General features: G+C 39.9%; 1 protein-coding gene and 1 long non-coding RNA gene across 6 annotated transcripts; one reads left to right on the top strand and one right to left on the bottom strand.

Moving 5' to 3' along the window:
• Positions 1-15,587: 15,587 nt before the first annotated feature.
• Positions 15,588-18,029, bottom strand: GSPT2 (G1 to S phase transition 2). Of its 2 annotated transcripts, XM_036893823.2 has the most exons (3): positions 17,893-18,029; positions 17,475-17,786; positions 15,588-17,189 (listed from the first exon to the last, which is right to left on the bottom strand). In XM_036893823.2, the coding sequence occupies exons 2-3, from the start codon at positions 17,773-17,775 to the stop codon at positions 15,892-15,894; spliced, it is 1,599 nt and encodes a 532-aa protein (XP_036749718.2). In that variant the 5' UTR covers positions 17,776-17,786; positions 17,893-18,029; the 3' UTR covers positions 15,588-15,891. The 2 variants fall into 2 exon arrangements, with proteins under 2 accessions (XP_036749718.2, XP_036749710.2); XM_036893815.2 differs by having other exon boundaries at positions 15,588-17,786.
• A 32,634-nt stretch (positions 18,030-50,663) lies between these two features.
• On the top strand, positions 50,664-136,848 carry LOC130682037 (uncharacterized). 4 transcript variants are annotated; one of them, XR_008995345.1, is made up of 4 exons: positions 50,664-50,685; positions 89,094-89,181; positions 89,635-89,761; positions 136,298-136,848. It is a non-coding gene; the product is annotated as an uncharacterized LOC130682037 (long non-coding RNA). The 4 variants fall into 4 exon arrangements; XR_008995346.1 differs by lacking the exon at positions 136,298-136,848 and adding an exon at positions 134,083-135,099; XR_008995343.1 differs by lacking the exon at positions 136,298-136,848 and adding an exon at positions 117,383-117,516.
• Positions 136,849-144,179: the final 7,331 nt, after the last annotated feature.

Below are 144,179 nucleotides of genomic sequence, written 5' to 3'. Positions count from 1 at the left end.
AGCCAGGTGGAGAAAGACAAGTACCAAATTATTTCACTCATATGTGGAGTATAAGAAAAAAGGAAAACTGAAGGAACAAACCAGCAGTAGAATCACAGAACCCAAGAATGGACTAATAGTTACCAAAGGGAAAGGGACTGAGGGGGATGGGTGGGAAGGGAGGGACATGGGTGGGGAAAAAGAAAGGGGGCATTACGATTAGCATGTATAGTGTGTCTGGGGGCACCGGGAGGGCTGTGCAACACAGAGAAGACAAGTAGTGATTTTACAGCATCTTACTATGCTGATGGACAGTGACTTTGAAGGGGTATGTTGGGGGGGGACTTGGTGAAGGGGGGAGCCTAGTAAACATAATGTTCTTCATGTAATTGTAGATTAATGATACCAAAAGAAAAAAAAACCCAGAAAAATGTAGAACCAACCTTTGGTGGCCCACTGTAGGCATGTGCATAATTCACTGTATGCCTTCTCAGCCATATCTCTGATGTTTTAGGAGAATGTTGAGACAAAGGTGAAGTAAGATTCCCCTCCCTCCTGCCAAGCCCACCAAGTAAATAGATGTGATGTTTCGATAAAGGAGTGAATGAGGTGCTCTGAATTCTATGAGACAGAAGAGAATTAAAAGAGAATTAAATTTCATCTCAGACCACTTATTTTCTACCCAAGATTAAATTAAGTGAGATAAGAAATTATCTACACTGATTTCTCAGTCTTTTAATGGTGAAGTTTCTTTTCTTAGTGGATGAATTACTTCAAGCGCAGGGCAGAGACATGGCATACTCGCCTCCCCTCCATCACTCATCAGAGAAACTCAGCTATCTCAGGCGGGGGAACACAAAAAAGGAGGTTTTTCCAGGGTCAGTCTCTGTGGACGCAACCTGTTTACCATTTCTCTCTCCCTTTGGGTGACCTCTTTCTGGTATACACCCAAGATGACTGCCAGCGATAGTACCCAGCCACTCTGCTACTTCTCCTTTCTCATTTGGGCATCTGAAAGTTTTGTTTCATCTACTGCAAAACAGATTTTAAAACTAATAGGCAAGCCTGGAGCTAGCCACATGATTTAACAGGATAAAGAACAGACACCTACTGTGGGCTCAGCTCTCTTGCTCTTATTTACCTTCAGTTTCTACTCTGAGAAATCTTTCCACTTTATAGTGCCTTGATTTCCTAGGGAGAGTTTAAGAAGTCTACGGTAGGTTTTTTTGGAGGAAGGAGGCAAAGTCACATGATGAGTGTGACAACTGGTGAGTCTGCAGGATTATGATGTCTCAATCATTGCTCTCGTGACATATGAAAAAAATTGATTCATACTTAATGGTATGTTTTAAAACATCCAAAGAGTAGATGCTGATTTGTTTAAATGGTGGGAATTTCCCCCTCTGCCCACATTCTTCAGAACAGACTCACACAACAAGAACTCATCAGTGTACACATGGTATTGAGCTACCTGCATCTACTTCACTAAGGGATAGAGAGCATTTATTGTCAGGATCCACATCTCAGGATAGCCAAGACTTGAGGAACAGAGATGAAGGACAGAGGAGAATTGAGTGATAAGATTTGGCACTGCGTTTAACTTGGTACAGGACCAAAACTGATATAACTAAAGAACACTTGTCTCCATGAAGCACAACCTATTATTGGCATGAAGATGAGTTGCCGAACATAAGGAACCCTTCTAGAACCTATCCTCGATGGTCTGGCAGGGCCTGAGCTGAATCCTGCGGCAGCTTGTGAGATAAATGCGCATCAGGCTCATTCCTTGTCATTAGGTGATCAGACCTGCTGGCAATGTGGTCAGCATGGCAGCACCTCTGAGCGTCATAAGATTATCAAGCCTCACAACTCCTGCATGAGGTCCTGTACTCCTGCATCAATGCATTACTGGGTTTGTGTGATCTCAGTTATCACGTGTGGTGCTGGGGTACAGAGTGGATATTGTCGGGCAGGATCAGCTCTGAGCCACTAAGTGAGCCCTGTCTCTGCAAGCATCATCTACCATCAGTAAAGTGGCCAGAATCAAAATACATTCCCTTTCTGAACTGTTATATGCCTAGCACAGTCTGAGAAAACTGTGGGTTTCTTTCTCTTCCCCTGTTTAATACTTCCAGCAGTGATTTTGGTAAACCAGAGAGGAGGCTCTTGTAATCCATGGAGGATGGGTGAAGTAGTATGCCGTGAAGGCACTAATCAGAATCTTAACTACCACCTCGTCCCTCCTCTGTCAGTCTCTGGTCCCACATGCATAATGTGGAGATAATTTCAGTTACCTCATTTACAGGATTGCTGTGAGGAATGACCAAGGTAGCAGGTACAAAAGTGCCTGTAAAGAGTATGTGGCTCAATCCTTGTGAGTTTATTCCCTCAGTGCATGTTCAGTCTTTACCCTTGACTGTGTTTTTGACTCTAGGAGCCCTGCTTCTCTTCCTCACTGGATTTGTTGATTTCTGACCCAACAGCCTTTCCTAAGAATGCCCTATGGTAAGAAAAACTGATTTTGTTCCAAGAAGTAATATTTCCAGTCCTAGGGTGGGACTCAGGATTTCTCCAATCCAGTCATGGCTATCCCATTCCTCTTTATCAGATAATGATTTTTCCAGCCTCTTCTATAGCTAAAGGTGTCTGTGTGGCCCAGTTCTGCCCAAGGAAATACATGGGGAATGTGTTGGGGGCTTCTCTGGTATATGCACTTTTTAAAATAAGAAGGACAGGTGTGGGAGAAAAGGGTTGTGGTACTTGGAGTGAGACAGAAATGCCTGGAGCTCTTGCAGCCTGTGCAAAAGCATGAGGTTATAGTCTCAACCTGCTGAAAACACTGGAACAAGAAGATGGAAGCCATGGCATTTTTGTGGCATCTTTGAGCAACCTGAATCAGTGAAGGGGTACTTCCAGAATTCTTAGCGCAAGTAAAAGAAGGAAGACGCTGTTTAGTTTATACCTTTGGCTCTAAGCTTTAACTTAAGCTCATTTGAAGTTTACTTTTATAAATACTAATACTGGCCCTACATCCAAAAATTCTGATTTCATTAATCTATATGGTGGCTTTGGATATTTTCTAAAACTTTATATGATAAGCATTGTCAAGCCAAAAAATGACAAGTTAAACATAATAAAGAACCCACCTGTCCATCCCACCTGACTTCAGCAATCATGAGCTCTTGGCCCATGCTAGTCATCTACACTTACTAACTTCCCACACCCGTCCAGGTTTTCTTCAGACAAAACCCAGATATTTTCTCAGTTAATACATATTATGTATTGCGGGATTTCTCTCAAAGATAAAAAACACCTTAAAAATACTGCATTGGTAATGCAATACATGCCACTATCATGCTTAAACAGTAATGAATAATTACTTGCTATCCTCAATATTCATTGACAGATACAGTTTCCCTTAACTCTCTCATAAGTGCTAATGTTTTCAATTTGTTTTCCTCAACTCTGGATCACAACTAATCTCACACATTGCAATTGCAATTTTTCAATATGCTTGATAATTCTCTGTAAAAATTCACCCTCTCTTACTCTCTTTTTCTTGTGAAAAATGAGTCCTTTGTTCTATAGGGTCACCCACATGCAGTATTTAGCTTATTTTATTTTGTTGGAATCATTTAACATGCTCCCTCTGTGCCCTGCCTTTCCTGAAAATTGGGATTTAGATCTGGGCTAGTCTTCTTACTCAGTTTCCCTGTTAGGCAGGAATGTCTCAGAGGCGGGGCTGCATTAGTCCACCAGGAGGTACATACTGTGTGGTTGTCCCTCTTTTTGTAACGCAACAGGTACTGGTGTTCATTGTGTAAAGTACTTGTGTCATTTGGGGCTTAAAGCGGAGATATTGTAATTCTATCTACCCTTCTTCGTTTGCTAGATGGAATTCTTCTCCAATGAGAAACTTCCCTCAACCACTGTTTGGAAACCAGTATTACAGTTCATATGCCAAACACAGGATAATTATTTTATTATTTGCCTCTGCGTACCCAACTTCAAAATATTTAATTTATTTCCTAGCTTTTGATAGTGGTGACCATGAGGTCTTCATTCCTGTTCAGTCACTATGCATCCAATATTTAATCACAGTTGATGTGTTTAAATTCATTTAGTTATTCTTATTGACGCTCAATTTGTCCCTCCGTGGTGCAGGCTCATGATCTGAATCCATTTACACAGGGGTGAGAGCAAAGCAGGTGTTTATTAAAGGTGCGTTGAGAGAATGTCAAATGACTGAGTGAGGTGTATTGACATCATATTTGGTTGTTTTATCATAACATTATATTACTGGGCCTGTGCCTCCACCCGATCTTTGAAACTGACATTACCCCTTTGCTGTCTTTGGTGTTTTTCAAATATTACTACATTTGGGGACAGAAAATTTAAGACTCACTCTGCTTCCTTGGATCTTTCTACTTTAACTGGGGAGGCAAGTGACCTGAAGTAGGCTCATGGATTTGATCGTCTTTGCGCTTACAGAACTCATTTCCCCCCATGACTATTAATTCTCGCTCACGCTGTTTTCTCTCTTCTCGTCTGTGCCATCATCTGCTATTGCTCTGCTTTCCAGAACATTGCATAGCTCAAATTTCCTCTTTCCCTAACATCTCCTCCTTATCTTTGTGCCAGCACTCCTATGGAAGTAGTTTGTCAGTAAATCTCCAAGTGTCTTTACTCTGCTTCTTTATCTCAATGGTGCTTCCAAATATGGGTGCACATTTTGGGGGCTGTGTGTTTGGGCCTTGGTCACATCAAAGACCCTGTGGTGACCAGCCTCTTTTCCCCCAGACTTCAATTTTCTCATTTCTAACGTGGAGCTAAGAGCTAGCTCTCCCGTGTCATTGTGAAATGAGCTCCACAAAAGTTCATTAGGACATTATGAAGCATGCCAAGTCTGGGATGTGTAAAACATTTGTACCCACAATTACTGGAATGCGGGCTGCAATATAAGAAGTGTCAGACAAAATGTAGGGGAATCGAGTCCCTTTAAACTCAACCTGTTACTTGGAGACATCACAGTAATAGTTACACAGGAACTGCTGGGATGTACATAGGAATTGGATGGTGATCACATTAACCTGTGAGATACCTTTTCCACCTTCTGACCCCCAAATGAGGCTACACTCTGGGTGGGCTACTCTGGCATTTGCCTATCAGGCAATTCAGTTCTGGGTGATGATGCTTCAGCCAATTTTCAGAATGTTGTGAGTACTGGTAGAAAATGTTCAGGTCTGAGTAAAATGATCCCATTTTTTGAAGTTCTTCGTATTCCCTATGGTAATTTCATGCCGACCAGGAGTAGGATTACAGCATTACCTTCGGTTTTGTAGTTCTGTGCTCACCTAGCCTTGGATACATTGGATGTCGGACTTGCCAGAATGTGGTGTCGATGTTACAGGTAATGGGACTTCCTTAGAATGAAGATACTTTTTATCCTGTGTGAAACTCGAAATTTTCTGAGTGGGCTAGTCTCTCACGCAGCTATCAGGATTTCAGCCCTGACTAACGTTGCTCTCCCACACTCTACTGAATAGTCATGGGCAACGATGTCTGAAAAACGATGAAGGTGCTGAAGTGAATCATAATTCTAGCCTCTGTGGTTCTTTATGGCCTCTTTGTATCTTTCAACTAGCACCCCAGTAACTATGGTTGGTTGATTCAATCAAGGTCTGACAGCGAGAGAAAGCTTTTACTCAGAGACTAGGCCCCCTCAATGCTGTTGCTATGGTAGATGATGCATGCTGATTGTGTTGTTGCCATGGTAACTCATGCACTTGACCCAATCTTGTTCAGATTTAACACCGTAAGGGCAGCTTTTCCTCAGCTTCTGGCACTATCTCCTTTGTCAGTTCAAAATAAGAAAATAGAGTCCGCAAAATTATTTCCCCAAAGATATTCACTATCCTATAAGTTATTTGGCTCCATCGTTGGGAAAGGTTTGCTTCTGGAATTATTATTGTTAGCAGGTGTGAGCACATATAGATCATTTGTGTAATAGAGATGTAATGGGTGGAGCACACTAACTCGTCCCCAGACTGTTGGAGTAGCACCCAATCACATATTACTTAAGACTGGAATTAACTGGGAAAAAGATAGCTAGTGTTTATTGAGTACTCTGTATCTACCAGGCTCCACTCCATGTCTTTCAAGGTAGTTTCATTAACACTACCTTATTATTTAACGTATAATAAAGCTAAAAAAATAAATGCATGAGCTAATGGTGCATGAATCATAACAGATAGCAACAGAGAACAGTTAACCTACAGGCAAGAAATAGTTTCTCAAAGTACTTTTAATTTACAATTCTGTTACTATGAGTGATTTGATAATGTTTCTGTATATGTAAGGGTCATTTGTATGTCATTTTCTAAACTATTTGTTCAGGTCTTTTGCCATTTTAAAAAATGGATTTATGGTCTTTTTACTTTACTTTAAAGAGTACTTTATATTTATTTGGAATATTAGCTTTTATATATTTTGAGGAAAATATTTTCTCCAAGTTGATTATTCAATTTTAATTTGTCTTTTTGTTTTTGTTTTGTATTATGCCAAACCAAAATGTTTCTTCTTCTTTATTTGTACATAGGTCCTTTGTCATTTATTAAATTTTCCTTGGATTGTGTTTGAATTTTGATTCATTGATAGAAAACCTTTCCACACTTCCAAGTTATTACAGAATATACTTGTATTCTCTTCTAGTATTTTTCTTCTTTTTTGCATCTAAATCTCTAAACTACCTGGGGATTATTCTTTTCATATAAATAATGCTTCAAGTTTTATCTTTTATCAAATGGCTATCCAGTTGTCTCAACAGCATTAATTAAAATGTTTATTTTTACCCAGTCATATGTGATATAAATTTTCATATATGTTGTTTCAGTACATACATGAGTCTACTTCAAAATTCTTTCTTCTGTTTCACTAGTCTGTTCATTTAAATGCCAGACCATATGGTTTTAATTATCTAAACTTTATAGATATTTTATTCCTGGTTAGGTTAGTCTCCTTTCATTGGTATGTTTTTTTTCATTGCATGTTGTAACTATCCTTGCATATTTGTTTTTTCTCCAGAGGAACTTCACAATCAACTTGTCTTTCTCTAGGAAAAAAACAACTTGCTGGTATATTTTTATTAAGAATGTATTATATTTGTGAATTATTTATATCTTAATGATGTTGAGCCTTCCCATAAGGCCAAAGATATTTTTTCTACTTTTTATAGCTTTCAGGAGTCTAAATTTTTTCCTCATAGAGCTTTTCCACACTTGTCGAGTTTATTCCTAAGAATCTTATCTTACTTGTTACTATCATAAATGTGACTATCTCTTCCATTATGTCTTGTCTCTGGTTATTGTACATATATATATATATATATGTGTGTGTGTGTGTGTGTAATTGATTTTCGTATGTTTATTTATATCTTCCTAAATTTACCAATTTTTTACTGTTTGTTTTATCAGTACATTTCTCCACTAGTCCAAGTAAAATATCATATAATCTACAAATAGAGTTCCAATTCCTTTTGCAATTCTTATGCCTATAATTTCATTAGTGTTTGTTTTTTTATTGTGTTGACTAATATCTCCATTGTAAGTTTAAATAGTCAAAAACAGAGAGAACTTTTTCCTTGTTCTTAACCTTAGCATGAATGCCTCTTGTGTTTCCCTTAGGAATTTTAGTATTTACTTTAGTATTTATGTACATGATGGACACTTCATTTGTGTGTATGTTTGGATATCTATATCTTTAGATACACACAAATATTGTATGCTATATAATGTATTTTTGTGTATGAAGGAAGTGCCCATGATTTCTTATTTTGTTGAGCTTTGTTTTCACCGTGTTTTGTTTTCCTTCTTTGGAATGAGTGTTGGATTTCATTGAATTCTTTTTCAGCATTTGTAGAGATCTTCATATGATTTTTCTCCTTAGAACTATTGTGAGGTGAACTATATTAATAGATTTCCTAATTAATGAATCATCCCGGATTGCCTAGAATAAATCCCACTTTTTCATGGTAGCATTATTTTCTAAATGTGGTGTTAGATTCTGTCTACTGATATAGATTTGGGGTATTCGTATGAATATTCATAATTTAAATTGTTCTATAACTTTCTTTTATTATACTCTCTTTATCTGGTTTTGATATCAATGTTGTACTCATTTCATACAAATTGAATTTCTCTTATTTTGTAAGTTTTGGAATATCTTGAGAGTATTAGGAGTAATTACTTATGAACATTGTGATTAGTTGGTGGTTAAGTTTTAGTAAAATTCTTCTATGAAAATTTTAAGGCCTGGTACTTTTCTGTGAGGAAGTTCTTTAATAAATCTCCTGGTTTCTTCTATGGATATTACTTTCTTTAAGATATCTATCTCAGAGTCACTTTTGACAGTTTTTTTTTCTGCTAGGAAATAATACCTATCATTTAGGTTTTCAATTTATTATGTATGGAAAGACTTCTTTGGTTATTATTTTTAATTTTTTCTCTGTTTTAGTAGTTATTTCCTGCTTTTCATTTCTTATTTTGTGTGTCTGTGCTTTGTACTTATTTCTTGATTACACAAACTAGTGGTTGACTTATTATTAATTTAAGAATTCAATATTTTGATTTATTTAGTTCTACTATTTTTCTATTTCCTCTACCTTTAATATTTTCTTTTAACTTTATTTCTTCCTTTTATTTTCCTCTGGTTTTATTCTTGCTGTATTGTTGCCTAACTTTAGGAGATGGAAATTTAATTTGTTAATTTCATTAAAAAATTTTATTGCTATAAATATTTAAGCCTATTAAATTTCCTACTTAAATATATTTCACATATTAGGATATGTAGGATCTTCATTATTATTTTTTTTAATGCTACAGTTTTGGTTTTTATTTACCCTTTCACTCAAGAGCTTTTAATAGAGAGTATTATGGGCCCAGCACACTTACAGTGCACAATCCTGATGTCTTTAAGAGTTTTTAAATTTTCTGAAGGAAAGACTTTTAAAAAAATTTAACTTCATTGTATTATGATAAAAGAATGCTGGTTATGTTATTTTTACTTTATTGACTTTGTGATACTTTCTTTGTGAAGTGCCATATGGTAAAGTTTTATGAATATTTTTGTGCTTGAGAAGATATTTTTCCATTGTCTAGTTGTAAAGTTTGATATATGTCCAGATGATCTACCTTATTGATTATGTGGGATGAGGTTCAGTTTTTTCCAGGCAGACCTTTTGCAGGCCACCTTAGTGGGATGGAAAGGGAGGAGTTTAGCATACATGAATAGGGAGAATTCAGTTTTCTGCTTCAAAGGCACAGACGGTTTTAACCACAACTATAATCTCTGTCAGTCTCATTGTTACAGTGGTTTAATTTTCTTATTAGCACTTAGTACTCCTATGCTCATATTCAGTTCTTATTTTCTTTAATATCTCCTTCCAGACTAAAATATAAAATCCACTGGGACACAAATTATTCTCTGTTTTGTTTTCTATTTTATCTGCACCACGGAAAATACTGCCTGTCACATGGTACAGTCTATATAAATGTTTGCTACATAATGTATGAAAAATATACATTCCATGCCTTCAGAGAATGAAACCTCTGATGTAGGGGAAAGCACATTAATATATTTTTATAACAAGTCAATCAAATATGATGTCATTACACTTTGCTCTCTTATTCAATGTTCAACACATATTTGATAAACACCCACTTTGTTCTAGCCCTTTGGTAGCCACTGTGGATATAGAAATAAATGCACTACAGTCCCTGGTCTCTACTAGTAATGGAGCTAGCAGGAACACCTCAATTATTAATTGTGCATTATATTGTTATTCATTGAGCTCTAATTACAACAACAATGAACCCCAAACAAATCAAACAACAAAAAACAACTGATAACGTCTTAAACCATGGTTGTGAACCCTTGTAGAACCACAGAATCACCTGTGAAGTTTTTTAAAAAAACAAAATTCTTTGAAAAATGGTAAAATTCTTATGTAGGAGAACTTGGCAATATCTAGCATATACCTGTTGTCACATAAATCCCACTTCTCAAAATCAAAGAAACACTGGGGAAATATGAAAAGTTGGTGATTACAGCAATATGCATTTTAACAAAAACTAGAATAATTAAATGTACATGAATAGAGGACTTGAAAAATAAAATAATTAAATACTGAGGCTATAGAAAGGAATGATGACTCTATATATACTGCTTTGGAACACTCTCCAAGATATTTTGACAAGTAGAAAAAAAGTCAACATGGGGAAAACTGTAGAGTACATTATCATTTATCACATATGTTGAGTATGAATACCTGTGAATTTATCATCAGTGAACTAAGAAATATATATATATATGGGAGAGAGAAGCTACAGAATGTGAGGGACAAGAAGACAAGCTGGATTTTGCTAAAATGTTTTGTAGTTTTAACTTTGGTATTACATAAGTTTTATACATATTTATAAAAACTAATAAGTTAAAAGCAATGAATAGCAAAAGGAATCTAGTAGACTTTATTGGACATCCACTTGGTGGAATTACCACACAGAAACTATTTTGAATGATTTTAAAATAGAGTCATTGTACATTCCTAGTGGGACACAATCTGGGGATCAAAGAATCACATGAAAAATCTAAACTGTTTTCAGAATCAGTATTTTCATTGGTAGTGTTGACATGGTTTTTATGACATTGTTAGTTGTGAATTGTGGGATAACACTAATGAGTAATTTTGTCAGTGTCTTTGAGACTCAGGACTGTGGCTTCAGAGAAAGGATACACTGATGAATGATCAGTGATACAAAATATGTACCCTGGAGCCCTGAATTTGAATGGGAAGTATCAATATAAACTCATGCTGTCTTTTGCCTTAAAAAATACATATTTCTTAGCTCTGCTCCCTACAAAGGATTAGAAACTATGATGAATCCAGTAGCATGCAGCCAAGCACCATTATTTTACTCTCTAAAAAGTAAATGCCACTAAAAAAATTAAGATTACATTATCAATTAGCTAATTTCAGGAAACGTTTAAGGTGAGCCTTGAACTTGATGTACTACTGGGGTCATGTAAAAAGGATTCATGAGCTTATCTGAAAAGACTAAATGCCTAAACATAGGACAGTTTGAACATTTATAAGAACAACTAAATAGATTTAAACACATTGGGTGGAAAAACAGTATCTAAGAGGAATGTGATAGCCATGAATTGCACTGGGGAAATTCTGGGTCCCTATCCCATAGGGCTGGACATACTGCTTCTTTTGAGAAAATCAGCATTTCTCACCATAGGACATTGGTAAGGCTACTGGGTCAGAACTCAACAAATCCAGTGAGGAAGAGAAGCAGGGCTCCTAGGGTCAAAAACAGTCAAGGGTAAGGATTGAATAAATGCTGAGGGAATAAACTCACAAGGATTGAGCCACATACTCTTTACAGGCACTTTTGTACCTGCTACCTTGGTCAGTCCTCACAGCAATCCTGTAAATGAGGTAACTGAAATTATCTCCATGTTATGCATGAGGGACCAGAGACTCACAGAGGAGGGGCAAGATGATAGTTAAGGTTCTGATTAGTGGATCCACAGTGCATTACTTTACCCCTCTGCCATGGGTCATAGTTCCTTCTCTGGCTTACCAAGATCTCTGAAACATAAACAGAGAAAGAAAAAGAGGTCCCCTATTTGCTTATCACAGTGCTAGGCATATTCCACTTCAAGAAGGGGGACATATTTTGATAACTGCCACTTCTCTGATGATGGGATCTTTTGGCAGAAGTGGGGGCACTAGGGTGTTCCAGAGCAGAACTTTCCCTTCATTGTAGCTCTTATCAGTCTGCATACTCAGGTCATATGTGTTATCGTGATCCCACAAACCCAGTCAGGCATTGGTAAATAGTGTGGAACCTATCACTCATACCTGGAGATCTGTGATGCTTGGCAATATCACCATCCTCAGAGTTGGTTGTCAGCTGCCAGTATTGTCAGCAGTTTTGACCTCTTTGCCTCACAGAATGAATGTGATGTATGTTCATCTGCTAGCTACCTACAGGCCCAGCTCAGATTCTGCTAAGAAATTTCTCAGATTTCTCAGGACACTCCCCCAACTTCCCTCCAGGCCTTGAATAGTGTGCCACCTTTACAGGCAAACACTTCTTCTTGAATTATGTTAACTTTTAGTCACTGCAACATTTTACTCACCAGCAAGATCTTGTGAAGTCACCTCTCATCCATCCTCAACACTATCCTTTAAGATTAGGGCCCCCTTAGATTTATCTCCTGCCCTTCAGAACCGCCTGTGTTCCTTCTTAAATGCATGAAATGTGTGCTTGTGGCTCATCTACCCTTTTAGAAAAGTGTTCTTTTTGGTTATCATGCACTGAAGAACATGGATGGGGACTGAGCGTTCTGTCATTAGCACCACTCGGAGCTAAGCTTTTAGATGTTTAAAAAATGTATTAACACACTTTGTTTCACCTATTAGTTTATACCCTACCAAACTGGTGAAAGAAGGTAAAACAGTTTGGAAAGCTAAATAATGTCATGTGAGCATTAAAACAGAGTACAAAAAAAATACAAAGGTAGAAATCAAACACTAACCTTTAATCCAGGGGCTGTCAGCTAAACCTGAAGAAGCCACTTGGGGTCTTAGTCATTTACCATGTTACAAGGCATTCTGCAAACTGGTTGGTGTGGCAAAAGGTCACTGATAGATTGTGGTAGAGCTGGTAAAAGCAGTCTCAGGAGGAGGTAATTCATCCAAGTCTCTACTAGAGACTAGAGGAAGCCTTTTAATCAGTGACCCAAATGTGAAAGAAGAGCTCTAACTGGATACATATTGGATATACATTCTATTAAGTGAGAGACAGTTAGGTGATCGAGTACAGCAGCCTGACACTGAACAAATCTTTTTTTGTCCTCTCATGCTAAAACTGGGGGCAGGTCTCAATATTCTCTGCTTGCACTTTTGAAGTTCAGGGAACATAAGAGAGAAATATCTATCAGAGGGCTGAGAAATGGCTGCAAATGATCTGGGTATGTAAATTCTGGTTGCTTAATATTAATCTGAGTAGAAAATAAAGGGCTTTGCTGAAACCCCTTTTGACTGATACCTGATTCTTAGAGCCTGAGCCTTTCATTCACTGACTTATAAAAGAAACTATACAGTTTTTTAAAGAGTAAATGAAGGAAGAGGGTCCCCTAGAATTTAGATAAATTTCCTCTAAAACAACCCTTTTTGAGTGCAGGAAAAAAACTGTGAGGGAAATCAACACTCAACACTGTAGAGGCCATCATGTAACTGTAACCTGTACCTTCTTGTACACAAGGAAAGCTTGTTTTCACTCATATATGGCATATTTATATCATTAAGTTCTTTCTTTTCCCTTTCCCTTGTTAATTTTGGTGATCTGGTGAATATTAACAAACACACATGGGGTATTTTGAAAAAGCCTCTTCCAAATTCTGAGGCAAGCCCACTTTCCTGACTCCATGGAAACAGTGGTGTCCCTGGTGAGAAACCTTAGATCAAATTTTCTTTACCCTAGTGGCCAACCCTGACTAGATATTGTAACTGGAAACTAGGACAAAAGGAAATATGCCAACAGTCTCAACAGAAGATACAGAAAGAATCACACTGAACATAAAAACCAGCAGTGGAACATGAACATGTTCAAATGCTCAGCTTTTGGCAGAACTTCTGTGGTTGTTACAGTTTTTTTTTAATGGCCACGAAATGGTGACTAATCATCTCCTTGCTGCTGAACAGTCCATTTCAACTAAACTGAGTTGAATATTTGTATTTTTCATGTTAAAAAAGAGCAGGTTCTTGCATTGTAGGAAACCAATCATGATATTGTGAAAGGAGGGTCTATTTTAAGAAAGGATTTGTCTTTTGAAGACAGGAACAGTAACTGTAGTGGATACTAAAAGCACTGGCAATTTGTCCTGGGTACCAGAGGAAGATGCTCAAAGTGAGCATTGTGGAGGTCTGCTAGCTTCTTCCCAGCCCCAACTTCCCCCTTTCCTTCCTTCTTGGGTCTTTGTTGAAGCACACAGTAATTTGACCCCTTTCTCTAAATCTCCTCAGATCTGTCCCATAATAACCAGAGAAATAAAGAAACTGTTAGTGGAAAATATCCACAATTCTACTGGTAAATTAGTAAAATTGCAAAAGAATGAGGTTGATGCAGCAACAGCAATAATTCCTTTTAAGTGGCTGCAAAGGCTAAACTTCTAGCAAACAATGGATTGGCCTGTATTTTATATGAAGTTCAGAGCACAGAGGCAAGAGAATGAACTCTAAAATAAAGATGAAACTCTTGAAACTGGCATTCTATTCATTAAAGGACTGGGTTCAAAACAGTATGAGGTGCATCCCTGTGGCGCAGGTTAGCTGACATATGAGAAAATAAAAATCCTTGCTTCCCTTGTGGGTGCCCTGGAGACCTATGGTGGGTGATTTACAAAACCATGCTGTTGGTGCTGCTGAGACCAGTGACTATTTCTGACAGGTGAGATACCCTGGAGGTACACGGGTACAAAAAGGGAACATGGAGAAGGGGACATGGCTTTGCCCAAGCATGGGCCTGAGGGTGAACTGGCAGCAGTCTGTACCCTTGTTCACAGTGAGTGTGAGGAACTGGCTGTGCCCACCATTGGGCAGGTGTTTACATTGGGCTACTTACTGCTCACTTACTAAGACAGAAGTTCTTGCAGCTGTTGACTGTTATGCAGGTTTAAGGCCACTCCCCTGGAGATAAAGGTAGCCACCTCAGGATCCACAGTTGGTGCTTTCTTCAATACACTGTTTAGAGACAAGTCCAGTATCTCTGACCCCAAGAGTGCATTATAATCTGACTGGAAAAATGACTTTCCACCTTTCTTACTAACCCCAAGCACTGAAGACTAGAAGGGTGGAATGTTCTCATTTCCCAGCTCAGGACCTTTAATAAGCCCTAGTTTTCAGTAAATGACTTACAGCCCTAATTGCAAGCATTTATCTTCTCAACAGTCCTGCCCCTTATTGTGTTGTGCCCCCTTCACATGCCTCCTGGTGGACAAAGCAAGGGGGTGTGCTAAGATGACTGCATACAGATAGGAGTCTTGTCAATATATGGTCTGTACCCCAGGTATATTTGTAATTTAGCCACGTTCATCATTATGGCACCTGATGTACTGAGCTTTTCTTCGTCAAATCCCAAGTGGGTAAGCAGATCTCCTTTATTAGGTGGACTTGGTCACAGAACACAAAATTCACTGGGAAAAGTCCTAAAATGAATGTGCTTATTTTTTCCAAAATTAGAATGTTTCCTTTAATACAAACCTGTGCATTGTTTGGAAATGCCTCCTTTAAAACAGTGAGTGGAGGAGAGTTTTTTAAAGCCTAACTAATAAAATGTATTCAACTGCTTGAGAAAATAAAAAGCTAACTGAAAATTGCATACATTTGTTTTTGAAATATTTAAAAGCATTTGAGATACCAGTAAGAGTTTCAAATGGAGTATTTTATTCTGATGTTAGTTGCCTTTTTAACATGTACACACACACTGATACACTCCGATTGGTCTGCGTGGAACAAGGGTGGCCTAAATATCCTAAGGGAAAATGAAAAATTAAAAAATATATTAATTTTTCATTGTTATAGACAATTACATCCACATCACTTACAAAGCTATTACTGTTCTGTCCAAGGAAGCAGAATGATATAGGAGGAGGAAACTTGTGGGGAAATTCAACAGTGACACAGCAGAGACCTCAACATGAGAAAGCTGACAAAACATAGATTTTTGCTGTGAAATTTCTCTGCAAAATATGTAGTAAAGTCTGTCAATGGGTGGTAAATGAGAGATGGTGGTGAATTTTTGTAGTCAATTCTCACAGTATCAGGGACATCAAGAAAACTGCTTAGTCCTTCTCCGGGACCAGTTTCAGAACTTTTCCAATCGCAATGGTCTTACCCTCATCTCTCAAAGTAAAACGACCCATCTGAGGAAAATCTTTAAATGTCTCCAGGCAGATAGTTCCTGCTGTCCTTAAACGGGCAATGCATACTTGATCTTGTTTCACGAAGCGGGGCCGTGTCTTACTTTTCTCTCCGGATTTTTTGTCTACCAAGGAGATTAAGGCCGTTATCTCCACTTCCTCAATACAAGTGTGAATGTGCAGCACCGCATTATAACCTGGGCAGATGATGGATTTATGCTCAATGATCACTATCTGAACATCAAAGGTACGTCCAGAATGGCAAAGATTATTGGGGTCACAGAGTATGAATCCTGGAAGAATCTCTTCTTCTTCAATTCCCTTCAGCCTGATTTTAAGGTTTTCACCTGGGGCTACATAGTCAGTTTCAGCATCATCAGAAAGGATTCCAAGAACTTCCACATTGTGCTTGTTTGGCATCATCACAAGCTGCTGGCCTTTAAAAATGGACCCTGATTCCAGCTTCCCCAGGACTACAGTGCCCATATCCTTGTACTTGTCCACAATCGGAAGTCTAATTGGTCCATCAACTGATCTGTTGAAGTTTGGCATATTATCCAAATATGGAATAAATGGCAATCCAGTGTACCAAGGGCAGAAATCTGACTGCTCTTTAATATTTGCCCCAGTCAGCCCAGAGCAGGGCATAAAGTGAATGTCCTTTTTGGGACTGAAGCCAACTTTTTTCAAAAAGGGCACCAGTTTTTCTTTACATTCTTCATATCTCTCGCTGCTCCAATTTACTGTGGGATCATCCATCTTATTAATAAGCACTATTAGATACTTTACCCCTGCTGTTTTTGCCAACATTGCATGTTCTCTTGTCTGTCCACCTTTTTCAAATCCAGTTTCAAACTCTCCTTTCCTGGCAGAGATCACCAGTACGGCCAAATCAGCTTGAGAAGCACCTCCAATCATATTTGGGACAAAACTCTTGTGGCCAGGGGCATCTAAAATGGTGAAATGTTTCTTTTCTGTTTCAAAATAGGCACGACCCACTTCTACTGTCTTACCCTTGTCTCGTTCTTCCTGATTCGTATCTAAGGCCCAGGACAAATACCAAGTTTCTCTGTTTTTTTCTTTAGCTTCTCTTTCATATTTCTCAAGTGTCCTTTTGTCAACCATTCCTGTCAAAAACATTATCTGTCCTCCAATGGTTGACTTTCCAGCATCTACATGCCCAATGAATACCACATTTACGTGTTCTTTCTTAGGAGCACCTGAGGGTATGATCACAGATTTAGATTTTCTTATTTCCTCTTTCTCCATCATTTCCTGGCCACTTTCTTCTGGGGGCCCTGAATCTCCCAAGGAACTACCCCCTGGCTCAGCTTCACTCACTTCTTTATTGTGCTCCCATGACTCCTCTAGGACCATCTCCACCTCTCCATTTTCTACAACAGGTTCTGAAAGTTCCATGGTAATGGCTGAACTGAAACCTTCACGCGACACTAACTGCTCCTCTTTGGAATGTTCCACAAGTGCCCCCCGTCCCAGCCTTTTACCTTGAGGATCGCCCGCGCCGCTGCAGAGCTCATCCATGCCGGTGGTGTCGGCCGAGGGTGTCTGCGGCTGGGCCGGGCCCCGCAGGAAGAACGGCACGAACTCCGCGGCGTGTACGTTAGGCACGAAGGGTTTGGCGTTGACGTTGAGCTGACGGCTGAAGGCCGAGCTCAGGGGCTCACGCTGGGTCTCGGCCCCAGCCACGGAGGCTCGGAGCCCAATCGGGGCCAAACCCGGGGCTTCCATGTCCACCTGGTCCCAGCAGTCGGGCGCCGAGTCGCTGCTGCTGCTGCCGGGATCCATGGTCTGGGGACCTGATGGGTGGTGGGGAGGGAGCGGGGTCAACAGGCCAGAAATAGCGGGCTCTGCCGCCAGGGGAAGGGCAGCAAGAGCGACGGGCCCAGGGGTAGCGACACAAACCTTAGCGGCAGTGCGGGGGCAGCTAAGACCCAACACTGCATTCGCAACTGCGGCGGCGGCAGCAGATATGGCGGCGGCTCAACCTCTCCTCCTGTGTATGAGCGGATCTCCTCCCCCAAACCCCAACCACTTCCGACTTCTCAACCACCAACCCAAAGCCGGGCGGGGATTGACCCCTCGCTGCCATTCCGTGTGCTCGGTCTCCTCAGTTCTCCGTCATGGGCTAAGGCCAAAAAGAAAATTTGTAAAACAAACATTTCCATTCATTTTTGTTCAGACGATCTGGGCGAGCGATTTGACAATTCAGCAATTAAACCTAGGCAGGCATACCTTACAATTTACAATTTAAAATTCTACTCAAAGATTCAAAGAAAAAGGAAAATTCCTATTGAACAAATTCTGATAGGATATGGGTTAACTACCCAGAAACTAGCAACCAAAGGAAGAAATGCGTGACTAGGGAGGCACTCTTGAAATACAGGAAGATGTAGCTGAACCTAGGGAATGTCACTTAAGATCACTCATTAATTTGAAACTCAGAAGGGCCTTTTTGATTTTCCCTTTTCCAGAGGGCCTCCGTAAAACCGGAAACGTTTGCTAATGGCTTCTGTGGTGTAAGGATGGGGTTATAACTTCTTTTTACGTTAAGCACTCTAACTGGCTGCACGGAAGGAGAACTTGTCCCAACGAAGCTGCACAATCTATAGCATTTGCGCAGGTGCCTGGACAGTGGCTGTAGTGGATCACATTGACAAGCACTGGCTTCATATCACTTGTATTCTTCCAACAAACTATATTCTGGGTGCACCTGTGCCACTCACCAGCACCTCCTGAGAGTATACCCTGGGTCCCCAGGCCTTCCTGCCTCATTCTGGAAGTCTGGAACCCTGGTCACTGCTGTTACTGGGTTTGCTCTAAGAAAAAATCAGTGTCATGTGGAAATCTTTCTCAGTTAGTGGTAAGGTCATGGGGCTGTGGGTGTCAGCCTTACTTAAACCGATTAAGAATTCTGAGATGGACTAAGTCCGTAAGATCCTAATCAATAGACTCATCCTCAGAAAGACCTTGTAACATTTGAGCCAAAGCCTAGAAGAGCTGGTTAGCAATTTATCTTAACATAGATCAAACTGAAATAGATAAATAGATCCTGGAGAAGTATAATTTGCTAGTACAAGATGGAATCACAGAGTTGGATACTAAATAAATCTAGCAAGTCAAAATATTTTTAAAAACTGCTGATTTGTAATAAGAATTTTGTTTTCCAGACTTTAGGGTAAACAAAAATACCCTATGTCCAACAGACTTGGGCCCTTGATGGTTTCAATCTGGGGCTGCCACTATTTTACCAGCTATGTTCTGCCCCCAAGTCATTAAATATCAAGCCCTTTCATTCATGTGAATGGCTTAATTATTTGCTGTCACATGAAGACAATGTGCATACCTATTCACAATGAATAGGAAGAAGTGAGAGGTTTAATGCGCCAAGACCCCTGGATAATAATACTGTACACGTGTGCTGGAGCATTTCTTGGGCATTCTGTGAACCTCGGATAGGATAGACTTACTAAAATGTCTCTGGTAGAACTTGTCAAGCTTGAGGCACCTGTGTTCCCATAAGGTTAGTAACAACAAGGAAACAGGACAGACATGGGATGTTTTCTTTGCCTTGATCAATTGCAATAATCATGAGAATATTAGCATGACTGCTACTTAGTAGTATCTGTTAGAGAACAGAGGATGCTTCACTTTTAGAACTTTAAACAAGAAATGAGAAGCAGTGAGTGGATGTCCTTACAAGCCATCATCCTTGGGGCTCAGGGGGAGGCAAGTCTGCCCAAGAGAAAGAATCATTGACCAGACTGTATACATGGAGACTACCCTTGGACAAAACTCGTTTGGGTTGTGTGGTGGGGTGAGTGTCTCAAGTTTATCTGCCCAGAACTTTGCAAGAATTCATTAGTGAATGAGAGAATTCTCCTCACCAAAGTCTTTAAAAAATAAAAAACAGTGTAGGCAATATCTAGCCATTGGTTAATGTAATCATTTCCCCTTAAAAATTTTAAAATTATGAAATATAGCACAAATACAGAAAATTGCCTAAAACAAAGTTATTGCTTGTTAATGGAAAGGAAACACTCTTGCAAACTACCATACAAATCAGTAATTAGAAATTTGCCAGCTAACCCAGAAGACTTCTTTGAACCCTCTCCAATGACAGCCCACTCCCTCCATCTCTAAATATAACCACTCTCCTGATATTTATGTTATCATCTCCATGATTTTCTGTGTAGTTTATCATACAAGTGCATACTCAAACACTATAGCTCAGTTTTGCTTAGCTTTTCTGATACTTCTTTTAAGTCTCTCTTAACCTACAGGTTCCCAAACTATCTCCCCTTTTTTCATGTCATTTATTCATTGAAGAATATGGATAATGTGACTTGAAGAGTTTTCTACATTCCTGACTTTGCTTATTGCATACCTATTCTATAGTTTAGAATATTCCTTATTTCTCTGTATTTACTATATACCACTAATTGGATCTGTGAACTTGACCAGATATAGGTGTAACTTTTTGGCAAGAATACTTCAAGGGGAATATTGAGTATTTCCATTAAGAGGCACATAAGTTCAGGTTATGAGTCCTTTTACAGTTAGCAATAGTTAATAATGACAGTAGAAACATAGGGGTTGCAGAATTGTGATATTATACTTCTGTTATTCTTTTTATTTCTTTATTTCATTTCTTATTAACTGGAATATTTCTTTAAAACAATTTCCCTTCATCAACAATTTTGTTACTTTGAAGTATAAACTGGAAAGGCAAGGCAAGGGAGTGCTGATTATTTCTCTTTGAGAGTTTTCAAAAAATGGTGTGTTGCCTATAACCCTTCACAAATGAAAAACAAGAGCATTTCAAAGGAGTAATTATTAATTGTTGGATTATATATATTTGATATATTTTAAACAATTTTCCTTACTATACTTACTGATGTTAAGATGGTCCATTATTGACCAATGGAAGCCTCTTCAGATTGGATTATAAATGGTTTTGACACCATGCCAGTAGTCCTTGGTGGTTTATTATCTTGTAGGACAAAATGTACATGACCAATTTTATACATTTCTGCCAAACCAGGAATAGTGGTTCTCAATGATAACAGACAATGATAGAATTAGAAAATGAAATAATTGGTCATTGGACTTATCCCACCTACACATATAGTTAGTCACAGTACTGCCACCACCAATATGACCAGAAAAAAATTTTTTTTTTCATAAGCTCTCCATATTCTCTACTACCATGTCATAGCTGAACTGCATCTACCTGATAATAACTCACTTTTGTTGAGTGTTTCCAAGGTGCAGGTCATACTTATTTGCACATTTCTTTGCTATGTTCACAATTATTTGCTATGTATTCTCTCATTTCATTTTCCCTACATAAAGTACTCTTATCACTGTATTTTACAGATAAGAAATAGATATTTAGAAAGTCTAAATGAATTATCTAAGGTCACATAGCTAGTAAATAGTGGACTTGCTTTTCAAATAGACAGTATGATTCGAAGGCCATACTGACCTGTAGCATCTATTACATACTAAGAAAGGAATAAGGAGATTTGGTGGGGTTAAATCACAAATGAGAGAAGAGGGTAAAGTCTTAGATTATCTGGAGAGAATAGAAATATGGATGAATGCAAGAGAGAAAGGATAATTCAGTCAAATTCTTTTAGGAGAAATATGTTTCTTCCTGAAGTAGAAGGTAACCCTGTAAAGATTATAAGGGATGATTGCAATAAAAAAGTAAAGAATGCAAGAAGGTTTAGGATAGATCTGAAGTATGGGGGAGGTGGCTGACTTAGGAGCAGTAAAGTTATTTTATTAAGAATTCCAAGAAAGGAAAAGCAGTTTATACTGGACATAACACACCCAGGTTTTGAGATTCCCCTCTTCCCCCAACATACACCTAGCATCACTGAACAGCAAACACAAAGAGAATTTTAAATTTCATCCGTGTTTGAGGAATAGTAGTGCCAGATGGGCTGAATGGAAAACAAGAAACTATCAAAGGGCAAGTAAATACAGGGTTAAGAACACTGTGTTGGCTGCTTTATATTGGTTCTCACAGCATATCCTCAAGATGTTTTCAAAAGTATGCCTCTCTGTACTGAAGAGGCTGGAAAGCTTGGCCAAATTTCCTAGAGTTTTTAATTATTTTTTTATTTTAATTTTTTATTTTGGTATCATTAATCTGCAATTACATGAGCAATATTATGTTTACTAGACGCCCCCCATCATCAAGTCCCCCCACATACCCTATTACAGTCACTGTCCATCAGCGTAGTAAGATGTTATAGAATCACTATTTGTCTTATCGGTGTGGTACCGCTCTCCCCGTGCCCACCCCTACACTTTGTGCGCTAATAGTAATGCCCCCTTTTTTCCCCTTATCCCTCCCTTCCCACCCATCCTCCCCAGTCCCTTTTTCTTTGGTAACTGTTAGTCCATTCTTGGGTTCTGTAAGACTGCTGCTGTTTTGTTCCTTCAGTTTTTTTCTTCATTCTTATACTCCACAGATGAGTGAAATCATTTGATACTTGTCTTTCTCCACCCAGCTTATTTCACTGAGCATAATACCCTCTAGCTCCATCCATGTTGCAAAGGGTAGGGTTTGTTTTCTTCTTATGGCTGAATAATATTCCATTGTGTATATGTACCACATCTTCTTTATCCATTCATCGACTGATGGACACTTAGGTTGCTTCCATTTCTTGGCTATTGTAAATAGTGCTGCGATAAACATAGGGGTACATCTGTCTTTTTCTAACTTGGCTCCTGCGTTCTTTCTTAGGGTAAATTACTAAAAGTAGAATTCCTGGGACAAATGGTATTTCTATTTTGAGTTTTGTGAGGAACCTCCATACAGCTTTCCACAATGGTTGAACTAATTTACATTCCCACAAGCAGTGTAGGAGGGTTCCTCTTTCTCCACAACCTCGCCAACATTTGCTGTTGTTTGTCTTTTGGATGGTGGACATCCTAACTGGTGTGAGGTGATACCTCATTGTGGTTTTAATTTGCATTTCTCTGATGAATAGAGATGTGGAGCATCTTTTCATGTGCCTGTTGGCCATCTGAATTTCTTCTTTGGAGACATGTCTGTTCAGATCCTGTGCCCATTTTTTAATTGGATTATTTGCTTTTTGTTTGTTGAGGTACATGAGCTCTTTATATATTTTGGATGTCAATACTTTATCGGATCTGTCATTTATGAATAAATTCTCCCATACTGTGGAATGCCTTTTTGTTCTATTGATGGTGCACTTTGCTGTACAGAAGGTTTTCAGCTTGATATAGTCCCACTTGTTCAGTTGTGCTTTTGTTTTCCTTGCCCGGGGAGACATGTTCATGAAGAAGTCACTCATGTTTATGTCCAAGAGATTTTTGCTTACATTTTTTCTAAGAGTTTTATGATTTCATAACTTACATTCAGGTCTTTGATCCATTTTGAATTTACTTTTGTGTATGGGGTTAGACAGCGATCCAGTTTCATTCACTTACATGTAGCTGTCCAATTTTGCCAACACCAACTCTTGAAGAGGCTGTCATTTCCCCATTGTATGTCCATGGCTCCTTTATCATATATTAATTGACCATATATGTTTGGCTTAATATCTGGACTCTCTATTCTGTTCCACTGGTCTATGGGTCTGTTCTTGTGCCAGTACTAAATTATCTTTATTACTGTGGCTTTGTAGTAGAGCTTGACATTGCGAAGCGGGATCCCCTTGCTTTATTCTTCCTTCTCAGGATTGTTTTGGCTATTCAGGATCTTTTGTGGTTCCATATGAATTTTTGAATTATTTGTTCCAGTTCATTGAAGAATGCTATTGGTATTTTGATGGGATTGCATCGAATCTGTAGATTGTTTTAGGCAGGATGGCTGTTTTGACAATATTAATTCTTCCTAGCCAAGAGCATGGGATGAGTTTCCATTTGTTAGTATCCTCTTTAATTTCTCTTAAGAGTATCTTGTAGTTTTCAAGGTATAGGTTGTTCACTTCCTTGGTTAGGTTTATTCCTAGGTATTTTATTCTTTTTGATGCTATTGTGAATGGAATTGTTTCCTGATTTCTCTTTCCGATAGTTCATCATTAGTGTATAGGAAAGCAACAGATTTCTGTGTATTAATATTGCATCCTACAACTTTACTGAATTCAGATATTAGTTCTAGTACTTTTGGAGTGGAGACTTCAGGGTTTCTTATGTACAATCTCATGTCATCTTCAAATAGTGACAGCTTGATTCTGTACCAATCTGGATGCCTTTTATTCCTTTGTGTTGTCTGATTGCCATGGCTAGCACCTCCAGAAATATGTTGAATAAGAGTGGGAAGAGGGGCATCCCTGTCCTGTTCACGATCTTAGGTGAAAAGCTTTCAACTTCTCACTGTTAAGTATGATGTTGGCTGTGGGTTTGTCATATATGGCCTCTATTATGTTGAGGTACTTGCCTGCTATACCCCTTTTGTTGAGAGATTTTATCATGAATGGATGTTGAATTTTGTTGAATGTTTTCTTAGCCTTAGGAGTGCTTCCATCTATAGCAGTCCCTTTAACATTTCCTGTAGAGGTGGTTTGTGGGAGGCAAATTTCCTCAACTTTTGCTTGTCTGGGAATTGTTTAATTCCTCCTCCATATTTAAGTGATAATCATGCTGGATACAGTATTCTTGGTTCAAGGCCCTTCTGTTTCATTGCATTAAATATATCATGTCATTCTCTTCTGGCCTGTAAGGTTTCTGTTGAGAAGTCTGATGAAAGCCTGATCGGTTTTCCTTTGCAGGTGACCTTTTTTCTCTCTCTGGCTGCCTTTAATATTCTGTCTTTGCTTTGATCTTTGCCATTTTAATTATTATATGTCTTGTTTTTGTCATCCTTGGGTCCCTTGTTTTGGGAGATCTGTGGGCCTGCATGGTCTGAGAGTATTTCCTTCCCCAGCTTGGGGAAGTTTTTTGCAATTATTTCTTCAAAGAAACTTTGTATCCCTTTTTCTCTCTTCTTCTTCTTCTGGTACCCCTATAATGTGAATATTGTTCTATTTGGATAGGTCATACAGTTCTCTTAATATTCTTTCATTCCTGGAGATCCTTTTAACTCTCTCTGCCTCAGCTTCTCTGTATTCCTGTTCTTTGATTTCTATTCCATTAACAGTCTCTTGCACCTCACCCAGTCTGCTCTTAAGTACTTCCAGAGATTGTTTCACTTCTGTAATCTCGCTCCAGACTTCATCCCTTAGCTCTTGCATATTTCCCTGCAGGTCCATCAGCATGGTTATAACCTTTATTTTGAATTCTTTTTCAGGAAGATTGGTTATATCTATCTCCCAGGGCCCTCACTCTGGGGTTGTCTGAGTGATTCTTGACTGGACCAGATTCTTCTGCCTTTTCATGGTGATAGAGATGGTTGTAGGCAGGTAGTGCATATGTCAGCTGGGTGAACAGAATCCCTGTCTGCTTGCTGGTCACCTTGCCCTTCTCCACTGACTGTGTCGGCTACCCACACACAGGGAGCAGATTCTGGGACAGTCTCACGAAGTGCGGTGGGTGGGGCAGCCCTCGCAATAGCCCAGAGCCCTGCAGGGAGTTCTCCTGTGAGAACGGCACCCCTTTGTGCCTTGCTCCAGCTTCCTCTGTCTGTGCTGGGCAGCTACATGCCAGTGGCAGCCTCTGGGCCTGTCCCAGTTAGCTGCATGCTGGGAGGAGACTCTGTGTGGTTGCTGTGGGAGGGGCCGCTCTCTGGATGCTCTGTCACTGTGGCGGGTCAGCCAGTTTGTTTGCCATGCTGGCTGGGTGGTAAGAATGGTAGGCTGACTATTGCAGTGAGGGGCTTTGGGACTGGGTTACCTGCCAGGGGCTTAGGGCACCTGAAGTTCCTTAGGTTTCCCAGCCTGCTGGGTGGATTGTGCCAGAACGATTCCATACAGCTGTTAATCCCTGTCCCTTTACAACTTTCAAAAAGCACCCACTTTTCTTTTGTCCGGGTGGAGCTGGCTTTGGGGACCCACTCGCAGTCCCTGTCTCGGATTTTACTTTTCTGTTTCTCTAATATCCAGTACACCATGCAATGTGTGTCTGTGCTCCCAGTTCAGATTACTTGAGCTGGTTATTTAGGAGCCCTATGCTTCCACTCACTCCCCACTGATTCTTTTCCTCCCACCAGTGAGCTGGAGTGAGGGGAGTGCTCGGGTCCCACTGGGTCACGGCTTTGTATCTTACCCTTTTTGTGAGATGCTGAGTTCTTCCAGATGTAGATGTCACCTGGCTGTTGTACTGTAACTTCTGGTCTCCCTTTTAGGTGTAGGTGTAGTTGTGTTTTCAAAAATATGTATGGTTTTGGGAGGACATTTCTGCCACCCTACTCATGCCACCATCTTGAGCCTCTCTCCATTTCCTAGAGTTTTTCCTACTAGGGTTCCATATGCATTTTAACTTCTTTCAATCAAATACACACTGATCAGATTTATTTTAGAGCCATTTTAAGTGTAGAGAGATATAGGATAAGGCAGGCATGATTTGGAATTCTGGGTTGAGCTGAGGAAGTATCTTCCTTGAGCTAATGATTCTGGTGACACTTCCTGCTTCCAACTAAGGATATAACTAAAGCCAACAGTTGCACTGGAAGCATTCCAATTTTCTCACTCTTCAAGTGAGGCAGCAATGGAAGCTCCCTGTGGGAGCCAAATCTGCTATATGACTGTGATAATCATCCTGAGGCCATGAATATCTCCAGGCTCTAGAAGGAAAGGATGTATAAACCCTTAACTCCCCAAATTAATCCCTATGCTAATGTACATAGAGTGCTTTCTGTTAATAACAACCAAACACTGACTAGTACAAGTGACCAAAGCCTGGGGTTCAAATTAAAGGCCCACTATTTCTATTTCCTTCGTTTAATGCCCTTAACCACTCTGTACCTCATTTTCCTTAGCTGATAAGTGGAGATGAATCCAAATTCACATGCATACCCTGGCGTGCCAGGTGCAAGCATAGAAGGAGGGTACAAAGAATCACAGAGGCTGGAATGAAAAGACACTTCAGGACTTGCAGCATTTCTCAGATGCCAGTGCTACAGCGATGGGGTGGGGTGCACAGCAATTTCAGTCACAGCTGAAATGCCGGGGAGGCAAGCCTGGGAGGAAGAACAAAGAAAATAGGTTAATTTTGAAGTTAAATGTGGAAAAATGGATCTTTGTTCTAAGGAGTCCCTGTGGCCTGCAATGCCCACATCATACTCTGGAAAGTCACTCATCTGAAGTTCCCCGTACTAGTTGATGAGAACTAAAAAGCCAAAACCCATGCTATAATTCTGTTGCTTTCAGACCAATGCACGCACAGCCAACATGGGGAACATGAAGAACTCTGAAAACTGGGATTATTAGTCACTCAGTCTTGCTCCTTTTTCTACTAGAACCCATGACTGCTACACTGAAAGTTGGTGAATCATGCAAATAAAAATAGTAATTATGTGACATGATAGAGATGTCAGGTAATACTATAATGGTGATTAATTTGCTATATATAAATGTATTAAAACAACAAGTTGTCCACCTTAATGTTAAACAAAGATATTTGACAGTAACATCTCAATTAAAAAATTAAAACATAAGAAGAAATTTGGAAGCACCATCAGTAAGAACTGAATTGCCTGATAGGCAAATGCCAGAGTAGCCCACCCAGAGTGTAGCCTCATTTGGGGGTCAGAAGGTGGAAAAGGTATCTCACAGGTTAATGTGATCACCATCCAATTCCTATGTACATCCCAGCAGTTCCTGTGTAACTATTACTGTGATGTCTCCAAGTAACAGGTTGAGTTTAAAGGGACTCGATTCCCCTACATTTTGTCTGACACTTCTTATATTGCAGCCCGCATTCCAGTAATTGTGGGTACAAATGTTTTACACATCCCAGACTTGGCATGCTTCATAATGTCCTAATGAACTTTTGTGGAGCTCATTTCACAATGACACGGGAGAGCTAGCTCTTAGCTCCACGTTAGAAATGAGAAAATTGAAGTCTGGGGGAAAAGAGGCTGGTCACCACAGGGTCTTTGATGTGACCAAGGCCCAAACACACAGCCCCCAAAATGTGCACCCATATTTGGAAGCACCATTGAGATAAAGAAGCAGAGTAAAGACACTTGGAGATTTACTGACAAACTACTTCCATAGGAGTGCTGGCACAAAGATAAGGAGGAGATGTTAGGGAAAGAGGAAATTTGAGCTATGCAATGTTCTGGAAAGCAGAGCAATAGCAGATGATGGCACAGACGAGAAGAGAGAAAACAGCGTGAGCGAGAATTAATAGTCATGGGGGGAAATGAGTTCTGTAAGCGCAAAGACGATCAAATCCATGAGCCTACTTCAGGTCACTTGCCTCCCCAGTTAAAGTAGAAAGATCCAAGGAAGCAGAGTGAGTCTTAAATTTTCTGTCCCCAAATGTAGTAATATTTGAAAAACACCAAAGACAGCAAAGGGGTAATGTCAGTTTCAAAGATCGGGTGGAGGCACAGGCCCAGTAATATAATGTTATGATAAAACAACCAAATATGATGTCAATACACCTCACTCAGTCATTTGACATTCTCTCAACGCACCTTTAATAAACACCTGCTTTGCTCTCACCCCTGTGTAAATGGATTCAGATCATGAGCCTGCACCACGGAGGGACAAATTGAGCGTCAATAAGAATAACTAAATGAATTTAAACACATCAACTGTGATTAAATATTGGATGCATAGTGACTGAACAGGAATGAAGACCTCATGGTCACCACTATCAAAAGCTAGGAAATAAATTAAATATTTTGAAGTTGGGTACGCAGAGGCAAATAATAAAATAATTATCCTGTGTTTGGCATATGAACTGTAATACTGGTTTCCAAACAGTGGTTGAGGGAAGTTTCTCATTGGAGAAGAATTCCATCTAGCAAACGAAGAAGGGTAGATAGAATTACAATATCTCCGCTTTAAGCCCCAAATGACACAAGTACTTTACACAATGAACACCAGTACCTGTTGCGTTACAAAAAGAGGGACAACCACACAGTATGTACCTCCTGGTGGACTAATGCAGCCCCGCCTCTGAGACATTCCTGCCTAACAGGGAAACTGAGTAAGAAGACTAGCCCAGATCTAAATCCCAATTTTCAGGAAAGGCAGGGCACAGAGGGAGCATGTTAAATGATTCCAACAAAATAAAATAAGCTAAATACTGCATGTGGGTGACCCTATAGAACAAAGGACTCATTTTTCACAAGAAAAAGAGAGTAAGAGAGGGTGAATTTTTACAGAGAATTATCAAGCATATTGAAAAATTGCAATTGCAATGTGTGAGATTAGTTGTGATCCAGAGTTGAGGAAAACAAATTGAAAACATTAGCACTTATGAGAGAGTTAAGGGAAACTGTATCTGTCAATGAATATTGAGGATAGCAAGTAATTATTAATTACTGTTTAAGCATGATAGTGGCATGTATTGCATTACCAATGCAGTATTTTTAAGGTGTTTTTTATCTTTGAGAGAAATCCCGCAATACATAATATGTATTAACTGAGAAAATATCTGGGTTTTGTCTGAAGAAAACCTGGACGGGTGTGGGAAGTTAGTAAGTGTAGATGACTAGCATGGGCCAAGAGCTCATGATTGCTGAAGTCAGGTGGGATGGACAGGTGGGTTCTTTATTATGTTTAACTTGTCATTTTTTGGCTTGACAATGCTTATCATATAAAGTTTTAGAAAATATCCAAAGCCACCATATAGATTAATGAAATCAGAATTTTTGGATGTAGGGCCAGTATTAGTATTTATAAAAGTAAACTTCAAATGAGCTTAAGTTAAAGCTTAGAGCCAAAGGTATAAACTAAACAGCGTCTTCCTTCTTTTACTTGCGCTAAGAATTCTGGAAGTACCCCTTCACTGATTCAGGTTGCTCAAAGATGCCACAAAAATGCCATGGCTTCCATCTTCTTGTTCCAGTGTTTTCAGCAGGTTGAGACTATAACCTCATGCTTTTGCACAGGCTGCAAGAGCTCCAGGCATTTCTGTCTCACTCCAAGTACCACAACCCTTTTCTCCCACACCTGTCCTTCTTATTTTAAAAAGTGCATATACCAGAGAAGCCCCCAACACATTCCCCATGTATTTCCTTGGGCAGAACTGGGCCACACAGACACCTTTAGCTATAGAAGAGGCTGGAAAAATCATTATCTGATAAAGAGGAATGGGATAGCCATGACTGGATTGGAGAAATCCTGAGTCCCACCCTAGGACTGGAAATATTACTTCTTGGAACAAAATCAGTTTTTCTTACCATAGGGCATTCTTAGGAAAGGCTGTTGGGTCAGAAATCAACAAATCCAGTGAGGAAGAGAAGCAGGGCTCCTAGAGTCAAAAACACAGTCAAGGGTAAAGACTGAACATGCACTGAGGGAATAAACTCACAAGGATTGAGCCACATACTCTTTACAGGCACTTTTGTACCTGCTACCTTGGTCATTCCTCACAGCAATCCTGTAAATGAGGTAACTGAAATTATCTCCACATTATGCATGTGGGACCAGAGACTGACAGAGGAGGGACGAGGTGGTAGTTAAGATTCTGATTAGTGCCTTCACGGCATACTACTTCACCCATCCTCCATGGATTACAAGAGCCTCCTCTCTGGTTTACCAAAATCACTGCTGGAAGTATTAAACAGGGGAAGAGAAAGAAACCCACAGTTTTCTCAGACTGTGCTAGGCATATAACAGTTCAGAAAGGGAATGTATTTTGATTCTGGCCACTTTACTGATGGTAGATGATGCTTGCAGAGACAGGGCTCACTTAGTGGCTCAGAGCTGATCCTGCCCGACAATATCCACTCTGTACCCCAGCACCACACGTGATAACTGAGATCACACAAACCCAGTAATGCATTGATGCAGGAGTACAGGACCTCATGCAGGAGTTGTGAGGCTTGATAATCTTATGACGCTCAGAGGTGCTGCCATGCTGACCACATTGCCAGCAGGTCTGATCACCTAATGACAAGGAATGAGCCTGATGCGCATTTATCTCACAAGCTGCCGCAGGATTCAGCTCAGGCCCTGCCAGACCATCGAGGATAGGTTCTAGAAGGGTTCCTTATGTTCGGCAACTCATCTTCATGCCAATAATAGGTTGTGCTTCATGGAGACAAGTGTTCTTTAGTTATATCAGTTTTGGTCCTGTACCAAGTTAAACGCAGTGCCAAATCTTATCACTCAATTCTCCTCTGTCCTTCATCTCTGTTCCTCAAGTCTTGGCTATCCTGAGATGTGGATCCTGACAATAAATGCTCTCTATCCCTTAGTGAAGTAGATGCAGGTAGCTCAATACCATGTGTACACTGATGAGTTCTTGTTGTGTGAGTCTGTTCTGAAGAATGTGGGCAGAGGGGGAAATTCCCACCATTTAAACAAATCAGCATCTACTCTTTGGATGTTTTAAAACATACCATTAAGTATGAATCAATTTTTTTCATATGTCACGAGAGCAATGATTGAGACATCATAATCCTGCAGACTCACCAGTTGTCACACTCATCATGTGACTTTGCCTCCTTCCTCCAAAAAAACCTACCGTAGACTTCTTAAACTCTCCCTAGGAAATCAAGGCACTATAAAGTGGAAAGATTTCTCAGAGTAGAAACTGAAGGTAAATAAGAGCAAGAGAGCTGAGCCCACAGTAGGTGTCTGTTCTTTATCCTGTTAAATCATGTGGCTAGCTCCAGGCTTGCCTATTAGTTTTAAAATCTGTTTTGCAGTAGATGAAACAAAACTTTCAGATGCCCAAATGAGAAAGGAGAAGTAGCAGAGTGGCTGGGTACTATCGCTGGCAGTCATCTTGGGTGTATACCAGAAAGAGGTCACCCAAAGGGAGAGAGAAATGGTAAACAGGTTGCGTCCACAGAGACTGACCCTGGAAAAACCTCCTTTTTTGTGTTCCCCCGCCTGAGATAGCTGAGTTTCTCTGATGAGTGATGGAGGGGAGGCGAGTATGCCATGTCTCTGCCCTGCGCTTGAAGTAATTCATCCACTAAGAAAAGAAACTTCACCATTAAAAGACTGAGAAATCAGTGTAGATAATTTCTTATCTCACTTAATTTAATCTTGGGTAGAAAATAAGTGGTCTGAGATGAAATTTAATTCTCTTTTAATTCTCTTCTGTCTCATAGAATTCAGAGCACCTCATTCACTCCTTTATCGAAACATCACATCTATTTACTTGGTGGGCTTGGCAGGAGGGAGGGGAATCTTACTTCACCTTTGTCTCAACATTCTCCTAAAACATCAGAGATATGGCTGAGAAGGCATACAGTGAATTATGCACATGCCTACAGTGGGCCACCAAAGGTTGGTTCTACATTTTTCTGGGTTTTTTTTTCTTTTGGTATCATTAATCTACAATTACATGAAGAACATTATGTTTACTAGGCTCCCCCCTTCACCAAGTCCCCCCCCAACATACCCCTTCAAAGTCACTGTCCATCAGCATAGTAAGATGCTGTAAAATCACTACTTGTCTTCTCTGTGTTGCACAGCCCTCCCGGTGCCCCCAGACACACTATACATGCTAATCGTAATGCCCCCTTTCTTTTTCCCCACCCATGTCCCTCCCTTCCCACCCATCCCCCTCAGTCCCTTTCCCTTTGGTAACTATTAGTCCATTCTTGGGTTCTGTGATTCTACTGCTGGTTTGTTCCTTCAGTTTTCCTTTTTTCTTATACTCCACATATGAGTGAAATAATTTGGTACTTGTCTTTCTCCACCTGGCTTATTTCCCTGAGCATAATACCCTATAGCTCCATCCATGTTGTTGCAAATGGTAGAATCTGTTTCTTTTTCTTATGGCTGAGTAATATTCCATTGTGTATGTGTACCACATCTTCTTTATCCACTCATCTACTGATGGACATTTAGGTTGCTTCCATATCTTGGCTATTGTAAGTAGTGCAGCGATAAACATAGGGGTGCATCTGTCTTTTTCAAACTGGAGTGCTGCATTCTTAGGGTAAATTCCTAGCAGTGGAATTCCTGGGTCAAATGGTATTTCTATTTTGAGTTTTTTGAGGAACCTCCATACTGCTTTCCACAATGGTTGAACTAGTTTACATTCCCACCAGCAGTGTAGGAGGGTTCCCCTTTCTCCACAACCGGGCCAACATTTGTTGTTGTTTGTCTTTTTGATGATGGCGATCCTTACTGGTGTGAGGTGATATCTCACTGTGGTTTTAACTTGCATTTCTCTGATGAGAAGCAATGTGGAGCATCTTTTCATGTGTCTGTTGGCCATCTGAATTTCTTCTTTAGAGAACTGTCTATTCAGCTCCTCTGCCCATTTTTTAATTGGGTTATTTGCTTTTTGTTTGTTGAGGTGTGTGAGCTCTTTATATATTTTGGATGTCAACCCTTTATCGGATCTGTCATTTATGAATATATTCTCCCATACTGTCGGATACCTGTTTGTTCTATCGATGGTGTCCTTTGCTGTACAGAAGTTTTTAGCTAGATATAGTCCCACTTGTTCATTTTTGCTTTTGTTTCCCTTGCCCGGGGAGATATGTTCATGAACAAGTCACTCATGTTTATGCCCTTGAGATTTTTGCCTATAATTTTTTCTAAGAGTTTTATGGTTTCATGACTTACATTCAGGTCTTTGATCCATTTTGAATTTACTTTTGTGTACGGAGTTAGACAATGATCCAGTTTCATTCTCTTACATGCAGCTGTCCTGTTTTGCCAGCACCATCTGTTGAAGAGACTGTCATTTCGTCATTGTATGTCCATGGGTCCTTTATCGTATATTAATTGCCCATATATGTTTGAGTTAATGTTTGGGGTCTCTATTCTGTTCCACTGGTCTGTGACTCTGTTCTTGTGCCAGTACCAAATTGTCTTGATTACTGTGACTTTGTAGCAGAGCTTGAAGTTGGGGAGTGAGATCCCCCCCACTTTATTCTTCCTTCTCAGGATTGCTTTGGCTATTTGGAGTCTTTGGTGGTCCCATATGAATTTTTGAACTATTTGTTCCAGTTCATTGAAGAATGCTGTTGGTAATTTGGTAGGGATTGCATTGAATCTGTATATTGCTTTGGGCAGGATGGCCATTTTGACGATATTAATTCTTCCTAGCCAGGAGCATGGGATGAGTTTCCATTTGTTAGTGTCCTCTTTAGTTTCTCTTAAGAGTGCCTTGTAGTTTTCAGGGTATAGGTCTTTCACTTCCTTGGTTAGGTTTATTCCTAGGTATTTTATTCTTTTTTTTTTTTGAGTGGGCATCTCTCATATTTATTGATCAAATGGTTGTTAACAGCAATAAAATTCTGTATAGGGGAGTCAATGCACAATCATTAATCAACCCCAAGCCTAATTATCAACAGTCTCCAATCTTCTGAAGCATAATGAACAAGTTCTTACATGGTGAACAAGTTCTTACATAGTGAATAATTTCTTACATGGTGAAGAGTGCAAGGGCAGTCATATCACAGAAACTTTCGGTTTTGATCACACAGCATGAACTGTAAACAATCAAGTCAGATATGATTATTCATTTGGTTTTTATACTTGATTTATATGTGGATCCCACATTTCTCCCTTTTTTTAAAAATAAAATGCTGAAGTGGTAGGTAGATGCAAGATAAAGGTAGAAAATATAATTTAGTGCTGTAAGAGGGCAAATGTAGATGATCAGGTCTGTGCCTATAGGCTAAGTATTAATCCAGGCTAGACCAAGGGCAACAAAACATCCACGGATGCAGAAGATTTCTCTCAAAACAGGGGGGGTGAGGTTCTAAGCCTCACCTCTGTTGATCCCCAATTTCTCACCTGATGGCCCCCCTGAGACTGTGCCTGTCTTAGGTTGTTCCTCCCTTCAGGAATCTTACCCGTCTCTGGCTAACCAGCCGTCTTCCAGGGCCATACAGGGAAATGTAAAGTTGGTAAGTGAGAGAGAAGCGATATTCTTTGAAAAGGTTAGCTTTTTACTTCTTTGCAGATTTATGCCCTGTGGCTTCTATGCCCAGCATTTGTCTTGAGGTATCTTTACCACTTGGAAGAATTATGATACTCGGTAATTTTTGATATGAGGCACGAATTCTACTAAAGGGCTGTAACTAGGAAGGAAGAAGAAAGCTATAGAAGTAGCAGATGGAAGAAAACATGGGAAGATTGATTATTTCTTTGACATAACTTCTTGTAGAGTAACATAAGCATGTATAGTTTTTAACAAACTACTAATTAAATTGCATACACACATTAACAGAATAGGAATACAGATATGTAACAAAAGCAGACCTACAATTACCAGCCATATCCAGTGAAGTCAAGAAAACCAGTTAGGTACCCTAGGCATTTGTGAAAACTTATCAATAATATGATGGATATTGTCTAACTGAATTCGAATACTTTGAGAAAAATCAGACAAATTAAAACAACACATTCTGGGGAACTGTTCACATCCCATATATTCTTTTGGTATTTTATTCTTTTTGATGCTATTGTGAATGGAATTGTTTTCCTGATTTCTCTTTCTATTAGTTCATTGGTAGTGTATAGGAAAGCCACAGATTTCTGTGTGTTAATTTTGTATCCTGCAACTTTGTTGAATTCCGACATTAGTTCTAGTAGTTTTGGAGTGGAGTCTTTAGGGTTTTTTATGTACAATATCATGTCATCTGCAAATAGTGACAGTTTGCCTTCTTCTTTACCAATCTGGATTCTTTCTTTTCTTTGTTTTGTCTGAACGCCATGGCTAGGACCTCCAGTACTATGTTGAATAAGAGTGGGGAGAGCGGGCATCCCTGTCTTGTTCCCGATCTCAGAGGAAAAGCTTACAGCCTCTCGCTGTTCAGTATGATGTTAGCTGTGGGTTTATCATATATGGCCTTTATTATGTTGAGGTACTTGCCCTCTATGCCCATTTTGTTGAGAGTTTTTATCATGAATGGATGTTGAATTTTGTTGAATGCTTTCTCAGCATCTACGGAGATGATCATGTGGTTTTTGTCCTTCTTTTTGTTGATGTGGTGGATGATGTTGATGGATTTTCGAATGCTGTACCATCCTTGCATCCCTGGGATGAATCCCACTTGGTCATGGTGTATGATCCTTTTGATGTATTTTTGAATTCGGTTTGCTAATATTTTCTTGAGTATTTTTGCATCTACGTTCATCAGGGATGTTGGTCTGTAGTTTCCTTTTGGTGGGGTCTTTGCCTGATTTTGGTATTAGGGTGATGTTGGCTTCATAGAATGAGTTTGGGAGTATTCCCTCCTCTTCTATTTTTTGGAAAACTTTAAGGAGAATGGGTATTATGTCTTCTGTGTATGTCTGATAAAATTCCGAGGTAAATCCATCTGGCCCGGGGGTTTTGTTCCTGGGTAGCTTTTTGATTACTGATTCAATTTCGTTGCTGGTAATTGGTCTGTTCAGATTTTCTGTTTCTTTCTGGGTCAGTCTTGGAAGGTTGTATTTTTCTAGGAAGTTGTCCATTTCTCCTAGGTTTTCCAGCTTGTTATCATACAGGTCTTCATAGTATTCTCTAATAATTCCTTGTATTTCTGTGCGGTTCTTCGTTACTTTTCCTTTCTCGTTTCTGATTCTGCTGATGTGTGTTGACTCTCTTTTTCTCTTAATAAGTCTGGCTAGAGGCTTATCTAGTTTGTTTATTTTCTCGAAGAACCAGCTCTTGGTTTCATTGATTTTTTCTATTGTTTCATTCTTCTCAATTTTATTTATTTCTTCTCTGATCTTTATTATGTCCCTCCGTCTGCTGAGTTTAGGCCTCATTCGTTCTTCGTTTTCCAATTTTGATAATTGTGACATTAGACTATTCATTTGGGATTGTTCTTCCTTCTTTAAATATGCCTGGATTGCTATATACTTTCCTCTTAAGACTGCTTTTGCTGTGTCCCACAGAAGTTGGGGCTTTGTGCTGTTGTTGTCATTTGTTTCCATATATTGCTGGATCTCCATTTTAATTTGGTCATTGATCCATTGATTAATTAGGAGCATGTTGTTAAGCCTCCATGTGTTTGTGAGCCTTTTTGCTTCCTTTGTACAATTTATTTCTAGTTTTATACCTTTGTGGTCTGAAAAGTTGGTTGGTAGGATTTCAATCTTCTGGAATTTACTGAGGCTCTTGTTGTGGCCTAGTATGTGGTCTATTCTGGAGAATATTCCATGTGGACTTGAGAAGAATGTGTATCCTGTTGCTTTTGGATGTAGAGTTCCGTAGATGTCTATTAGGTCCATCTGTTCTAGCGTGTTGTTCAGTGCCTCTGTGTCCTTACTTATTTTCTGTCTGGTGGATCTGTCCTTTGGAGTGAGTGGTGTGTTAAAGTCTCCCATAATGTATGCATTGCATTCTATTTCCTCCTTTAATTCTGTTAGTATTTGTTTCACATGTATTGGTGCTCCTGTATTGGGTGCATATATGTTTATAATGGTTAAATCCTCTTGTTGGACTGAGCCCTTTATCATTATGTAATGTCCTTCTTTATCTCTTGTTACTTTCTTTGTTTTGAAGTGTATTTTGTCTGATACTAGTATTGCAACACCTGCTTTTTTCTCCCTGTTGTTTGCATGAAATATCTTTTTCCATCCCTTGTCTTTTAATCTGTGCATGTCTTTGGGTTTGAGCTGAGTCTCTTGTAAGCAGCATATAGATGGGTCTTGCTTTTTTATCCATTCTATTACTCTGTGTCTTTTAATTGGTGCATTCAGTCCATTTACATTTAAGGTGATTATTGAAAGATATATACTTGTTGCCATTTCAGGCTTTAGATTCGTGGTTACCAAAGGTTCAAGGTTAGCTTTTTACTACCTTACTGTCTAACTTAACTCACATATTGAGCTATTATAAACACAGTCTGATAATTATTTCTCTCCCTTCTTATTCCTCCTCCTCCATTCTTCATATGTGGGGCTTTTTATTCTGTGCTCTTTTTAGCAGTGCTCCCATCTAGAGCAGTTCCTCTAAAATACCCTGTAGAGGTTGTTTGTGGGTGGCAAATTCCCTCAACTTTTGCTTGTCTGGGTATTGTTTAAGCCCTCCTTCATATTTAAACGATAATCGTGCTCGATACAGTATCCTTGGTTCAAGGCCCTTCTGTTTCATTGCATTATGTATATCATGCCATTCTCTTCTGGCCTGTAAGGTTTCTGTTGAGAAGTCTGATGATAGCCTGATGGGTTTTCCTTTGTAGGTGACCGTTTTACTCTCTCTGGCTGCCTTTAATACTCTGTCCTTGTCCTTGATCTTTGCCATTTTAATTATTATGTGTCTTGGTGTTGTCCTCTTTGGGTCTCTTCTGTTGGGATTTCTGTGTGCTTCCGTAGTCTGAGCAACTGTTTCCTCCCCCTGTTTGGGGAAGTTCTCAGCAATCATTTCTTCAAAGACACTTTCTATCCCTTTTTCTCTCTCTTCTTCTGCTGGTACCCCTATAATGCAGATATTGTTCCTTTTGGATTGGTCACACAGTTCTCTTAATACTGTTTCATTCCTGGAGATCCTTTTATCTGTCTCTGCATCAGCTTGTAAGCGTTCCTGTTCTCTGGTTTCTATTCCATCAATGGCCTCTTGCATCTTATCCATTCTGCTTATAAATCCTTCCAGAGGTTGTTTCACTTCTGTAATCTCCCTCCGGACGTCATCCCTTAGCTCTGCAGGTCCGTCAGCATGTTTATGATTTTTATTTTGAATTCTTTTTCAGGAAGACTGGTTAGGTCTATCTCCTTCTCAGGGGTTGTGATTTTGGTCTGTATCAAATTCTTCTGCCTTTTCATGATGCTAGAGATAGTTTGCAGAGCTGGCACAAGTGATGGCTGGGAGAACGTCCCTTCTTGTTGGTTTGTGGCCTTCCTCTCCTGGGAGAACAGCGACCTCTAGCGGCTTGTGCTGGACAGCTGCACACAGACGGGGTTTCTGATTCTTGCCCGGCCGCTATGGAGTTTAGCTCCATGTTTGCTGTGGGTGTGGCCTGCCTCGGGCTGCTGCTCCGATATGGCAGAGCCGCGTCGGAGGGGAAATGGCCGGGAGGCTGTTTATCTCCATGAGGGGCCTCCGAGCTGCCCTGCTGCCCAGGGGTTTAGAGTGCCCAGAGTTCCCCGGGACTCCCAGCTGCTGGGCTAAGTGTCCCGGGACGCTTCTGTCCAGCCGTGGGATCCCTGTCCCTTTAAGACTTTCAAAAAGCACTCGCTTTTCTTTGTCCCAGGGGTGCCGGCTGCAGGGTCCCGCTCACAGGTCTTACTGTCCTGTTTCCCTAGCTTCCAGCACCCCATGCACGCACTGTGTCTGCGCTCTGGTGCGGATGGCTAGGGCTGGGTGTTTAGCAGTCCTGGGCACCCTCTCCCTCCCCGCTCCAACTCCTCTCCTCCCGCTGGAAGCTGGGGTGAGGCATGCTCGGGTCCCGCCGGGCCGCAGCTTGTATCTTACCCCCTTTGCGAGGCGCTGGGTTCTCGCAGGTGTGGATGTAGTCTGACTGTTGTCCTGTGTCTTCTGGTCTCTCTTGTAGGAAGATTTGTATTTGTTGTATTTTCAAAAACATATGTGGTTTTGGGAGGAGATTTCCACTGCTCTACTCACACTGCCATCTTGGCTCTCCGGTCGGTTCTACATTTTTCTTACCTACCAGGAAGAAAATGGAAACCAGGTTATTTCTACCCTTTAAAATGACTTTAGGATACATGCTACAAGATGGTTAATCTTGAAAACATTATGCTAAGTGAAATAACCGAGACACAGAAGGACACATATCGTATGATTCCACTTACATGAAACGTCTAGAGCAAGCAAATTCATAGAGGCAAGAAGTAGATGAGAGGCCATCAGGGGCTGGGTGGGAGGGAGAAGAGGAGTTTTGTTCAGTGGGTGCTGAGTTTCTGTTCAGAGTAATGGAAAGGTTTTGGAAATAGTGGTGATGGCTGCACAATATTGCGAATCTAATTAATGCCACCGACCAGCTTCATGCTATATATTTTTTCCCACAATAAAAGCATTTTAAAACATCTTTAGGGCTTTTTGATCAGGAGCCAGAAGTGTCTTGTGAGGGCCATATGCGGCCATCTCGAAGGGGTCCCTAAGTCTGTCTGCACATAATCTCTGCGGATTGCAGAGTCCAAGCAGATTCTCCAGCACACAGCCAGGGCTCCACAGGCACTAGCTGCCACTTAAACTATCGTCTGTCCTTGCCCCTTTGAGACTGTACCTCTGAGGTCTCAGGGACAAACCCCAGGCACCTGTCAGCCTTGTGCTTGCCCTTTCCCTGACCCTTTCTCTGTCTTCCCCTCCCATTCTGCTGTTCCTGGTACTCAGTTACACTCAAAAAAGTTACACTTTACGTCAGTGACTGTACTTTTCAGTTATTCATTTTTCAGTGTATCCATGTGATTGATTTTTAAATTCCAGTTTTCTGGGGAAATCTCAGTTTTGTCACCCATACCCTCAAACATATTAATCGTAAGCATCTCACTGCTCATGTCTGGTAATTCCAGTATCGGGGTGTTCTGGGTATTTTCTCTTCTTCTTAACCTGTTTTTGGATATGCCTGGTGCTTTAACTAAACGTCAGCCATTGTTTAGGAAAAAGTTGGACGGCTCTGGAGGACGCTCCTTCTGCCCTAGAAGTTTCGCCTTCTCTCTGGCAGGCTGCTAGTGTGGGGACATGACACTAATCTAGTCAGAGACTGAGTTGACTCCTGGATGCTTCAGGCTTTGGCAGTCTTGGACTACCTCTGGTTCACCCCCTCCCACGTGGCAGCTCTCCAGGGCTCCCAACTGTCAGTGTGAGGTGTTCCCCAGGGGGCCCTCTTTTTGGTGAGTTCCGCACTCATGGTCTGATGCTCTACCATACCTTGGGACTGCTCAGAAATCTGCTGAGACTGTTAACAGCTGCCTGCTCAGCTTCTTGGTCGCATGTCCTATACAAACGCTTCGAGAAAGAAACCACCCAGTGCAGTTCTCACTTGTGTCTGCCTTTCTTCTTCTTAGGGTCTTGCCATGTCAAATATTGACTGGTTTGTAAATCAGCCTCCCTGTTTTGTTTCCTTAGGCCCCTGAGTTTTCTAAGGAGCTGACACCTTCTCTGCCTCTCGGCTGACTTTTGCCTGGAGCAGGATGTCCTCTCACCTGGGAGGCGGTTTAGACCACAGCAGCCCCCTGAGGGAACGCAGCAGCACAGGGTTGTTGCTCAGTGAGCTTCCCTGCTCTCCAGATACTTCTACTCTGTGTCCTGGACAAAAGAAGTTCTCTATGCCTTCAGGCAGGAGTTCTTTCTTTCATCCAGATTTTTTATTTTTCTCTGTGAGATAATAGGACTGACTGCAAGAAGCTGTTGGGTCACAGCCATAGCTGGAAGTGCAAATGACTCACACATGATTTTTGAGTCTATTTCTTAAAAAAATAAGCATGCAAGTCGGACTCCAAACTCTGTTCCAAAAGAATATAATGTCACAGACTTGTCCTACCAGATATCAGAATAATGCTGTGGTTTCGAACATGAGTTTTGGTGGAGCAAAACCTACAAAATCATCAAGGAAGAGAAAGTGCGATCCTCAAATTTTTACCCAACCCATCTGTGGCTCAAGCATACAAACAACAGGCAAAGGATTTTGTACCTGTGGTAAGTCAGGGAAGTTCGTTCGAAGGACAATTGAAGGATTTGGGAGGGTATGGACTCAGTAAGTCACTAACAGAAACCCTGAGGCACATGGATTGTTTTTGAGAGCTAAGTTTTCATAAAGTTAACAAATCAAATAAATAGATGTAAATATGGGTAATTTTATTAAGACAAGCATAGAGGGATGGGAAGCGGGAAGAGGGTTTCCCAATTTGATCATTGCTCATAGCTAAGCACTAATAAAGCGCGTCTGAATGAACGGAAGGCTAGGCGCAGTTCACAGAGTTGTATTTCTAAAAATACCTACAGGGACTTTGGGTTTGTGGGAAAGTAAATGTAGACTCAATTTTTCCTGCTCCTCCCCTCCAAATTCAAACAATAACCTTGGAAACATTTCAGCAAATAATCATTGAAGGACTGTGAGAGGTGGAGAGGAGGTGGTCTGGCTAGGGACCTAAAGACTTGAAGATCTATACTGTGGTGAATTCCCCAACCTTTCTTTTGGCCACTCACGAATCCCAAATTGGGTTTCAGAGACGTGTAACCAAGAAATGCCAATACTCATAGCCAAAGATAGAAAAGAAATGAAATAAGTACAAACAGAAATGCAAAGCCTGCTGTCAACAGGCCAATGTCAGGAACAGTGGAATCCCCACAGTGACACAAAGGAGAAGACAGGGACCCAATAGAAGCACCAAGTGGGACTAGCTGCAGCATTTTCAGGAGGTAGTCTTGGCCTGGCAGGCAGGAATGCCCACTCTGTGCCCTCAAATGAGGGAAACAGTACTCTGCGTTGCCCCCAAAGCAGCACCTGCAGTGGGCCGTCAGTGGGCTGACCCACCCCATGTCCATCTCAGTCTGACCACAGGTGTGTCTCACCACCTGTTCAGGTGACTTCAGCAGGCCCCATGTCTCCTAGGTGTCACTCTATGGCAGAAGTTGATCCAAGCCCATGTCTCCCCATCCTCCACTCAAGAGAAATGGGCTAGCTAGACATGGTGGCTTATGACATCCCTTTTTGCAGCAGGATAGCCAGGTGAGGCATTTGCAGTCCCTCCACCCAAGGCGGGAGACCACTAGGCCTGGCAGTTCCCAGACATCCACCCTGCACCATAACGTGAACTAGTTCTATGGTCTCTTGACACCCCACCCAGAGGCAGAGAGATACCCAGGCATGGAGCTCCTAGTCCTCCCCCCGCAGCCTTGGTGGATGCCTCGTGCACATCACATGCTAGCTGCAGGAGAGATAAAACAAAGGAAAATCTTGAAGGATGCCAGAAAAAAGAAGTACCTCTGACCTCTAGAAGAACAAGGAGAACATTACAGTAGATGTTTTGTCAGTAACTCTGTAACCAACATTTTTAATGTGCCCAAAGAAAAATAATTCACCAACCTTGGATTGATATATATCCAACAGAAATGATTTGTTAGTAGGTCAGAGTAAATAAAAACTGTCTGTCAGGTAAAGAAAAATTGATAAAATCATCACCATTAGATCTACCCCACAAGAAATAGGAAAATATCTTATTCAGGAATAAGGAAAACAAGATAGGTCAGCAATTGTTGATATCCATAAAGAAAGACATCGTATTAGGGAAGGAATAAATCCAGGTAGGATAACAGTTTTTATTTTTCTTATTCTTAATTGATATAAAATATGTTTGTTCAAATAATAAAAGTAAAGTGTATCAAGTTTTTGTAGCATATGGATAAGTGAAAATAATGACAGTGATGTAAAAAGGGACAGGAATATTGTGTTACAGGTGACCTGCTCAACTTGTGAGGTGGAATAATGATATTTGAAAGTGTCTTAGATTAGTTAAAAATGTATATGTAATCTCTAGGGAAACCATTAATGTTTTCAACAAGTATAATCAATATGCTAAGAAGTAAAATGAATTGGCTGTATATAACACTTTCAATTAAAACAATAAGGCCTCTCATAATGAATAGAACATGTCTACAAACATGATTGATGTTAATGCAACGGTTTCAATGATCACTTTAAATGTGAATGGTCTATAAACACCAATAAAAAATCAGAGTGGACTTTGAAAATTCGCAAGTGTATATTGTCTCCAAGAATCCCTTTTAAATACAAGGATTCTGATTAAGTCAAAGTAAAGATACAAAGACTTGCCAAGCCACACTAAGCAAAAGAACTCTGGAGGAGTTATTAATTTCCGACTGTCAGGGCATTAAAAATCACAGAAATCTACAGAACTGTCACAACCACAAGAAGCCTAAGGTGACATGACTACTAAATGTGACTTAGTATCCTGGATGCGCTCTCGGAACACAAAAAGGGTACTAGCGAAAAGCTGAAGGAATCTGATTAGAGACTTCAGTCAATGATAACGTATCAATATCGGTTTGTTACTCTGATAAATGTGCCACACTAACATAAAATGATAATAATAGGAGAATGGGACTGTGCGGTATTTGGGAACTGTCTTCATCTCTTCACAGTAATTCTGTAAATCTAAAACTGTTCTGAAATGTGAGGTTTATTTTTTAAAAACATGTTGCTACCACGTTGCTGCAGTGCCAGTTATCTTGAGTGTCTGTACTCAGAAATTATTTAAGCTATAAAGTGTCATTTTCTTAAAATTATATTTTAAAAAGTAGCTTCCCAAAGTTGAAAAAAAACACCAACAGCCATAAAACTACAAATATGAGGAAATTAGTGATTTCCAAATATGATAAACCAAAATAATCCTTGTCAAAACAAGATATTTGAGTTAATGTCTGAAATATCATATCCGAAAGCTCAAAACAAAGAAAATAATCAAGAAATAAGCAGGCAGAAATGGCATGTTATTTATAGGAGAAAACCAGTTCTAGTGACACTAGACTTTTCACCTCAAACCATGGAGGACAGAAGGAAAGGGCATGATAATTTTTCAAGTTCTACTGTTTTTTGGGGGGGGAAGTGTACAAGGTAATTAATTAATAGACATATACATAGTGATATGATCACCACAATCAAGTTAATTAACAAATTCATCACCTCACATAATTAACATTTTTTCATGGTAAGAACACCCAAGATCTATTTTTCAAATATACATGAACTATTATTAATTATAATCACCATGCTGTACATCAGGTCCGAGAACACGTTCACTTACAAGTGAAATTTGTGCCCTTTGACCAATATTTTTCGAGTTTTGAGAAAAGAACTGACAACCCTAAATTGTATATCTGGCGACACTATACTTCAGGAATGAGGGGAATAAAGGTGTACTCAGAACAAGAAAAAGTATGATACTTGGTCATTTGCAGATGTACCCTCAGGCAGTGGTTTAAGGGAACACTCCAAAAAAAAAAAAGTGTGTGTCGGGGGGAAAGATCATTTAAGAAAGCTTGGAACTTCAGAGAGGAAAGACGAAAAATGAAATGGGTAACAAGAGGTATAAATAAAATAAACTATCCTTTTTTTTTCAGGAGCTTCTTAAATCATGTGTGATGGTCAAAGCAAAAATTAGGACATCTGTTTTCATGCTCAATGAATGTGAAGGAACTACATGAGATAATTACAATTTCAAAGTTATGAGGGTTAATGTCCCAGATGGAATTAAAGATTCTGCATGCAAAATCATAAAACATCAATAACTGTAGTTGGTGGTTTCACATATACATTATAATATTTAGAGCAATCACTAAAAAAAGATTCAAAGCGATATAATCTCAAAAACATTCTAAAGGAATCAAAATGGAACTCTAGGATACTGTATTCAAATGCAGGAATCAAAAAAAAAAAACAAAGAAAGAAGCACAGGAATGAGAATTAGATGAAACATAAAAAATCAAAAAATGAAATAGAAGACTTAACCCTAACATATGAACGTTTTCTTGAAATGTAGGTTTTCCAAGTACACCAATTAAAGACAGAGATGAGCAGAACCGATGAAAGAAAAGTGACTCAAATATATTCAGTCTGCAGGAAATGCATTTCAAACACAACTACACAGGTAGATAGAAAGTGTTGATGGAAAAAACTATATCATGCTAACATTATTTTAGCAACAGTTGTGGCTGTATCAGTATCAGAGAATGTGTATTTCAGAACAATGAAATTGGCACAGGTGGCATGTTACATAAAGGCATAAGGATAAATCAGCAAGAAGTCCTAGCAGTCCTAAATGTGCTTGCATCCAGAACCAAACCTCGAAATACATGAAATGAAAGTGGGTAGAGCTGAAAGGAGTCATAGACAAATCCACAGTTATAGTTGGGATCTTCAACACTGTACTGTCAGGAATTAGTGACACTATTTTCCTATTGGATTGCAAAGCAAAACCCAACTGTATGCTGAATTCCCAAGACAGATCTATTGCAAATGATTCATAAATGTTGAAGGATTAACATTTAAAAGGACACATTACACCAAGTGTTTGCAGTTTGTACTATTCCACAAAATGTTCACCACCACACCCTGAAGTGACTTTCCCCAGTGGGAGTATTTGTACATCCTTGTTGAACTCAAGCATATCCATGTGACTTACCTTGGTCTATGACACATGTAATCCAAGTGGGAAGTCTTTTAAAACAGGTCACATTGTACCATTCACATGTATTGCTATAGGAGATACACTGTTTCAAGTCTTCTATATACTACTATGTAATGTGTTCTGTTATCTCCAAAGTATTTCCAAGTTGTATCTTCAGTGGAACCTGCATCCTGTAATGAGCATGGTATGGAGTAGAATCATAGCCAACCCATGAGGGAAAATTATAGTGGGGTTGTTTGTTACCACAGTATAGCCTAGCCTAGGTGCCCTGATTACCCAGACAAATGCAAATAATTAAAAAATAAAAAGAAAGCATGAGTCACAATCTTAAAATAGGACAAGAATTAATATTAGAATGCAATACACTCATCAAACTGTCACCATCCTTGTACATACTCCTTCCATCAGAGTTATCCCCAGGCATGTTGCATTTCCCCTCCCCATTAATAGGGTGATGGGGGGAAGCAGCTGCAGGAGAATGTGGGGGGTCAACACATCTGAAATTATAGCATGTTTGTAGGCTAATGGGAATCACTCAGGTATGGTGTGAGGCAGTGATTCGGAGATAGATTTCTCCATGTGACCAGCCAGTTCTCCAAATGTTGATCTCTGCAAAAACACAGTATTGGCAGAGGAATTCCACTTTGGGCCCTGAGTATCCTTTCATGTTTTGGCTGGGTATGCCAAGAATTCAAACCCCTTGCCACTCTTTACCGACGAGATTTCTCAGGATTGTATTTATTTTGAGCGATGCTGAGGGATGAGGTAACACCTCCCCCAAGGGTGTTGGTATTGCTTCCACTCACTATAAAAGCATTAAATCTCCCAAACTCAGGGTTCCCCTCCTGTATCCCTGCCCTCTGCATGTTTGGGCATCCCTCATTGCCCCCATGGGATGTAGAGGACTTGGAGAACCAGGGCAAACATGATGTTCCAGATACTGCTTTTTCTGCAATTAATGAAGCCCTTTGTTCTCACCCAGGAGTGTCCTGTCTTTCTTCTGTCAGCATCCATCCAACTGTGGCAAATTAACCTGTAAGCTTGCAAGTAGGATGAAATCTCAGACCCTCTACTGTCCTTGACACACAGACTTAAGTACGGCACTCCTCTGTTTTCCTTTGGCTTTATGATAAAGGCCAACTCTGCTAACATGGTCTTCCAGGCCCTGCATGGCCTGGCTCTGCGTACCTCTCTCCTTGTGCCACTCCCCAAACCTCTCTGCTCTTTAGTCATACGGAGGAGAAAGGTAGTGCCAGACATCTGGCACTTGCCTGACACAACAAAGCCTCAGTGTTGCGGATAACGTGGCCTGACACTCACTGCTAAGCCATTTTGTTCTCCCCTTGGATATAAACAACTAAACCACCCAACCAAAACTCAAATCCCACAATTGCTTTATCTTACATGATCTTCCTGAAACACAGCCACGTTTTCCCACATCATGCATTTCTTCACTGCAGGGAGTAATAAATGCAACTTATTTAACTAGATATTTCTTCCTAGTGCTCTTTGGTTTGAAAGCATTGACAATGTCAGATGTTTCAGTTTATTAAACATGACAGATTCTTTCTTGCTATAGTGACTTTGCACCTACTGGTCTCTCTGCCTAGAACACTGTTCTCCTAACCTCCTTAACTTTGCCAGCAATTAACAAATTAATTTCACAAATAAGTGTCAAACATTGACCAAGTGTCAAGCACTGTATTAGTCAAAGGGAATGCAGTGATGGGCAAAAGTAGATATTGACCTGTATCTCATTTTGATTAAGGTTAAGAGATAAGATAGAAATTAACACAATATCATATTAATGAGTACAGATCTTTCTCCTTTTTTTATGGGGTTGCATTCTCATGAGCCCATTGTAAGTTGAAAATACTCTGAAGCCGGAAATGCTTTTAATACACCTAAACTACCAAACTTCTTAGCTGAGCCCAGCCTACCTTAGACTTGTTCAGAGCACTTACATCAGTGGGCAGTTGGGAAAAATAATCGAATATAAAGTTTATTTTATAGTAAAGTGTTTAGTATCTTATATAATTATTTGAATGCTGTACTGAAAGTGAAAATAAAGTGGTTATGTGTTTACATCATGGCTGTTAGTGTAAAATTTGTTTATTCACATGATGGCATGGCTAACTGGGAGCTGTGGCTTGCTACTGCTGTCCATGATATCACAAAAGAATATAATATAGCATATCACTATCCCAGGAAAACATTAAAATACAAAGTTCAAAGTACAGTTTCTATTGAGTGCATATTGGTTTTGCATCATCATAGAGTGGAAAAAATTGTCAAGTTGAATCATTGTAAGTTGGGTATTGCCTATATATAATTCAAAGTGACTTAATTGCTTGGATGGTAAGCACACTTCTTGTGGGTTCATGATAAGAGGAATCTGCTGTAAACTCAGCAGTGGGAAGCAACTGAGTAGTACTGAAGCTGAAATCTGAAGAATGGATGTGGCATTATTTAATGGCCTGTCAGTTGTGATTGTGGGTATTGCATGTAGAAAGACCCTATAGTCAGAGTTATTACAACAGATTTGAGGAACTGAAAAAGGTTTATGTGAATGGAGTGCAAAGTACAAGTAGGAGAGTTTTGTGAGATGGGGAGGCAAAGATGTATAGTGGCTGAGTGCCATGGTTTGTGTAATGAGACTACTTGCATTTGGCCTTCAGCTCTCTCACTTATAGCTGTGTAACAGGGAGCAAGTTCCTGAACCCCATAGTGCCTTACCTGTATATCTGGGCATGATTAACAACTGCTTTATAGGGTTTTTATGAGAATTCAGTGACATAATGCCTTAAAGAACATAGGACCAGAAAAACTGATTACAAATGACATTCAGTGAATGTTAGCTGTTATTATGACTATGGTGGTTAGGCAAGGATGGCAGGGCTGGGACTAGAGTGAAATAACAGCAAAACTGAAAGAGGCACTCGCTTCTTGGTGCTGACCCTGTTCTTGGGCTACTCTGAGTTAGAGAATTCCAGGTGCCTGTCTTGTCTCACCCTAGTCCTGTCCCTTAGAGAGAGATCAAGGGAAGATTTTTGAGAGTTTTATCCAGATGGAGTGAATAGGGTATGCATGTGACATGCTCTGGTGTTTGATTAAAAAATAATCATTTGGAAAAATACAGATTGAAGGGAAACTAGAGTCAATGTGGCCAGTGACCAGTTAGGAAGCGGTTTATATAGTCGAAGTATGACATGATGAGAACTTAAACACAAATGGTGGTAGTGGAGATAGAAAAATATGGACAATTGTGATAACTCCCTAGGAATAAAATCTATAGGACTTGGCAATGAACACCATGTAAAAGGGAAAAGGGGAAAGAGGTGACAAGGATGACACCTAAATTTCAGCTGTGTGCAAATGAATAGACTGTGATACAACTGAAGAAAAAGATGATAACACTGGAAGGAAACGAAATTTTGTAGGAAAAGCATGCATTTGTCCTTGTTCATGTGGCATTTGAGGTGCCTGGAAGACACTCATTCGGATATATTGAATAGAAAGTTAGTTATTCTAGTGTGGAGCTCTGTGAGTTAAGAAATAAATGTCCGTGGTAGTTTATAGATGGTGACTAAAGATGAGGGTATGATTGGCATTGTCTTAGGGAGAGCATAGTGTGATAATAAGAGGCTGTAGAACCAAGCCCCCAAAACTCAAATATTTAATGCCCAGGCAGAGGAGGATGGCTTTACAATGGAGATAGATAAGTGGCCAGAAAGGTAAGATGAACACCAGGAAATTAGTGACACTGAAGTCAAAAGAAAAGAGTGTTTCTAGGAGGAAAGACTGCTCCTCCCGTATCAGAGGAGGGTGGAAGGTCAAGGAATTGAAGATTGGTAATTTTTCATTGCCGGTAGCAACCCAGAGATCATTGGTTATACTAAGTAGTGAAAGATATTGCAGGCAGTGATGGAGTAAAAGTCAGATGTAGGCTGATAGGTAAAAAGCAGGCAGAATAATGGCAATAGAGCCATTTCTTTCCAGATGTCTGGCTGTGAATGGGGGGAAAGAGAAAAGGTACTTTTTGGAGCATTCAAAAGATAAAGGAAGGGTTATTTAAAACAAGAAAGAGAATTTGCCAAGTTTAAATTTTCATTATTTTTTAAGAGTTTTCTCTGGTGCCAGGCATTGTGCTAAATGCTTTGCATACATTATAATATGGAATGTTCACAGCAGTCTAGTGGTAGAGAGATTGTTATCTCCATTCTACAAATATAAAAGCAGAGGCTTTGCGAGGTTAAGTGACTTCGCTAAAGCCACACTACATCTAAGAGGCCAGGTATGATGCCACAGCCAGTGTGATGCCAAAGTCTATGCCCTTAACCACTACAGTAAATCATAATTGTTTCCGTTGAATTTTAGTTCAGCCTCTCTGATTCCGTCAATTCTGCCTATCCTTCCTTTACCTTAGCTGTCTTAGGAAATCTAGGTTACCAAAGGAGCACGGAGAAAACCAGACCTCCCATCATCCTAGAGGGACACTGGAAGTTCTTTGAAGTGACGGCAGTGGGAAGGAGAGGCTACACTTCCGGTGGTGTCTCTGTGGCGCGCGTTCCCTCAGGCTTTGGTGAGTTTTGGGTGCGGTGACCTGGCAGTTTCTTCAACAAGTATTTCTTTTTTAACACCTGGGATGGAGGACCGAGATTTGTCTAGAGTTTGGGGCGAGGGGTTGGGGGTGGGCAAAGGACGCTTGGAGGTTTTCTCTGGCCGCTGTCTTATTCCCCAGCAGGTGGTCGCCAAGCTCACGTGCAAAATTAAATTCCATTCCGTAAAACAGGGAGATTTTTTTTTCACTAGACTCACTCACATCAAAGGGGAGGGACGACAGTGAAAGGAGGGGTTCGCACGGAGCCTTTTTTGAGTTGTGGTCCGAAGTACGGACACCTGTCCAGATGGGGGTCCTATTTTAAAAGGCGGCTTCTAAAATGGGTCTCTCAGAGCCCTTTCAGTTTGCATTTAGCAATGGCGCTCTGGTAGGTTCTGAGGACCCGCAAGGAATCAGCGTCAGACCCTACCATCACGTTATCTTACACCCAGGAGGGAACACGCATTTTATTCAAAAATAACATCTGAGTTTTTTGTTCCCAGCTTTAAAACCTATAATAGCTCTAATTTTATTAAATGAATGAAATAATAGTTGAAAGAATGACAATTATATGTTTAAACTATAATAATAGATTTTTTTTCGAGCTCCTGTGTGTCAAGCACCATTCGAATTGTTTTGTATGTATTAATTTATTGTATGTGATATGAAGGGAAGGCACCTAATGCTATAACAGGGTGATCTAACCTAGTCTGAGGGGTCAGAGAAGACCTCCCCAAGGAAAGTAATTTGCAGTATGATTTGAAGGAAAAGTAGGCTTTAACTAGGGGAAAAAAGGAGTGGAGCTGGAAACCACCAATGCACAACATTCCAGAAATAACAGCAGTTATAAAGGCCCTGGTGAAGGGCAGAGGCCTTGACCAACTTGAGAGATTGCAAGAAGCCTCTGTAGTTGGGCCACATGGCACTTATGGGTCACATTATGGATTTTGGTGTTTTTGTCTAAGAACAGTCAATAATTTTAAATTAGAGTATGATATCAGTTTTTCAGAAAATTCGGTTTACACTAAAACAGATGGAAGAGCAGGGCTCATGTGAGGATAGTATTGTAGTATTTCAGGTATGGAATGGTGGTCACTTTTACTTGACTAGTGGTAATAAAGATGGAGAAATGTGGAGAGATAAGAGATATTTAAGAGCTAAAGTTGGCATAACTTAATGTTGCAGAGGATGTCAGAAATGACTCCCAGGGCTGGCCTGTACAATTAGATAGATAGTGATACCATCTGTTAAGACCAGAGGAGGACCAGGTTGGGAGGGGGGCAGTGAAAACCATGTCATGCTGACTTTGAGGTGCCTTAGAATCAACCAAAAGGCAATATCAAGTAGGCTGAAACAGGTAAGAGACATTTCTATTGTAACCGGAAGGAGGGTGACAATTAATGATGTAGATGCGGGTTATGTTTTTAGATTTGGTGGTAGGAAGTTGAGATAGTCCCTCCTGAGGACTTTTATTTTCTCAGTAAAATAGAAAGTATGGTTGGCTTCTGAGAGTGAGAGGGAAGGAGATCAGGTGTTTGAAGATTTTAAGTTTGAAATCATCATTACTGGTAATTGCAGAGAGAGCTGATTGAAAATATATGGTAAGTTTACTGGACCCTGTATAGGGCTTGGTGGAGCTTGATGTCTATGATTATAAAGGTACTGGTTTCTCTGCTCATCTGATTTTTCACCAGCAGCCTGCCTCTTCTTGACAGCAGGCCAAGGTCATCCAGTCTTTGATATGGGAAAGTTTCTGAGTTGTGTGCCTAAGTACTGCTAGTGCCCTTAAATGAAGAATTGAATACAGAGGTGTGCACACATTATCAGGTGAGGGGAGTGCATTGAGATGAGATATAAGTTTGAGGTGCTTGTGAAAACACCCATAATGAACAATGCAATTGGACATTTTAGTTTGGTGGTCAGGAATATGCTACAGACCAGAAATATGTATTTGGAAGTCACCTCAACTGTCACTATCAGATGAAGCCATGAGTTTGAATTCATCCAAAGATGTAGGAAATGCAGCATGTAAAGAGCTGATGGCCAAGGTTGTAATCTAGGGAATACTAGGAGATTGAAAAATTCAGAGACACAGGAAAGTAACCATTGAAAAAAAATAGAATCACAGACCCAAAGGAAAGGGACGGTGATGATGTTACAGAGAGTTTAGGTCAAATGAGAACTAAGAGTCCTTTGGGATGCATTAATTAGGACATCCTTGTTATTGAGAGCTGTGTCAGCTGGAGCAGCTAGGGCCTATAGGGAATGAAGACAGACTGAATTAAATGAGAGGAAGGGAAGGCTATGTTGTTTGACAGTACTTCGTTTGAAAGGAAATGAGGAGAGTTTCATAGTTAGATGCACGATGCAAGGGAAGGTTGTTTAGGATGGGGAATACTTGAACACATTTTGTTGAATAAAGAAGAAGGAGGCATTAAAGAGGGAAAAAGTGAAAATGTTGGAGAGAGAGAATCAAACAATTTTTATCCTTCTAATCTCTCATTCTCCAAACAGTCTTCCAGGGAAGGTAGCCTTATCCCTGTTGTGCAGAGATGAGGCAACTGAAATGAAAATTTTAGTCACTTTTCTGTGGTCACACAGTAAGTGGGAGCCAGGTCTTGAACCCAGTTATAACTCCAGAATGGTTGTAGTTAGCATAGTACCAAGTCACAAACACCTTGAGCGTTGTTCTCTAGAGCCAGAAAGTTGACAGTTGACATTAAAACTCAATACAGTTTTAAAAAATTTCCTCTTTTAAAGAAAACTCCCCCCACTCTGACAAATAATATGAGGCTCACCTTTTCTGAAATACCTATTAGTGTCAAACAATTGGATGTTTCATATATGTTGTTTAACTTAATTTTCACAATATCATGACAAAGTAGGTATAATTACCTTTAAAAATGAGGTAACCAAGATTCACAGTGGTCACAGCTCTTGCCTTACTGTACTACTGCTGATTTTTTGTTTAATCTCTCCCAAATAGACCAGTTTTCCAGTGTTTTCCAAAAGTCTACAAATCAGTGGACAATAAATACTTCTTTAAAAAAAACTATCAACACATAATCCACATACCATAAACTTCACCCATTTAAAGTGTACAATTACATGTTTTTAGTATTGTTCACAGAGTTGTGCAATCATCACTACAATCCAATTTTAGATTGTTTTAATCTCAAAAGAAAACCCATATCCATTAGTCATTTCCCATCCCCTACTTCCCTAGGCAAACACAAATCAAATTTCTGACTGTGGATTTGCCTATTTTGAACATTACATACAAATGGAACCATATAATACGTGGTCTTTTGTGATTGGCTTTTTTCACTCAGCATAATGCTTTCAAAGTTCATCCATATTATTGTATGTATCAACAATTTATTCCTTTTTATTGCCAAGCAATACTGCACTGAATGAAGGTGCCACATTTCCTCCATCCATTCATCAACTGATAGATGCTTGGGTCACATACAACCTTGGCCACTATGAATAATGATGCTATGGATATTTGTGTACAAGTGTTTGGATGTATGTTTTCATTTCTCTTACCTACGAGTGAGCTTATTGGATCATATGGAAACTCTGTGTTTCAAGTTTTGAGTAACTGCCAGACTGTTTTAAAAGAGGCTGTACTATTTTATATTCCCACTAACAATATATGAGGGTTCTGATTCCTCCACATCCTTGTCAACAATTGTTATTGCCTGTCTTTTTGATTATAGTCATTCTAGTGGGTGTGAAGTGGTATCTCATTGTGTTTTGATTTGTATCTCCCTGATGACTGATAGTGATGAGCATCTTTCATATGCTTATTGGACATTTGTATAACTTCTTTGACAAAATGTCTATTCAGACTCTTTGCCCATATAAAAAATTAAGTTATTTATCTTTTTTATTATTGAGTTAAAATAGTTTATTATATATTCTGGGTATGTCTATTGTCACATATTTGACTCGCAGATTTTTTTCTCTGAGTTGTCTTTTCACTTCCTTGATTTTGTCCTTTGAAGAATAAAGGTTTTTAAATTTGATTCAGTCCAATTTTTCTTTTTTTCTTTTCCCACTTGTGCTTTGGTGTTGTATGGAAGGAGCCTTTGCTTAACACAAGGTCATGAAGAAGGTCTTATGTTTTCTTATAAGAGTTTTATAGTTTTGACTCTTACATTTAAGTCTGTGATCAACTTTGAGTTAATTTTTGTATGTGTTATGAGGTAGGAGTCCAATTTACTCTTTTGTATGTGACTATCCAATTGCCAGTTGTCCCTTATCATTTGTTGAAAAGACTGTTCTTTCCCCATTGGTTTTTCTTGATACCCTTGTTAAAAATCAATTGACCATAAATATAAGGGTTCATTTCCGTACTCTTAATTCTGCTCCATTGATCTATATGTTAGTCCTTATGCCAGTGCAACATTGTCTTGACTACTGTAGCTTTGTAGTAAGTTTGAAATCAGACAATAGGAGTGAATTCTCCAACTTTGTTCTTCTTTTTCAAGATAACTTTGGTTATTCTTTGTCTCTTATATTTCTATATGAAGTATAGGAGCAGTTTGTCATGTATGAGTTTTAGGATGAGTTTCCATTTAAAAAGCCACATAGGATTTGATATGAATTGCATTGAATCTGTTTATTGACCTGTGGAGTATTGCCATCTTAACAATATTAAGTCCTCTGGTTCATGAACATCAGATATTTTTTAATGTATTTAAATCTTTAATTTCTTACAACAATGCTTTATAGTGTGTAGTGTAAAAGTATCGCCCTACTTTTTAAAAGTTGACTTTATTTTTTAGGGCAATTTTAGGCTCACAACAAAATTTAGCAGAAAGAACAGGGTGTTCTCATTGTGAAATTTAAGAAAGGGACCCTTATTAAAGTGGAGTTGGGAGGCTACCTGGGGAGCTGTCAGGCTCACCATTCCTTGCTAATTGCAGACCACATCTAAACGAAGAGAGGGACACTTTGTAAGTCATACTATTTTAGCTACTTTACTCCCCAACAGGAGGAAGGAAGGTTTCTGCCTCATTCCCAGCTCTGTCCTTTTCTCTATAAAGAGTTCTTATCTCTTTTGTTCTCCAAATGTGCCTATGGCTTTGCTGTAGCTCACAAGTCCTGAATTGCAGTTCTCTGCTATTCCTGAGTAAACCCATTTTTTGCTGGTAAAATAACTGACAGTTTTATTTTTTTTATTTTTTATTTTTTTATTTTTATTTTTTTTGAGGGCATCTCTCATAATTATTGATCAAATGGTTGTTAACAACAATAAAATTCTGTATAGGGGAGTCAATACTCGATGCACAATCATTAATCCACCCCAAGCCTAATTTTCATCAGTCTCCAATCTTCTGAAGCATAACGAACAAGTTCTTACATGGAGAACAAATTCTTACTTGGTGAATAAGTTGCATGGTGAACAGTACAAGGGCAGTCATCACAGAAACTTTCAGTTTTGCTCATGCATTATGAACTATAAATAATCAGTTCAAATATGAATATTTGTATGATTTTTATTCTTGATTTATATGTGGATACCACATTTCTCTCTTTATTATTATTATTTTTAATAAAATGCTGAAGTGGTAGGTAGATACAAGATAAAGGTAGAAAACATAGTTTAGTGTTGTAAGAGAGCAAATGTAGAAGATGACCAGGTGTGTGCCTGTAGACTATGTGTTAATCCAAGCTAGACAAGGGCAATAAAACATCCACGTATGCAGAAGATTTCTCTCAGAACGGAGGGGTGAGGTTCTAAGCCTCACCTCTGTTGATCCCCAATTTCTCACCTGATGGCCCCCCTGCGACTGTGCCTGTCTTAGGTTGTTCCTCCCTTGAGGAATCTTACCCATCTCTGGCTAACCAGTCATTTTCTGGGGCCATACAGGGAAATGTAAAGTTGGTAAGTGAGAGAGAAGCCTTATTGTTTGAAAAGGTTAGCTTTTTACTTCTTTGCATATTTATGCCCTGTGGCTTCTATGCCCAGCATTTGTCTTGAGGTATCTTTACCACTTGGAAGAATTATGATACACGGTAAATTCGATGTGAGGCACGAATTCTATTTAAGGGTTGTAATTAGGAAGGAAGAAGAAAAGCTATAGAAGTAGCAGGCGGAAGAAAACACAGGAAGATTGATTATTTCTTTGACATATCTTCTTGTAGAGAAACTTCAGCATGTATAGGTTTGAAACTACTAATTAAATTGCGCACACACATTAACATAATAGGAGTACAGTTACATAACCAAAGCATGCCTATAACTACCAGCCATCTCCAGTGAAACCAAGAAAACCAGTTAGACACCTTAGGCATTTGTGAAAACTTATCTATGATATGGTGGATATTGTCCAACTGAACTTGAACAGTCTGAGAGAAATCAGACAAATTAAAACAACCCATTCCTGGGGACTGTTCACATTCCATATGTTCTTTTAACAGTAAATAGTCTGTAGTTGTAAGATCTTGAAGTGCTACAATTTGCACATCTCCTAATTCTTGGTTGAGTTCCAACAGAATAGATCCAGTCAAATTTGTTGTTTTACTGTATGCACATGCCAGCTTAGATATCTCCTTCTTCATTCCCATGGCAAGTCCAGGAACTGGTGGGATGAGTGCATCTACACCTGTAGCAGCGCGTGGATCTTTGTTGGGGTGTTTTGATGATCATCTTCTGGTATGAGTCTTCCAGAGAGTGCTGATGTTGGGAGTTCTCTTTCATATCGTATCTTAGTTCATTTTCGGGGTAGCCAAATTAGGCTTTGATCCTCTGTATAAACACAAACAGACCCTTTGCCTACACTTTTATATGCCCTTTATACCATTGTGTAGAACTCATTGGAGGTCACCACACAGGAACTGCTTTTTTTTTTTTTGTTATCATTAATCTACACTTACATGACGAATATTATGTTCACTAGGCTCTCCCCTATACCAGGTCCCCCCTATAAACCCCTGTACAGTCACTGTCCATCAGCATAGCAAAATGTTGTAGAATCACTACTTGTCTTCTCTGTGTTGTACAGCCCTCCCCTTTCTCCCCCCACCGCATGCATGCTAATCTTAATACCCCCCTTCTTCTCCCCCCCCTTATCCCTCCCTACCCACCCATCCTCCCCAGTCCCTTTCCCTTTGGTACCTGTTAGTTCATTCTTGAGTTCTGTGATTCTGCTGTTGTTTTGTTCCTTCAGTTTTTCCTTACTTCTTATACTCCACAAATGAGTGAAATCATTTGGTATTTCTCTTTCTCCGCTTGGCTTATTTCACTGAGCATAATACCCTCCAGCTCCATCCATGTTGCTGCAAATGGTAGGATTTGCCCTTTTCTTATGGCTGAGTAGTATTCCATTATGTATATGTACCACATCTTCTTTATCCATTCATCTATCGATGGACATTTACGTTGCTTCCAATTCTTGGCTATTTTAAATAGTGCTGCAATAAACATAGGGGTGGATCTGTCTTTCTCAAACTTGATTGCTACGTTCTTAGGGTAAATTCCTAGGAGTGGAATTCCTGGGTCAAATGGTAAGTCTGTTTTGAGCATTTTGATGTACCTCCATACTGCTTTCCACAATGGTTGAACTAATTTACATTCCCACCAGCAGTGTAGAAGGGTTCCCCTTTCTCCACAGCCTCTCCAACATTTGTTGTTGTTTGTCTTTTGGATGGCAGCCATCCTTACTGGTGTGAGGTGATACCTCATTGTAGTTTTAATTTGCATTTCTCTGGTAATTAGCGATGTGGAGCATCTTTTCATGTGTCTGTTGGCCATCTGTATTTCTTTTTTTAGAACTGTCTGTTCAGTTCCTCTGCCCGTTTTTAAATTGGTTTATTTGTTTTTTGTTTGTTGAGGCGTGTGAGCTCTTTATATATTCTGGATGTCAAGCCTTTATCGGATGTGTCATTTTCAAATATATTCTCCCATACTGTAGGGTACCTTTTTGTTCTATTGATGGTGTCTTTTGCTGTACAGAAGCTTTTCAGCTTAATATAGTTCCACTTGTTCATTTTTGCTGTTGTTTTCCTTGCCTGGGGAGATATGTTCAAGAAGAGGTCACTCATGTTTATGTCTAAGAGATTTTTGCCTTTGTTTTTTTCCATGAGTTTAATGGTTTCATGACTTACATTCAGGTCTTTGATCCATTTTGAGTTTACTTTTGTATATGGGGTTAGACAATGGTCCAGTTTCATTCTCCTACATGTAGCTGTCCAGTTTTGCCAGCACCATCTGTTGAAGAGACTGTCATTTCGCCATTGTATGTCCATGGCTCCTTTATCAAATATTAATTGACCATATATGTCTGGGTTAATGTCTGGATTCTCTAGTCTGTTCCATTGGTCTGTGGCTCTGTTCTTGTGCCAGTACCAAATTGTATTGATTACTATGGCTTTATAGTAGAGCTTGAAGTTGGGGAGTGATATCCCCCCTACTTTATTCTTCTTACTCAGGATTGCTTCGGCTATTCGGGGTCTTTGGTGTTTCCATATGAATTTTTGAATTATTTGTTCCAGTTCATTGAAGAATGTTTCTGGTAGTTTGATAGGGATTGCATCAAATCTGTAATTGCTTTGGGCAGGATGGCCATTTTGACGATATTATTTCTTCCTAGCCATGAGCATGGGATGAGTTTCCATCTGTTAGTATCCCCTTTAATTTCTCTTAAGAGTGACTTGTAGTTTTCAGAGTATAAGTCTTTCACTTCTTTGGTTAGGTTTATTCCTAGATATTTTATTTTTTTTGATGCAATTGTGAATGGAGTTGTTTTCCTGATTTCTCTTTCTGTTGGTTCATTGTTAGTGTATAGGAAAGCCACAGATTTCTGTGTGTTGATTTTGTATCCTGCAACTTTGCTGTATTCCGGTATCAGTTCTAGTGGTTTTGGGGTGGAGTCTTTAGGGTTTTTTATGTACAGTATCATGTCATCTGCATATAGTGACAGTTTAACTTCTTCTTTACCAATCTGGATTCCTTGTATTTTTTTGTTTTGTCTGATTGCCGTGGCTAGGACCTCCAGTACTATGTTAAACTACAGTGGGGAGAGTGGGCATCCCTGTCTAGTTCCCGATCTCAGAGGAAAAGCTTTCAGCCTCTCGCTGTTCAATATAATGTTGGCTGTGGGTTTATCATAGATGGCCTTTATTATGTTGAGGTACTTGCCGTCTGTTCCCATTTTGCTGAGAGTTTTTATCATGAATGGATGTTGAACTTTGTCAAATGCTTTTTCAGCATCTATGGAGATGATCATGTGGTTTTTATCTTTCTTTTTGTTGATGTGGCGGATGATGTTGATGGATTTTCTAATGTTGTACCATCCTTGCATCCCTGGGATGAATCCCACTTGGTCATGGTGTATGATCCTTTTGATGTATTTTTGAATTTGGGTTGCTAATGTTTTGTTGAGTATTTTTGCATCTACGTTCATCAGGGATATTGGTCTGTAGTTTTCTTTTTTGGTGGGGTCTTTACCTGGTTTTGGTATTGGGTGATATTAGCTTCATAGAATGAGTTTGGGAGTATCCCCTCCTCTTCTATTTTTTGGAAAACTTTAAGGAGAATGGGTGTTATGTCTTCCCTGTATGTCTGATAAAATTGCAAGGTGAATCCATCTGGCCCGGGGGTTTTGTTCTTTGGTAGTTTTTTGATTACCGCTTCAATTTCGTTGCTGGTAATTGGTCTGTTTAGATTTTCTGTTTCTTTTTGGGTCAGTCTTGGAAGGTTGTATTTTTCTAGGAAGTTGTCCATTTCTCCTAGGTTTCCCAGCTTGTTAACATATAGGTTTTCATAGTACTCACTAATAATTCTTTGTATTTCTGTGGGGTCCGTCGTGATTTTTCCTTTCTCGTTTCTGATACTGTTGATTTGTGTTGACTCTCTTTTCCTCTTAATAAGTCTGGCTAGAGGCTTATCTAGTTTGTTTATTTTCTCGAAGAACCAGCTCTTGGTTTATTGATTTTTGCTTTTGTTTTATTCTTATCAATTTTATTTATTTCTTCTCTGATCTTTATTATGTCCCTCCGTCTGCTGAGTTTAGGCCTCATTCGTTCTTCGTTTTCCAATTTTGATAATTGTGACATTAGACTATTCATTTGGGATTGTTCTTCCTTCTTTAAATATGCCTGGATTGCTATATACTTTCCTCTTAAGACTGCTTTTGCTGTGTCCCACAGAAGTTGGGGCTTTGTGCTGTTGTTGTCATTTGTTTCCATATATTGCTGGATCTCCATTTTAATTTGGTCATTGATCCATTGATTAATTAGGAGCATGTTGTTAAGCCTCCTTGTGTTTGTGAGCCTTTTTGCTTTCTTTGTACAGTTTATTTCTAGTTTTATGGCTTTGTGGTCTGAAAAGTTGGTTGGTAGGATTTCAGTCTTTTGGAATTTACTGAGGCTCTTGTTGTGGCCTAGTATGTGGTCTATTCTGGAGAATGTTCCATGTGCACTTGAGAAGAATGTGTATCCTGTTGCTTTTGGATGTAGAGTTCTATAGATGTCTATTAGGGTCATGTGTTCTAGTGTGTTGTTCAGTGCCTCTGTGTCCTTACTTATTTTCTGTCTGATGGATCTGTCCTTTGGAGTGAGTGGTGTGTTGAAGTCTCCTAGAATGAATGCATTGCATTCTATTTCCTCCTTTAGTTCTGTTAGTATTTGTTTCAGGTATGTTGGTGCTCCTGTATTGGGTGCATATATGTTTGTAATGGTTATATCCTCTTGTTGGACTGAGCCCTTTATCATTATGTAATGTCCTTCTTTATCTCTTGTTACTTTCTTTGTTTTGAAGTGTATTTTGTCTGATACTAGTATTGCAGCACCTGCTTTTTTCTCCCTGTTGTTTGCATGAAATATCTTTTTCCATCCCTTGTCTTTTAATCTGTGCATGTCTTTGGGTTTGAGCTGAGTCTCCTGTAAGCAGCATATTAATGGATCTTGCCTTTTTATCCATTCTATTACTCTGTGTCTTTTGATTGGTGCATTCAGTCCATTTACATTTACGGTGATTATTGAAAGGTATGAGCTTATTGCCATTGCAGGCTTTAAGTTTGTGTTTACCAAGGTTCAGGGTTAGCTTCTTTACTATCTTACTGTCTAACTTAACTCGCTTGTTGAGCTATTATAAACGTGGTCTGATGATTCTTTATTTCTCTCCCTTCTTATTCCTCCTCCTCCCTTCTTCATATGTTGGGTGTTTTGTTCTGTGCTCTTTATAGGAGTGCTCCCATCTAGAGCAGTCCCTGTAGGATGCCCTGTAGAGGTGGTTTGTGGGAGGCAAATTCCCTCAGCTTTTGCTTGTCTGGGAATTGTATAATCCGTCCTTCATATTTAAATGATATTCGTGCTGGATACAGTAGTCTTGGTTCGAGGCCCTTCTGTTTCATTGCATTAAGTATATCATGCCATTCTCTTCTGGCCTGTAGGGTTTCTGTTGAGAATTCTGATGATAGCCTGATGGGTTTTCCTTTGTAGGTAACCTTTTTTTTCTCTCTGGCTGCCTTTAATACTTTGTCCTTGTCTTTGATCTTTGCCATTTTAATTATTATGTGTCTTGGTGTTGCCCTCCTTGGATCCCTTGTCTTGGGAGTTCTGTGTACCTCTGTGGTCTGAGAGTCCATTTCTTCCCCTAGTTTGGGGATGTTTTTGGCAATTATTTCTTCAAAGACACTTTGTATCCCTTTTTCTCTCTCTTCTTCTTCTTGTACCCCTATAATGCGGATATTGTTCCGTTTTGATTGGTCACTCAGCTCTCTTAGAATTCTTTCATTCCTGGAGATCCTTTTCTCTCTCTCTGCATCAGCTTCTCTGCATTCCTGTTCTCTGTTTTCTAGTCCATTAATGGTCTCTTGCATCTCATCCATTCTGTTTTGAAGTCCTTCCAGAGCTTGTTTTATTTCTGTATTCTCCTTCCTTAGTTCTTGCATATTTCTCTGCAAGTCCATCAGCATGGTTATGGCTTTTGTTTTGAATTCTTTTTCAGGTAGACTGGCTAAATCTATCTCCCCGGGTTCCTTCTCTGGGGAAGATGTAGCAGATGCCGAAGGTGTCTGAGTTAGTCTTGTCTGGATCATATTTTTTTGCCTTTTCATGTTGACAGGTGCTATTGACTGTCAGGTGGGAGGGCTAAACTTTTCACTTGCTACTGGCCTTTCTTTACTGGGGCAACTGCGACCCCTAGTGGCTTTTGTTGGGTAATTGCGTGTAGACTGGGTCTTTGTGTCTTGCCCAGCACATATGGAGGAATCTCCCTTTCTGTGGGCGTGGTCTGCCTTAGGCTGTTTCTCTGCTTTCGCAGAGCCCGGAGGGTTAATGGATGGGGGAGGGGGGTTTGTATGGCTGTTTACCTCCGTGAGGGGTTTCAGAGCTGTTGCCCAGGGCGTTAGTGCGCCCGGTTTTCCCTGTAATTTCCAGCCACTGGGCTGTGACCTGTGTTGTTTCCGTCCAGCTGTTACGTCCCTGTCCCTTTAAGACTTTCAAAAAGCACTCGCTTTTCTTTGTCACAGGGGCATCAGCTTTGGAACCCGCTCAGAGGTCTTGCTGCCCTGTTTCCCTAGTTTCCACCCCTCCACGCATACACTGTGTCTGCGCTCTGGTGCGGGTGGCTGGGGCTGGGTGTTTAGCAGTCCTGGGCTCCCTCTCCCTCCTGCCGGGAGCTGGGGTGAGGGACGCTCGGGTCCTGCCGGGCCGGGGATTGTATCTTACCCCTTTCACCAGGTGCTGGGCTCTTGCACGTGTGGATGTAGTCTGGCTGTTGTCCTGTGTCTTCTGGTCTCTCTTTTAGGATTAGTTGTATTTGTTGTGTTTTCAAAAATATATATGTTTTTGGGAGGAGATTCCCACTGTCCTACTCACACCGCCATGTTGGCTCCGCCCCCTGACAGTTTTATTTTTAAGCTTCACATTACTTGATGATGAGAAGCAGGATTCAGAGAAGACCTCGAACAGCTTTGAGGCTGGTGAGAAAACGGTGTCAGTCCCCATAGAGCCCCTTGAGCTCACTGCTTTCTTGCTGATCCTGTAGTTGAGGTAAGTTTTCTTCTGGATTTTGAGCTCTGCTGTCTGCATTTTTTAGCTCTCCAGGCTTTATTTGGGATCTGTTTTAAAGCCTTGTCCTTTCTGAGAATACATGTTTGGCCTTCAGTCCATAACCTTCTGGGGATTGGACTGTTCTTGTTGGAACTGTGCTAGTCTTCAGTGTGATACCTTTGGAACCTGGCTATTCCTTTTACAGAAAATACTGGAAAAATCTGGACTGGATCACTGTTGTAAGAACCAGGTGGCATTCAGAAGTCTTGGAGTGTTGTGGGTTTATTTTACACTGGTGGGCTCAGGGGGTAGTAATCTCCCAAGGTCTGAGCCCCGAACAAAGGCAAGGGGAGCAATATATATCTTTCTGCTTCCCTATCTGCAACATTTCTATGTGCACAGTGAACAAGCAAGCAAGGGGGAGTAAGTTTAGGGAGTAAGTGCCTGACAGAGCGGGGAGTGAAAGGGTTGGGGAAGTTAAAGGAATTTCTGTTGTCTTTGCTAAGAAGAGTAGCAGAAGGGAACCACCTGCACTATACTGCTGTCCTTGTAAGTTTTTCCCTTTCACTCCCCCCTCTGATGCCCCTTTAAACACTTCGTTTTAGGGGGCATCATCTCCTTGGTTTATGATAGGGTCATAATGGCTCTGCATATACATGAGCTGTATGGAGGAAATGTATTCTCTGGTAAAGTTAATGAGCTAGTTAAAGATGCAGTGTTTTAGTAATAGTTCAAGGAGTAACAGCACCGCTGGCCCAGCAAGGCCAGTTAAAAGAGTTGTTAGCCATAGATTCTATTTTAACTTTTGCAGCTCAGAAGGTGCAGATGTCAGAGTGGGGGTTGCGCAATTGGAGGGGATGGGCACCTTTTTTAAGGGCCTATTAAAATTAGAAAGGAGTGGGATGTGACCCCCCACCCCCCTCCTCCCCGCCCCCTGCCCCAGTCCTCCTTGGTGCATGCACTTCTTTAGCACAGCTACCAGCTTTGTGCAGTGGGAGCTGAGGACACTCAAGGGACTGAAGGCAGACACTGTAGTACTAAACTGCTTAATCTGTTACTGAAAAACTTGAGAGGTCAATATTTTGCAGTAAACTGGCCCTTTAGTTAGTGCCTTTAGGGCCTGCTTGATCTTTTCATCCCTGTCCCTTTGTGCTTGGTTCTGGACTCCCCCCTATCAGACATTCCAATGTGGGTGAGGTAGGTCCAGCAGACAGTGAATTTCTTTCTTCCCCTAATTGCACAGTCTGAGTCTCTTTAATTATTGTTTTAGTTCAGTACCTTTAAGGCAAAGGGTGGTGCTGTTCTTATCATAACATTTAGTAGGCATGTAGGTGTAGGCACTGAACCCCGTCCCCCATTTGTCTGACTATGCAACCACACCGAGGTTCCCCAGGAGTGAGGGGGAGGAAGGGAAGGGAAAGAAGGTATAAAAATAACATTACAGAGGTAGTGGGGAGATGCAGGCTGAGGCTTGAGTATCGTTTAGGAGAAACAGGTAAGCACAGGTAAACAACCTACAATTACCCAATAGACATTAGATAGGGCAACTTTTTGAGGAATAGTCCAGTCTGGGGCAGCGGGGGGGGGGGGGTCGGTGGGGGCAACAGCAGAGAGTTCAATGCCCAGGATGAAAGATACAACTCCAGCGACAGCCAGGATCCACGGTACGCAGGTGTTTATTAGTCAGAGGGTAATCGTCGGATGCGGATGCGGAGGCGGAGAGGATTCTGCAGGTCTGACTGTGCCTTCTACTGTATTTTTTTTCGTCTGGATTATGGACCTTTTTCACTTTGGAATGATGAACCCATGGAGTGATGCCTGCAACTCTGAGGGAAGTACTACTGGTTAGAGCAACAATGTGGGGGCCAGTCCACTGAAGTTTGAGGGGGTCCCTTTTTAAATCTTTGACCCAGACTGAGTCCCTAGCCTGGAAGGAATGTGCTGGGCTCCCTAAGGAAATCAGGGCTCTTTCTTTGGTATATTGTTGCAGTTTATTTAGGGTGGCTGCCAAGGCTTGGAGCTGTTCTCTTACTCCCTTATTTCCTATCTGGTGTAGGTGCCCTGGGAAGCTACCTAGACATGGGGGAAGGTGTCCATACACTAATTCAAAAGGGGAAAAGCCTTGAGTCCCAGGTGTGAGGTGAGCACGCAGGAGAGCTAGGGGCAGTAGGTCCAACCATGGGAGGCCAGTTTCTTGGCAAAACTTAGCTAGGGTTCCCTTGAGGGTGTAATTCATTCACTTCAGTTTCCCTGAACTTTGTGGCCTGTATGCAGTGTGGAGTTTTCAGGTAATGTTGAGAGATTTACTCTATCTGCTACAAAGGCAGGTCCATTGTCACTGTGAATTGTAGATGATAGGCTAAACTGGGGTACAGTTTTTCTCAAGATGACTTTGGCTACCTCCTGGCTTCGTTCTGTCCTGGTTGGGAAGTTTTTGACCCACCCAGAGTATTTACACACTATCACTAGGAGGTATCTGAGCCTTCTGCTTGGCTGGACATCTGTGAAGTCTATCTCAAGGTCTTCAAAGGGGGCAACTCCTGCTTTGGACACTGGGTGGGGGTTGTGGTGCAGATCAAGCGTTATTTCTGGCACAAGTCATGCACTGCTCACTTACTGCTTGGACTGCTTGGCATAGTGCTAGCAACTGGCTGATGTAGTATTGCCTTTTTTTTTTTTTTTTTAGTTTGCTTGGGTGGAGAGGCCTCCACTGGGGGTGTTAGGGCCATAGTGAGGGAAGGAGCTATCTGTTTTTTATTGACTACTGTTTTAGCTGCTTTATCTTCTAGCTGGTTCCCCTGTGTTATAGGGTTGTTTTCTTTTTTATGTTCTTTGCAGTGCAGAATTGCTACCTTTTTATGTACAAAGAGATTGAAGGGCCTTTTTATATCTGGCAGGCCTAGGGCTGGTGCCTATTCTGAAGCAGCTTTTATTTCCAGGAAGGTGGCTCTTGCCTCTTTTGTCCAGACAGGGGGCTTTCAGTCTGCCCCCACCCCCCCAACAGGAGGCTGTAGAGGGGTCTTGCCATTGCTGAGAATCTGGGAATCCAGATTCTGCAAGAACCCGGTGGCCCCCAGGAATTCTCATATGCCCTTCTCATCTGGGGCTGGGGTAAGGAGTTAATGACCTTTTCCCTCTCTGGCCCTAGTGCCCTTTCTCCCTGGATGAGGAGGAAGCCCAAGTACTGGATTCACTGCTGGTAAATTTGTGCTTTTGTTTTTCTATGAGGCTTGGTATCCAGAGTCTGACAGGAGTTGCAGGAGGGCCTTTGTGCCTTTTGTACAATTTTCCTGGGTGTCACTGGCAAGGAGGAGGTCATCTACATACTGCAGGAGGGCACAGCACATGGTATCTCTTGGAAAGCTGGCAAGGTCTGCGGCCAATGCCTCTGCAAAGAGAGTGGGTGAGTTCTTTAACTCTTGTGGAAGCCACGTCCATGTTAACTGCATCTGCGGCCCTGTATCCAGTTCAGTCCATTCAAAGGCAAATAAGAGCTGGCTTTGAGGGGCCAGCCAGAGGCAGAAAAAGGCATCTTTAAGTCTAGGCAAGTGAACTATTTGGGAGACCCCAGGATCTGGCTGAGGAGGGTTTACGGATTTGGGACCACTGGGTGTAAAGAAACAGTCACTTTGTTAATGGCTCGCACGTCTTGAACAGGCTGGAACTCTCCTCCTGGCTTTTTGACTGGTAGAAGTGGGGTGTTCCAGGGTGACTGACACTCGATTAGAATGCCTGCCTCTCTCAGTCTGATCAGGTGTTCCTGGATGCCTGCTCTCGCCTCTTGTGAGAGGGATACTGCCACTGTCTTTGTGGCTCTGAGAATAGTTGCAGTCTTTCACTGAAGGGGGCTACAGGGAGGGTGACCACAGAGTGTTCTGCCCCTGTGTCAACCATAAAAGTCATGTTTTGGCCCCCCACTTTCATTTTGACCATGGGCTCATGGGGGCTGAGAGTGAGAGAGCCTAGTTCTTGTCAATCTGAGTCTGCTCCTGCCAGGCCAGTGAGCCTTTCCCTGTGCAGCCTCTCCCAGTAGCGACTGGGCTTCAGGGCTTTGCCTCGGTTGGGGCATTCATTCTTCTAATTCCCTTTCTCTTTACTGTAAGCACACTGATCACTGGCTGGGGGGGTTCTAGGCCTCCCCCCTCATGGTGGACAGCTTTTCTCTGCCTTTTGGTCATCTCTCTTTGTTTTAGGGTGGCGGCCAGGAGGCTGGCCTCTTTCTTCATTTCTCTTTCAGCCTCTCTGTCAGCCTGAACTTCTCTGTTTAGGTATACCTTGTTGGCAATTTTAATCAGCTGAGTGATATTCATCTTGGCAAAGCCTTCAAGTTTTTGGAGCTTTCTTCTGATGTCTGGGGTGGCTTGAGCTATGAATGAGGTGTTGACCATTTATTGGCTCTCTGGTGACTCAGGATTGAAGGGCGTGTAGATGCGATAAGCTTCACAGTCTTTCATAATAGTCCCCAGGAGACTCTCCTGGTTATTGAGTGACTGAAGAAACTTTGGTCATGTTCATAGGCTTTTTGGCCCTGACTTTGATCCCCTGGAGGAGGGCATCCTGATATCGGCAGATCTGGTGCTGTTCCTCAGGGGTTGTGAAGTCCCACTTGGAGTGCTCCTCGGGGACAGTAATTTCAGCCCATGCACCCCGACCAAGGACCCCGGCTGCCTCCTCTCTTCCACTGTGAACAGGGTGCAAAGAAGTTGTTGACAGTTTTTTTTAGGTTGGCTGGTGGATTTGGAAGAGGGATTCCATGAGATCAACCAGGGCTTGTGGCTTTTCTGACGGGGTGTCAGTTGTGGAGAAGGGTTGATAGTAAAACATGGACTGGCTGAGCTGGATGGTCTCATATTTATTATGTCTTTCAGGCTCCCGCATCTCTTGCACTGGCATCTGAAGGGTGCCTACTCCCGGCTGAGGGTGCAGTCTGGCTGCTGGTCCGGGGGAGAGTGTGTTCATTGGTTCTGGAGTTGGCAGGGAGGCTGACTGTGGCGGGGTATTAGGGACCAGGGACTGGGTGCTGACGGCCTTGGGGGCACATAAGGTGGGGGCAATATTAGCTCTTCCTCCGGGTCACCAGCAAGAATTTGCAGAGGCTCAGGCTTCTGTGGATTCTATGTAGGCTTCTTTGTTGAGGCAACTAAGACCCTTCCCTGTCCCTGCCTGTTGCAAGCAAATTGCACCCAAAGAGGAAGGGTCTGGGTGATTCCTAACCATTAATATATGAGAACTGGTCAGGATGACCTGGATCTCCAGTGATGACCCGCCAGACCTGGCAGACTGTTGGGACATCTAGGGCCCCTTCCGGAGGCCATCCTGCACTAAAGGTGGGCTATTCAGATTCACACAGGGTTTTTAACCTGCTGGGGTTTAATTTTACTCTGTTGTCTTTTGAAAATCCCTTCCTCAAATTTTTGATCATGGTGTCAAGAACTGTGGGTTTGCTGTGTCCTGACCCCTGATTTGTCAGTGTATCTGTGTAACGGTGCTGCAACAACAGACAAGGGAGGGGTGCTTCCTCTAGAGAGGAGACCAATCAGATGCCCGTCTGTTCGTGCTCCTCTCGGAGACTTTGATCAGCCTTGAGTAAGGTGGACCCGTATAAGTTCCAGGCCAGGTCAGCTGAAGCTGAGTCACCGTTATGTCGTGGCAGCTGACCGTGAATGCAGATGAGGGCCCACTCAAATTCTGTACGCAGGCCGTGGAATCACAGATTCAGTGCAGAGTGAATGGCTTCAGCTTCCCTTCACACTCACTCACTCAGACCAGAGTTTAAACATTCCCCCCCTGGGAATGTCTACCTGTGAAATTTCTAAGAAGTCTCTGGGAGGTGATCAGGCTCTCCTTCCACCCCAACAGGTGGGAACTGGCTGGGTCAGGGGCCCTAGGGCCTTACCAGATTCACGTTGGAACCAGGTCCTCACCTGCCAAGCCTCCTTGGGTCCAGTGGGAACAGTGGAGCGGGGCCGGTCCAGGGCTACTGGGTGGGAGACTGCAGAAAGATCAGGCAGGGCGCATCTTCTCCATTGCAATCTCCCCTTCCATCACTGCCTTGCTGTTGCCCCAAACTGGTGGCAACAAAGGGCCAGTGCCATTGGGTTTCCTGGTCAGGGAACCAAATGTTACAGAAAATACTGGAAAATCTTGGACTGGATCACTGATGGAAGAACCAAGTGGCACTCAGAAGTCTTGGAGTGTTGAGGGTTTATTTTACACCGGTGGACTCAGAAGGGAGTAATCTCCCAAGGTCTGAGCCCTGAACAAAGGCAAGGGGAGCAATATATCTTTCTGCTTCCCTATCTGCAACATTTCTATGTGCACAGCAAATGAGCAAGCAAGGGGGAGGGAGTTTAGGGAGTAAGTGCCTGGCAGGGCAGGGGAGTGAAGGGGAGGGGGAAGTTAAGGGAGTTTCTGTTGTCTTTGCTAAGAATAGCAGCAGAAGGGAACCACCTGCACTAGACTGCTGTCCTTGTAAGTTTTTCCCTATCATTTGCACCACAACTGTGCTGACTTTTGGTGTGTTTCCTTTTGGAATCAGACATTCCTTTTGAAACAATGCTGTTTAGGAATTTTTCTTCTTAGAGAAAAACTCTTAAGAAATGAGATTTCAGTGATCAGAATGATTTGAGGATACCCTCCCTTCTGGACTCTGGCCAGTTTTCTGTTTACAAACTGGTCCCTCCTCATGTGCATTTCTAACTAAATGGACCAACTTAATCAAGAGTAATTTAAAACATCAATAGCCATTATGGAGAAATGTTGATCTCCCCAACCTTGTTTTGCTCAAAATTAAATTAGCCACAGCTCAAACAATAACAATAAAAACTGAACTGGTTGTGTTGGAGGAGCGTTGTGTATTTTGCTCCATTCTTGTCCCCGCCGCAACAAAGAATTGAAGGACAGAGACAGTAGTGAAGCAGAGTAAAAGTTTTATTTAAAGTTACTTAAAGAGAGAAGTGAAGCAGGCAACCTCAACAAGGAGAGGTGCCCTGAAAGGTTGGAGAGAGAAAGTTTAAGATTGAAAGTGTAAGATAAATTACAATAAATTTTGACTGAAGTAAGCAGGCGAAGAGAGGCAACAGAGGGCCAGGTAGTTTATTTGAATGCCATCCCCGGGTGATGTTCTGTGGTCTGAAGCACAGGCCAGGGAAGTCACACCCAGCAGGGCAGGCAGCAAGTTTTTAAAGAAGGCAGGGGGAGGGAGAGCAAAGGTGTACAGTGGCGCGAGGATTGGCCCATCTAGGGTACGTGGGGGTCTCTCATTGGCCTTTAGCCAGGTACTGGAAAGTTACCACTAATCCTTTAGCTTGTGGGAAGGGCTCTAGTTGGGAGGGTTATCCGATCAGGCTCTGGAATGTTGTCAGACCAGAACGTGTTGGTCTCTTTGCCTCCTTTGGTGAGGTCTGAGCTTGTCCATCAGGCTCACCCCTTCCCCTGATGCCTCCAGCCTAACATTCCAGCCTTTTGGTCATAATGGGCAATGACTCAATCTGGCTACTTCTGGCTGACATGGGGCGTCATGGGGGTTTGAGGCTGGTATTAGGCCGAAGGAGGGGGCTCAGTGGGAAGAGGTGCATAATGGTGAAGTAACATCTGGTTGGTGGTGACCCAGGTCATCTGGGTTAGCCGCTGTTGGAGGAACCTGGGGACACAAGGGGTAACTAAGAGTAAACTACAAACTGTTATTAAGGGGCCCAGTAGGGGCATTAGCCAGGCCATTATGGGTGACTGGAATCTGGATCGAGTTTACATCTCAATGACTAGTATTGGGATTTAGTATAGATAAGACTTCATTATTGAAACAATACTTTTCTCTAAAATCACCCTCATTTTTATTAGAAGTAGCCAGATTAAGAAAATAATTAACGGTTGGCTTGATTATTTGCATAAGTGCAGCAAGAAGAGCAATTAATTACATAGGCTCTTTTAAATATGCTTTGCTGGAACTTTTTATAAGGAATTTCAGAGTGGACTTTTAAAGGCTTCTTGAGGCCAGAAAGCCAAGCTAGAGTTGCCCTCAGGTTGTACCTGCAGTACCTGTACATTTGGGTGAATTACTCTCTTTTCTGAGGTTTCTGCACCTGCCAGGAAGTGACCTTCTTTACTCACCTGGTAAGGCTGCTGGGAATTATGTAAGCAAGGTACCAGGCCAGTTCTTCTAAGGGGCTTTGTTGGCTTTATAAAGGCAATCTTAGTTCCTTAAAGCTGTCTGTTCATATCTGAGTTTATACACGTGTCTCTCAGGTATGACGTTCCAGTCAAAGCTTGGTAATATAACCAGTGTTTTTAATTGGTCCTCTTACAAGGAAAGCAGATTCTTATTGAACTTGTGCAAATAAACATACTGCCATGAAATATAAAAATAGTCACTGAGAGTTTTTAAATTCTGGAGGGATGAGGTAGAGAGAAAGGTAAAGTTTCAATTCTGCTTATAAAGGCAGTCATTTACTAAACTGTTGTCAGCTTAAGAGAAAAAGCTTAAAACACTTTATCAGTAACATTTGAAACAAAAAGCTACAAAATCATCTTCTTTAGTTTACTTAATCTTATGTAACTAATACTTGTTCTGCTGAAATCTAGTTATTTCCTAGCTTAAGAGTAATAAAACAGTGACTATAAATAATAAAAGACTTACAAATGTCAATGGTTAAAGATCTGATGAGAGCTTACTGTAAGACAGTTGACATAAGGAAATTCTGATATTTCTGTAACAAAACATTCAGTAACAAAGTTTAGCATTATTCTTTTTGACAGTGCTTTCTAGGTAATTAAGCAGGTAATTATATATCAGATAAATAAGCTAAATTAGCCAAATACTTTCTCCAATGAGAAAAAGGTTTTCTGACATGTTCCAGGGGCCCTCTGGAAAATATCAGATTAACTAAAGGTAAAAGCACCTTTTTGAATTTGATTTTGGGAAGCTGTTAAAAGTTTTAAGGCACTTGCTTAAATAGGATTATAGGTTGTTATGAAGCAATACTTACCCAATTAACTAGAATGACAACAAAGTACTTCAAAGGCAAATAAAGAAGGTTACACAGTTATCAAAATTTAGCTTTTAGTCCTTTTAATATTAAGATCTCATTTTCTTAAAGACTCCGACAACTCACTGAGACTTTAAGCATAAGAAACTGCTTTGATAAAACAATTAGAACTTTCTGCAATCTTTCAATATTAAGAGCAGACTAACAGTTAAGAAAACTGTCTTTTTAATTGAAAACAAAATTCTAATTTTGCTGTGTACTTGATACTGAGACTCATTTGCTTTAATTTTTTATAGCATGACCATATTAAATTCTTCTACAAACTCTTTACAACTTTCTTTTTATATTTAGATCTCTCTTTCTAAATAAACAGCTGTACTTTAGAACAAAGTTACTTTCTCTTATCAAAAGACATTTTTTAGCATGCAGAAATGTTTTTCTTACTACTTTAAGTAGTTTTGATTAGAACTTAAAACTATTACTTTAACCTTCAGTGAACACTGAAAAATAGGCTACTGTAAACTGTTACACTAGCATTCTTCAGATTGATACATTTGTGAACGTACATTATCATTTTTGGAAATGTGCTTTATAGCACAATTTCTTATTAGGCACAAAATATGTCTATAACTTAGCAAATTTTAAGAATTTTGGTTACTACAAAAATTCTCAGGCTGTTTGCATATATATATACTGTTATACATTAATACAGTATTATTATTAAGATATTTATTTGCTAGGCTTGTTTACTTATTTTTAGCAACTATGCTAGATTACTTACAAAACCTTTATTGAATGTTAGACAAAGCCAAGCCTTTAAGCATTTTATTCTTAAAAGATTTAGCAGATAACATTGACTTAAATGACTTTAGATAAACTTAGGCAGCTGATAACAACAAGGACATGCCCGCCTCAGCCAAACCCAAATTAGCATTAATGCTTAACATTTTTATCAGATTTTCTGGAAGTTTTAAAATGCCCAATTTTCACAAGCACTTGTTTTTAAATAAAATATTTTTCATCTATACACCTAGACACACAAACGTACAAACTGAGATACAACGACTACAGTCAGCAACATCCCCCACACAAAAACATATACACAGACAGACAAACTGATATAAACACTTGAGTCACTGATATTCAATTGCCTTCCCTCTTCTCAGCCTCTTGTCTGTGGCTTCTGGAACTAGAGGGCGGGAGGAGCGTGTTCTGGTGGGGGAAGAGGGCGGTGCAGGTGGAAGGAGAGGGGGAGGGGGTGGTGCAGCTACTGAAGAGGAGAGCAGGACGATGGCATGGTTGAGAATGTCTTAAAGATGATGGTGGTGAGAGGGGGAGGGGATCACGAGCTGAGGGAGGCAGGCGACTGAGGTTTTCTGGCGGATCTGAAAAGGAAGGACTGAGCAGAGTAAGAGGCTGACAGTCTTTAACTGGAGATCGGGCTAGGAGAACCTGAGTCATTGAATACAACATAAAGGTCTGGATGGGAGTGCAAAGTCCAAAAAGCCTGCACATATGGGATTTCACTCTACTCTCTGCTCCAGTGGCAATAATTAATTAAGGTGGTGAGAAGCTAAAATTGAAAGTTCCCTCAGGGGGCCAGCGAGATTGATTGTCCAGGGGATACTGAGGCCCAGCCTCAGAGCAAAGAAAGACTAGCTTTTATTTCCGAACTTCCCAGGACAAATATAGAGTAGCCAAATTAGAAATGAGACACCACAGTGGAGCCTGAGCCTCTGCTTTTGAGGGCTGGTTCCCTATGTCTGCATCACTCCCCAATTAATCCCGCTGAGAGGAGCGCCCAGCGTCCCAAGCGTGCCAAGTCAGGGGAGACGTCCTGGGGCCTGGGGTAGGGACGTCTCCCATACCGCAGGGTCAAGGGTGGGCCGGATGCCCACAGACGTCCTGGGGCCTGGGGTAGGGACGTCTCCCATACCGCAGGGCCAAGGGCAGGCCGGATGCCTGCAGAGGGTGGGCCACCTGGGCATACGTACGATTTCTAACGGACCAGGTGAAATGGAGTTAGGGAGGGAAACAGACTGGGGAAACTGAGGGACTCACCAGAAAAGAGTCCATGCAGCGGAGAGCAGGCTGAGGTCCCGGGTTGGGGAAGGAGGGGGGCAGAACCACCAGTGGCCGGTCGGGGCTCCGCGCTCACACTCCTTCCCGGGTTTTTTGGCACCATATGTAAGATAAATTCCAATAAATTTCTACCAAAGTAAGCAGGCGAAGAGAGGCAACAAAGGGCCAGGTAGTTTATTTGAATGCCACCCCCGGGTGATGTTCTGTGGTCTGAAACACAGGCCAGGGAAGTCACACCCAGCAGGGCAGGCAGCAAGTTTTTAAAGAAGGCAGGGGGAGGGAGAGCAAAGGTGTACAGTGGCGTGAGGATTGGCTCGTCTAGGGTATGTGGGGATCTCTCATTGGCCTGTAGCCAGGTACTGGAAAGTTACCACTAATCCTTTAGCTTGTGGGAAGGGCTCTAGTTGGGAGGGTTATCCGATCAGGCTCTGGAATGTTGTCAGACCAGAACGTGTTGGTCTCTTTGCCTCCTTTGGTGAGGTCTGAGCTTGTCCATCAGGCTCACCCCTTCCCCTGATGCCTGCAGCCTAACAGAAAGGTTACATACTTAGAAAGTGCGGGTGATCTCAGAGAGAGGAGCACCCCGAAAGGGTTCCCCCTTTTACGGATTCTTTAGGAATGTGATTAAGGGCTGGGAGTGCAGACTCATTAAGTGGTCTTTGAATACTTAGAATTAACAACACAAGGAACTTCTTGCTCTGATTTCTCCCTGGGATACCTGTGGCTTGGTCTGGGAGCATATCAGACTGTCTGCTCAGTCCCCAAGGTGGGCTGAGTTATTGTCTGTTTGCTAAAGAGTAAGTTAAGAATCTTACATTTTTAACTTCCTGGGTATTAAAATACAGTCTTTAAGGTGGAATCCTTCCTGCCTTTTACTATGTTGTTTAAGGCTGGGCCTGCATGATTAACACAATTTGTCTGGGGAATATTCAAACATTCCAAGCCAAGTTGCTCCTGGCTTTTTGAGCTTTAATTGATTAATTTGTGGTGTTTTTCAGTGGACTTTTTGGCCTTTTTCTCTTTCCACCCCGCTCATATCTATTTTGCTGCCTAACAGATGCCTATTTTAATTGATGCCTTGAAGCTTCCAAATGTTTTCAAGATTCTAAGTTTGCCTCTTCGCAGAATAGTACTTCTAAATTAACTGAGACAAACAATTGAAAGAAGCCAAAATGGATTCTGAGGTCTCTTTTTCCCCTTCCTCCTCTTCTTTGTCTCCAGATACTAGGCAGCCACCTTTGTGCTCAGGCCCCACCTCCCCAGCCACTTTTCTCAATCCCTCTGTACCGCCCCACCTCCTCTACACCCTCCACTACCTCATTCCAATCCTTTTGCTGAACTTCCCTTTCCCTCCAAACTACTCTCTGCTTCCTCCTCTCTGGAACCTGTTAAATCCTGTCCCTTTAAAATTAAGTTTTCTGAGGATCCGAAAAAGTCCCAGATTTCTTATGTTCCCTGGACTAAGGCTGAATTGTGAACTCTAGTTGGAGTTTCTAAATGTGACCTAAGACCCATATAGGTTTGCTGAAGAATTTAACATAGTTACTCAAATGTACCAACTTGGTTTCATAGACTTATATCAGTTAAGCCACCTGCTTGTTGGTGAGGGCCAGGCCAAGCACTGGGTGAAACTGGCTCAATAGCACCATCCTGATAGGGATGTACAGAAGGAGATCCCTAACTTTTTGCAAAATGCTAGACCACTGGTTGCACATCTCCACTGAGCAATTACAGCAGCTTTTTCCTAAGCCTGTTAATTGGAATAAAATTCAAGCTTGCACACAAAGGGTGATGAACTCGTTCATAACTATGAGACAAGGACCATGGGCTTAGACAGAGTAGGGTGAGTGCCTCTGGAAAAAGCAAGGCAAGATATTTACAGTCAAAGCAATGTAACAATGTAAAGTCCCTATTGAAACTCTGTGTTCAGCATTATGCAAAGTCAAGGTCACAATAATTCTCTGGGGTAAAGATACTAGATTAGGAACATAGACATCTTCAGTGAGATCAGAGCAACTTGGCCTGGAATGTTTGAGTATTCCGCAAGGGTATCTCAGCATAACTGGTGACTTCACTGTAAACAACCCTAGCAAACAGACAAAAACCCAGCCCACCCTGGGGGCAGGGCAGGTGGTACAAGTCCACACCCTAAGCCCTCAGTTCCCAAAAGTCCTCAATTGCCTATAAATCCCCTAGACAACACACCACCCCAATCTCTCTTGTCCCTTCCTGGTATGAGCCAGGAGCTCTTTCCTCTCACTTTATCTCTAAATAAAAGCCTCTACCTTGCTCTCCTACCTTGACTGTTTGTGAAGCTCATTCTTTGGCTTCATGAACAAGGACCCTGGCATCAACTATTACAACTGACTTCAGATTGTTTTTAAGGAAAATTGTGGTCTTCTTTTAGATGTTGAATCCACCTGGGAAGCATTTAACTCTAACTCTATAATGGGCTGAGCCAGGATCTTTCTTGTTTTTTAGTTAGAAGGACCACAATGGGATGGGAAACTGTCCACTCCAGATTTAGCCAGTTTGGCAAACCTGCTTACTTGCACCCTAGATGAGTCACCTACAAGAAAGACTGCTAAAATTCTTAACTTTCAACTCTGGCAAATGAAGGCCCTCAAACCACACCACACCACACCAATTTGCCTAGAGTGTGAAAACAAAAAAAATTTCCATTGCTGGAACTTCCAATACAATGCTGAATAGAAGTGGAGAGAGCAGATATCATTGTCCTTTTTCATTAGAGGGAGAACACCCAGTCTTTCACATTTGAATATGATAGATGTGGGCTTTTTATAGGTGATTTTATCAGGTTGAGAACGTTGGTATCTGTTGCAAATGTGTTGCCAGTTTTTTATCATGAAAAGGTGTTGGATTTTTTAAAAATTTTGTTGTCATTAATCTACAATTACGTGAACAACATTATGTTTACTAGGCTCCCCCCTTCACCAAGTCCCCCCACAAACCCCATTACAATCACTGTCCACCAGCACAGTAAGATGCTGTAGAATCACCACTTGTCTTCTCTGTGTTGCACAGCCCTTCCCACGCCACCCCTCCACATTACACATGCTAATCATAATGCCCCCTTTCTTTTTCCACACCCTTATCCCTCCCTTCCCGCCCATCCTCCCCAGTCCCTTTCCCTTTGGTAACTGTTAGTCCATTCTTGGGTTCTGTGATTCTGCTGCTGTTTTGTTCCTTCAGTTTTTCTTTGTTCTTATACTCCACATATGAGTGAAATCATTTGATACTTGTCTTTCTCCACCTGGCTTATTTCACTGAGCATAATACCCTCTAGCTCCATCCATGTTGTTGCAAATGGTAGGATTTGTTTTGTTCTTATGGCTAAATAGTATTCCATTGTGTATATGTACCACATCTTCTTTATCCATTCATCTACTGATGGACACTTAGGTTGCTTCCATTTCTTGCCTATTGTAAATAGTGCTGCAATAAACATAGGGGTGCATCTGTCTTTTTCAAACTGGGCTGCTGCATTCTTAGGGTAAATTCCTAGAAGTGGAATTCCTGGGTCAAATGGTATTTCTATTTTGAGCTTTTTGAGGAATGTCCATAATGCTCTCAACAATGGCTGAACTAATTTACATTGCCACCAGCAGTGTAGGAGGGTTCCCCTTTCTCCACAACCTTGCCAACATTTGTTGTTGTTTGTCTTTTGGATGGTGGCAATCCTTACTGGTGTGAGGTGATATCTCATAGTGGTTTTAATTTGCATTTCTCTGATGACAAGCAATGTGGAGCATCTTTTCATGGGCATGTTGGCCATCTGAATTTCTTCTTTAGAGAGCTGTCTATTCAGCTTCTCTGCCCATTTAATTGGATTATTTGCTTTTTGTTTGTTGAGGTATGTGAGCTCTTTATATATTTTGGATGTCAACCCTTTATCGGATCTGTCATTTATGAATACATTCTCCCATACTGTAGGGTATCTTTTTGTTATATTGATGGTGTCCTTTGCTGTACAGAAGTTTTTCACCTTGATATAGTCTCACTTGTTCATTTTTGCTTTTGTTTCCCTTGCCCGGGGAGATATGCTCATGAAGAAGTCGCTCATTTTTATGTCCAAGAGATTTTTGCCTATGTTTTTTTCTAAGAGTTTTATGGTTTCATGACTTACATTCAGGTCTTTGATCCATTTCAAATTTACTTTTGTGTATGGGGTTAGACAGTAATCCAGTTTCATTCTCTTACATGTAGCTGTCCAGTTTTGCCAGCACCATCTGTTGAAAAGACTGTCATTTCCCCATTGTATGTCAGTGGCTCCTTCATCGTATATTAATTGACCATATATGTTTGGGTTAATGTCTGGAGTCTCTATTGTGTTCCACTGGTCTGTGGCTCTGTTCTTGTGACAGTACCAAATTGTCTTGATTACTATGGCTTTGTAGTAGAGCTTCAAGTTGGGGAGCGAGATCCCACCCACTTTATTCTTCCTTCTCAGGATTGATTTGGCTATTCGAGGTCTTTGGTGTTTCCATATGAATTTTTGAACTATTTGTTCCAGTTCATTGAAGAATGTTGCTGGTAATTTGATAGGGATTGCATGAAATCTGTATATGGCTTTGGGCAGGATGGGCATTTTGACGATATTAATTCTTCCTAGCCAAGAGCATGGGGTGAGTTTCCATTTGTTAGAGTCCTCTTTAATTTCACTTAAGAGTGTCTTGTAGTTTTCGGGTATAGGTCTTTCACTTCCTTGGTTAGGTTTATTTCTAGGTATTCTGTTCTTTTTGATGCAATTGTGAATGGAATTGTTTGCCTGATTTCTCTTTCTATTAGTTCATTTTTAGTGTATAGGAAAGCCACAGATTTCTGTTTGTTAATTTTGTATCCTGCAACTTTGCTAAATTCTGACATTAGTTCTAGTTGTTTTGGAGTGGAGTCTTTAGGGTTTTTTATGTACAATATCTTATCATCTGCAAATAGTGACAGTTTAACTTCTTCTATACCAATCTGGATTCCTTGTACTTCTTTGTTTGGTCTAATTGCTGTGGTGAGGAACTCCAGTACTATGTTGAATAACAGTGGGGACAGTGGGTATCCCTGTCTGGTACCCGTTCTTGGAGGAAAAGCTTTTAGCTTCTCGCTGTTCAGTATGATGTTGGCTGTGGTTTTATCATATATGGCCTTTATTATGTTGAGATACTTGTACTCTGTGTCCATTTTGTTGAGAGTTTATATCATGAATGGATGTTGAATTTTGTCAAATGGTTTTTCAGCATATATGGAGATGATTATGTGGTTTTGTCCTTCTTTTTATTTAAATGGTGGATGATGTTGATGTATTTTCAAATGTTGTAATATCCTTGCATTCCTGGGATGAATCCCACTTGATCATGGTGTATGATCCTTTTGATGTATTTTTGAATTCGGTTTTCTAATATTTTGTTGAGTATTTTTGCATCTACATTCATCAGGGATATTGGTCTGTAATTTTCTTTTTCAGTGGCGTCTTTGCCTGGTTTTAGTATTAGGGTGCTGTTGGCTTCATAGAATGAGTTTGGGAGTATTCCCTCCTCTTCTATTTTTTGGAAAGCTTTAAGGAGAATGGGTGTTATGTCTTGTCTGTATGTCTGATAAAATTCCAAGGTAATTCCATCTTACCTGGGGGTTTTGTTTTTGCGCAGTTTTTTGGTTACCGATTATATTTCTCTGCTGGTAATTGGTTTGTTTAGATTTTGTGTTTCTTCCTTGGTCAGTCTTGGAAGGTTGTATTTTCCTAGGAAGTTGTCCATTTCTTCTAGGTTTTCCAGCTTCTTAGCATATAGGTTTTCATAGTATTCTCTAATAATTCTTGGTATTTTTGTGGGGTCTGTTGTGATTTTTCCTTTCTCATTTCTGATTCTGTTGATGTGTGTTGATTCTCTTTTTCTCTTAATAAGTCTGGCTTGCGGCTTATCTCTTTTGTTTATTTTCTCAATGAACCAGCTGTTGGTTTCATTGATTTTTTTCTATTGTTTTATTCTTCTCAGTTTTATTGATTTCTTCTCTGTTCTTCATTATGTCCCTCCTTCTGCTGACTTTAGGCCTCATTTGTTCTTCTTTGTCTAATTTTGATAATTTTGACTTTAGACTATTTATTTGCGTTTGTTCATCCTTCTTTAAGTAAGCCTGGATTTCTAAATACATTCCTCTTAAAACTGCTTTTGCTGCATCCCACAGAAGTTGGGGCTTTGTATTGTTGTTGGAATTTGTTTCCATATATTGGTTGATCTCTATTTTAATTTGGTTATTGATCCATTGATTATTTAGGAGCATGTTGTTAAACCTCCATGTGTTTGTGAGCCTTTTTGTTTTCTTTGTACAATTTATTTCTAGTTTTATACCTTTGTGTTCTGAGAATTAGGTTGGTAGAATTCAATCTTTTTGAATTTAGTGAGGCTCTTTTTTTGGCCTAGTATGTGGTCTGTTGTGGAGAATGTTCCATGTGCACTTGAGAAGAATGTGTATCCTGTTGCTTTTGGATGTAGAGTTCTATAGATGTCTATTATATCCATCTGTTCTAGTGTGTTGTTCAGTGCCTCTGTGTCCTTAGTTATTTTCTGTCTGGTGGATCTATCCTTTAGAGTGAGTGATGTGTTGACATCTCCTAAAATGTGTGCATTGCATTCTATTTCCTCCTTTAATTCTGTTTGTATTTGTTTCACTTATGCTGTTGCTCCTATGTTGGGTGCATATATATTTATTATGGTTATATCCTCTTTTTCGACTGACCCCTTTATCATTATGTAATGTCCTTCTTTATTTCTTGTTACTTTCTTTGTTTTGAAGTCTTTTTTGTCTGATACTAGTATTGCAACACCTGCTTTTTCTCCTTGTTGTTTGCATGAAATATCTTTTTCCATCCCTTGATTTTTAGTCTGTTCATGTCTTTGGGTTTGAGGTGAGTCTCTAGTAAGCAGCATATAGGTGGGTCTTGCTTTTTTATCCATTCTATTACTCTGTGTCTTTTAATTGGTGTATTCAGTCCATTTACATTTAGGGTGATTATTGAAAGCTATGTACTTATTGCCATTTCAGGCTTTAGATTCGTGGTTACCAAAGGTTCAATGTTAGCTTCTTTACTACCTTACTATCTGACTTAACTTGCTTATTGAGCTATTATAAACATAGTCTGATGATTATTTTTCTCCCTTCTTATTCCTCCTCTTCCATTATTTTTATGTTGGGTGTTTTATTCTGTGCTCTTTTGTGTTTCCTTTGACTGGTTTTGTGGGTAGTTGATTTTATTTTTTGCCTTTAGTTAGTATTTGGTTGGTCTGCTTTCTTTGCTGTGATTTTATTTTCTCTGGTGACATCAATTTCACCTTAGAAGTGCTCCCATCTAGAGCAGTCCCTCTAAAGTACCCTGTAGTGGTGGTTTGTGGGAGGCAAATTCCCTCAACTTTTGCTTGTCGGGGAATTGTTTAATCCCTCCTTCATATTTAAATTATAATTGTGTTGGATATAGTATTCTTGGTTCAAGGCCCTTCTGTTTCTTTGCATTAAATATATCATGCCATTTCTTCTGTCCTGTAATATTTCTGTTGAGAAGTTTGATGATAGCCTGATGGGTTTTCCTTTGTAGGTGACCTTTTTCCTCACTCTAGCTGCCTTTAAAACTCTGTCCTTGTCCTTTATCTTTGCCATTTTTATTATTATGTGTTTTGGTTTTGTCCTCCTTGGGTCCCTTCTGTTTGGAGTTCTGTGTACTTCTGTGGTCTGAGCGACTATTTTCTCCCCCAGTTTGGGGAAGTTTTCAGCAATTATTTCTTCAAATACACTTTCCCTTTTTCTCTCTCTTCTTCTTTTGGTGCCCTTATAATGCAGATATTGTTCCTGTTGGATTGGTCTCACAGTTCTCTTAATATTGTTTCATTCCTGGAGATCTTTTTATCTCTCTCTGCGTCAGCTTCTATGCGTTCCTGTTCTCTGGTTTCTATTCCATAAATGACCTCTTGCATCTCATCCCTTCTGCTTTTAAATCCTTCCAGAGATTGTTTTATTTCTGTAGTCTCCCTCCCTATTTTGTCCGTTAGCTCTTGCATTTTTCTCTGAAGCTCCATCAGCATGGTTATGACCTTTATTTTGAATTCTTTTTCAGGGAGATTGGTTACGTCTGTCTCTCCAAGCTCTTTCTCAGGGGTTGTCTCTGTGAGTTTGGTCTGGATCGAATTCTTCTGCCTTTTCATGGTGTTAGAGTTAGTTGTGGGGAGGTGGTACGTGTGTTGGCTGGGAGAACGTCCCTTCTTTCTAGCTTGTGGCCTTCCTCTCCTGGGAGAATGGCGACCCCTAGTGGCTTTTGCTGGGTGGCTGCGCGCAAATGTGGTCTCTGATTCTTGGCTGGCCTCTGTGGAGTAAGCTCTGTGGTTGCTGTGGTTATGGCTGCTGTCAGGCTGCTGTTCCGCTGTGGCAGAGCTGCGCCAGAGGGGGAATGGGCAGGAGGCTGTTTATCTCTGTGAGGGGCCTCAGAGCTGTGCTTCCGCCCAGGGGGTTATGGCGCCCCATGTTCCCCGGAATTCCCAGCTGCTGGGCTTAGTGTCCCGGGACGCTTCTGTCCAGTTGTGGGGTCCCTGTCCCTTTAAGACTTTCAAAAAGCACTCACTTTTCCTTGTTCCAGGGGTGCGGGCTGTGGGGACCCGCTCGCAGGTTTTACTGTTCCGGTTCCCTAGTATCCACCACACCACCCACTGTGTGTCTGCGCTCCCGGTGCGGATGGCTAGGGCTGGGTATTTAGCAGCCCTGGGCTCCCTCTGCCTCCCCACTCTGACTCCTCTCCTCCTGCTGGGAGATGGGATGAGTGGTGCTCGGTTTCCGCCTGGCCGCGGATTGTATCTTATCCCCTTTGTGAGGTGCTGGGTTCTCGCAGGTGTATATGTAGCCTGGCTTTTGTCCTGTATCTTCTGGTCTCTCTTTTAGGGATAGTTGTATTTGTTGTATTTTCAAAAATATATATGGTTTTGGGAGGAGATTTCTGCTGCTCTACTTATGCCGCCATCTTGGCTTCTCCCCTCCAGGTGTTGGATTTTAAGTGATTTTTTAAACTACTGAAGTAATTATGTTTTTTTGGACTTTACTCTATAAATATATTGTATAAATTAAGTTTTAGATGTTAAAACATCTTTTCATTCCTGGGATTCATTCCACTTAATCATGGTGTACAGTCTTTCTTATATCTGGCTGGAATGGTTTTACTAATTACTAAATACTTTAGTTGAAACTATTTATGTTGATATTCATAAGGAATATTGGTCTATAATTTTTTCCCCTTGTTATCTTTGCTTATGGTACCAGAGAAATCCTGGCCTTCTATAATGAATTGCAAAATGTTTCTTCCTGTTCTATTTTTTTGGAAGCGTTTGTGAAGGATTAGTATTAATTTATCTTTAAACAATTTTGTAGAATTAGGTTAAGCCACCTGATCCTGGTTTTTTATTCTGAGAAGTGTTTTGACTACTAATCCCGTGAGTCTCTTCACAAAATATAAATTTTGTATTTATTTTTGAGTTAGTTTTGATAGTTTCACTGTTTCTTTATGTAATATGTTTGTTACATATACTTTATATAATTTGTTGGCATCCATTTGTTCATTGTATCTCCTTATAACACATATTTTAAAATTTTTGTAAGGTTTTGTTGGGAAGGAAAGTACTCGGCTTCGGGTCACAGAGAAGTCAGATACAGTGAGACGAGAGACCAAAGTCAGGAAAGCAAAGTAAGTTTTAATACACTCTGCATGGAGTAAAGCAGGCTTGCCTAAAATAAGACAGGCAGGCCTGGATACTCATTCTGAGGCTTCTTTTATGTGGTTTCTGGCAGGGCAGAGAGGTCCTTGATTGACAGCTGTCAGCTCTCTAGGCTTGTTCTGATTGGTGAAATGGGGACAGGGGCTGTGCTGTGCCTGTGCCTCTGATGTTTCTTATCTGTGGAGACCCTGGACATTTTCTGAGTCACTCTTGGACCCTGTGGCTTCATCTGATTAACTTTTTGGGTCATTTCTGGCTTTCTGGATCTATTTGATCAACTCCCTGAGTCATCTTTGGGGGGCCCTTTTTCCTTTCCATCCTGCTCATTATTGTCTTTCTGCCTAACAGTTTGTCAATGGTCCCTCTTTCATTCCTGATTTTAGTAATTGTCCTCTCTTTTGTTTCTTGGTCAGTCTACTTGAAAGGTTTGTGAATTTTTTTTTAACTTTTCAAAGAGTTTTTGGGTGTCACTGATTCTCCTTACTGGTTTTCTTTCTTGATGAGAAGCCAGTTGTTAATCTTATTGAAGATTTCTAACATATCATCATTTTTCTCTTTCTTTTTCAAATTTGTCTCATTGTCTTTGGCATTCTAAAGTTTATCGGTGATACATCTAGGTTTGTATCTCTTTCACTTTATCCTATTTTGATTTTTATTGAATATTGTAATGTGCAAATAAACACTTTACATCAAATTTGGGAAATTTTTCTTTAAATATACTTTCTCCCCTATTTTGTATTCCCCTTGGATTCCCATTTTGTGTGTGTTGGTAAACTTGATGTCTCACAGGTTTTTGAGGCTTTCTTTATTTTCTTAATTGTTTTCATTTTCTTCCTGAGACTGCGTCTCAATCGACCTATCCTGAGTTTGCTGATTTTTTCTTCTGACAGCTCAAATCTGCTGTTGAGCCCCTCAGTGAACTTTTTGTTTAATTTATTGTACCTTTTAACTGCAGAATTTGTATCTAAATCTTTTCAGGTTATTTTTTGAAAATCTTTTTGTTATTCACTATTTTAGTGAGACATACTTATCATACTTTCTTTAAATTCTTTATCCATATGTGTTTTGAACGTATTAATGTTAGGCAGGAAAATAGATATGAGCAGGGTGGAAAGAGAAAAAGGCCAAAAAGGCCACTAAAAAAGACCCAAAATTAATCAATTAAAGCTCATAAAAACCGGGAGCAACTTGGCCTGGAATGGTTGAATATTCCCCAGATAAAGGAAGGTACCTCAGCATAGCCCATGTCTTTATTGTGTTAATCATGCAGGCCCAGCTTATTATTTTACCTTTACCTATATGCTGTTTTTCTCTCCTTCTGGCCCTAATTAAGTAGTTTGTAACCTAAGCAACATTATTTAGCATGCAGGCCCACCTGTAAACAACATTGTGAAAGGCAGGGGGGATTCCATCTTAAATATCATATTTTAATACCCAGGAAGTTAAAAATGTAAGATTCTTAACTTATTCTTTAGCAAACAGACAATAACTCAGCCCACCTTGGGGGCTGGGCAGTTTGCCTGTTTGATATGCTCCCAGACCAAAACCCCGGAATCTCAGGGACAAATCAGAGCAAGAAGTTCCCTGTGTTGTTAATTCTAAGTATTCAAAGACCACTTAATAACTCTGCACTCCTAGCCCTTAGACACATTCCTAAAGAATCCTTAAAAGGAAGAATCCTTTTGGGGTGCTCCACTCTCTGCGGTTGCCCACATTTTCTACATGCGTAACCTTTTACCTTTAAACTCTCTCTTTTCAACCTTTCAGGGAGTGCTCCTCTGAGGTCACCTGTACTTTCTAAGTGTGTAGACTTCTAATCTTAAACTTTCTCCAACCTTTCAGGGCACCTCTCCTTGCTGAGGTTGCCTGCTGCACTTCTCTCTTTAAGTAACTTTAAATAAAACTTTTACTCTGCTTCACTACTGTGTCTCTGTCCTTCAATTCTTTGTTGTGGCGGGGACAAGGGTGGAGGAAAATACACAACCCTCCCTCAACATTAATAATAAATTATTTAAAGTTTTTGTCTACTAAGTTCAACATTCAGTCCCCCTTAGGGATATTTTCTGTTGGTTTCCCCCCTATGTACCATTTATACCATATGTTTCTTTACTTGTCTTGCCAATGGGTTTCAGCCCCAGGCAAGTTCACTGTGGATTCAATGTGACCAAAGAAAATGACAGCAAAACTTTCTCCGGGTGCAAGGGTTATACCCAACTTATTTCCAGGTGGCAGGTCAGTCACTAAAATCCTGTTTAGTCAGAGCGAGTCTGCATGCAGCAAGCCGGTCTCTGCCTCTGGGTCCCTCTGCTTGCACAGCCGTCCTCTGGGCCTCTGTCCTCGGTGCTGCCACCACTCCAGCCTCTGCTCTGCTCTCCTGCAGCCTTGCAGCCCTGCCACCATGTTGTGCACAGAGCACTGGGTGGAGCTCTTTATATAGAGTCAACAGCCATTTATTGCCCACAGGTGTTTAGTGAGCTTAGTCATCCAGGGCCAGGTGAGAATCCTGGCCACAGGAACCCTCATTTTATCCACACTTGTGAAAGGGTATCTCGCCATGACCCTCCTTACCCAGAATGACTCAGGAGACATGGGCCCATGCAAGAGATTTTGTTATCTGAAAGAGAAAGTGGCTCCCCAGTTGCCTTGGGGGAGGGTCAGAATGTTTAGAAATAAGGTGGGGTAAGCCCAGGCATAATTCTCATGGGCTTATGTGCTTGGGACCATGGGGTAAATGGAGGATAAATTACTATATTCTTATAACTTGTATATAACTTTTTTGTTGAAAACTGGATATTTTAGAAAACATATTGTAACAGTTATGGTGTTAGACCCCCATTTTCCAGTGCTTGTTTTTTTACTTTATTTTCATCTTTCTTGCTGCTGTTTATTCAGTTTCTTTCTTGATCTGCAAAGGGAGAGAACATGGGAATAGCCTCAAGTTAAAACAACACAGTTCCTGCTGCCTTACTGAAGTTCAGTAGTTTCTCTTGGATAGATGAATTTTTAATTTGTTCTGTGGGGTTGGCTTATTTTCAGAGTTCTGAAATTACTGATTTTAGTTATTTTGCTAGGAATTTCTTTGTTTCTATGGAAGAATATGTTCACTGAGGTACTCAATCTGTTAGACAGAAAGACAGAAATGAGTGGGATGGAAAGGAGAAAGGGCCCTCCCAAAAATGACTCAGGGAGTTGATCAAATAGGACCAGAAAGCCAGAAATGACCCAAAGAGTTCATCAGATGAAGCCACAGGGTCCAAGAGTGACTCAGAAAATGTCCAGCACCCTCCAGATAAGAAATTATTAGAGGCACAGGCACAGCAGAGCCCCTGTCCCCATTTCACCAATCAGAACAAGCCTAGAGAGCTGACAGCTGTCAATTAAGGACCTCTCTGCCCTGCCAAAAACCACATAAAAGAAGCCTCAGAAAGAGCATCCAGGCCTGCCTGTCTTATTTTAGGCAGGCCTGCTCTGTTACACTATGCAGAGTGTATTAAAACTTTGCTTTCTTGACTTTGATCTTTTGTCTCACTGTATCTGACTTCCCTGCGACACCGAGCCGAGTCCTTTCCTTCCCAACAAATCCACTGTGAATGATGTTGATCTACCACTAAGACTTATTAAAAAAAAATTAGAATATAATGGAATATCATCGTAAGTATTGGTGCATTGCATGTAGTGAAGTTAGGTTTTGTTTTATGAAATTTTAAATTCATAATGTATATATTTACTGCTTTATAATGTAAAATGTACTTTTTACTGTGGGTCCTAATTTTAAAAAAAGACAATATAGCAATGTTATATAAACGTAAGTGTCCATCAGAATCATTTGGAAGACTAATTAAAATACATATTTCTGAGCTCCACTTTATAGTTTCTCATTCAATAGGTTGAGAGGTGGTCTGAATTTGCATTTTTTAATCAGGTTCCTATATGATACTGTTGCTACTGCTTTGGTGACCACACTTGAAGAACCACAGCACAAGACCAATAGTTTTCAATCCTCGTTCTAAATTAAAATCACCTGTGAAGATTTTAAAATATGAGTATACATAGTCCCTACCCTAGACTAATTGAATTAAGATCTCTAGAAGTAGGGCACAGCATTTCTGTACATAAAAAGCTGAGATCTCTGCATTAGACTGTGATCTTTTTGAGGATGGGACTGAGTCTTTTGTCTTTTATCCTTGATCTGAATTTAAGTAGGTGCTTAATTTATGTTGAATCAATTGGCTTAAAATGGCCTTAGGGTTTTTGATCAGTGGAGGGCAAATTACCCTTGGATGAAGCAAGGTTTTAAAGATAAAGAACAGACAGGGCTAGTGCTTCTCCAAATGAACAATGCTGGCTCCACCTGCCTTCCACATATCCCAGATACAAAGAGGGGCTTTGGGGTTGTGCGGGATTTATATCAGAAATTATTCCCCAGTGCTGGAGGGGTAAAGGAAACTCAAGTCCAGACATTGTTGGTGATGTCTAATCAGCACTGGCACAGAGAAAAGCCCATTCATGGAACTTGAGAGAAGCACTGATTTTATTCATTGTGTGTTTTTCTCTACTTCAGCTCTTCCTACTCCGCACTTTCCTTCTTTCTTCTGAAAAGAGCGCTGGTAACAATGAAGGCTACTGAGCTCCAGAAAGCCAGACACCAGGTGAGCAAATTTTCCTTCTGCCTTTCCTCAAGTACAGCCTTGATGCCACAATTTGCCCTGAGTTATTTTCTGCAGCCACTCTTTCCTGCAGAGTCCTCATGACCCAGCTCTATCTCTTAGGTACCTAGTCTCATCCTGTTACAGAGTTGACTATGTATGGGTTATTCCCTAGGTGTCTTCCTAACAGTGATATTACTATGTTAGCCAAGTGCATTCACTGTCGTTGGTTCTAATGTGTTCGTGTGACATAGCTGGGAAAATTAACACTACAAGGTAAGCCTCTCTACTGAGGAGTATGCATTTTTCCACTGTGCTGCCTCTTCCTGTAGGCTTTTCCCTCTGTGAATGAGGCACATTTAGAGACTGTGACCTCTTTCCTGACCATCCACTGTTCATTAATATAGAAGCTTTTGTCCTCTGTTATGTAATTAAGCTATGTCTCTACTGTTTTAGGACAGGGTGAAGTTTGAGCATAAGGCTTCGTATTTCAAAGAGGAGGAATGGAGTTAATTTTACTCCTCCCAGAGGACTCTGTACAGGGATGTGATGCTGAAGAATTTAGGAAACATAGTCTCACTTGGTAAGTGAAATGTACCCTCTTTCCTGTGTTCTGTTTTGAGATTTGGAATACTCTTCCTTTTTCCATGCTTTATTTCTTTCTCCTTATCTATCTTTCATTGTTAATTTACTCACTCAACATATATTGAGTCCCTACCATATGCAAAGCACTGTGCTATGTTTTGGAGATATTAATCACCCTATCTGGAACAGCATCCTCAGAATTCTCTACCCCCTTACTCAGGTTTATTTTTTCTTTATAGGTATTGCTGCTTTATGTTTGCTTGTTCATTTGTTACTGCCTGTCTTCCTTACTAAAATAAGTCTGATGAAAACAGAGACTGTCTTTTGTGCTATCAAGTGCATCCTGGATATATAGAATAATGCCTGGCATACAGTAGATACTCAAAAAATGTTGAGTGAATTTTGAGATAAAAGGCATTATTCTTGCCATTAATATCAATGTCCTCAAAAAGCTCACAGTTTTGTAGGGGAGACAGACAAACATCACCAAAATACTTGTACTTTCCTGAATACACCAGGCCCTCTCATACCAGCTGTCTTACTGCTTTCTACATATCCTTCAAGGCTCAGCACTTTATGTCTGCCTCCTTGCCATACGTTGAACTAACATTTCCTGACTGCCCATGCTGTTCCAGACACTGTCATATTTGCTAGGGGTCTGGAGAATACTAACAAGAATAAGAGCATTCTAATCTCTGTCCCACAGGAACTTAGTCTAGAGATGCATACAGACAAGGACAGTATTGTATGATACATGCTGGGATAGGAAGCACTGGGTCCTGTGGAAGCACAGAGGAGTGGCATGAAACTCATCCTACAGAAGATAAGAGAAGACTTTCTGGAAAATGAAATGTTTTAGCTAAATTTTAAAGAATGAATTCATGAATTCAAACTCATCCATCAAATATTTATCGAGTACTTCCTCTGTAACAAGCATTGTCCTGGGTGCTAGAAATGCAGTATTAAACAAAACAGATACAAATATTACCACCTAAAGCATATTTTCTAGTGAAGGATGAAGTAGAATTAGCCAGATCAGGGAGGAAATTCAGTTCCAGCAGGAGGAGCAATGTTACCAAAGATCTGGAAGCTAACAGAAACAAGGTTTGGTCAAGAAGCTTCAAGTATCCAATAGTTTAGCATGGCTGGAGTCAAGAGGCAAGAGCAGGAGTGGTGAGAGCTAATGGTTTAGAAGACACCAGAGACAGATCATGCAGAATCACAGAAGCTGTTTTAGAGTCTTTATCCCAAGGGTAGGGGATGGTCTGTAAATATTTTAAGTAGGAAAATGACATTTTTTTGTAATATTATCTTATTTATTTATCTATTCATTCATTTATTTATTTATTAATTATTATTATTATTAAGCTATCATTGATATACAATCTTATGCTCAGGTCTCACATGAGCAACATTGTGGTTACTACATCCCACCTGATACCAAGACTCCACCACATACCCTCTTACAGTCACTGTCCATCAGCATAGTAAGATGCTATAGAGTCAATACTTGTCTTCTCTGTGCTATACTTCCTTCCTCTTCCCCACCATACTATGTGTGCTAATCATAAAGCCCCTTAATCCTCTTATCCCTCCCTTCCCACCCACACTCCCAGCCCCTTTCCCTTTGGTAACTGTTAGTCCATTCTTGAATTCTGTTGAGTCTCCTGCTGTTTTGTTCCTTCAGTTTTTGCTTTGTTCTTATATCCACAGATGAATGAAATCATTTGGTACTTGTCTTTCTGTGCCTGGCTTATTTCACTGAACATAATGTACTCTAGCTCCATCCATATTGTTGCAAATGGTAGGATTTGTTTTCTTCTTACAGGTGAATAATATTCCATTCTGTATATGTACCACCTCTTCTTTATCCATTCATCTACTGATGGACACTTAGGTTGCTTCCATTTCTTGCCTATTGTGAATAGTGCTGCGATAAACATAGGAGTGCATATGTCTTTTTCAAACTGGGCTACTGCATTCTTAGGGTAAGTTCCTAGGAGTGGAATTCCTGGGTCAAATGGTATTTCTATTTTGAGCTTTCTGAGGAATGTCCATAATGCTCTCAACAATGGCTGAACTAATTTACATTGCCACCAGCAGTGTAGGAGGGTTCCCCTTTCGCCACATCTTCGCCAGCATTTGTTGTTGTTTGTCTTTTTGCTGTTGGCCATCCTAACTTATGTGAGGTAATATCTCACTGTGGTTTTAATTTCATTTATTTGATGAATAGTGACGTGGAGCATCTTTTCATGTGCATGTTGGCCATCTGAATTTCTTCTTTGGAGTGTCTGTTCAGATCCTCTATCCATTTTCTTTTTAATTAGTGACTTTTATTGTATGTCAAAGCTGATTTTTTTTTCAAGATGAAGACTGGATTTTGTTTTTTTGGTATCATTAATGTACAATAACCTGAGCAACATTATGGTTACTAGAATCACCCCATTATCAAGTCCCCACCACATACCCCATTGCAGTCATAGTTCGTCAGTGTAGTAAGATGCTATAGAATCACTACCTGTATTCTCTGTGTTATACTGCTTCCCTGTGCCCCCCCAACTCATGTGCTAATCGTCATGCCCCTTTTTCCCCTTCTCCCTCCCTTCCCACCCATCCTCCCCAGTCCCTTTCCCTTTGGTAACTGTTAGTCCATTCTTGGGTTCTGTGAGTCTGCTGCTGTTTTGTTCCTTCAGTTTTTTCTTTGCTCTTATACTCCACAGATGAGTGAAATCATTTGATACTTGTCTTTCTCCACCTGGCTTATTTCACTGAGCATAATACCCTCTAGCTCCATCCATGTTGTTGCAAGTGGTAGGATTTGTTTTCTTCTTACAGCTGAATAATATTTCATTGTGTATATGTACCAAGTCTTCTTTATCCATTCATCTACTGATGGACACTTAGGTTGCTTCCATTTCTTGGCTATTGTAAATAGTGCTGCGATAAACATAGGGGTGTATATGTCTTTTTCAAACTGGGCTCCTGCATTCTTAGGGTAAATTCGTGGCAGTGGAATTCCTGGGTCAAATGGTATTTCTATTTTGAGTTTTTTGAGGAACCTCTGTACTGCTTTCCACAATGGTTGAACTAATTTACATTCCCACCAACAGTGTAGGAGGGTTCCCCTTTCTCTATGTCCTTGCCAACAAACATTTCTTGTTGTTTGTCTTTTGGATGGTGGCCATCCTAACTGGTGTTAGGTGATATCTCATTGTGGTTTTATTTTTTTTTTATTTTTATTTTTTATTGAAGGGTAGTTGACAACAGCATTGCATTACATTAGTTTCAGGTGTACAACACAGCGACTCAACATTTATATACATGATAGTTCTAGGTACCAGGTATCACCATACCAAGTTGTTACAATATTTTGACTATATTCCTTATGCTATACATTACATCCCGGTTACTTATTTATTTTACAATTGGAAGTGTGTTTATATATATATATATATATATATATTGTGAGGGCATCTCTCATATTTATTGATCAAATAGTTGTTAACCACAATAAATTTCTGTATAGGGGGGTCAATACTCAATGCACAATCATTAATCCACCCCAAGCCTAATTTTCGTCAGTCTCCAATCTTCTGATGCATAACGAACAAATTCTTACATGGAGTACAAATTCTTACATAGTGAATAAGTTACATGGTGAACAGTGCAAGGGCAGTCATCACAGAAGCTTTCGGTTTTGTTAATGCATTATGAACTATACACAGTCAGTTCAAATATGAATATTCATTTGATTTTTAAACTTGATTTATATGTGGATACCACATTTCTCTATTATTATTATTTTTAATAAAATGCTGAAGTGGTAGGTAGATACGAGATAAAGGTAGAAAACAGAGTTTAGTGTTGTAAGAGAGCAAATGTAGATGATCAGGTGTGTGCCTGTAGACTATGTGTTAATCCGCGCTAGACGAGGGCAATAAACATCCATGTATGCAGAAGATTTCTCTCAGAACATGAGGGGGGAGGTTCTAAGCCTCACCTCTGCTGCTCCCCATTTTCTCACCAGATGGCCCCCTGCGACTGTGCCTGTCTTAGGTTGTTCCTCCCTTGAGGAATCTTACCCGTCTCTGGCTAACCAGTCATCTTCCGGGGCCATACAGGGAAATGTTAAGTTGGTAAGTGAGAGAGAAGCCTTATCGTTTGAAAAGGTTAGCTTTTTACTTCTTTGCATATTTATGCCCTGTGGCTTCTATGCCCAGCTTTTGTCTTGAGGTGTATTTACCACTTGGAAGAATTATGATACTCGGTAAATTCGATATGAGGCACGAAATCCATTTAAGGGTTGTAATTAGGAAGGAAGAAGAAAAGCTATAGAAGTAGCAGGCGGAAGAAAACTTGGGAAGATTGATTATTTCTTTGACATATCTTCTTGTAGAGTAACTTCAGCATGGATAGGTTTTAAACGACTAATTAAATTGTGCAGACACATTAACATAATAGGAATATAGTTACCTAACCAAAGCATACCTGTAATTACCAGCCATCTCCAGTGAAACCAAGAAAACCAGTTAGGCACCTTAGGCATTTGTGAAAACTTATCTATGATATGGTGGATATTGTCCGACTGAACTTAAACAGTCTGAGAGAATTCAGATAAACTAGAACACCCCATTCCTGGGGACTGTTCATATCCCATATGTTCTTTTAACGATAAATAGTCTGTGGTTGTAAGATTTTGGAGTGCTACAATTTGCACTTCTCCTAATTCTTGGTTGAGTTCCAACAGTATAGATCCAGTCCAATTTTTGTTTTACTGCATGCACAGGCCAGCTTAGATATCTCCTTCATCTTTCCCATGGCAAGTCCAGGAACTGGTGGGATGAGTGCATCTACACCTGTGACAGTGCGTGGATCTTTGTTGAAGTTTTTTAGTTTTTTTTTTTTTTTTTTTTTTTTTTTTGCTGATCATCTTCTGTCAAGAGTCTTCCCGAGAGTGCTGATGTTGGAAGTTCTTTTTCATATCGTATCTTAGTTCATTTTCGGGGTAGCCAAATTAGGCTTTGATCCTCTGTATAAACACAAACAGACCCTTTGCCTACACTTTTATATGTCCTTTATATCATTGTGTAGAACTCATTAGAGGTCACCACATAGGAACTGCATTTTTTTTTTTAATCATTAATCTACACTTACATGACGAATACTTTGTTTACTAGGCTCTCCCCTATACCAGGTCCCCCCTATATACTCCTTTACAGTCACTGTCCATCAGCGTAGCAACCTGCTGTAGAATCACTACTTGTCTTCTCTGTGTTGTACAGCCCTCCCCTTTCTCCCACCCCGCTATGGATGCTAATCTTAATACCCCTCTTTTTCTGCCCCCCCTTATCCCTCCCTACCCACCCATCCTCCCCAGTCCCTTTCCCTTTGGTACCTGTTAGTCCATTCTTGAGTTCTGTGATTCTGCTGCTGTTTTGTTCCTTCAGTTTTTCCTTTGTTCTTATATTCCACAGATGAGTGAAATCATTTGGTATTTCTCTTTCTCCGCTTGGCTTGTTTCACTGAGCAAAATACCCTCCAGCTCCATCCATGTTGCTGCAAATGGTTGGATTTGCCCTTTTCTTATGGCTGAGTAGTATTCCATTGTGTATATGTACCACATCTTCTTTATCCATTCATCTATCGATGGACATTTAGGTTGCTTCCAATTCTTGGCTATTGTAAATAGTGCTGTGATAAACAGAGGGGTGCACTGATCTTTCTCATACTTGATTGCTGCATTCTTAGGGTAAATTCCTAGGAGTGCAATTCCTGGGTCAAATGGTAAGTCTGTTTTGAGCATTTTGATGTACCTCCATACTGCTTTCCACAATGGTTGAACAAGTTTACATTCCCACCAGCAGTGTAGGAGGGTTCCCCTTTCTCCACAGCCTCGCCAACATTTGTTGTTGTTTGTCTTTTGGATGGCAGCCATCCTTACTGGTGGGAGGTGATACCTCATTGTAGTTTTAATTTGCATTTCTCTGATAATTAGCGATGTGGAGCATCTTTTCATGTGTCTGTTGGCCATCTGTATTTCTTTTTTGGAGAACCGTCTGTTCAGTTCCTTTGCCCATTTTTTAATTGGGTTATTTGTTTTTTGTTTGTTGAGGCGTGTGAGCTCTTTATATATTCTGGACGTCAAGCCTTTATCGGATGTGTCATTTTCAAATATATTCTCCCATACTGTAGGGTTCCTTTTTGTTCTATTGATGGTGTCTTTTGCTGTACAGAAGCTTTTCAGCTTAATATAGTCCCACTTGTTCATTTTTGCTGTTGTTTTCCTTGCCCGGGGAGATATGTTCAAGAAGAGGTCACTCATGTTTATGTCTAAGAGGTTTATGCCTATGTTTTCTTCCAAGAGTTTAATGGTTTCATGACTTACATTCAGGTCTTTGATCCATTTTGAGTTTACTTTTGTATATGGGGTTAGACGATGGTCCAGTTTCATTCTCCTACATGTAGCTGTCCAGTTTTGCCAGCACCATCTGTTGAAGAGACTGTCATTTCGCCATTGTATGTCCATGGCTCCTTTATCAAATATTAATTGACCATATATGTCTGAGTTAATGTCTGGATTGTCTAGTCTGTTCCATTGGTCTGTGGCTCTGTTCTTGTGCCAGTACCAAATTGTCTTGATTACTATGGCTTTATAATAGAGCTTGAAGTTGGGGAGTGAGATCCCCCCTACTTTATTCTTCTTTCTCAGGATTGCTTTGGCTATTCGGGGTCTTTGGTGGTTCCATATGAATTTTTGAATTATTTGTTCCAGTTCATTGAAGAATGTTGCTGGTAGTTTCATAGGGATTGCATCAAATCTGTATATTGCTTTGGGCAGGATGGCCATTTTGACGATATTAATTCTTCCTAGCCATGAGCATGGGATGCGTTTCCATCTGTTAGTGTCCCCTTTAATTTCTTTTAAGAGTGACTTGTAGTTTTCAGAATATAAGTCTTTCACTTCTTTGGTTAGGTTTATTCCTAGGTATTTTATTTTTTTTGATGCAATTGTGAATGGAGTTGTTTTCCTGATTTCTCTTTCTGTTGGTTCATTGTTGGTATATAGGAAAGCCACAGATTTCTGTGTGTTGATTTTATATCCTGCAACTTTGCTGTATTCCGATATCAGTTCTAGTAGTTCTGGGGTGGAGTCTTTAGGGTTTTTTATGTACAGTATCATGTCATCTGCAAATAGTGACAGTTTGAGTTCTTCTTTGCCAATCTGGATTCCTTGTATTTTTTTGTTTTGTCTGATTGCCGTGGCTAGGACCTCCAGTACTATGTTAAATAACAGTGGGGAGAGTGGGCATCCCTGTCTAGTTCCCGATCTCAGAGGAAATGCTTTCAGCTTCTCGCTATTCAATATAATGTTGGCTGTGGGTTTTTCATAGATGGCCTTTATTATGTTGAGGTACTTGCCCTCTATTCCCATTTTGCTGAGAGTTTTTATCATGAATGTATGTTGAACTTTGTCAGATGCTTTTTCAGCATCTATGGAGATGATCATGTGGTTTTTGTCTTTCTTTTTGTTGATGTGGTGGATGATATTGATGGACTTTCTAATGTTGTGCCATCCTTGCATCCCTGGGATGAATCCCACTTGGTCATGGTGTACGATGGTTTTGATGTATTTTTGAATTCGGTTTGCTAAAATTTTGTTGAGCATTTTTGCGTCTACGTTCATCAGGGATATTGGTCTGTAGTTTTCTTTTTTGGTGGTGTCGTTGCCTGGTTTTGGTATTAGGGTGATGTTAGCTTCATAGAATGAGTTTGGGAGTATCCCCTCCTCTTCTATTTCTTGGAAAACTTTAAGGAGAATGGGTATTATGTCTTCCCTGTATGTCTGATAAAATTCCGAGGTAAATCCATCTGGCCCAGGGGTTTTGTTCTTTGGTAGTTTTTTGATTACCGCTTCAATTTCGTTGCTGGTAATTGGTCTGTTTAGATTTTCTGTTTCTTTTTGGGTCAGTCTTGGAAGGTTGTATTTTTCTAGGAAGTTGTCCATTTCTCCTAGGTTTCCCAGCTTGTTAGCATATAGGTTTTCATAGTAGTCTCTAATAATTCTTTGTATTTCTGCGGGATCTGTTGTGATTTTTCCTTTCTCATTTCTGATACTGTTGATTTGTGTTGACTCTCTTTTCCTCTTAATAAGTCTGGCTAGAGGCTTATCTATTTTGTTTATTTTCTCGAAGAACCAGCTCTTGGTTTCATTGATTTTTGCTATTGTTTTATTCTTCTCAATTTTATTTATTTCTTCTCTGATCTTTATTATGTCCCTCCTTGTGCTGACCTTAGGCCTCATTTGTTCTTCTTTTTCCAATTTTGATAGTTGTGACATTAGACCGTTCATTTGGGATTGCTCTTCCTTTTTTAAATATGCTTGGAGTGCTATATACTATCCTCTTAAGACTGCTTTTGCTGTGTCCCACAGAAGTTGGGGCTTAGTGTTGTTGTTGTCATTTGTTTCCATATATTGCTGGATCTCCATTTTGATTTGGTCATTGATCCATTGATTATTTAGGAGCGTGTTGTTTAGCCTCCATGTGTTTGTGAGCCTTTTTGCTTTCTTTGAACAGTTTATTTCTAGTTTAATGCCTTTGTGGTCTGAAAAGTTGGTTGGTGGGATTTCAATCTTTTGGAATTTACTGAGGCTCTTTTTGTGTCCTAGTATGTGGTCTATTCTGGAGAATGTTCCATGTGCACTTGAGAAGAACGTGTATCCTGTTGCTTTTGGATGTAGAGTTCTATAGATGTCTATTAGGTCCATCTGTTCTAGTGTGTTGTTCAGTGCCTCTGTGTCCTTACTTATTTTCTGTCTGGTGGATCTGTCCTTTGGAGTGAGTGGTGTGTTGAAGTCCCCTAGAATGAATGCATTGCATTCTATTTCCTCCTTTAGTTCTGTTAATATTTGTTTCAGGTATGTTGGTGCTCCTGTATTGGGTGCATATATATTTATAATGGTTATATCCTCTTGATGGACTGAGCCCTTTATCATTATGTAATGTCCTTCTTTGTCTTTTGTTACTTTCTTTATTTTGAAGTCTGTTTTGTCTGATACCAGAATTGCAACACCTGCTTTCTTCTCTCTGTTGTTTGCTTGAAATATCTTTTTCCATCCCTTGACTTTAAGTCTGTGCGCGTCTTTGGGTTTGAGGTGAGTCTCTTGTAAGCAGCATATGGATGGATCTTGCTTTTTTATCCATTCTATTACTCTGTGTCTTTTGATTGGTGCATTCAGTCCATTTACATTTAGGGTGATTATTGAAAGGTATGAATTTATTGCCATTGCAGGCTTTAAGTTTGTGGTTACCAAAGGTTTAGGGTTAGCTTCTTTACTGTCTTACTGTCTAACTTAACTCGCTTGTTGAGCTATTATAAACACAGTCTGATGATTCTTTATTTCTCTCCCTTCTTATTCCTCCTCCTCCCTTCTTCATATGTTGGGTGTTTTGTTGTGTGCTATTTTTAGGAGTGCTCCCATCTAGAGCAGTCCCTGTAGGATGCCCTGTAGAGGTGGTTTGTGGGAGGCAAATTCCCTCAACTTTTGCTTGTCTGGGAATTGTTTAATCCCTCCTTCATATTTAAATGATATTCGTGCTGGATACAGTAGTCTTGGTTCGAGGCCCTTCTGTTTCATTGCATTAAGTATATCATGCCATTCTCTTCTGGCCTGTAGGGTTTCTGTTGAGAAGTCTGATGATAGCCTGATGGGTTTTCCTTTGTAGGTAACCTTTTTTTTCTCTCTGGCTGCTTGTAATACTTTGTCCTTGTCTTTGATCTTTGCCATTTTAATTATTATGTGTCTTGGTGTTGCCCTCCTTGGATCCCTTGTCATGGGATTTCTGTGTACCTCTGTGGTCTGAGAGGCCATTTCTTCCCCTAGTTTGGGGAAATTTTCAGCAATTATTTCTTCAAAGACATTTTCTATCCCCTTTTCTCTCTCTACTTCTTCTGGAATGCCTATGATTCTTATATTATTCCTTTTATATTGATCACTCAGCTCTCTTAAAATTCTTTCATTCCTGGAGATCCTTTTATCTCTCTCTGCATCAGCTTCTCTGCGTTCCTGTTCTCTGTTTTCTAGTCCATTAATGGTCTCTTGCATCTCGTCCATTCTGTTTTGAAGTCCTTCCAGAGCTTGTTTTATTTCTGAATTCTCCTTCCTTAGTTCTTGCATATTTCTCTGCAAGTCCATCAGCATGGTTATGGCTTTTGTTTTGAATTCTTTTTCAGGTAGACTGGCTAAATCTATCTCCCCAGATTCCTTCTCAGGGGAAGATGTAGCAGATGCTGAAGCTGTCTGGGTTAGTCTTGTCTGGATCATATTTTTTTGCCTTTTCATGTTGACAGGTGCTATTGACTTTCAGCTGGGAGGGCCAAAATTTTCACTTGCTACTGGCCTTTCTTTACTGGGACAACTGCGACCCCTAGTGGCTTGTGTTGGTTAATTGCGTGTAGAGTGGGTCTTTGTGTCTTGCCTGGCCGGAAGGGAGAAATTTCCCTTTCTGTGGGCGGAATTTGTCTCAGGCTGCTTCTCTGCTTTCGCAGCGCCCGGTGGGGTAATGGATGGGGGGGCTGCTTGACTGTTTGCCTCCGTGAGGGGTCTCAGAGCTGTTGGCCAGGGGGTTAGTGCACCCGGTTTTCCCTGTAATTTCCAGCTGCTGTACTGTGACCTGGGTTGTTTCCGTCAAGCTGTTAAGTCCCTGTCCCTTTAAGACTTTCAAAAAAGCCCCTGCTTTTCTTTGTCACAGTGTCATCAGCTTCAGCACCCGCTCAGAGGTCTTACTCCCTGTTCCCCCAGTATCCAGGGTCCCCTGGGCATGTACTGTGTCTGCGCTCTGGCCCGGATGGCTGGGGCTGGGTGTTCGGCAGTCCTGGGCTCCGTCTCCCTCCCGCTCTGCCTATTGTTCTCCCGCCGGGAGCTGGGGGGAGGGGCGCTCGGGTCCCGCCGGGCCAGGGCTTGTATCTTACCCCTTTCACCAGTCGCTGGGTTCTCGCTGGTCTGCAGTCTGGCCACTGTCCTGCGTCTTCTGGTCTCTCTTTTAGGGCTAGTTGTGTTTGTTGTATTTTCAAAAGTATATATGTTTTTGGGAGGAGATTCCCACTGTCCTAGTCACCCCGCCATGTTGGCTCCGCCTCATTGTGGTTTTAATTTGCATTTCTCTTATGATTACCAAAGTGGAGCATCTTTTCATGTGCCTGTTGGCCATCTGAATTTCTTCTTTGGAGAAGTGTCTGTTCAGAACCTCTGCCCATTTTTTAATTGGATTATTTGTTTATTGTTTGTTGAGGTGTGTGAGCTCTTTATATATTTTGGATGTCAACCCTTTATCGTATCTGTCATTTATGAATATATTCTGTCATACTGTAGGAAGCCTTTTTGTTCTGTTGTCCTTTGCTGTACAGAAGCTTTTCAGCTTTATATAGTCCCACTTGTACATTTTTGCTTTTGTTTCCCTTGCCCGCGGAGATATGTTCATGAAGAAGTTGTTCATGTTTATGTTGAAGAGATTTTTGCCTATGTTTTCGCCTAAGAGTTTATGGTTTCATGAATTACATTCAGGTGTTTGATCCATTTTGACTTTACTTTTGTTTATGGGGTTAGACAATAATCCATTTTCATTCTCTTAAATGTAGGTGTCCAGGTTTGCCAACACCAGCTGTTGAAGAGGCTGCTATTTCCCCTTGTATATCCATGGCTACTTTGTCAAATATTAATTGACCATATATGCTTGTGTTAATATCTGGACTCTCTATTCTGTTCCACTAGTGTATGGGTCTGTTCTTGTTTAGGTTTATTCCTAGGTACTTTATACTTTCTGATGCAATTGTGAATGGAATTGTTTTCCTGATTTCTCTTTCTGCTAGTTCATCATTAGTGTATAGAAATGTGACAGATTTCTCTGTATTAATTTTGTGTCCTGAAACTTTGCTGAGTTCAGATATTTGTTGTAGTAGTTTTGGAGTGGAGTCTTTAGGGATTGTTATGTGCAATATCATGTCATTTGCAATTAATGACAGTTTGACTTCTTCCTCAGCAGTCTGGATGCCTTTATTTCTTGTTGTCTGATTGCCGTGGCTAGGTCCTCCAGTACTATGTTGAATAAAAGCGGGAAGAGTGATCATCTTTTTCTTGTTCCTGATCTTAGGGGAAAAGCTTTCAGCTTCTTGCTGTTAAGTAAAATGTTGGCTGTCGATTTGTCATATATGGCCTTTATTATGTTGAGGTACTTGTCCTCTATACCCATTTTGTTGAGAGTTTTTATCATGAATGAATGTGAATGGTGAATTGTTTAGAATAATTTTTCAGCATCTATGAATATGATCATGTGGTTTTTATTCTTTTTTTTGATGTGGTGGATGATGTTGATGGATTTTTGAGTGTTGTACCATGCTTGCATCCCTGAGATCAATCTCACTTGATCATGGTGTATGATCCTCTTGATGTGTTTTTGAATTCAGCTTGCTAATATATTGTTGAGTAGTTTTTCATCTTTGTTCATCAGGGATATTGGTCTGTAGTTTTCTTTTTTTGTGGTGTCTTTGCCTGGTTTTGGTATTAGAGTGATACTGGCTTCATAAAATGAGTTTGGGAGTATTCTCTCCTCTTCTATTTTTAGGACAACTTTATGGAGAATGGGTATTATGTCTTCTCTAAATGTCTACTAAAATTCAGTGGTGAATCCATCTGGCCCCATGGTTTTGCTTTTGAATAGGTTTTTGATTATCAGTTCAATTTCATTGCTGGTAATTGGTCTGTTTCAATTTTGTTTTTCTTCCTTTGGCAGCCTTGGATGGTTGTATTTTTCTAGAAAGTTGTCCTTTTCTTCTAGGTTATCCAGTTTGATAGCATATAGATTTTCATTGTATTCTCTAATAATTCTTTGTATTTTTGTGGGATCTGCCATGATTTTTCCTTTCTCATTTCTGATTCTGGTTATGTATATAAATTCTCCTTTTCTCTTAATAAGTCTCACTTGGGCTTTATCTATTTTGTTTATTTTCTCAAAGGACCAGCTCTTGGTTTCATTAATTTTTTCTATTTTATTCTTCTCAATTTTATTTATTTATTCTCTGATCTTTATTATGTCCCTCCTTCTGCTGAATTTGGTCCTCATGTGTTCTTCTTTTTCCAGTTTTAGTAATTGTGAATTTAGACTATTCATTTGGGATTGTTCTTCCTTCTTTAAATAAGCCTGGATTGCTATATACTGTCCTCTTAGAATGGCCTTCACTGTTTCCCACGGAAGTTGTGGCATTGTGCTCTTGTTTTAATTCGTCTCCATATATTGCTTGATCTCTGTTTTAATTTGGTCATTGATCCATTGATTATTTAGGAGCATGTTGTTAAGCCTCCATGTGTTTGTGAGCCTTTTTTTTCATTGTACAATTTTTTTCTAGTTTTATACCTTTGTGATCTGAGAAGTTGGTTGGTAGAATTTCAATCTTTTTAAATTTACTGAGTCTCTTTTTGTGGCCTAGTATGTTGTCTATTCTGGAAAATGTTCTATGTGCACTTGAGAAGAATGTGTATCCTGCTTCTTTTGGATATTAGAGTTCTGTGGATGTCTTTTAGGTCCGTCTTTTCTAGTGTGTTTTTCAGTGCCTCTGTGTCCTTACTTAATTCTGTCTGGTTGATCTGTCTTTTTAGTGAGTGGTGTGTTGAAGTCTTCTACAATGAATGCATTGCATTCCCTTTTCTCCTTTAATTCTGTTAATATTTTTTTCACATATGCAGGTGCTCCTGTGTTGGGTGCATTGATATTTATAGTGGTTATATCCTCTTGTTCGAGTGACCCCTTTGTCATTATGTAATGTCCTTCTTTATCGCTTGTTACTTTCTTTGTTTTGAGGTCTGTTGTCTGATACAGGTACTGCAGTGCCCTATTTTTTCTCTCTATTGTTTGCATGAAGTATCTTTTTCCATCCCTTGACTTTTAGTCTGTGCATGTCTTTGGGTTTGAGGTGAGTCTCTTCATTGGCATCATATAGATGGGTCTTGCTTTTCTATCATTCTGTTTCTCTGTGTCTTTTGATTGGTCCATTCAGTCCATTTATATTTAGGGTGATTATCGCTAGATATGTACTTATTGTCATTGTAGGGTTTGGATTCGTGGTTACCTCAGGTTCAAGGGTACCTTCTTTACTATCTAGCAGTCTACCTTAACTCACTTTTATGCTGTTATAAACAGTCTGAAGATTATTTTTTCTCTGCCTTGTTTTTCTTCCTCCTCCACTCTTTATGTGTTAGGTATATTTTGTACCCTTTGTGTATCCCTTGACTGACTTTATGGGTAACTGATTTAATTTTGCATTTGGTTAGTATTTTGTTGGTCTACTTCCTTTGCTGTGGTTTTATTTTCTCTGGTGACAGCTATTTAGCCTAGGAACACTTCCATCTACAGAAGTTCCTGTAAAATACCTTGTAGAGGTGGTTTGTGGGAGGTAAATTACCCCAAGTTTTGCTTATCTGGGAAATGTTTAATCTCTCCTTCAAATTTAAATGATAATCTTGCTGGATAGAGTATTTTTGGTTCTAGACCCTTCTTGTTCATTGCATTGAATATATCATGCCTCTCCCTTCTGGCCTGTAAGGTTTCTTCTGAGAAGTCTGATGATAGCCTGATCTGTTTTCCTTTGTAGGTTATCTTTTTTCTCTCTCTGGCTGCTTTTAATACTGTATCCTTATGTTTGATCTTTGCCATCTTACTTATTATATGTCTTGGTGTTGTCTTCCTTGGGTTCATTGTGTGTGGAGATCTGTGGACTTCCATGGTCTGAGAGAGTATTTCCTTCCCCAAATTGGGTAAGTTTTCAGCAATTACTTCTTCAGACACACTTTCTATCCCTTTTTCTCTCTTCATCTTCTTCTGGTACCCTTATAGTGCAAATATTTTTCTGTTTGGATTGGTCATACAGTTCTCTTAATATTCTTTCATTCCTATAGATCCTTTTTCTCTCTCTGCCTCAGCTTCTCTATATTCCTTTTCTCTAATTTCTATTCCATTTACTGTCCCTGCTTTTAAATCCCTCCATTGTTTGGTACATTTCAGTTGTCTTCCTCCTGAATTCATCCCTTAGCTCTTGAATATTTTTGTGTAGCTTCATTAGCATGCTTGTGACTTTTATTTTGAATTATTTTTCTGGAAGATTCATGATTTCAGTCTCACCAAGCCCTCTTTCTGGTGTTTGAGGGATTTTGGGTTGAGCAAGTTTCTTCTGCCTTTTCATAATCCTGGAGTGATGGGAGTGGTTGTAGGCAAGTTGTGTGGGTGTCAGTTAGGGGGAGAATGTCCCTTCCTGGTTGCTGGTCACAGTGTCTGTCTCCACTGTCTGTACTGGCTATCCGTGTGCAGGGAGTGGCCTCTAGATTAATACCCTAAACTGCCATGAGTGGGGCCACCCTCAGGATGGCCTATGGTGATGGCAGTGGTCACAGGCGTGTGGTAAGGGTTCTGCCATGAAGACAAAGCCCTTTTATACTTCGTGGTCTCAGTGCTTTTCTCCACTGTCTTTGCTGGTCAACCACAAACATGTAGCAGCCTCTGGGTTAATCCTCTAAGCTGCCATGGACGGGGCTGCCCTCATGCTGGCCTTGGTGATGGCAGGGGTCGCAGGAGAATGGTGGGGTTTTTTGCAGGCATGGCAAAGCCCTTTCTTGCTTCCCGGTTGCTGTGCCTGTCTCCGCTGTCTGTGCCAGTTAGCTGCGTGTAGGGATAAGCCTCTGTGTTAAGCTGTGTAGTTGCTGTAGGCGGGGCTGCTCTCCAGCTGGCCTACAGCAATGGCGGGGACAGCAGATTTGCTCGCAGGTGCTGGCATGGAGGAAGGAGCAGCAGGCTGTTTATTGTGGTGAGGGCCCTCAGGGCTGCGTTGCAAACAAGGGGGATAGGGCCTGAAACTTCCCAACCTGCTGAAACCCTTGCCCCTTTAGCAGCCATCTGACTGTTGAGAACTCTTTTAAAGCCCCTGCTTTTCTTTTGTCATCAGGCAGCAGGTTATGGGAATGTGTTCACAGTCTCAGTCTCTGACTTTGGTTTTCTGCTCCTCTAATGTCCAGAGCATCATGCAATGTGGGTATGTGGTTCCAGGGTAGATTTCTTGGGCTGGGTATTTAGCAGTCCTGTGTTTCCATTCCTTCCCTGTTTTGATTGATTCTCTTCCTCCCACCGGTGAGCTGGGTTGCAAGGAGTGGTTGGTTCCTGCCATGTTGTGGCTTTTTACTTTACCCTTTTCTATGAGATGTTGACTTCTCCCAGATGTAGACTGGCTGGTGTACTCTTACTTCTGTTCACTCCTTTAGGAATAGTTGTATTTGCGTTATTTTCAAAATATATGTGCTTTTAGGAGATTTCCTCCACACTTCTCACGCTGCCATCTATTTTGGAAAATGACATTTTTGTCTAGGAAGGCTTCCCTGACAATCTTGTCTTATCCTGTGTACAATATGAGTTAGATTTTCTCTTCTGTCCCCAATACCTCCCTGTGATCACTCCATTATGGTGCCATATGCAGTAAACATAACTTTTCATTGGGAAATACAGTGCATACACAGGAAATTATTGATAAGTAAAGACTTATTAGTGCCATTTTGTTGTTTTCTGTCTGCCTTGTAGTTCTTTTGTTCTTTCTTGTACTCTTGCTGTCTTCCTTTGTGATTTGATGATTTTTTTGTATTTGTATTCCTTGATTAATTTCTCTTTGTTTTTATATCTACTCTAGGTAGTTTTCTTTGTGGTTACCAAGAAATTTATATAATATATCTTATAGTTTTAAGAGTTCATTTTAAACTGATAACAACTTAGTTTCAATTTAATATAATTAACTTCCTCCCCACACTTTGTTACTGATGCAAAATTTTACTTCCTATATTGTTTACCCATTAACAAATTTTTGTGGTTATAGTCATTTGTTATACTTTTATGGTCATAGTTATTATACTTTGTATTTGTGTATATGCAAAAGTATAACAAATACTTTTATATTAGGATTAAAAGTGGTTTGCATTCCACCACTACAATACTACATTATTCGTTATTAGTCTTTATCAGTGAGATTTGTACTTTCATATTGCTCTGTAGCATCCTTTTGTTTAAAGTGAAAGAACTTCTTTTAGCATTTTTGTAAGGCCAGAGTGAAAAGGCAACACACAGAAGGGAAGAAAGTATTTGCAAAGCCTATATCTGATAAGAGATTAATATCCAGGATATATAAAGAATTCTGTCAACTCAACAACAACAAAACAAACAAGCAAATTAAGAATGGGCAAAGGACTTGTAAAGACATTTCTCCAAAGAAGATATACAGATGATCAACTAGTACATGAAAAGATGCTCAGCATCATTAATCAGTAGGGAAATTAAATCAAAATCACAATGAGATACAATGTCATATTTGGTAGTGTAGTTATTAACAGGCAAATAAGTAAATACAAAAACTGAAAATAAGTTTTTTCAAGAATGTGGAGAGATTGGAACCCTGTGTTGTGCTGTTGGCAATGCACAGTGAAACAGCTACTATGGAAAACATGATGATGGTTGCTCAAACAATTAAACATAGAGTTACCTTATGATCCAGCAATTCCACTGCTGAATGCAGGGACTCAGATTATTTGAACACCAAATTTGTTCATACAGCATTATTCACAATAGCCAAAAGGTGGAAACAACTCAACTGCATATCAACAGATATATGGATAAACATACTGTAGTATATGCATACAATGGAATATTATTTAGCCTTAAAAAGAAGTAAAACATGACAAATGGTACAATATGGAGGAACCTTGAAGACATTATGGTAAGTGAAATAAGCCATGTACAAAAGGACAAATATTATTGGTTTTCACTTATATGAAGTATTTAGAGTAATCAAATGCATAGAGACAGAATGGTAGTTGCCAGGGGTTGGATGGAGGAATGGGGAGTTTTAAAAAATGGGTACAGAGTTTCAGTTTAAGGTCACTAAAACAGTCTAGAGATTAATGGTGGTGATGGTTGCACAGCAGTGTGAATGTATTTAATTACACTGAACTGTATGCTGAAAAATGATTAAAATTATTATATATCTATATCTGTATAATCTATCTAATATTCCACTTGATATCACATCAAATCCAAGCCCCTTCTCCAGAGGCAGAATGTTTATTATTATCTTTTTAACCATTCCCAATATTCCACAGTGTGGTTATACCATTTTTATTTAAACATTCTCTAATGATAACTAGAAACTAGCTGTTTCTAGTTATTCACTGTTAGGCTAAAATCCTACAAATGAAATGATTGACTCAAATGATAATATTTTAAATTTTGATATGTATTGCTCAATCACACTCCAGAACAGTCTAAAGTTTTCATGATAAATAGGAGTGCAGATTTTCCTGTAACATCACTCAAACAATGTACTATCAATCATTTTTAGTCCTTATTAATCTTGTAGGCAATAGAAAATGGTATCTCATTGTTAGGTTAATTTGGATTTGCCTGCTAACTGGTGAGGTTAATTCTCTGTTCACAAATTTGTTCATCTCTTTACCCCCTTCTGTAGATTTTCTCTTTACAGTGTTCACCTATGTGTCTAAAGGGTGTTTCTTTTTTCTCATTGTACTTTATTTAATTTTGATGATAATCCTGAGTCATGTATGTTGCAGATATTTTCCTCTGGTCTGTCATCTTTTTTTTATTAAGTATTATTGAAATTTAGCTCACATACCTTAAATTCATCTGTTTAAACTATGAAATTCATGTTTTTCGATATGTTCACAGTTGTACAAAAATCACAATCAATTTTAGAATATTTTTTATCACCAGTTAGCCATCACTGCCCAATACCGAAGCCCCACTGTGCCTAGGAATCTGTTAATCTACCTTCTATCTCCATAGATTTATTTTAGATTTTAATGAAAATGGAATCATAATATATGGTCCTTTGTGATTGACTTTTTTTACTTAGGATAATGCTTTCAAAGTACATTCATGTTGTAGCATCTATGAGTACTTCATTTATTTTATTTTTGATAATATTCCCTTGTATTGATATACCACATTTTATTCATTCCCTCCTCAGTTGATAGAAATTTGGTGATGTGTTGTGATCTTTCTTTCCTTCCTTTCTTTTTTCCTTAACTTCCCTCCCTCCTCTCTCTCTCTCTCTCTCTCTCTCTCTCCCTCCCTCCCTCCCTCTCTCCCCCCACTCCCCTGCCCAGTACAATATTAAGTAGGATTGGTGGTAAGACATATCCTTACAGAAATCATTCACTCTTTCTCCATTAAGTATGATGCTAGCTCTGGGTCTTTCTTATGTGCCCCTTTTTGAAGAGGTCCTCCATTCCTAGTTTGTTGGCTGATGTTTTTCATCATAAAGAGGTGTTAAATTTTGTCAAATAGTTTCTCTGCATCTATTGAGGGGATTATGTGGTTTTTGTCCTTCATCCCACTGATGTGTATTACATTGATTTTTTGCATATTTAACCAACTTTACATTCTTGGGATTAATCCTACTTTATCATAGTGTATAGTCCTTTACATACTTCTGGATTCAATTTACAACTATTTTGATGAAGAATTTTGCATCAATATTTGTATTGGTCTGTAGTTTTTTGGGGGAGTCTCTTTTTTTAAATTAAAATATTGGTAAACAATCCTATATTGGATTCAAATATACAACACAGTGGTTCAACAATTACCCATATTATTAAATCCTTGCCCCCTCTAAGTGTGGTCACTATCTATCAACATAGTGAGATGTTACAGAATCATTGCTGTATTCTCCATGCAGTACTACCATCACCATGACCAACTTATATTGTGATTGCTAATTATTGTGCCCCTTTATCCCCTCACCCTTCCCCCACACCCACCCCTCCTGCTTGGTAACCACTAGTCCCTTCTCCATGTCCATGAGTCTACTGCCATTTTGTTCCTTCTGTTTTGCTTTGTTTTTGTACTCCACAAGTAAGTGAAATCATATGGTATTTGTCTTTCTCTGCTTGGCTTATTTCACTGAGCATAATACCCTCTAGTTCCATATATGTTGTCACAAATGGGAGGATTTCTTTTCTTTTTATGGCTGAAAAATATTCCATTCTGTATATGTACCACATCTTTATCTATTCATCTATTGATGGACACTTAGGTTGCTTCCAGATCTTGGCTTTTGCGAACACTGCAGCGATAAACATAGGGGTGCATATGTCTTTAAGAATCAGGGATTTTTGTTTTCTTCAGGTAAATTCCTAGGAGTGGAATTCCTGGGTCAAATGGTATTTCTATTTTTAGTTTTCTGAGGAACCTCCATGCTGGTTTGCACAGTGGTTCCACCAATTTACATCCTCACCAACAGTATAGGAGGCTTCCCTTTTCTCCTCATCCTTGCCAACATTTGTTATTTCTTATATTTTGGATAGTGGCCATCCTAACTGGTGTGAGGTGATAGCTCATTATGGTTTTAATTTGCATTTCCCTGATGATTAGCAATGTGGAGCATCTTTTCCTGTTCCTGTTGGCTCTTTGTATTTCTTCTTTGGAGAAGTGTCTGTTCAGGTCCTCCACTCACTTCTTAATAAGGTTATTTATTTTTAGGGTGCTGAGGTGTATGAGTTCTTTATATATTTTGGATGTTAATCCCATATTGGAAAAGTTGTTTACAGATATATTCTCCTATACTTTCATGTGCCTTTTTGTTCTCCCATTCTGTAGGGCGTCCTTTGCTGTATAGAGCATTTTAGTTTGTTGTAGTCCCTCTTTTTCATTTATTTTGTTTCCCTTGCCTGAGGAGATATGTCCAGGAAAAAATTGCTCATGCTTATATTAAGAGATTTTTGCCTGTGTTTTCTCCTAAGAGTTTTATGGTTTCATGACTTACATGCAGGTCTCTGATCCATTGTGAATTTACTTTTGTGTATGGAGTCAGACAATCCAGTTTCATTCTCTTACATGTAGTTGTCCAGTTTTACCAACACCATTTGTTGAACAGGCTGTCATTTCCCCGTTGTGTATTCATGGCATTATCATTATATTAATTGACCATCTTTGCGTGGGTTTATATCTGGGCTCTCTATTCTGTTCCATTGATCTATGGGTCTGTTCTTGTGCCAGTACCAAATTTTGTTGATATCTGTAGCTTTGTATGAAGTTGGGGAGTGTAATACCCTCAGCTTTTTGTTTTTCCTTCTCAGGATTGCTTTGGCTGTTTGGGGTCTTTTGTGGTTCTATATGAATTTTAGGATTATTTATTCTAGTTCATTGAAAAACATCATTGTTATTTTGATAGGGATTGCACTGAATCTGTAAATTACTCTGGGCAGTATGGCCATTTTGACAATAGTAATTATTCCTGTTCGCAAACATAGGATAGATTTTCATTGATTTGTGTCTTCTTCAATTTCTTTCATTGGTGACTTATAGCTTTCAGAGTACAGGTCTTTCACCTCATTGATTAGGTTTATTCCTATTTATTTTATTCTTTTTGATGCAATTGTAAATGAAAATGTTTTCCTGATTTTTTTCTAGTTTATTGTTAGTATATAGGAACACAACAGATTTCTGTATATCGATTTTGTGTCTTGCAACTTTGCTGAATCCATGTATTAGTTCTAACAGGTTTTTTTTGTAGTCTTTAGGGTTTTCTATATATAGTATCGTGTCACCTGCAAATAGTGACAGTTTTACTTCTTCATTACGAATTTGGATACCTTTTATCTCTTTATTTGGTCTGATTGCTATAGCTAGGACTTCCAGTACTATGTTGAATGAATGTGGTGAGAGTGGGCGTCCTTGTCTTGCTCCTGATCTTAGAGGAAATGTTTCTAGCTTTTTACAATTATGATATTAGTTGTGGGTTTGTTGTATCTAGCCTTTATGATATTGAGATATTTGCTATCTATACCCATTTTATTGAGAGTTTTTATCATGAATGGATGTTGAATTTCTGTCAAATGCTTTTTCAGCATTTGTTGAGAATGTTACATGGTTTTTATCCTTTTGCTAATGTGTGTCACATCTATTGATTTATGCATATTGTACCATCCTTGCATCCCAGGAATAAATCCCATTTGGACATGATGGATGATCCTTTTGATGTATTTTTGAATTCAGTTTACTAATATTTTGTTGAGGATTTTCACACCTTTGTTCATCAGGCATAAGGTGGTCTGTAGTTTTCTTTTTTTGTAGTATCTTTATCTGGTTTTTTCTATTAGAGTGATTCTGGCCTCAAAGAATGAGTTTGGAAGTATTCCCTCTATTTTTTGGAATACTTTAAGATGGATGGGTATTAGCTCTTCTTTAAATGTTTTGTAGAATTCAGCTGTGAAGCCATCTGCACCTGGACTTCTGTTCTTTGGGAGATTTTTTTATTACCAATTCAATTTTGTTACTGGGAATTGGTCTGTTCACATTTTATGTTTCTTCATGGGTCAATCTTGGAAGGTTGTACTTTTCTAGGTATTTGTCCACTTCTTCTAGGATGTCCAACTTATTGGCATATAATTTTTCATAGAATTCTTTAGTAATTCTTTGTATTTCTGTGGTGTCATTGTAACTTCTTTCTTTTTTCTGATTTTACTTGCGTCCTTTCTCTTTGTTTCTTGATTAGTCTGGTTAAGGGTTTGTCTATTTTGTTTATCTTTTCAAAGAACCAGCCCTTGATTGCACTGAACTTTTTCTGTTGTTGTATTCTTCCCTATTTTATTTATTTGTGCTCTCATCTTTATTATGTCCCACTTTCTACTAAATTTGGCTTTCCTTTTTTCTTTTTCCAGTTTCTTTAGTTGTGAGTTTAGATTATTTATTTGGGATTTTTCTTGTTTTTTGAGTTAGGCCTGTATTGCTATATTCTTCCCTCTTAGAGATGCTTTTGAGGCATCCTGTATACTTTGAAAACTGTTTGTTTTCATTTGTCTCTTGTTTGATTCCCTCTTTGATTTGTCATTGATCCATTGATCATTTAGAAGCACTTTGTTTAGCTTCCATATGTTTGTGGGTTTTTGTTTTCTTCATGTAAGTATTTTCTAGTTTAATACTATTGTGATCTGAAAAGATGCTTGATGCAATTTCAATGTTTTTAAATTTATTGAGGCTCTTTTTGTGTCCTAATATGTCATCTATTCTGGAGAATGTGGCATGTGCACTTGTGAAAAATGTGCATCCTGCTTCTTTTGTGTGGAATGTTCTGTAGATATCTATTAAGTTTATCTGGTCTAATGTTTCATTCAATGCCTCTGTTTCCTTATTTATTTTCTGTCTGTATTATTAGTCCATTGAGTTAATTTGATTGTTAAAGTCTCCTAATATGATTGTGTTGCTGTATATTTCCCTGTTTATGTCTATCAGAATTTCTTTTATATATATTTACATGCTCCTATGTTGTTTGCATATTACAATTGTTATATCTTCTTGTTGGTCTGGTCCCTTTATCATTATGTAATATCCTTCTTTGTCTCTTGTTAATTTGAAGTCTATTTTGTCTGATACAAGTACTGCTACTCCTGCTTTCTTCTCCCTTTTATTTGCATGAAATATCTTTTTCCATTCCTTCACTTTCAGTCTATATATGTCTTTTAGTCTGAAATTAGTCTCTTGTAGGCATCATATAGATAGGTCTTGTTTCTTTATCCATCCGGGCACCCTATGTCTTTTTAGTGGTGCATTTAGTCCATTACATTTAAGGTAATTATTGATAGGTATGTGCTTATTGTCATTTATTAATTGTTCTGATTGTTTTTTTAGTTCTCCATTCCTTACTTTCTCTCTTATACTTTTCTCTTGTAATTTGATGTTTTTCTTCAGTGTTATATTTGTGTTTCATTAAAAAAATTTTTGTGTGTAGCTTATAGGTTTAGGTTTGTGGTTACCATAAGGTTCATAAACAATTTCCCAAATATATAATAGTCTATATTAAGTTAATGGTTACTATATTTTGAACAAAATCTAAAAGTACTACTTTTTATTCTTCTTCCTCCTATACACTTTACATATAAGATATCATAATCTATGTCTTTTGTGTGTCCCTTGACATTTTGTGTATAGTTGATTTTACTACTATTATTGAACTTCACACCTGCTTAGCAAATAATTGGTCTACTACCTTTCATGTAGGTTTATTTTCACTGATGAAAAGTATTTAGGCTTAAGAATATTTCCATCTAGAAAAGTCCCTTTAACATACTGTAAGGTCAATTTCATGGTGGTGAATTCTTTAAACATTCTTTTATCTGGGAAAGCTTTTTATCTCTTCTTCAATTCTGAATGATAACTTTGCTGGGTAGAGGATTCTTGGTTGTAGGTTCTTCATTTTCAATACATTAAATATTTCATGCCACTCCCTTCTGACTTGTAAAGTTTCTGCTGAGAAATCTGGTGCTAGCCTTATGGAGTTTCCTTTATTGGTAACTGCCTCTCTCTTGCTGCTTTTAAGATTCTCTCTTCACCTTTAATTTTGCCATTTTAAGTAGTATATATCTTGATGTTGTCTTCCTGGCATTCCTTTTATTAGGGGCGCTCTGCACTTCCAGGACCTGAAATGTCTATTTCCTTCCTCAAATTGGGGAAGTTTTCAGCTATTACTTCTTCAAAGAGTCTTTGTACTCCTTTGTCTCTTTCATCTCCTTATGGGACCCCAATATGTGAATATTGTTTCATTTGGAGTTGTCACACAGCTCTCTTACAGCATCTTTTTATTAGTAAAAATTCTTTTCTGTCTCTCTTCCTCAATTTGTTTTCCTGTTCTCTATTTTCCCTCTCATTGATTCTTTCCTGTACTTCCAGCAGTCTATTATTCATTCCCTCCATTGTATTTTTCATTTCAGTTATTGTATTCTTCAGCTCTGGGTGGCTCTTTTTCAAAATATCTCTTTGTGTAAATTCTTGCTGACATCATGTATTATTTTTCTGCAGGTCAGTGAGCATCTTTACGACTGTTACTTTGAATTATTTATCAAAATGATTGCTAATCTCCATTTCATTTAGCCCTTCTTCTGGTGTTTTATCTTGTTCATTTGTTTGAAACATATTCATATACCTCTTCATTTTGTCTGGAGTTCTATGTTTCTTCCTTTGTATCAGATATATTAGCTATGCCTCTTGGACTAGAAGGTAATGGCTTTATGAAGAAGGTGTCCCGTGGTACCCAGAAGCTCAAGACTCTTTGTTCATCAGTACCTGGTTCTCCTTTGTGGTAGAGCCACAGTTGGTGGTTGTCTCTCGGAGGGGCCACCTTTCTGCCTGTCTGCTTGCAGTGGCTGATGCCTTTCAGCAGAGGCTGACAGATCACATATGTGTTCCCTTTACCTGCACTGAGGCCTTCTGCTGGGATTTGTTATGGGTGGAGCTACCCTCTTCCTGCTAGTCAGCAATGACAGCTGCTGCTGGGATGAGTAGGTCAGGTTGTGTAGGTGCATAGGGAAGCACTGCCACAGGTCTGCTACACCAGTGAGGGAGATGGAGAGTTTAGAGCTGGCTCCCATGTGTACCCTATCAGTTGGGTGTGAAGGAAGACCGGGAAATTGGGGAAGGTGTCCTCCTTCCACCTTCCAGGTTGTCGGGTCCCTTCTCTGTCTCTGACCCGCAGATGAGAGAAGAGGCGCGATTGGTTGTCGAAGACCTAAGGACCAGCCAGGGGACTCAGGTGTGACAGCGCAAGAGTGGTGCTGAGAAGGCATCTCTCATATTTATTGATGAAATGGTTGTTAAGGACAATCAGATTCTGTTTAGGGGTCTCCATGCACAATCATTAATCAAGTTCAACTCTCAACAGTTTCCAAACTTCTGAAATATAACGGACAAGTTCTCATGATAAACAATACAAGAGCATTCATATCACAGAAACTGTTTCTGTCTTGGCTACTGTTTCTGTTTTGACTGTGAATCATGAACCATAAACCATCAAGGCAAATGTGATTATACTTATGATTTTTATACTTTATATATGAATTCCCACATTTACCATCCCCCCTTTTTTTTATTAAAGAGCTTCAAAATAATGATTGTTGTAACTCAAGCGAAAGGTCCGTTTTAAATTTTCTAAGTATTAACCTAGCTGGACAAAAGCAGCAAAGAATGCCTCATATAAATGGGGAGACGAGGTTCTAAGCCTCGCCTCAGTTGACCCCCACCTCCTCACCTGTTGACCCTTTATGACTGTGCCTGTCTTAGGTTGTTCCTCCCATGAGGAATCTTACCCATCTCTGGCTAACCAGCCATCTCCTGGGGCCACACAGGGGGAGAACGTACAGAAAAAGGAGGCATTAGAAGTAAATGTTGATGTTTGTTGATGTTTGTTTTCATACTCTCACTCTTATGTCCAGCCTTAATCATAGAAATCACAAAATACAAAGGTTTAGTGCACGGATTTCCATGAGTAACAATACAAACAAAGAACAATCATTTCTTAGACATTACTTCTAGGAAAGTAGCGTAAGCATGCATTGGTTTCAACAAACTGGCGACCATATGACGCATCCAGGCTATCAAGACAGGAAGGCAAATACACAAAAGGAGCAGGCCTACCAATATAGGCCATATCCAGTGAAACCAAGAAAACCAGTTAGGTAACTCAGGCATTTGAGAAAACTTATCAATAATATGATGAATATTATCTAATTGATTGTGAATGGTTTGAGAAAAGTCAGACAAATTAAAACAACACATGCCTGGAAACTGTTCACATCCCATATGTTCTTTTAACAACAGGTAGTCTATAGTAGCATGGTCTTGAAGTACTGCAACTCGCACTTCTCCTAGTTCTTGGTTGAGTTCAGGTAATACAGAAGCAGTCAGATTTATTGTTTTACTGTATGCACAGGCCATCTTGAATATTTCATTTTGCATTCCTACAACGAGTCCTGGAACTGGTAAGATGAATGCAGCAGAGACAGCTACAGTGACAGGATCCAACAACTTCAAGTTGTCATCACAATCAGGTGGCAGGGCTCAAGAAACCTGTCTGTGTTTATATCCAGGATGGTCTATAAGAGCAGGAAGAATATGTCCCACTCCACAAACACCTTGATAATGTGAAGAAAAGGCTTGATATGATTTGTTATTGCATAAGAACACCCAGCCATTTGGAAGTCTATATCCAAAAGGCCATTTTACACGAATGGTAGAATTGCAGTAGGAAGGAATATGAGTGCAATTAATACATATACATTCAGAAACTATAGTAGTACTGACAGGTAAGTTCAATTGAACTTCACAAGTAAGAACTTTAGGAGAGTGAGTAATGTTTATTCCTGAAATATTAGTAAAAACAGGAAAAGGGAGTCCTATATCTATCAAATTTCTCTTTAATAATCCACTAATAGAGGAATCTCCTGCTACACGAAAAGATGACTTGTTCTATCCTTGACCTGCGAATTGTAACCACATATTAGGTGAAGAAAACTCCCTCTCTGGAGATAGTGATATGTCTAGGTAGACATAACTACTTTTATATAATATATCAGGAGTTCCTTTTTGATACTTCTCACAAGAATAATTGCCAATATCATTTCTGGTCAAAACTGTTTTATAAATGTTGTAGCGAATATTGTCTCTTTTAGACTGATCAGTTGCATTATACCATCCAAGTTTTCCTCCATACTTTTGTCTATATATCTCTTTGCCGTCTTTTTTCCATACTATAGGACCTACAGGAGTAGAAAAGGTGGATACACACTGAAGGACTACTCCTCGGCCTAAATATGGAGGACTGCTCACACTAGCTGTAATAGTGCAAGCTTGTGCAGTGTGTATATGTATGAATGCTATCACCAAAAACAAAAGTAGAAACTTCACTATCCAGGAAGCTTCATTCCAGTGATGAAGTTTGTTGGTGGCCATCCTCTGGAGCAACTCTTCCATAGGATGTTGATGTTGGGAGTTCTTCTTCATATTGTATCTTAATTCTTTTTCTGGGCAGCCAAATCAAACGTTAATCCTCTGTAACAACACAAACAAACCCTTTGCCCCACACTTTAATATGACCTTTATACCACTGTGAAGAACCTATTGGAGACCACCATACAGGAACTGCTGTTGTTTCAGGAAAAGAAATATTGTCAGAAAAATGTATTTCCATAGCTGATCGTCCATCACCTTTTAAAAGATCAAAATTGAGAACATGTAAAGCATGCATTAATTGTTGATTTGCAGTTAATTTTATCATATCGGGGAGTAATCCCCCTTTTTGTTTTAACAAATAATGCTTAAGAGTAAGATGACAATGTTCAGTTAGAGTTTGACCCGTAGAATTGTAAAGAATGCCTGTTTTATGAGTGATATTATACAGCTGAAAAAATTTCTTTAGCGTAGAGGAGAGGTAAACGGGAGTAATGTCAGTTTTTATGGTGGCAGGAATGCCTAATACTGCAAATGCTTGTAAAAGATGAGTAATAACATGATTAGATGGTTCTCCTGTTAAAGCTGTTGCCCACAAAATGGAAGAATAAGTATCAGTAGAAACATGAACATGTTTAAGAGTTCCAAATTCAGGAACAATAGTAACATCCATTTGCCATAGGGTGTTAGAGCACGTTCCCCTGGGAACGGTTCCTGCTTGTAAATGAGGAGAATAAATTTGAGAACAGGTTGGACAAGAATTCAAAATATTTTGAGCTTCAGATGCAGAGAGAGAAAAACGCTTCTGTAAGGTGAAGGAAGGAGCATGAGTCAGGTCGTGATATCGTTGAGCTGGTGAGTAATTAGCTAAAGAAACAAGCTTGTCTACTTTATCATTATAATATGATAAAGGACCTGGTAAATTAGAATGTGATCGTATATGAGTGATGAAGAAGGGATGTAGACGTTGACGGATACACACCTGTAATTGAGAAAATAAAGTGTTAATAGGAGATTACACAGTGCCCAATGTTGCAGTTTCTAATAGAGGAACAGAAAAGGCAGCATAAGCAGAGTCAGTAACAATATTGAGAGGACCTGGAAAATTGCAGAGCTTGCAATACAGCATATAACTCATTTTGTTGTGCAGAAGTAAAAGACGTTTGAAAAGTTTTTGAAAAACCAGAACAAATTGTATAGGGTGCTTTAAAAATTTTGTTCCATCTGTAAAACAGGTAACAGTATTTAATAATGGATTAGGAGAAGTCTTTTGAGGAAGGATCCATTGATGGCACTGAAAAAAGGAAAATAATTTATTCTTAGGGAAATGACAGTCAATATTTCCTAAATAATCTGAAAGTGCAGTTTGCCAATGAGTATTTTCTTGAAATACTTGCATAATATTTTGTTTAGATAAGGGAAGAATAATGGAGTGAGGGTCTTGACCAATCATCTGTCTTAGTCTCTGTCGTCCTTTAAGGATAATGGAGGCTACTTTGTCAATGTAAGGTTGTAAGGAGGGTTTGGTTTGATTCTGCAAAAATATCCATTCTAACCAACCATCACATTGACAGAGCAATCCTGTAGGAGAATGAGGAGTAAATTAATAAAAATAAGGGTTTGTGTAAGTCAATTCTTGATAATTGAGTCTTTTGGATGTGTTGTTCTATCCATTTGAGATCTTCCTCAGTTTTTGAGGTTAAGTCTCTAGGACTATTAAGATCTGAGGGTTCTTTTAAGGTATTGAAAAGATGTTGTAATTTATAAGTTGGAATTCCCAATTATGGTCGGATCCAATTAATATCTCCTAAGAGCTTTTGAAAATCATTTAAAGTTTTAAGATGATCTCTCCTAATATGAATTTTCTGAGGGATTATTGAATTTTCTTGAATTTTACTTCCCAAATAATTCATTGGGTATTGCATTTGTATTTTATCTGGTGCTATTTGTAATCCCCATTGTTTTAATTCAACTTCAGTCTCATTGAGAATATTGGTAAGAGATAGATGCCTAAGTAGGGCTATGAGAATATCATCCATATAATGAATGATATAAGCTGAAGGCCATTTTTCATGTATAGGCTGAAAGCTCTGTGCACATAATTTTGACAAATTGGAGGGCTGTTTAACATTCCTTGAGGAAGTACTTTCTATTGGAATCTTTCTGAAGGTGCCTGCAAGTTTAAAGAAGGGACAGTAAAAGCAAACTTTTCCCTATCTATATGGCTAAAGGAATTGTAAAAAAAACAATCTTTAAGATCAATTATAGCCATGTTCCAGTCTTTTGTAACCATAGCCGGAGAAGGGAGGCCTTGTTGCAAAGGTCCCATAGGTTTAAGAACTGCATTAATTTGTCTCAAGTCTTGCAAAAGTCTCTAATTTCCTGATTTCTTTTTTATAACAAATACAGGAGAATTCCACGTGCTTGTGGAAAATTCTAACCTATCTAGCTGAAGCTGTTCTTGAACTAATGTGTGTAAGGCTACCAATTTTTCTTTATTGAGGGGCTATTGATCCACCCAAACAGGCGTCTGAGTGGTCCACTGTAATGGTATAGGAGCTGGCAGCCATTTATCAGTGACCCCTAAGAAAAAGACTGAATTGATGAAGGCTCATCAAAAGATAATGTAGTATGCCATTGTTGCATTAAATCTCATCCCCAGAGATTACTTGCTACATCAACAATTAAAGGTTTTAACAAACCTAATTGTTTTTCAGGGTCTAGACAATGTAAGGTAGCTGAACTTTGCCATACTTGAGAAGCTGTATGATACCTGAAACTTGAATATGCTTTTCTTGTTTGGGCCAATTTTTTGGCCAATATTTAAGAACAATTACAGATACATCAGCCCCTGTATCTAACAATCCTGTAAAAGACTTGCCTTGAATACTGATTTTGCATTGAGGTCTGTCAGATGTAATTTTTGTATTAAGCCATGTTTGTTTATTTGTACTTCCAAATCCACCTTGTCCCCTCTCATAAGGTGTTGTTGAAGGTGGGAGATAGGGAAGTAAAAGTAACTGAGCAATTCTTTCTCCTTGAGGTATATATAATTCCTTATCAGATGATACCATTATTTTAATCTCACCCATATAATCTTGATCAATAACTCCAGGTCTTACTATTAATCCTTTTAGAGTCCAGCTACTACGGCCTAAAAGTAATCCTACAGAATTGGCTGGTAAAGGACCAAAAATTCCTGTACTAAGTAATTGGACTTCTTGTGATTGGTGTAAATATACAGATTGAGAAGAGGCAAGATCTACAGCAGCAATTCCTTTAGTTGCTGCTTATAAATCATGCCATGTTCTTTTAATTGGAGAGGATGCCTCTGTATTATTTTCTAGGGCCTCAGAGGCTGGCCCGATTGAAGGTTTAAAGGCTGACACTCATTGATAGGATTACCATCTTCATCAAATTTTGAACCACATTCACGTAACCAATGTCTCCCTTTTTTACATTTTGGGCAAACAGACGGCGATTTGGCTCTTTTGTTTTCTTCTGTGATCGGCAGTCCTTTTTCATATGCCCTTGTCTGCCACAACCAAAACATTTCAAATTTCCTACATTTCTCTTTGACCTTCCCTTCATAGCAGTTGCTAGTAAATTAGCTTGATATGTAGGTGAACCTATATCAGCACAGGCTTTGATATAATCTTCCATTCTAGCTCCTGTGGCTTTTAAAGGTCTAAGAACTCTCTGACACTCTGTATTTGCATTATCATAGGCTAGCATCTGTAACAACAGATCTCTCAAATCTGGATGTGCTACTGTCTTTCTCAAATTATCTTGCAATCTCACAACAAAGTCAACAGGATTCATTAAGCCCTTGTTTAAGCTTACTAAATGGCAAGGCAGGCTTTCCAGCTGCTTGTATTTTCTCCCAGGCTTTTAAGCAACACAGATGTACTTGTGTTACTGCTATGTCTTCTATCCAGCTTGTCTTTCTATCTGCAGCCAGTCTCCTTGTCCTGCTAGTTGTTCAGCAGTTATAAGAATTGAAGGATTGGCATGCTGATTTCTCAAAGCTTGTGCTTTTGCTTCCTCATACCACCAGGTTTTAAATTGTAAAAACTCAGAAGAGTCTAGACAAGTATGAGCCAATAAATCCCAATCGTGAGGAATCATCCTTTCCTGTTCTGCTAACCCCCTCAAGAGACCCACAACATAAGGAGAATTAATACCATAAGAAGAAATAGCCTGTTTAAAGTCTTTTAATGTCTTGTAAGGAATAGGTGTATAAAGTGCTTTGACCCCTACTTGCGGAAAATCAGGATCCTCACCTGGCCCATAAAGAGTTAAATTAACTGGTGCTACTAAGGGTGTCAGATAAGCATCTGTATCTCCCTCCTTCTGGGCTTTAAGTATTCCTGCTGAGAAGGCAGACATAGCAGGAACAGACACTGGGGATTTTTTACCATGAGAGGAATGAACAGAATTCTCATCATCAGTCTCTGAAGAAGAGGAAGAGGAGTCAGATGGATGTGTGGATGAAGATCGTGTACTTGATTCCACCACATCATCTAAGAGTTCTCTCTCACCCTCTTGTGTATCTGACTTGGTTTCAGACAGTGGGGGAATTTGCAAAGACTGCAAGGTGAGAGTGATCAAATTACATAAAGACCAAACAGGCATAGGGATGACATTTCCCTGCCTGTGAGCCTTTTTAAAGTCTCTTAAGACATTATCCCAATCAGCTTGTTTAAGTGTCCCTTGTGGTGGTAACCAATAACAATATTTTTTAATATATTTTTGAAGTTGAGCAAAGTCCTTTTTAAAAGTTATCACTCCTGAGGTTTTTTAGAAGGGCATGGAGTAATTTTAAATAATCCTCCGGTTTAGCTGCTTTAGTTTTGTTTTGGCCTATTATAGTGTCCCTGACGTCTCAATCCTGTTCCCTACGTATGCTTTCCTGGGAATCTTACTGGATCGACGATCTTCGGTGCTTTCCCCACCTGTGAATTGCAAGCGCCGCCAAGTGGAGATTCTCTGCCCTAAGCTTTGACCGTCTTTCCGGTCCCTGTTCAGGCGCCACTTATCGGGTCCCTTCCCTGTCTCTGACCCATAGATGAGAGAAGAGACGCGATTGGTCGTTGAAGACCTAAGGACCAGCCAGGGGACTCAAGGTGTGACAGCACAAGAGTGGTGCCAAGAACGCATCTCTCATATTTATTGATGAAATGGCTGTTAACAATAAGATTCTGTTAAGGGGTCTCCATGCGCAATCATTAATCAAGTCTAACTGTCAACAGTTACCCACCTTCTGAAATATAACGAACAAGTTCTCATGATGAATGCTAGGAAAGAGTATAAAACCTAAAAGTGATTTATTCCCACTAGGATGTTTAAACATTTTAACAGTAAGGTATTAACAAAGGGCCATGTGGTGGAAGCTGCTCAGGCTGAGAGTGGGGGTGGGGGAATTGATAAGGGCCTGGCAATACCTGTTTGAGTTTTGTAAACCTACCAATAAAATTAAGACAAATGTAAAGGAAAGAGAGATTAAAGATGGCAGCGTGAGAGGAGAGACAGAGGCTTCCTCCTAAAATGATACAATTAGAAAACTTAATTGGCGCAACTAAGACTGAGGGAGCAACAAGAAAGAGGACGCGTCAGACTGCACACACATGGAGAAAAGAGCAGACCTCACGGAACAGGGTAACGTACCAGAGCTGTGGCTCCATGGGACCTGAGCCCCTCCCTGACCCCAGCTCACTGGTGGGAGGAAGAGAAATGGAGCAGGGAGGGAGTGGAAGGTTTGGGACTGCTGAATACCTAGCTCCGGAGATCTGCTCTGGGAGCACAAACCTACATTTCATGGTGCTTTCATGAGACTCGCATGACTACCGGGTTGGAAAGTTAATATAGGCAGTGTTCCTGGGGAGACTGGGATTCCGGTTGCTTGTGGAAAGCAGGGATCAATATATGCCTGCTCTGGGACAAAAACTTATACCTGTGTGCCCAGCCCACTGGCTCAGGCAGTGGAGACAGGCACAGGAGCCAGGAGGCTGGGAACAGCTCTTTCCTTCCCCCAGTACCGCTCCCCTGTGACCCCTGACATTGCTTCAGGGGCTCAGCAGCTCCAGAATAGAGCTTCTGGACACTAGAGGGTGCGATATACAAACACGAAATGCCAAAGGAATCTTGTCCAGATTCGTTGTTAATACAAGTCCCGAGAAAGATTTAAATGAAATGGACCTCGTTACTCTTCCTGAAAGGGAGTTCAAAATAAAAATCATCAACATCCAAATGGAGGTACGGAAAGACATCCAAGAACTCAGGAATGAATTCAGGTCGGAGATTCAATCATTGAAGAACATGATGGAGGGTATTAAAAGCAGGTTGGATACGGTGGAGGAGACAAATGAAATAAAAACTAGAGAAGAGGAATACAAAGAAGCTGAGGCACAGAGAGAAAAAAGGATCTCTAAGAATGAAAGAAAATTGAGAGAACTGTGTGACCAATCCGAACGGAAAAATATTCGCATTATAGGGATACCAGAAGAAGAAGAAAGAGAGAAAGGGATAGAAAGTGTCTGAGGAGGTAGTTGCCGAAAACTTCCCCAATCTGGGGAAGGAGATAGTCGCTCAGGCCATGGAGATCCACAGATCCCCCTACACAAGGGACCCAAGGAAGACAACACCGAGACACATAGTAATTAAAATGGGAAACATCAAGGATAAGGACACACTGTGAAAAGCAGCCAGAGGCAGAAATAAGATCACATACAAAGGAAAGCCCATCAGACTAACAACAGACTTCTCAGCAGAAACCTTACAGGCCAGAAGGGAGTGGCATGATGTATTTAATGCCATGAAGCAGAAAGGCCTGGAACAAAGATTACTTTTTCCAGCGAGATTATCATTTAAATTTGAAGGGGGAATTAAACAATTTCCAGATAAGCAAAAACTGAGAGAGTTTACCTCCCACAAACCATCTATGCAGTCTATTTTGGAGGGACTGCTATAGACGGAAGTGTTCCTAGGGTTGGATAGCTGTCACCAGAGGTAGTAAAATCATGGTAGGAAGGGTGGAGCAGCTGATTGTGAGGGAAATGCAAAATTAAGTTGACTATCCCCAAAGCCAATCAAGGGATAGAGAAAAAGTATAGAATCTGATACCCAATATATAAAGAATAAAGGAGGAAGAAAAAGGAGAAATAGAAAAGAACCTTTAGATTTTGTTTGTAACAGCATACTAAGTGAGTTAAGTTAGACTCTTAGACAGTAAGGCAAGTAACCTGGAACCTTTGGTAATCATGAATCTAAAGCCTGAAATGTCAATAAGTGCATACCTATTGATAATCACCCTAAATGTAAATGGACTGAATGCACCAATCAAAAGACGTAGTCACAGAATGGATAAAAAAAAACAAGACCCATCTATATACTTCTTACAAGAGACTCACCTCAAACCCAAAGACATGCACAGACTAAAAGTCAAGGGTTGGAAAAAGATATTTCATGCAAACAATAGGGAGAAAAAAGCAGGTGTTGCAGTACTAGTATCAGACAAAATAGACTTCAAAACAAAGAAAGTAACGAGATAAAGAAGGACATTACATAATGATAAAGGGCTCAGTCCAACAAGAGGACAAAACCATTATAAATATATATGCACCCAACACAGGAGCACCAGCATATGTGAAACAAATACTAACAGAACTAAAGGAGGAAATAGAATGCAATTCATTCAGTTTAGGGGACTTCAACACACCATTCACTCCAAAGGACAGATCTGCCAGACAGAAAATAAGTACAAACTCAAATGAATAGTCTAACATTAGAATTATCAAAATTGGAAAAAGAAGAACAAATGAGGCCTAAGTCAGCAGAAGGAGGGACATAATAAAGATCAGAGAAGAAATAAACAAAATTGAAAAGAATAACACAATAGAAAAAAACAATGAAACCAAGAGCTGGTTCTTTGACAAAATAAACAAAATAGATAATCCTCTAGGCAGAATTATTAAGGGAAAAAGAGAATCAACACACATCAACAGAATCAGAAAAGAGAAAGGAAACATCACGACGGACCCAACAGAAATACAAGGAATTATTAGAGCCTACTATAAAAATCTGTATGCTAAGAAGCTGGAAATCCTAGAAGAAATGGACAAATTCCTAGAAAAATACAAGTTTCCAAAACTGACCAAGGAAGAAACAGAAAATCTAAACAAACCAAATACCAGTAAAGAAATTGAAGTGGTAATCAGAAAACTACCCAAGAACAAAACCCCCAGGCCATATGGATTTACCTTGGAATTTTATCAGACATATAGAGAAGATATAATACCCATTCTCCTTAAAGTTTTCCAAAAAATAGCAGAGGAGGTAATACTCCCAAACTCATTCTATGAAGCCAACATCACCCTAATACCAAGACCAGGCAAAGACCCCACCAAAATAGAAAATTACAGACCAATATCCCTGATGAATGTAGATGCAAAAATACTCAATAAACTATTAGCAAACCAAATTCAGAAATATATCAAAAGAATCAGACACCATGAACAAGTGGGATTCATCCCATGGATGCAAGGATGATACAGCATTCAAAAATCCATCAACATCATCCACCACATGAACAAAAAGAAGGACAAAAACCACATGATCATCTCCATAGATGCTGAAAAAGTATTTGACAAAATTCAACATCCATTAATGATAAAAACTCTCAGCAAAATGGGTATAGAGGGCAAGTACCTCAACATAATAAAGGCCATATACGATAAACCCACAGCCAATATCATACTGAACAGCGAGAAGCTGAAAGCTTTTCCTCTGAGATGGGGAAAAGACAGGGATGCACACTCTCTCCACTCTTATTCAACATAGTACTGGAGGTCCTAGCCATGGCAATTAGACAAAACAAAAAAATACAAGGAATACCAATTGGTAAAGAAGATGTTAAACTGTCACTATTTGCAGATGACATGATATTGTACATAAAAAACCCTAAAGACTCCACTGCAAAACTACTAGTACTGATATCAGAATACAGCAAAGTTGCAGGATACAAAATTAACACACAGAAGTCTGTGGCTTTCCTATACACTAACAGTGTACCAATAGATAGAGAAATCAGGAAAACAATTCCATTCACAACTGCATCAAAAAGAATAAAATACCTAGGAATAAACCTAATCAAAGAAGTGAAAGACCTATACCCTGAAATCTATAAGACACTCTTAAGAGAAATTAAAGAGGACACTAACGAATGGAAGCTCATCCTATGCTCTTGGCTAGGAAGAATTAATATCGTTAAAATGGCCATCCTGCCCAAAGCAATATACAGATTTGATGCAATCCATATCAAATTACCAACAACATTCTTCAATGAACAGGAACAAATAGTTCAAAAATTCATATGGAAACACCAAAGACCCCGAATAGACAAAGCAAGCCTGAGAAAGAAGAATAAAGTGGGGGGGATCTCACTCCCCAACTTCAAGCTCTACTACAAAGCCACAGTAATCAAGACAATTTGGTACTGGCACAAGAACAGAGCCACAGACCAGTGGAACAGATTACAGACCCCAGACATTAACCCAACATATATGTCAATTAATATATGATAAAGGAGCCGTGGACATACAATGGGGACATGACAGTCTCTTCAATAGATGGTGCTGGCAAAACTGGGCAGCTACATGTAAGAGAATGAAACTGGATCACTGTCTAACCCCATACACAAAAGTGAATTCAAAATTTATCAAAGACCTGAATGTAAGCCATGAAACCATAAAACTTAGAAAAAAAACATAGGCAAAAATCTCTTGGATATTAACATTAGCGACTTCTTCATGAACACCTCTCCCTGGGCAAGGAAAACAAAATAAAAAATGAACAAGTGGGACTATATTAAGCTGAAAAGCTTCTCTACAGCAAAGGACACCATCAATAGAACAAAAAGGGGTCCTATAGTATGGGAGAATATATTCATATATGAGAGATCTGATAAAGGGTTAACATCCAAAATATATAAAGGACTCACGCACCTCAAAAAACAAAGAGCAAATAATCCAATTAAAAAATGGGCAGAGGAGCTGGACAGACAGTTCTCCAAATTACAAATTCAGATGGCCAACAGATACATGAAAAGATGTTCCACATCACTAGTCATCAGAGAAAGGCCAATTAAAAGCACAATGAGATGTCACCACACACCATTAAGGATTGCCACCATCCGAAGACAAACAACAACATATGTTTGCGAGGTTGTGGAGAAAGGGGAATTCTCCTACACTGTTGCTGGGAATGTAAATTAGTTCAACCATTGTGGAAAGCAGTATGGAGGTTCCTCAAAAAGCTCAATATAGACATACCATTTGACCCAGGAATTCCACTTTTGGAATTTACCCTAAGAATGCAGCATCCCAATTTGAAAAAGACATATGCACCCCTATGTTTATCACAGCACTATTTACCATAGCCAAGAAATGGAAGCAACCTAAATGTCCATCAGTAGATGAATTGATAAAGAAGATGTGGTACATATACACAATGGAATATTACTCAGCCCTACGAAGAAAACAAATTCTACCATTTGCAACAACATGGATGGAGCTAGAGGGTATTATGCTCTGTGAAATAAGCCAGGCAGAGAAAGACAAGTATCAAATGAATTCACTCATATGTGGAGTATAAGAGTAAAGAATAACTGAAGGAACAAAACAGCACCAGAATAACAGATCCCAAGAATGGACTAGCAGTTACCAAAGGGAAAGGGTCTAGGGAGGATGCATGTGAAGGCAGGGATAAAGGCAGGGAAAAGGAAGGGGGTATTATGATTAGCATGTATAATTAGCATGTGGGGTGGCATGGGGAGGGCTGCGCAACAGAGTGAAGATAAGTAATGATGCCACAGCATCTTACTATGCTGATGTACAGTGACTGTGTTGGGGTGGTGTGGGGGGAACTTGTTCAAGGGGGGAGCCTAGTAAACATAATGTTCTTCATGGAATCGATGATTAATGATAATAACAGAAGAAAAGGAATCAGAAATGGAAAGGAAAAATCACGGTGGACCCAACAGAAATACCAAAAATTATTAGAGAGTACTATGAGAATCTATATGGTAACAAGGTGGAGAACCTAGAAGAATTGGACAACTTCCTAGAAAAATACAATCTTCCAAGACTGACCAAGGAAGAAACAGAAAATTCAAACAGACCAATTACCAGGAATGAAATTGAATTGGTAATGTAATAAAAGAACTACTCCAGAACAAAACCGCTGGCCAGATGGATTCACCGCTGAATTTTATCAGACATATAGAGAAGACATAATACCCATTCTCCTTAAAGTTTTCCAAAAAATAGAAGAGGAGAGAATACTTCTAAACTAATTCTACGAAGCCAGCATCACTCTAATACCAAAAGCAGTCAAAGACCCCACCAAAAAAGAAAACTACAGACCAATATCCCTGATGAACATAGATGCAAAAATACTCAACAAAATATTAGCAAAACGAAATCAAAAATACGTCAAGAGGATCATACCCCATGACCAAGTGGGATTCATCCCAGAGATGCAAGGATGGTACAACATTCGAAAATCCATCAACATCATCCACCACATCAACAAAAAGAAGGACAAAAACCACATGATCATCTCTATAGTCCCTGAAAAACCATTAGACAAAATTCAACATCCATTCATGATAAAAATTCTCAACAAAATGTGTATAGAGGGCAAGTCCATCAACATAATAAAGGCCATATATGACAGTCCCACAGCCAACATCATACTTAACAGCGAGAAACTGAATGCTATTCGTCTAAGATCGGGAACAAGACAGGGATGCCCGCTCTCCCCACTGTGATTCAACATATTACTGCAGGTCCTAGCCACGGCAATCAGACAAAACAAAGAAATACAACCAATCCAAATTGGTAAAGAAGAAATCAAACTGTCACTATTTGCAGATGACATGATATTGTACATAAAAAACCCTAAAGACTCCTCTCCAAAACTACTAGAACAAATATCTGAATTCAGCAAAGTTGTAGGATACAAAATTAATACACAGAAAACTGTTGCTTTCCTATACACTAATGATGAACTAGCAGAAAGAGAAATTAGGAAACATTTCCATTCACAATTGTATCAAAACGTATAAAATAGCTAGGAATAAACCTTACCAAGGAAGTGAAAGACCTATATACCCTGCAAACTACTAGACACTCTTAAGAGAAACTAAGGAGTACACTTACCAATGGCAACTCATCCCATGCTCTTGGCTAGGAAGAATTGATATTGTCAAAATGGCCATCCTGCCTAAAGCAATCTACATATTCAATGCAATCGTTCTTTAACAAAGTGGAACAAATAGTGTTAAAATTCATATGGAACCAGAAAAGACTCTGAATAGCCTTAGGAATCCTGAGAAGGAACAATAAAGCAGGGAGGTTCTCACTTCCCAACTTCACGCTCTACTACAAAGCCACAGTAATTAAGACAATTTGGTACTGGCACAAGAACAGTCCCACAGACAAGTGGAACAGAATAGAGAGTCCAGATATGAACCCAAACATATATGGTAAATTAATATATGATAAAGGAGTCATGGATATACAATGGGGAAATGACAGCATCTTCAACAGCTGGTGTTTGCAAAACTGGACAGCTACATGTAAGAGAATGAAACTGAATCATTGTCTAACCCCATACACAAAAGTGAATTTGAAATGGATCAAAGACCTGAATGTAAGTCATGAAACCACAAAACTTTTAGAGAAACACTTAGGCAAAAATCTCTTGGACATAAACATGAGTGACTTCTTCATGAACATATCTCCCCAGGCAAGGGAAACAACAGCAAAAATGAACAAATGGGACTATATCAAGCTGAAAAGCTTCTCTACAGCAAAGAACACCATCAATAGAACAAAAAGGCATCCTACAGTATGGGAGAATATATTCATAAATGACAAATCCGATAAAGGGTTGACATCCAATATATATAAAGAGCTCATACACCTCAACAAAGAAAAAGCAAATAATCCAATTAAAAAATGGGCAGAGGAGCTGAACAGACAGTTCTCCAAAGAAGAAATTCAGATGGCCAACAGGCACATGTAAAGATGGTCCACATCACTAGTCATCAGAGAAATGCAAATTAAAACCACTATGAGATATCACCTCACACCAGTAAGGATCGCCACTATCCAGAAGACAAACAACAACAAATGTTGGCACAGATGTGGAGAAAGGGGAACCCTCCTACACTGCTGGTGGGAATGTAAATTAGTTCAACCATTGTGGAAAGCAATATGGAGGTTCCTCAAAATGCTCAAAATAGACTTACCATTTGACCCAGGAATTCCACTTCTAGGGATTTACCCTAAGAATGCAGCAGCCCAGTTTGAAAAAGACAGATGCACCCCTATGTTTATCGCAGCACTATTTACAATAGCCAAGAAATGGAAGCAACCTAAGTGTCCATCAGCAGATGAATGGATAAAGAAGAGGTGGTACATATACACAATGGAATACTATTCAGCCGTACGATGGAAACAAATCCTACCACTTGCAATAACATAGATTGAGCTAGAGGATATTATGCTCAGTGAAATAAGCCAGGCAGAGAAAGACAAGTATCAAATGATTTCACTCATCTGTGGAGTATAAGAACAAAGAAAAAAAACTGAAGGAGCAAAACAGCAGACTCACAGAACCCAAGAAAGGACTAACAGTTACCAAAGGAAAAGGGACTGGGGAGGTCGAGTGGAAAGGGAGGGATAAGGTGGGGGGAAGAAAGGGAGCATTATGATTATGTTGTATAATGTGGGTGGGGGACACATGGAGTGCTGTACAATGCTGAGAAGACATGTAGTGATTCTACAGCATCTTACTACACTGATGGACAGTGACTGTAATGGGTTATGTGGGGGTGACTTGGTGATCGGGGGAGTCTAGTAACCATAATGTTCCTCGTGTAATTGTAGATTAATGATACCAAAAATAAACAAAAAAGAAAAATGTTAAAAGCAACTGAAGAGATTGCTTACATTAATAATGGTAAAGAATGTATATATCTGATGTTATAATTAATAAATGCTTTAGCACAAGTTCTGTATATGTGGTCGATATTACAAAATTCCACTGGATTCCTATATACTGTCATAAAATTAGAAAGAGAGGGTATTTTGAATGCCATTTATTATGTCATCAGAAAACAGCAAGGACCTAGGAGCACATCCAACAAAGGAGTCCCAAGACCTCTGCCCACACGAAACATAACATGTCTGAGGGAACTTAAATAAGACCTGCATAAGTCAGAGCTTTATCACATTTCTAAATTAGAAGGCAATGGTATGAAAGTGAATTGAAGACAGAATTCTCGTGAAAATGGCCTATAGATTCAATGCAATCCCAATCACGTTCCCTGCAGTTTTCTTTTAAATGTGGAAGTTTTCGAGCTGCTTCTAAATCATATGTGGGTAACAAAGGTCCTAGGATGGCCACGGCCATGTAAACCAAGACCTTTCAGGACTTTTCGAGCCAGAGAGCAAGACCAACTCTGACGTTTTAATAACTAAGAGAGTGTGGCATGAGCACAATGGAACAAAGAGAAGCGTCCATGAACAGACTCACGCAAGCATGGCCACCTCATTTACAATAATTGTGCCACTGCAGTGTTCTGGGGGAAGGACAGTCTTGTAAATAAGTTCAGCTGGGACGAGCTGGATAGTCATCCATATGGAAAAAAGACTAACTTAGGCCGTACATAAAAATTAATTCCAGAAGTTAAAGTTTATGGGAAAAGACACGTGAGCATATCTTTATGACCTTGCGGTAGGCAAAGATATTGGAAGCAGCATACAAGGAACATTAACTGTAAAGGAAAACATTGACAATCTGTACTCTATCAAAATAAGGACTTCTGTTCATCCAAAGACACACTTAGAGAGTGAAAAGGTAAGTCTCAGAATGGGAGAAAGATATTTGCAACACATATGTTCCTCGAATGTCTTATGTACGGAATGTAATACCTCCTAAAATCAAGAAGAAAAAAGAAGACAATGCAATGAAAACTTGCAAAATATCTGAACAAGACCTTCACAAAATAGGACATCCAGCTAACTGACCAATGAACAAATAAAAAGCTGCTCAGCCTCAGTGACCAGGGCTATGCATGCTAAAATCCCAGTGAGACCTCACAGATCACCTACCAAAACAGCCAAGACAACCACCAATATCAAGGGTTGGTGAGGGTGTGGAAGAACTCTCTGGTGCTGATGGGAGTGTATACTGGTACCACCACTTTGGAAAACGTTTGGCACAACCTACAAAGCTGAGTATGTGTGTTCTTTATAACCCAGCAATGCTGTCTGTATTAATTGTCTATTCATAACGAACTGCCACAAACTTAGCGGCTTAAAAACATTGTCTATTTATTAGCTCACAGTTCTGTAGGTCAGGGGCCCGTGCATGGCATGGCTTTGCTCTCTGCTCAGTGTATCAGAGGGTGAAATCAGATGTTGGCCAGGTTGTCGTTCTTTGTGGAGGCTCTGAGGAGGAATCTACTTCCAAGCTCATTCTGTTTACTGGCAGAGTTCAGTTCCACTCTCAGTTCCTAGAGGCCACTCACAAGCTCCTTGCCACGTGGCTCCTTCCATACACTCTCTCACACTGGAGGCTCTCAGGAAGGGCCCAGGCCATTTTAAGGGCTTGCCTGATTAGGCCCAGCCCACCCAGATACCCTCTTTATTTCAAGGTCCACACTGATTTGGGACTTAACTACCTCTACAGAATCTCTTTTCCTGTGTAATGTAACATAATCACAGGAGTGCTATCTCATCATATCCCCGTGCTCCTCTCACACTCAACAGGGGGTGGATTATACAAGGTTGAGGGTCATCAGGGGTCCTCTTAGAATTCTGCCTCTGCCCACAGTCTGCCCTCTGGCCTCCAGAGGTCCAGTCTGTCTCACACAAAACGTTCCTTTACCCCATCCCACAGTCTCTCAATTTCTCATGGTATTATGGCATCAAGACAGTTCCTAAAGCACACCACCTCAGTCATCTAAATCAGGCATGGGTGAGGTTCCTGGGTATAAGCCATGCAGTACAACTCCTGGGGCACAATCCCTCTCCAATTGTGGACCGGTGACACTAAAGTGGCAAGCTATCTTCCCCAAACATAGGTAATGGTGGGACAGGCATAGGACTGACAGCTATAATATTCTGGCTTACCACAGGGAGAAATGGAAGGCATAAAGGACTGAGAGTCCCAAAACATTTTGGAAATCCAGCGGGCAGAACACCAGCCAAAATTCTTTGATAAAGTTTCAAAACCTGGCATAATCCTAAGTAGCTCTTGGATCTGCCTTCCTTGCCCTTGGTTCTGCCCTCTGAGCGAGCCAGCCTTCCTGTTTCACAGAAGGTAGCAGATGTTTGCAGCTGAGTGTGGTCCTGACTGGCTTGCTCTCTGCCACTAAGAGACTAGGGGTCCAAGAACCTGTTTCATTTTCTATTCTCTCTCTCCCTTTTGGTCCAAGCTCATGGTGTTCCTGCTGATGGAAGTTTCTCAAGAACCTCGTGAGGCTGTGCGAATTTCACTGGCATTCACTCCATTACACCAAATCCCCACCCATACGTTTGTTCAAGACAATGCCTTGTTTTGGGGGTTGGGGTCCTGCTGGGGTGGCTGAGGGACACCAACCTTGAGCATCCCAGAGGCCCTCCAACATAGTTAAGAAAATCTGTGAGAGACAACTTTAGTCTCTTGAGAGGGCTTTTCATGGGAATTAGTAATCTGAACTTTTAGTCTTTCTGAGCATTTAGCAAAAGTTTGTATAACCACACCCTTGGATTTTCTCTAGACCACACTTTCAGAAGCATTCTCTTAGTTTTACCTTCTTTGTTTCTCTCTCCCTTTCTTCCTTTCTTTCTTCCTGCTCTTTTCCCTTCCTACCTCCTCTTTCATTCTTCCTCTTTCTCTACCTCCCTCCCACCCTCTCTCTCTCCCTCTGTCTCTTTCCCTCTCTTTCTTTAATAAACTAAGAATTTCCCAAATCACCAAGTCCTGGTTCCTTTTGTTTAACAGTTCTTTGCACAATTTACCCTTCTCTCCTCATATTTTGCTCTAAGCAGCAAGAAGATATCAGGCCATACCTTCAATACATTGTTTGGAAATCTCCTCAGATATATATCTGTGTTCCTCATTGGTTACTTCAACTTTCCACATAACTGCAGGATACAATAATGCTAAGCATCAGCCATTGTATAAGAGACTCCTCCCTTACTGTAGTTTCCAATAACTCATCCCTCACTTCATTGGGAGCCTGCACTGTCAGAATCTTCCAGGTCCAGATGTTCATTAAAAGTCTGATAACAGTTAGTTTGGCTTTCTGTAGGGCAACTTAGGATTTCCCTAACATTCTCCTTATTGCTTGAGAGTCCCCACCAGCAGAGGTTTTAAATACCAGATCTGTACTAGCACTCTGCTCAAGGCAATCTATGTCTTTTTCTATTGTGCCTCCCAAATTCTGCCTTGGCCTTATATCCAAGTTTGTCATTTATATTTTCTTCTTTCCACAGAGCTGCAGGCAATGATCTTGTTATATTTTCTGCCCCTCATAGCAGGGATCCCCCTTTCCCCAGTTTCCAAGATCACACTCCTTGCTTTCTTATGAGCCCTCACCCAGCAGGGTCCTTAAAGTTCAGATTTCTGCTAAGAGTCTGTCTTAATGCTTTTTCCCAGGTGACTTAGGCTCTCTCTAGCATGCACCTCAAAACTCCTCCAGCCTTTGCCCACTGCACAATTGCAAAGCCATGCCCATGTTTTTAGATGTTTGCAATGGCAGCACCCCACATCCAGGTCCAGAACCAATACCAGTTTTCTTTTACTTATTTTTTATTTATTATTGAAGTATAGTTGATATACAATATTATATTGGCTTCAAGAATACACATAGTGGTTGGACAGTTATCTACATTATTGAATGCTCACTCCAACTAGTGTAGTTACTATGCATCAACATTGAAAGTTGTTACAGAATTCCTGATTATATTCTCTATGCTGTACTTTCATCCCCATGACCAATTTATATTATGATTGAGATTCTTTGCCTCTTTATCCCCTTCCCCTATTCCACCCACCCACCCCGACCTCTCCCCCATGGTAACCACCAGTCACTTCTCAGTGTCTATGAGAGTATTGCTGTTTTGTTCATAACATCTGTATTTGTGTTCTATTGGTGTGGAACAAATGGCTGCATTCTTTAGCAGCTTAAAACAACCTCCATGTATTAGCTCACAGTTCTGCAGCCCAGAAGTCTGTGCCCCATGTGACTGGCTGCCCTGCTCAGGGACTCACAGGGTGGGATGGCAGTGGACTTGCTGTGTCCCTTTCTAGAGGCTCTGGTGGAGGGTCCCTTCTAGATTCATCCACATTGTTAACCAAATTCTGCCCCAGCTGCTGGACGACGGAGCCCCCATTCTCCTGCTGGCAGTCAGCCTGGGCTGCACTCCCCTCCTTGAGGCTGCCTGAGGTTCCTCGCCATGTGGCCCCTGCCAAATGCTCTCTTGTGCTTCAAGTCTCTCAGGAGGGGCCTAGACCCTTGAAAGTGTTTGCCCAGTTTGGTTTGGCCCACCTCAACTAATCTCCCCATCTTAAGGTCAACTGACCTGTGGCCTTAATTACATCTGCAAAGTCTTTTCTGCCACAGAAAGTAATGTAATCACGGGAGTGATATTTCATCATATCCACAGGCTCCATCCAACTCAACGAGAAGGAGGATTATACAAAGATGTGGGCCACTGGGCATCATCCTAGAATTCTGGCCACCACACAGTCCAAGTATACGTGCAGCAGAAATGCAAACACGTTCTCCAAAACACATGAATAAAAACATTCACAGCATCATTACTGATGCTAGACCTGAACTGGAAGCGATCTGAACATCCGCCAACAGTTGAGTGAAGAAATACAGTGTGGTGTATTCACAGCATGGAAGTCCATACAGACGTGAAACAAGCAAGCACCCTTACATGCAACAACAATGGGCAGATTTCAATATCAGAACACTGAGCAAAAGAAGCCATGACTGGTAATACTATTTGTAGAAAATTATTAAATGGGCCAAAAAAAATCCCTTAGGGTGACGTGGGCCAGAAGAGTCTCTAACTCTGAGGTGTAATGACCAGATAAGGGCACAATATAGATTTATGGGGTTCCAATAATGTATCTATATCTCGGTCTTGGAGGTGGGGACACGTATATGTTTACTTTGTGAAATGTCATTAAAAATTGTTGTCATTTGTGATCTGTGTTCTCTTTGTATGTTATACGTCAGTGAAAGAAAGTCTACTGGAAATAGAAGGGAAGAAAAAACGCATATAAAATACTAGAGGAATTGACAGAAACACATTTCAGACTCAGAATCCCTCTAAAATCTCAATGGCTGCCCAAACCAAAGTCACTTTTCCTGACTCATTTGTCCGTAATAGATAACCTGAACTGACATTAAGCTGTTTTTAGTCTTTATTTATCTTCACTAAATATTGGCACGAATATTTATGCTTCACTGCAGAAATACTGTTTTATTAGCTTCAGCAGTACTCTTTCAGGCTCTGCTATGGCTCTTATGTAAACTATGGTATACGAATTCTGAAACATCTGGTCCCAACAGTTTCAGATAAGGGACTGTGGGTGGGCCAGTAGTAAAGGATTTTAACTCGGTGGTAAAGGATTTTAATTCAGATGAAGACAGATCAAGTAGACAAGAGCTAAGAAAGACCACAGAGGGTTTATCAGAGATGGACAGAATTTCTTGAGCTTTTTTTTTAAAAGCATTTCAGATGATATGTTTTTCTTCCTTTGTCCTACTGATGTGATGGATTCTTAAAATATTAACATATTTCTCAATGTTACACCAACCTCTTGTGACTAGAAGAACTAGCAGGATGTGGCAGGCTTTCTATATACTGCTGAACTTTATATGCTGAAGGGGTAAAAAAATGCATTTGTAGTTTTACCTATATAACACATTATAATCTTATATATATATTATAATACATGGAATTTTACATATATCATACATGATATATTTTACACATATACACTTTACAGATAAAAGAGTTAAATATATGCTCCTAAGTGAGGCAGATCCATACTTCTATGTAAGTGTGCACCCGTGTGTGTGTGTGTGCGTGTGTGTGTATGCTTGTGGGCTTGTGTGCAAGTAATACCTTTTCCAGATTTTGGAATCAAGGTTTAGGTTATCCTTGTTAAATAAATCTGGAAGATTTCCATATTTGTTCCTAGCCTCTACATCATCTTAATGAGGCTTAGGAATTTGTGATTTCTGAAAAGAATTGGATGATTGTATTTATCTCCTCTTTGTGCTTCCCTCAGCACATTTGGTTCCCAAACCTAGTGGGAAGAAATAACACTGTTTTCTGATAAAGCTGTGACTCTTCAGAAATGTGCATTGTAGCACAGGCAGAGAAGTGTACAGGAAAGAACACAGATGCTGATATCATGGGAGACTGTCCCAGATCCACCAGTGTATAACTTTCACCAAGTTACTTAATCTCTTTTAGTTTTCGTTTCTTCATTTGTGAAGTGGGAATGCAGTACCCATCTCTTTCACTGTTTCCCCAAGACTGAGCAGAGGGCAATTTCCACATTGTTACTCCAGCCAATTAGTGTGCAAACCTGCTGTGATTGTGAGCGATAAATGCATATTATTTAAGAAATAGTGACAACTGACAACCACAAGCAACAGATGAAACTGTCTTAGAAATTGTGTGTATTCGTGGGCATTTATTTCATCTTCTTGATGTACTTAGAATTTCCTTGTGTTCTTCAATGTACAATTTCTATATACTATTTCCACATAAAATGCATTACCTATTATTTGATTTTCTCAAATAATATATATGTATGTATGCCGTATATATATATATGTGATTTTAAAGGTTAAATAGTTATCCTAGCATTACATGAAAGCAGAGGTCATTTGATTCTAAATCCATCCATAACCCATCCCAACCCTGCACCCCACCACTCTCCCCACCACACACATGCATGCGCGCACATGCATGCACGTGTGTGCGCACACACTCTTGCTGTCTCCCTGAGCCAACTACTTTGAACTTCTATCTGCTTCTTTTGGTACTTACCAAGAAATGTGCAAATCCTAGGCCTATACTGATGGTATAGTATTTCAAAATGGTCAGAAATGAGATTGCTGGTTTCAGCTTCGACGTGTAATCAGGGTGGAAATTACCAATCCTCCTTAAAACAAGAAAACCCTGGAAAAACTGAGTCCGCCTAATCTCTGGACTCCTCAGAGAACTGAAGTAGCAGGGAAAGCCACCACATAAAATCTTGAGAGTGTTGAATACAGAATATCCAAACTGAGACCTGCTTTCGTGGGTCAGAATCCTCTGCAGCCTTAAGCTAATAAGAACACTGGAATGGCAAATAAGATGAGTTACTTGAGCTGAGTGTGGACTAGCAGAAGAGTGAGAATCTGCTCCCCCTGCCACCCTCCACTTGCTGGGGTCTCAGGGGGCATCCACATGTTCATGGTTTTTCCCTCCAGAAAAAGGATTTTCTTGGTGAATATTGGAGAAAGAGGCCCTGGTTTTTCTGGCTGGGAGAGCAGAAGAGTTGTCATTGTCAAAATGCCCCCGGAGACTTCTCCGTGACAAAGGCCCACTCTCCAGGGAAAAAAAGACTGCCAGAGCCTTATCCTAGGTGGAGGAAGGGTATTCCTCCCTTTCTAGCCCCCTTAGCCCTTCTGTTTCTCCTAAGGGAAACAATATAGTCCATAGGGGTCCCAAGCCTGCCAGGAAATAATTTGGGAATCCTGCTGCCAGGGAAAGGACAGCTGACATGGGGAGAGGTTAAGACCACTGGAGAAGCACTTGTGAAAGTTGCAGCCCAGAGACACAGTACCATAATAGACAGATTTCATCATGAAGCTACAGAGCATTCTCCCTCCCCACACCTCTACCATCACACCCACTGGGATCCAGGGAAATAACAGTGGGCTATAGCGGAAGGCACTGCGAAAACACAGATTCTGTCTGAGCAGGAGTGATTTGCAAGCCTAAACTCAAGAGAAGGGACAGTAGAGGTTCAGGAAGCCACTGGCACTTGCAGCTATAGCAAAAATAAAACACATCACAGTTCCTAGTCAGATCAATACACATATTCACACTAAATGCCTGTGTAATCAGGCCCTTTTACCCAAAAGAACATTTCCCTCAACATAAAAACTACAAAGCATGCCAAAAACCAAGAGAATGAACAGAGCACACTTTAGAACCAGTCTCTGCTATGACACACGTGTTGGAATTGTCTGAGGAATTTCAAGTAAGTATGATTAACATATTAAGGGCTCTGATGGAGAAATAAACAACGTGCAAAACAGATGATTAATGTAAGTAGAGAGATGGGATTTCTAAGAAAGAATAACAAGAAATACTAGAAAATAAAAACACAGTAAGAGAAATGAGGGCTCACAGTAGATTCAGCATGACCAAAAAAAGACTAGATAGCTCATAGGGCAATAACCTTGCCAAACAGAAATGCTAAGAGGAAAAAACAAAAAAAACAAAAGAAAAACAGAGAAAGAGGAAAATGTACCTGAACATCCTGCCAAGTGAAACTGGACAAAGTTTGACATAATCCAAATACCAAAAAGGGAAAGAAGAGAGAGACAACAGAGAAGAAGGAATACTGGAAGCAAAGAGGGCCAAGAACTGCCAAAATAAATGACAGATACCGAACCACAGATTCTGGCATCTCAGTGAATACCGATCAGCATACATACTAAATCACACACACACACACACACACACACACACACACACACACACACACACACGTTTTACAAATTGTATAAAACTAAAGACAAAGAGAAATGCTGAAAGAATAAGCTAGAGGACGAAAACATCTTACCTACAGAGGAATATGGATAAGAATTCCAGTCAACTTCTCACTACAACCCAGGCAAAAAAGATGGTACAGTGAAAGGTTTATAGTGTTGACTGAAAAGGAAAGCCATGTACCTAGAATTCTATTTCCAGTAAAATTATCATTCAAATGTGAACTACGACTAGAGACTTTCTCTGACAAATAAAAACTGAGAAAATTATTCTCCAGGAAACTGGAATTGCAAGAAATGTAAAGTGATGTTCTTCAGGCGGAAGGAATATGACATAGGTGAGAAACTTGAGTCTACCTAAACAAACGAAGAGAGTCAGTGAAGTAAAATAGAGGTAAGATAACATGTTTTCTGTTACTTTTTATTGTGTTACCTCTAAGATCACTGTTTTACAAAACATGATAGTAACAATGAATTGGGTCACTAGTGCATATGGGTAGGTGAAATGAATGTAGAAGTGTCCCAAGCCATGGGAAGGAGGAATTGGGAATACTCTGTCATAAGATATCTAACTGCACTAAACATGAAGACATATAGTGCTACTTGAAGGTTGTCTTAGATTAGTAAAAGTGTACACTGTAAACTCTAGGGCAGTCGTGAAAAACAATTTTAAAATGCAGCTATAAGCAGTTAAGCTATAAGCTTAAAAGCAATTTATAACCAATATGCTAAGAGGGGATAATGGAATTGTATTAAAAAGCACAATTAAATAGAGGGGAAAAAAGAAGAATAGGGGCAGAAAGAAACAAATAACAAATGCAGTGATTAGAAAACAGTTGCAAATATGGCTGGTACTAACCCAACCATATAAAAGATCACTTTAAATGAGAATGGTCTTAGTACCATTCTCATTTAAAGCCCACTAAAGACAGAGATTTTCAGAGCGGACAGAAGAAAGACCCAACTCTATGCTGTCTACCAGAACCGCACATTAAACCTAAAGACTCACGTAGCTAAATAGTAGAGGGTTGGAGAAAGGTTTACTATTGGTTATCACCAGTAACCCAAAGCAAGATGCAGTGTCCATACTGATTTCTGACAAAGCAGACAATAGAACAAGGAACACTGCCAGGGATAAAGAGGAAAAGTACATAATGACTAAGGGGTCAGTTCTCCAAGAGGTCATAATAATCCTCATTGTGTTAGCCCCTAACAACACAGTGTCAAAATATATGAGTTAAAACCTGTTAGAAGTTCAAGGAGAGGTACATAAGTCCTCAAGTATAGGGGGAGATTTCAACACCCTTCCATCACTAATTAGCAAACCAAACAGACAGGCAATCAGAAACAGCATTATCCTCAACTCGATCTATGTGACTTTCATAGACTACTCCATCCAACAGCAGTGGAATCCTTAGCCTCTCAAGCTCACGGGGATCACTGGCAAAGACACACCATACTTTGGGACAGAGAAGACACCTTTACAAATACAAAGGAATAGGAATCATGTAACGCATGTTCTCATGCCAGAGTGGAATTAAGCTAGAAATCAACAATAGAAAAAGAGATGGATAATCTGCAAATGCTTGGAAATTAAACCAAATGCTTTAAATCAACACATGGATGAGAACAGAAGGCTCCAGAGAAACCTAGGCAGTTTGAACGAAATTAAATGAAAATGAAAATAAAAGCTATCCCAAGTTTTGTGATGCAGCAATAGCATCGCTTAGATGGCAAATGCAATTTGCATGAATTCATGTATTGGAGAACAAGAAAGGTCTAAAATTAATCACTTGTGCTTTCACCTTAAGAAAGTAGGAAAGGAGACCAATTTAAGCCTAAAGCAAAGAGAAGAAAACAAAAAGTAAAAATGAGAGGAAATCAATGACACAGAAAGCAGGAAAACCATCGTGAGAAACAGTGACACTGCAAGCTGGTTCTTCGAGAAGATCAATAAAAGAGACAAACCTCTCTCTAGCTGAGGAAAAAAGAGAGAAGACACAACTTAACAACATCTGTATTGAAAGAATGGATGTCACTACTGATCTCATGGGCGCTCAAAGGATAGTGCAGGAATACCATTAACAACTCCATGCCTGCACACTTGATGCATTAGAGGAAACGAGCAGTTTCCCTGAAAGACACTAACTACTGAATCTCACAGGGAAAGATAGATAACCAGAAGAGTTACACACATATGTCCTTGGCCAGACTGCTTCCCTGGTGAAATCCTAACAAACATTTAGGAAAGAAATGATACCAATTTTTCACCACCTCTTCCAGAAAATAGAAGTGGAAGAATGCTCCCTAGCTCATTCTTTAAGGTCTGCATTCCCCTAGTAGCAAGAAAGACAAAGACATCACAAGAGAGGAAAACCACAGACCATTATCTCACATGAACATCAACACAAAATTCCTCAACAAAACATTAACAACAATGTATGCAACAATGCATACAAACAATTATATACCACAACCAAATGGGATATCTTTCAGGCACACGAGGCCAGTCCAACAGTTGAAAACAATCAAAACAGGAATATACTCCTTAACACAGAGAACAGATGGTTGGTTACCATGGAGGGGAGGGGGACAGGGGGAAATAGGTGAAGGGGATAAAGGGGCACAAACTTCAAATTGTAAACTAATTTAGTCACGGGGATGGAAGTGATATGGATGACGGGGATGATGTAGCATAGGGAACATAGCTTGTAATACCATAGTATTTTTGTAGGGAGACAAACGGTAACTACACTTACTGAGATGAACATGTAATAATGCATGGAACTGATGGGTCACTGTTGTTCATCTGAAACCAATGTAATATTGTGTAAAAATTATATTTCACCTAAAAATAATTATTGAAAAAAGAAAATCCATGCAGTTAACCACATCAACAGGCTGAAGAAAAAAAAGACATATGATCACACCAATTGATGCAGAAAGCATTTGATATGGCTCAACTGCATTCATGTTAAAAAAACACCCAGTAAGCTAGGAATAGAGGGGAGCTTCCTCAATCTGGTAAGGAATATCTATGAAAAACCAACCAGGTAACATAATATCTTAAGGGTGAGAATCAGACGCTTTCCTCCTAAGACAACGCCTTCTATCATCACTCCTATTCAACAGGTAATGATATCCCGGTTTGTTTAACAAGAAAAGAAAAAGAGTTAAAAGGTGTACGGATTGGAAATGTTGAGATAAAATGATTTTTATTTGTGGAGGACACGATTACCTATGTTGAAAATGCCAAAGAATCTTAAAAAAAAAAACCTGTTGTCCTAATAGTGAGTTTAGCAAGGTCACAGGATACAAGGTCAATCTACACATTGTGATTGCTTATCTATGTAGGAGCAGTGAACAATTAGAATTTAATATCTTAAAATGTTGCCTTTTGTGGAATGCCAGTGTTGTGGAAAGCCACAAACAGTGATGTAAAATCAAAGAAAATCTAACTAAAATGAAAAATGTTTCATATACATGGACTGGAAGACTCATAATTGATAAGATGCCGATTCTTCCCAGACTTATCTACAGAAAAAACAGAATACCAATCAAGACTGCAGCAAGCTTTTTGTAGGTACTGACTCAAAAATTTTACTGACATACTGACTCAAAAATTTATATTGAAAAACAAAGGTCGGGAAGAGACAAATATCTCTGGAAAAGAAGAACAAAATTGCAGGACTCATATGATCTGATTTCAAGACTTGCTAGAAAGCCACAGTATTAAAAGAGTGTGTTACTGG

Source organism: Manis pentadactyla, chromosome X (genome assembly GCF_030020395.1).
Source record: "Manis pentadactyla isolate mManPen7 chromosome X, mManPen7.hap1, whole genome shotgun sequence".
In the NCBI taxonomy this organism is placed as follows: domain Eukaryota; kingdom Metazoa; phylum Chordata; class Mammalia; order Pholidota; family Manidae; genus Manis; species Manis pentadactyla.
Note: the sequence above shows the minus strand (reverse complement) of the source record. Positions and strands in the feature narration are given on the sequence as shown.

Excerpts from the sequence above, each read along its gene's own strand:
- GSPT2 (XM_036893815.2), bottom strand. The coding sequence starts at position 17,775 with ATGGATCCCGGCAGCAGCAGCAGCGACTCGGCGCCCGACTGCTGGGAC.